Here is a 139106-nt window from a genome sequence, read left to right as displayed (position 1 = left end):
CTATGTTGCACGATTCTTCAAAGTATCTTGTATCTTAAAGGTAGTAGTTGGATGGTAGAGAACATCGTCCCTACTTAAACCATCGTATGTGGTGCGATGTGGGGTGGAAATGGGTGACAGAAATTCAGAACTATCGATTTAAAAAGTTTTGTAACGATAGGTGTCGGAGTTGGACAGTTGGGGAGTTAACCTATCGAATCGAATCGGGAATCGATTATTTCATAAATTTTTAAACCAGCCGAGGATAATTTAAATTTCTCTCGAATGGGATAAGTTCCATTACAGAGATAGCCGATTTGAGAAATAAATTGACTCTGGACACATACGTATATAATGCGTGTTTTTGTCGAATGTATGGAATGTCGCCTAGGGATTCGGCTGGAATTATTTGCAGCACTGGTCATTACCAACGCGATAACGTAGCACGGACCGTCCACTTTATGCGACTTTCAAAAGCGAAAATCTCGTTAATTAAACAGAGTATTCGAGAAAGTTCGTTTCGATATGCAATCTTAATTTTGACAAACATTCGCAGTTTTAGCTTTTTTTTCAAGGAAAAGAGTTAATAAATTCCACCAAGTATTTGAATTCTCAATAATGTGATGCGAAAACTCGTGGAAGCTCTTAGTTTTGTGTTTCATGAAAGTGAAGCGCACAGACACCTGAAGTATCTCCTCCATTTACCGCTCCTTCTCACTCTCTCGTTCGATATTTTTCTTTCGCATAATAAATTACAAGCAACAAGAGCAAACTTGCATTAACGTGGCGTGAAATCTGCAAGTTCGCCATTTCCTCCTCAGTGTTAGCGCTTTAAGCTCGTTTGCAATTTTTATAGAATTTTTAATCATTGATTTTATCTTTTATCGCGGCAAGATAGAAAGTAGCAGTATGGGGCCAGCGTCCAGGACCTTGTTCCTTGAACTATCGTTAGCTGATTATTTACAGCCAGCACCGGGCCGGAATTAGCGCGCGTGAAAACCAATACCTACGCGATCTCGTAACGACGCGACGCCGCCCGCGGAACATGCTCCGCGAATAATTGTCCGGTACCATCGAGGATCATTCTTAACGATGCCACATTATTTATCTGGAATTTCTCTGTGAATCGTTTGAAATCACACGCTCTCTCCTAGAATCGGACATCGTGTTTGCAGTTGTTACCAACAACATATTTCTATCGACGTTCTGCATGCGAATTTTTTACTTTCTTTTGTAAATCGGTAGGTAACTTCACCGAGTGATAGTTTTATTTATTTCTTTGTATACAGGATAGAATCCCATGAGTTACAAATTCTAGAAATATATAGGTAATGTAATAAGATTACAGTTAGGTCAGTTGAAAATTAGAAATTATAAATACGGAAAGATACAGTACTGGAAATATTTATTATATCAGTCGAATATTTAACGTGAAAGAACTTTTTGCGATTGTTGAATGTCAGATATCTTGTTTAAAATAAGTTAATTTCAAAGTGAGCTCTACCCACAGGACAGCCCTAGTCTCGTTATGCTACTAATCCGAAAGAATTCGGTTGCACCCCTTCGAGGGCGTTTATTAAGTAAACGTGGTAGGGTCACGAAACAACGTTCAAACTGACTATAAAATGCAATTACTTTATTTGCACGTAACTTGATTTAGTAATAGTAATCATTAAGAACACTAGTAATCCACTCCCCTACCGCTACTATGCTACTAATCTAGTCTGTACTGTCACTGCTTGTCAACTTCACGCCCTAGATAGCTGCCTAATTTTGAAAAAAGAGGCGAACAGCCGGGTCTGTATACTACGTTACCAGTTACCACTAACAAGCTGTCCGTAGAAATCCTACTACTAACTTCAAACGCTGCTACTATTATTAATTATTAATTCACCGTAACATTAAATCATTCTATTTAAATGTTTCGGACGGTTTGAATGTTTTCAGGCGAAATATCATTAGGTAATCCCCACTGACCGAAAAGAAATAGAAAAGGATTTACAAACTCGATGTATGTAAGTACATCGTATTCAGCAGTCCGTTGACATAAATACCAATAAAAATCAAGCATTCATTCCAACTTCTAATCGATCGATTTGAAACATTTTCCCGTATCATCGTCCACAACAGTGAACAGTTCCATTCCGAGTTCACTCTCCAAGAGTCACAGGAGATCGAACGTTTGCCGTGTTTATACCGTTTCCCACGTTTATGTAAATGCGCGCCCGAGAGAGAGAAAAAAAGGGAGGCAGCGTGGACTTTCAACGCGATCGCTTTCACCCATCGACCGTTGCTTTTTTCTCCGTCGAAATGCGCTTTGAAAATCCTGCGTTTAAGGAGTGAATGACTTTCGCCGTTGGCCGTCCCGCGAATGAGATAATTTTACGCCAACGACACATCCCTGCTAGAGAATTCGTGTATGTGGATCGTAACGAACGTGACGGGAACTCGAGCCTCTGTTGTGAAATCAGGGAATAGGTATTCAGTGAAACGTAGATATCTAGGTCAAACGATACTCTATCTCGCGTCCGAGGATCGAGTGACGCAGCTTCCACCCCTTTTCGCCTCTTCTTTCTGCACGGGGGAGGGTGGGGGGTGAAGGGGTTTTAGTTGACAATTGGGGGCATGGTAACTGAGTGTCTTAAAGATTTGTAGGAGGATTATCGAAGGGGCGAAGGAGATATAGGTACCTACATAATTTCATTTATGCTTATCTCAGGTTTTATCTATTAAGGGGGGATTTGTTCGTATAAATAATATAGGACTTGGATTTTTTATACAGTTTTTTTTTTATAAAAAATTGTACAAAATGGCTTCTCGGAGCACTTAAAAAAAACTGGCCCACACTCCCGGGAAGTGACTGGATCATCTGAGATGGAAATACAAAAAAGATATATAGACCGGAATATATTATCTTTGATCCAGCGTAGGATTTTCGCAAAATTCCAATTATTTTGGAAATTATAGCAGTTTGAAGAATTGACTTTAATTTTTTACATAAAAATTTACACCGAAATGCTCGCAAAAAATCGAATAATTGAAATATTCAAAAAATCCTACGCTAGGTTATAGATAATATATTCCTGTTTACACGTATATCTTTTTTGTATTTCCATCTGGGATGATCCAGTCATTCCCGGGAGTGTGGGCCAGTTTTTTGCAATGCTCCGGGAAGCCATTTTGTACAATTTTTCTTAAAAAAAAAAAAAAAATTTCTAGCAAAATAAAGATTGCTTTAATTTTTTTAACGAAACTGACACGAGGGGACGAAGGAACTAATACGTAATCATATTTACATAGTCAAATGTAAAAAAGTCCAATTGTTTTGCAATTATAGTAAAAAAAACTGAAAAGAGTGAATGGGTCCTAATATGGAACAGCTAGGAAATTTTTAAAGAAAACTTAAAAATCTTTACATTGTTTACTAAAGATGAAGATTTATTAAGTAGAAGATACACATAAATAAATATACATAATTTCTACGAAGCCGCACATTCTTCGTGTGCCCACTGAAAGCACCGAATACATTGAGTCCACTGTTCATTGTCATTATTTTTTATAATTACCATCGTAAAATAAGCATTCCCCATCATCGTCGTCATCGTTATTATCAACTTCATCTATGTTACTCGGTATGTTCCATATTACGTACACACATGTTCCGACAAGAAATTAAGAATTATACTAACAATAAAGTAACTTTATTGGTAAACTATCGTTGAATAATCAAGAACACACATATTTAATGATAAATTATGTCAAAATAATACTTTGTAACGTACCTTCGCTACAATATTTAACTATTTGTTGCACTTTTCAGAATCTTTTACACTCCACGAAAAATATAAACTTTCCTCTTTCAATAATAGATGCCCGACTGATGCTCAATTGTCAGTATCATCGTCTATTGTGTCTGGGGATCTAGTATACGCTATTACCCGAAGAGTTCTTTATTTCTTTATCGAAATTTTATCAAGTTCCATATTACCTGCCTTTACCCTACGTGGCAACAAGCATTGCAGGGGTAAACCAGTTGTTCGCATAAGTATCTGCCATTTCACTGTTTGAATAGCTCATTATGTTGAATTAGTTTACGATAAGCATATCTTGCTTCACTCAACTTAGTTGTATGTACAGTCAATCCTGTTATAGCGCGATTAATTCGTACCGCGTTATAAGAAACTCAGTATGACATAGTACAAATCATATTAATTCGAACCGCGTTATACGGAAACCCCATTATGAGAGTACCGCGTTATAGGAGGGTTTAACTGTACCACTAACTGGTCCATTCACGACACGAGTAATACATGATATGTGTACAAATTTGTCTGACCTCATGAGCCCGAAATCTTCCAGATACATAAACAGTTAACTACATTAAGTACTTAATATCCAACTATGTTGTGCTACATATGTACGTTTATGTGAATATTTTTTGTTATTCGTGCAATACCTCCTACATACCACGATCCACGAAACACCCTGTGCATAGGATGCATATGAAATATCTGTGACGCGTTGACGACGGTGTCGATGACCCAAGGTATTGATAGCAAGCAAAACTTTTCATGTTGTTAAACAAAACTTTTTCCATCACTTTTTCATGTTCCATCGAACCTTGAAATTCCTCAGCGGCGTTGAACATGTCAAAAGCGAGCCACAGAGAAAGCGATTAATTAGTTGAGCCAGAATTCACCACCGTGACGGCTAACATTGATCGCGACTTACTAGTAAAAGTTGTAAATGAATTCATTAACGGTGTTCGTGCTTTGATCTACTATATCTCACCACGATCGACAAATAGTTCTCCACCTAAAAAAAGAACAGAATGGCAATTGAAAGTTCATTGCTAAAAATGGTCATATTTTCCAAAGCTGTCTTCTCTGCCACACAATGTTGCATCAGAATCATTATCATCTAAGACTCATTTTGACAAGCTCCATTAGGGTTTCGTAACACTAGTAGGTATGTACTACAACTTCCAGCATGTGTCATTCTACGCATTAAAATAAACAGGGTGACTCACCTAACATGTAAACTTAAAATATCTCCGTTGTTTGTAATGGTACGAGAAAATATCTCAGGAAAAAAATGATTGCTAGACAAAAAGGACAACATATTATACATGGCTAAATTTGTATTTTTATTGGCTATAACGTTATAGTAATGAAAATACGTCATCCCATTAAAAAAAACCATCGATGATCTTGCAATTTCGGGAAATATAACCTTGAGACAAAAATCGTCTCTGTCAGAATAATTGTCTCTCTGAAACAAACATTGTTTTCCTTAGACATTTTCTCGTATCGTTACAAACAACGGAAATATTTTAAGTTCAAATGGTAGTTGCTGCAATACTGGCGCAACGTTTCTGTAACATTGTGGAAACGTTACCAAACGTTGCCGTAACGTTGCAGAAATATTGTAGGAACGTTGCCGTGCAATATTGCACCGCAAAATTGATGCAACTATGCAGCAATAATTCTATGTCCGCCCCGTGCAATGTTGCACGACAACGTCTCAGCAACGTTACATCCGCATTGCGCTGCAACCATGCAACACTGCAAGTTTACTGCAACCATCCTGCAACGTTGCCGCCACGAAGTGTGCTGTATAGGTTAAGGACATCCGCCGGTCAAATCGCGCGAAAACATAGGTGACTTTTATGATTTTTTCTAGAAAAAAGTATACAATGTATGGGTCTGAAACTTTTTGCACATTATTCAAAATCCTAGAGACAAAATGGTATGAGTAATCAGAACAACATTATTCCAATCTCCATCTTCTCATATAAATCTGTTTACAGTTCTGTTCGTACGTGCTCCTTGTGAGATTTACCTACATCAATTACCAAGCACCACCCTTTACAGCCACTGTTACGTCATTAAAATCGAAAACATGTCGAAGATCAAGGTCCACCCAAGCGGTTCCTAGAAAATCGAGAGGCGCGTTTGGCGTAAAAGCGCCCAGGTGAGGCAACGAGGTCCAGCGACAGAACAGACCAGTGGAGACCGCTGCAGACCGCTGCAGACCGCTGCAGACCGCCAATGTGGAGCACGTCGGTGATGTTCTTGTTGGTCGCGTTTTGGAAAGCATGGCGGGGCGCGGCCAACGTTAGACGCCGCGACGCGACGCGACGATTGCGTCTGTGCGCGCAGGAACGGCAGAAGAAAGTGTCGATTTCCCCCGAAAGAAAAATGCACGCAGCTACATGCTGCCTGGCGTTGTTCAGCTGGCCGTTTCGTGCCCACACGCCAGGGTCTGCTGGTGCCCCACACCCATCGAAGCGGGCGCGATCTCTTTCCAGGGCTCCAGGGCGCTGCGCCGCGCCGCGCCGGTGGGAGGGCACCGGTGCCCGTCTAGTCTCGATTATGCTCTTTTTATCTTGTATAAAAGAGAAGAGGCCTCCACCGACCTCCCGCAATTTATCTGCACCGGCTGGAGCACGCGGAGCACTCCTTGGGAGCAGCGGCGCCGCGAGAGAGAGAGAGGTCTGCACTGCCCTTGCCAAGGATTAACCGCCACCCCAGCGATAAAGGGCTTAGAGAGCGCTGAAACTCGGTTGAGGATTCGGCGACATGCGGTGCTCGGTAAGTGTTGGATGTTTGTTGGTGAAGGATTGCTGTTTCATGAGATACGAGGTTAATCTTGATAAAAATATTTTTAACGCAAATGCAATAAAATTCATTAGATGATTATAAAAATTTATGTAAAGAAGAAAATCCATTTTTTCTTTTCTTTTTACAATTCCCCTTCTTTGTACCCACATTGCATGTTGAAATAAAATGGGGGAAAGAAAGAACTCTTAAGGTGCGAATACACGTTGAGATCATGAGGCAACAATCCCAGCAGCAACAACTAAATATGAATAATGGAAATAGTCGCGAGATCTGAGATTTTTGAAAATACATATATCATACAAAATAATTAAGAAATAATAGAATAATGAAATAATTATCTCGCGAGATTAAAGTCTCATGCGAGACCCGATTTTTTGTCTCATTGTCGATTTGCACCTTTACTGACTTTAGTTGCAAGATAGTAGGCGTCGATTTTGGATCGTGGTGCTGGAGTTAGTTATAGTACAGCCTTCGTTATTCGAGTGCCCGGATATTCAGGTTTCAGAAAATGAAGATTTCACTGCATCGTCATTTTAAATACTCTTCTCTCATTCTTAATTAAGTTATAGAAGTATCTCTTTGCTATCCTTGCGTATCAAGGAGTTACGGTCGTTGACTAATCAGTATCTCTTACTCTCCCTGTATAGAGAGAACTGAAAAATGTTGAGAAAAGTGCGGTTTATTTGAGATAGAGATTGATAATGAGGTGATACAATAGATACGTAAGAGTTTCGGCGAGCGTTGTCGAGATACGAGAGACTACTGCTCTGTATAACCGAGCGTATGTATGTATGTATGACCGCGAAAAGTAAATACGAAGTCAATCAGGTGTTCGAGAATGTTGCAGGTTTCTTGCGGCTGATGTGAAAAGAGAGAGAGAAAGAGAGATGATTCTGCCCAGACACTCCCACATCCGCGCGAATACTTGTCATCTTTAGAGTACCATACTATATCAAAATATGCTTTTAGTTTCTACAAAATTAAAAAATACCTCCTCCCTTTGAAGCTTGTATCTCCGCCAACTTTCAATTATGATCCACAGGTTTTCTGTATTTTGGTGCTGGCGGTCGGCGAGCCTCTCGTTGCCTATGCGTAAGTATACTCTGTGCGAATAAACCGTGTGAAATTGCCATTTCTTCTAACAATTACAAAATCCTCCTTGGAGACACAAACGATTCCCCATTTAAGGATGCAAGCTTATCGATTCTTTTCAGCAATAGGGTGGTGCTAGTGGTCCCGCAGCAAGTAAGGCGCAGCCACGCGGTACCTTTGCGACCAGCTGCCCCTCGTTACAGGAAATCGTCGCATGGCGGAGACTTGCACTTTCGCCGGTATCACGGCCCCTATGGCTCGAAGAAACCTCTGTTCCCCAATCCGCCCTTCCCTCACGGAGGAGACGACTTCGACCAAGGCCACGAGAACGTGAACCACGTGCAGATACCTTACGGAAAGGAAATTAGCCACGCGGTATCTTATGGCAAAGGGTACATCCCTTACGACCGTATTAAGGACAGCTTATCTCTTGGCCGCGAAAGGTAAACAGAAATTTGTATGTTAAACAGGAGATATATTTCCCTGAGAGCAGTTGGATTTTATACTTTTTCAGTTATGGAAAGGATATAGCTTTTATGACAATAATTAATTAGTGTTTCTTTAAACTTCGGTTTCAAAACTTTTCGTTCGACTACTGTGATAATCTTTATGGTACCGTTATCGAAGGAAAAGTTTTGTTTATTGGATAAATTCGATTATTGAAACCGAATCGGCTTACTGTTCAGTCTCTTTCAAAATTGTCGATATTGAATAAGTAATTTTGCGATAGTAAAGTTGAGCGAGTGCCTGTCCTGCAATTATTACATAAATATTACTATAATAATTGTTCGTGAAGGTTTAAGAAATTTTAGGATATAACATATAATATAAAAGATATTATTGTCTCTCGTCTTTGAATATACATATTAGAATACACGTACGTTACTTGCAGACAAATTATAGTTATTAGAGTTATGCAACGAGTTGTAAGAATTTTGAGTCTGCGTGGTACTTTGAAATTTTCGTTGAAGGAACTTGTATTTGGTCCGCGAAAGAACGACGAGCGTTAGAACATGCTTGTCTGGTCACTATCGAAATGTTCCACTGCGCCCAGTATAGTAGACGCGTATCACACCGTGCGATCGCCCGCGCCGCAGCTAAATCGACACAGTTCGCTTTATCGTTCCGACAAAAGACAAAGAGAATATTGAAAGCCAATATCCCCATTAACGATCATGTCCCATTTATGGACCAACTACTTTCACTTCTCCATCAAAAGTACCCAATGAATAAACGAGCGTGCCAAGGAAATTGTACTTAACACTGAAAAACTTGAGATTGGTAACATTCTACGCATCACATTCATGATTTATTCATGACTCGATGCATTATTCATACCACGGCCCAATCAGCCAGCCAAGTAATTTATTAAGCATAATAAACAAATGACCATTAAGAAAGAATTTAACGAGGCCACAGTAGACACACGTAGGTGAAAAATCTTACTATAAACTCAAAAAGTCACCGACCGAAATTCATCTACGCATTAAGAGGCACATACATGTACCTCGCCATCTTGCACTCGAGCAGAAGAAAGCACACCAACACGCATCCAAAATCCCCACAGACCCCACAAAAACAAGGTTGAAAAGGTTCGTGTCACGTAGAAACTTTCCCTTTCGAATTTCACTAATTAATGAGGGAATTACAGGTACCCAGAGTCGCAGGAGCACAAACAGCCGGAGCCAGAGTACGCGTCGACCTCTTACACCTCGACAGGGCCCGAGTTCTTTCCGGACCCGGACAGCGCGCTCAGCTACGACGAGAGGAGAAACGACCTACAGTCCCTGCAGAAGCTCTACTCGTCCAGGTCCATAGAGAAGGATCTGACCGCGAACATCGATCTCGGCGGGTCGCTCGACCAGGGGAAGGGGAAAGGGCAGGGGCAGGGGCAGCTTCTCCTGCTACAGCAGAAGGCGGCGGAGCTGTATAGGAACGTGTCCCCTCAGCCTCAAGGCGACGTGATACTGCCCTCCGGAATCCCAGCCGCCACCATCGGAGGCAGCAAGGAGGGCATCGTTCTGAGGGATACGGTGTCTTTGGACCACTACCAGCAGAATCTCCGAGAAATGACCAAGTCCTGGCCCCAGTTCCTAGCTACTGGAGCAACCACTGGTTTCCAGAACCAGCAGGTTAGCCAGCCTGTTTCAAATTTTGCTGCCTCCGTCAGCTGGCCCCTGAGCTTCGCTCAACCGAAACAGGGGTACGCTGTGAAGGAGGACACCATGGAACCGCCGCACGATTTTAGGAACATGCCTATTCAGACCAACTCCTTCCAGGCGTTCGCTTTACCAGTGAACACGGTAAACACGATGAACGCTGCCCTTCCGTCCTTTGCGCAGACCGTCCACGGGTAGCTTAGGTTTTGATTTAGAGATTTAGACGCTTCTGTGTTGACATGCATGGAGGATTATGCGTCGGGGGTTGGTGTACGAGGGTGGATTGAAAACTTACAGGCCGAGAAGGAGTATATTAGGGAGGCAGCTCCACATGTACCTTATTTCACCGGCTACCCCTAGAAAAAATAATTCTGCGTCTAGTGCTGCCTCTCAGGATACAAATTTTCCAATCCACCCTGGCATCTCGCCGTTAGGCTCGGAATATAATTATTAGCGGGCTTGAAAGGGGATGACTAGTTTGGGGGAATTTGAGATTTCCGAGTTCGGTAATTGTGTTTCCTGGAATAGAATGGAACGTTCCGCGTGCTCCCGTCAGCCGAGGCTGTGGAATTTCGGATTATATGTATACAATGCAAAACTCTTAGGTATACCTCGAGTACAATATTGTTAAATAAATTGACCGCGAGAGGGTGTTCGCATTAGCAGAGAGTGCTTAGCGTACGGGTTCTAATGTGTTCCTAGCACATCGGTGAAAGTTATTTTTTGTCTATTTGTTGCTGCCAAGAAGGATGATAGAAAGGCACTTGCGCTCGTAGAAAGTCACCTGGCAATTGCGTATTACATTTCGACGTTAACGTTGGATTTAAGGCGGTTCCCTTAGCTCGAATGATTAGTACACATTTTGTAGATTCTTCTAGGTTGTACATACATATACATAGTGGAGTATTAGTAGCGATATATCAAAGACTGTATTTTTACGTTCCACAACGAGACATTCAGATTTACAATTGTTATCGTAGAATGTGATTTTGATACGTGTCTTCACTCTGTGAAATCGACTCGGTTGAAACGACTGCTGTCTAAAGATGTACAATGCGAAAACGAAATGGATCTTGTAGCTGTCGAGCTTGAAAGATAGATACTAACCGTTTTGCTTTTTTCGACAGGAAGTATGATTAAAGATTTGAATGGAAAATGAACTTTTTGTCTCCTAATCGTTTAAACGATTTGGAATTGACGATGATATGCAAGGTTGTTAAGTGAAATACATACGGAGATAAGAATCCAAGGGAACTTGGCAATTTTTTATTCTTCAAGAGTAAAAGTCGGGATTAAAGTAACCATCTGGTAAAATCACATAAAGTACATGCTATAATCCTTTTTATTGTTGCAATAACGACCTTGTCAATGCTCTCGCAATGAAGTCATCTTCGCACTATTTCACAGTCATTTCATAATCCCCATTATGACTTCTTTATCACCCGGAAAATGTAAATTTAAAAACTTCCAAACAGTTTGAAAGATTATAACTTATAACCTGTAACTCTAACAGTAGACTTCATAATCTTATTACTATTAATTACGCTAGTCTAAAAAAATCCTTTATTCTGCCTGACAAGATATCATGATGATTTCTTTTGAAATTCTCGCATGTAAGTATCTCTATCTCTGTTTACCGTTTAAACTTTCCTTCGACCATCAAAGTACACCGTAAGAGTCCCGCTCCGGCTGCCGGTAATAAACAATCGGTTCAAGTAGTTGCGAGATGAATTAAATGCATCGAATGTCCTCGCGCGATGATCGAATGCTACGGTCGCGGGGATCGCATCTTCCCTGTTTAGGTACTTTCACTCTGAGGTCCGATGACCGGTTGAACGTTCGAAAGTCGTGAAAGTTTCCCCTCTGCCGCGGGGAGACGCGATCCTCTCGATCCTCTGCCCACGCCCCGGCTTCTCCTATCACCGATCTGAGAAGGCGCCATGTTGTCGGCTGGGTGCACTTGGAAGCTGGAGGGTCAACATCGAGGACAATGCCGCTTGAAGGTTTCGAAGCTTCGAGGAGTTTTCTTCCTTAAAAGATTTTGCAGCAAGATTCTAGGTTATCTCGCGGAGCAAAATACAATTTTATTTATGCAAGTTTCTGGCTACATTGGGGATTGTAGAGTGGGCTGATTCAGTTACGTCTTCTTCAGTTTTAGGCTCTGCAGGCTGCGAAAATTTTAGTTTCTCTATGCTTTCCACTGCGGTTCCTTCTCAATGTGATTGGGATTTGAATTAGAATTCACCGTTATTAACGACATCACCTCTTGATGGATAAGATCGAAAGGATATGCGTGTGTAAAAAGTTTCATAGAGTCTAGCGAATTGCAGCGATGGCGATCGTTAAAGGGTATAAGGTGGGAAACAGAATCTCCACAGTAGTGCGAAGGAACGTTAGCTTTGTTACTTTGTAAGGTTTCTCATGGGAGCTGGCTTGTGAAAGGAGAAGGTGTTGACGGATAAAAAACCCGTGGAAACAAGATCGAGACGAAGGCACATATAGTTGTCACTCGTTGCTAAACGGGATAAACCAGGGAACTACGTAAGCTGCTCGAAAAGGACCTAACGCTTCACAAAGGGGCAATCTAACTAAAACGAGAATTTCTAATAAATATTCCAAATTTCTTTCCCCGTTCACACTTGAAATTTGTGCAACATCGATATCATCTTGATTTAACACGTTCTAAAGAAAAATTAAATTCTCCTTTTGCACAATTTCTTTCGATCTATCACGATCCGATAAATTTGCCTGTTTAAAAATCTTCGCTTAATGTAGGTACTTATCTTTCTAAGAAATTCCTCTGAATTAATCGTAATTGATTTATCGTATATAAAGATAATAATGTTTCCTCACATTTGTGGGCAAAATCCTTTTTCGAATAGCATCTTTTCGAAAACGAACGACCTGAGAACGCACCATATCTCTGAACGACGCTTAATAAAGCCTTCGTCAAATTTAATCGTTGTACAAGAGAAAATACACATACCGAACATTAACTTACTATTACAGCTGTTTACCCGAAGAGCAAGCAGGAACAGTAAGAAATGATAGCGTTAGACGTGCCGGAAAAGTGAAATGAAAAGTCGAGTAAGTAAGTACGGCTAACTATAATTACTCGCGGCCGTGGATCGCATGCTATTTGCCGTCCACCTGCGGTAGGTATCGTCGCGCCGCCACGGCCACTTTGCTGTTCATGGAAAACCAGAATTTTTCCATTTTTCCGTGATAGGTAACCTCCCGGAAAAGTTGGAGTTTCTATCGAGAGGAAAAGGTCAGACAGTGACATGGATGCAACTGACTAACTTATCCCCGGTGCGCATCGAAAGTGCGCTCGCATGATAGCGTCACTCGTAATTAGAATAACGCGTAGGCACGTCAGTATAAAACTGTTGACATTCGTTTAATGGAATGTAAAATGAAAGCTTCTAGATGGAGAGAATTTTGATGTTGTAATGCTGTGCGTAGATTAGGGTAGTCATTCTCTAATCCCCTCTGGGTGCAAAATTACAAATTGTCAAGGACCTTGATTAGGTAGATGGATAGTGAAATTTAATGAATTCTTATCTACGTACTAAGTACGTAGGTACCTACGGTGAGTTAGTGGGACGCGGCACCAAGGGCGATCCATTTGTAACGTCTACATGTAGCGTGTTATGTTGGATTTACCTACTTAAATAAGAGACTCGAACAATCGATGGGTGGAAAATTGAAATTTTCCTTGTTCAATTGTGTAGTGGGTGGAATCGGAGGGTTTTAAGCAAGCAGTCCCCCCAAGAGGACGAAAATGGAAGTGAAAGGGCACGCGAGCCATCTCTTAGTCTTTACCGAGTCTCTCAGCAATATGTAGGTATACGTATATTCGATCTCTCCTCGCCGACCTTCGTTCCCCGTTCTTCCCTTTTCGCCACTTTCTATTTCGTTACCCGACAATAGGCTCGCAGCATGCTCCCTACCGGCACCTTGCATGCCCGGGCATTAAACGGCGAATCAGCTCGCTTAGTTGCCCGCGAAAGAAGCCCTCGTTCGCGTAATCGCGACACGGCGATCCTCGGGAGGTTATTGTCCCGATCGAATCTCCGAACGTGTACTTTACAATTCGGAAGCGCTTTCTCTTCGTCGCGGACAATATTCCATCTGCGGCCCATCATGAACGAGCCAACTTGTAATGGAGACCCTGTCCGCCAGAAATCGTTATGCCAGGAAACAGATTCTGCTCTGAAAAGCATCACACGCTCGAAAGTTTGCCGCTTCGGTTCGTAAGGACGGCCGGCCTCGGCGACCTACCTCCGGAGCCGATGATTTTCGAGAAAGGGGATCATGAATGCTCCGCTTCGTAGTTCGTTTCCTTATTCATTTTACAACGTTCGTTGCGAATATCTCACGTTATGGTTGTACATATTTCGATCGGTTATAGATTCTACTTATATATGTATAACGATCTATAGGTATAGATTTGTATCGAATGGAGTCAGGCCAGGTAGGCCAGTGCATAGGTAAGTAATTTCGGTTATGTTCTAAAAGCTCTACGCGTAAGTAAAGTAGTAAAGTAAACTTTATTTTATATGTACTGATAACGTCTGGATAATGTTAATTCAGATTTGATAAAAATAATGTGGCTTTTCCTTGGTTGCTGAAATAAATATAGGTATAATTATTTGTCTTAAAATGGATATCGATTGCAGAAGCAACCAGCTGTTTCATCTGGAAGAGTATTTCAAAATTGGTTTAAAGATTCAAAAGTGATGATTTTCACGTTTGGCCGGGCCTCGGGAATGCAAACGAACGATTTACAGGTGTTATAATTGGACGAAACCCCTGCGGTCACCCTGCGGTCATCTAATGAGCTTGCAAGGCCGTTAAGGCCGTTAAAGGGACCCTCCTTTCCAAACACTCGAAAAATCGGTGATTTTTATGAATTTTTTTACAACAAGCGGTTAATGACGTAGGTATCACTGGGCTTTGACTCGCTGTAACTCTCACGCGTTGGAAGTGAAACTTCTTATTAAATATCAAAACTGTTAAATTTTTTTTCCTTAATGTGAATAAGTTTTAGGATGTTAGGATTAGGAGACAGTACGACACGAACGGGGTAAATTGCGCGCGATCGATGGAACTTCGTGTTGGTCCCACGGGACCGAGTCGAAATCGAGAGTTGAAATCGGATCGAAGCAACTTCACGCGATCGTTTCCAGTGAAATCGAAGATCGCGGAGGTTCTGGTGCATGGACAGACGTGGTTCCGATCCAGAATCGATACGATCTTTCCGTTGGATCGCTTTCTTTCTCGCTAGAGCGAACGCTGCCGTGGCTGCGTCTGCGGCTTTTCGAACCGATTAATCTGGGGTTTCCCTGGCCAGGGTCGATCCATACGTTCACTGTTCGCCGATGTTCCATCGGTGTTTTTACGATTAGTCGCGGCGTAGAGAAGTGGATCGTACCGTTTAGGCATGCCCGCTAACTACATAGTCTGTCTTGTTTTTCCTTAACCGCGGTCGCGGCAGGAGGTTACATTCTGCGCACGTCTCGATTACGGCAATAAAACTGAAGCACAGGGGGTGCGATGCCTCTGGCGTCGGTGGAAGAGTTACGTGCATCTAGCTTCTGGGATTTCCCATCCATCTTTCGGATTCATTTGAAATTAAATTTTCATTGTGTTCTGTTTTTTATAACTTCACTTGCACTTGGAGTTTAAAGACGAGGAACTTGGTATAGTAGAACGTTGAATTCGTCTCCTTATTTTAAGAGGAAAAATGACACAAAAATGTCTATTCACTGTATTTGCTGTAACTGTGACGCTGACGTGGGTGCACAGAGAACCTTGAACTTCAATCTCAGAAGCACGACAGAAATTCTGTGGAGTTAGCGTACAAACATTCCAGTCTTACACGTCGCACGATCGTGATATCATGGGAAGACTTGAAAACGATAGTCGGTGATGAAGGAATTTTTAGACGGAGCAAACTGGTTGCTGGAACATTTCAACTATTTACTTGGAGTGGGTTTTTGTCGTTTTGCTGTTACCCGAGATAATTGTACTTTTACTTTTCGACAACGGCCTGAGCTTGCGCAACATTCGCTTCCTACAACCTCTTACGCTCTTTACCGGTCTGGTGCCACTGATAGACCAATCCGTGTCTTTCTTTACTTGCTTTGCGCTTTTTCAGGATTAAGAAATCGGTTCAAGTGAGACAGCTTGCCAATTAAATAGTAATTTTAGTCCAAGTAACCTGGCGTAGTGCTGAACGTACAATTTTATTTATAATGGCGTTATGCAGATTTTATGAACGCTCTAATTACAGTGATACCTGAAGTAAAATTAAAAGAGATTGTTCGAGTCGAATTGTACATTTACGTTAAAGTTTTCGGAACAGAACCTCAGATTAAGCGGGCGTTGGCTTGGCGGGGGGAGGCCTACCTAGAACGGTCAAAACGACGCGCTTCTTTCAGAATTTTTTCTAGAAAAAAATCGGGTAGGTTGTGTCGGGGACACAAACCGCAGTTTTTCACGCGAATACTCGGATATCGAAGAAGTAAGTTTGATATTAATATTCAAGTATAATTTTATTGATTATAGGCCTGTGATGGCTAAAGCATGAAACGAATGGCATGCAAGATACATCTAGATTTCTGGCGAATGTAAGATCAACGCTAGTTTTTCCAAGCGTGGTCGGTGATGCGGTTGATACGCAGTCGGGAAATGTATTTATAGTAACGTCGACGTTCAAGTCTCCGCTGACTATGATGGGGACTTTGGTGTCTACTTCCATTGTGGGTACAACTTTTTTTACACTTTCTGTATATTTTCCAAGTGTTTGGAACAGAGATGGGCATTATTTAAATAACAAATTATTTAAATGACGTATCAAATAAAAAAGACTTTAGTCTTATTCGTCATGAATAAGAATAACCCGAATCAATTTTTTATCGAAGCGCCACGATTGAAATAATTAAATCATTGAATTACTTCAATCATGGGAATTCGCTCATGACTGACCGAACAATGTTCTCGTATTCATGATTACTTTACTCCATCGAAGCTCGACTAACGTTGGAAAACCCTGAGACTTCGAGAGCTTTTGATCAAAGCCGCGCGAGGCGCGAGCCGAGCGCCTGTGCATCGTTCACCCGTCTATGATTGGCATCCGAGGGACGGAGCGAGACGGGGTTTTGTGCCGTTCGTCGCTTATGTTTGGCCAAATCTAGCTTGTAACGTTTAAATTCTGTACTCTGGGTTAGGTAATCTCAGGTACGGACATCCTTTGCCTACCCGACGCTATATTTATTGTTTGGATGTTGCTTTTAGTTTTGAAGTTATAAGACGAAACATTATCTCCCATTTTCGTCACCCTTTTCTTAACGCTCGACTTTTCGTGCATGCCCCCCCCCCCCATCCCCCGCCCCAGCACCGTACCGATTTTAAAGACGTATTCGCGTCAAAACCGATAATATTTTATTATTAAACATTAGTCTATTGGAAAGAGTACATCTTACGGATAGTATTTTTTGTGGTAAAAAGTATTGAATGGTTTGTGAGTTGTAGGCGATCCCCGAGACGTCTTTTTTTTAAGCTCGGTGCAGGATCATCCAGAATTGAAAATTTGAAATTTTTTAGATAATATATGGAATTATCTAGGCGCCATCAGGCTCGATTTTGACGGCTGTGCAAAGTTGAAGCATCGATATTTGGCAAAAAATCGGTTGTTTTTCGTGTGTAAAAAAAATCTAGGCAAAAAGAAAAGGGAAAGCTCCCGATAGCGCTTAGATTCTTAACCCTAAAATAAGCCTGCAAAGCCTCGAGTAAATCGGTTCATTAACTTAAGAGTTGTATATGTGTGATCGACTTTGAAAACATGATTTTGCGGAAAACGCGTTTAAAGTTTTGGGTCTGAGCGCTACATCGCGGAACACCTACCTATTTACAAACGTACCTACAACTGTTAATTTTGGTCAGATTAACTCGACACTTTCGGGGAATATTTTCAAGATGTTGTACTTGAAGAAAATATAAGAAACGAGAAATCGATTTTTCGAAAATTTCTAGGTAGGCCCCCTCCCTTTAAGGAGAGCTAGAATTAAACGAAACTCGGTCTAACGAGATTCTCATTATCTAACTTGAGCTGTCAATCCATCTACATTTATATTGAAATTAACTCTTCTACTTAAATTCTATTATACATATGTAGAATATTTGATGTCTTATCTATTTCCTATATTTGACTCTGAAACAAAAATCCTGACATAGGAATAATTTTCTTCAACTCATTTATTTATTCGATATATAGATAGGAGTACGACCATATTCGAATAAAACTGAACGAAAAAAAAACAAGAAAAACTTTACAAATATAGAATTAACTACATGTATAAAGTAGGCACACAAACAACAGAAACGATAACAAAAGGAAAACTACTTTGTAGAAAATACAAGAATTATGTAGATCAAATATAGCAAAAATGCATAATAACAATTAGCAGGAACTGTCCAGGAATATTTTCTACACTCTAGTCCCGATATGTTGAATGTTAAATGTTGAATCCCAATGGAAGTCCAATTTCGTACAGCATTCATTATCGAGCTTGCAAATTCTACATACATATACAAGATCCAGAGAGCCAGAGTTATCATATGTATCTCGAAGTGCAGGCTCTTGTAAACGACAAAAGAATAAAGCAACTATTCGTGAATACAAGTTTGAACGCGTCATCGACAGACATATCAGTCAGCTTAAGATTAGTGAAGCGACGAGGAAATTTCACAAAAGGGAAATCCCGAATGCGAGGAATTTCATATCTCTTTCGCAGGAGTGCTCCACGAAATCCATTAACAACGGGGACGGACAAATTTCTTGCTAGCCTGATCGGGTGCATCCATCGGTGAGAAACGAGGCAAGAGAAAAGGCTAGCTCATTTTCGCAAGCAAAGAAAATATCGTGCTGGATTACAACGATCATACGGGCACGTGGCTCAGCCGGCGTTCTCTATTTTCATTTTATTCTGGAAACCAGGGAAAGCGCGTGCTCCGATAGCGTACAGCCTCTGTCCACCGATTTATGCAACCACCTTCGAGGAAAGTAAATTGATGCACCCGAAGGCGAGGATGTAACGTTCTGAGTTCTGTGGCGGCACGGCACGGCGCGGCGCGGCGGGGGAATGAAAAGTGAAATGGCAAACGCGATGTCTCCTCTGAGGCATCGCGCATCGATCGGTGGGGTGGTGTTTCGTTCCTTCTCGGAACTCATAGGAAGGGAGATTCAACTTGTACTTTTAGTTTTTGCCAAGGTTTCGAGTGGAAAATTCTCGTTTTTCATGCTCGATACCGAGATGAGCTTGATAATGAAATTTATAGGGATAATAGATGCCAGGATCTTACCGATGTTCATGCAATCTTTATGTTAATGATAGGAAAGTGAAATGGAAAACTTTGTTTTTGCGCGGCAAACGTGAATGATATCGCGTTTAGTGCATCGATGCGGGTATGTCGTTTCTGGAAATAGGAGAATTTAGTTATACTTCTATTTAGCCATGGTCTTAAGCTTCTGTTGTGTGGAAATTTCTCGTTTACCATGGTCCATGCCGAGATGAATTTGATATTTAAGTATAGGAACAGGCGCCACGATATTACCATCAACTCAATCTTCATGATAATAACTCGAAAGTGAAATAGAGATTTATAAGCCCAGGAAAGATTGCGCTCATAGACGGTCAAGATGTGAAAATATCATATTCTTCGGGGTTTGTACCGATTTGAAAATGGTGAAGAGATCTGGCTACGAAATTTCTGGAATTAATAGAAAACGATAGCAGAGGAAAGATACATACCTAATATTGAGAAATTTCCGTCGTTTATTGTGACTCGAGAGAATTCTTAGCATCCCAGTGCCTTTTCACATTTAATTAAAATGTACTGCCCATTTCTAGCATTTCTTACATTCTTCCTTGCATTGTTTCAGCCAACGAATAAGTAGGTTAGTCTTGGGAATCGAATCGCATTTATTTCACCGCAAGTTCGCAAAAACTTTCGATCATATGTCCGAAAATATTCTCCCACCATAAACGCTGCAAATCACAACCCAACCAAAACTGGACCCAGTAGAAGCAATTTAAAAAATATCACCTCCCTATTACATTATTCAGTACTAATTTTCACTTTACCAACTGATGAAACAAACCTTTCACCAACTACACGAGCCTCTCAATCCTGAATTTTTAGAAATCTGCTCGATTTCTTTAGAAAAATCGTGTCGACACGTAATACCTTCAACTTCTTCGACCATATACATACTCCTCGTGTCAACGACACATAGACAAAGCAATTGAAATTGAAATGGGGGCAGGGACGACAACAAATGTGTCCTGCTCTGATAAAAAGGGGTTAAGGTGCGGTAAAAAATCGATTTTTACTTTTTCAAGTTTTTTCGCAGGCAAAATTTATGCTCTATAATTATAATAGAAACGTCTATAGAATTTGATTTTTGACACTCGCTGTGTTTTCAACAAGGAGTCTTGAAATATTCATGAATTGCAACTTTCAAAACAATTTATAAAGTAAATATCGCAGTGAAGAAATTAAGAGTTTTTCAGGAGTTCTCCTTGGCTACTCAAATATACTGTGATTACTCCGATGAACCTTAAATGAAACGCATAGGTAATACGCGTCGGAAGGCAAGAGAAAACAGGTGAAGACGGAGTCCACGACTTTAAACGTTAGCCTCTTTTTGCCAGAGCACGGCATACCTGCCATGAAAATTCGATTTTCGGGAACACTTTCACGCGCCAGTGGTCCAGAAGACGAATCGGTCGAGCTCGGCGTTCCCCTTCCGCGTAAGTAGACGAGGGTCCGCTTTGCTCGGTACCCCAGGGCCCAGAGGGCACCGACGCGACGCAAGAAGCTCGCCCGAAGCGCGGATTTCTCTGATGCCCGGGCTCTAGGTCACGGCCGTTCCTCCGCGGTGCACGTACACAGCGACACCCAGGGCAGCATTCTGTAGCGCGTAGTGTGCACGGCTCTTCGACACGGGAGGCACCTCTGGTTGGGGCCCCGATCTTCGGCGGCCCCCCCACTCTTCTGTCTCCACTCTTCCGGTAAGTTCCTTCGGGGCCCGCTATATATATATAGGCAGGATTCTTGCTGGATATATATAACAGTGTGCTCCTGACCATCGAGGCGAGCTGACCAGGAACAAGCAGGAAGAGTGAAGGACAAGGTCACGGAGAGGATCATGGAGGCGAAAGTTGCTGTAAGGAAGCGAGGGCTTTCCACGTGGTTAGCTGGGCTTTCTGGGGGCGCTCTGGGGATCTCTGGTGACGGAGGATTAGCTGGGCTTTGATGTCGCGGGGGGAGTGATCGGTGGCGTGATCGTGGTGGTGTAAGAGATGGGGTTGTTGAGTTATTGGTGGATGACGGGGGAGTAGGGTTAGTTGAGGAGTTGATGAGTTTATTGTGACTTTCGCGCTTGAGGTACGAGGATGCAGAGTAGAGGAGATGTATCGGTGATACCTGGGTGACAGCATAGTCGAATTATTATCGGCTTGTTAGGATCTTCGTAATGGTTAAATGATAACTTGGGGACAGGTTTGCGGCAGGATAATGGAGTAATTGAATTTATTCTGAAAGCTGGGTAATTTTTAATTTTTATTCCTCTTGGAATCCTGAGCTCTGAGAGGAGAGTGAATCTTCAGTTTCACCATCTTTTTACCTCTGTTTACTGCAAGCTCAAGTCAAGGGGTTATATTTATCCGCATGATCAAAACATTTGTTCTGTTGTTGCGATGAAAGTTATTTTACAAAATAAGTTGAAGCCATTACGTTTCACGGCCGTATCGGTGTACAGAATTTCACCAAAACACTCTGTCCACAGATGAGGTGCTTCATCTTCGCGACGACGGTGGTCGCTGCACTCGCCACTTTCGGCAAAGAACAGTGAGTAAATTTCTACCGTCACTGATGATCGATCGTCGTACTTTCAAGCATCATCAGAATCGCGTTACAGTAGAGATGTCAGTAGCTTCGGTGTAAAATCGGCGTATTAACTTTCTAGCGTGCACATAAGGATTCACGTGCCAGAGATAATCAAGCACGACGAGAGCAAAGTAATTAAGTATGAAGACCATGGAGGGGACGATCATGGTGGAGGCGGAGGCGGAGGCGGAGGCGGCGGTGGTGGACACCATGTTATAATCACTAGTCCTGGAATAGGAGGAGGAGGAGGTCATGGAGGTGGATTTGGAGGTGGTGGTCATGGAGGTGGATTTGGAGGTAGTGGCCATGGAGGTGGATTCGGAGGTAGCGGTCATGGTGGAGGATTCGGAGGTAGTGGCCACGGAGGAGGATTCGGAGGTAGCGGTCATGGAGGAGGATTCGGAGGTAGCGGTCATGGAGGAGGATTCGGAGGTAGTGGACACGGTGGAGGAGGAGGAGGAGGAGGTGGTGGTGGTGACCATCATATCGTGGTCACTGGACCTGCGATAGGAGGAGGCGGTCATGGAGGAGGATTTGGCAGTGGCCATGGTGGAGGGTTTGGAGGTGGTCACGGTAGTGGATATGGAGGAGGCGATATTGGTGGTGGACACGATATTGCCAGTGTGGAAAGTGGCCACGGGGGGGGAGGAGGATTTGGAGGTGGTCATGGAGGAGGATTTGGAGGTGGGCATGGGGGAGGATTTGGAGGTGGGCATGGCGGAGGATTTGGAGGTGGCCATGGAGGCGGTGGGCACAGTATCGCCATTGTGGAAAGTAGCCATGGGGGTGGAGGAGGATTTGGTGGTGGCCATGGAGGTGGCCATGGAGGTGGAGGAGGCTTTGGAGGCGGCTTTGGAGGCGGCCACGGAAGTGGAGGCGGTCATGGAGGTGGAGGAGGAGGAGGAGCAGGTTTTGGAGGTAAGAGTCTTTAAAGCATTAAATGACCTACCCCCCCATACAAAAGCTAGAAACGTTTATCAGAAAAAGCATTCCTATAAAAAGTCTGGGACAACATTCACAGTTTATCTATGCACAACGCACCTATCCTTAGAATCTTCCTTTTTTTGCAATTAGCTGAAGCAAGAGGAAAGTCTGAACTGTCGTTAGTGAAAATTGCGAATCCTCGTGTGACACAGAAAAATACGCTCGCATTAGCCGGCGTTGTTGGAAATAATTGTATAAGCTTTTCTCACGTCCTCCTTAGGGAATACATCAGCTGTTTCTCTTGTCGCGCTTTAACATCGTTCAACCAGTGGAACTCGTTCCGTAGGTTTTCACTTCCTGCTCGTTTCGGAGGCGAGAATTTGTCTTGCAGTCGTACCACGCGAATTCATTCGTTTTGCATTTTCACTGCACAACGTGACTGTGGATCGCGCGAGTTTGTTCGTCAAGGTTGGACATTGACCGTAACCTCGTTAGAAATTTCATCCCCGTCTTTTGTTCGCTTGTTGCATACTACGCAACGTTAAATAACAGTGTGGTTCCATCGATTCATGGGGACGGTTTGTCCTATTTAGTGTTCAAAATTTCCGCAATGGGGACGCCAGGGATACTGAAATCAGAAACTATGTTATTTAGAAAATGATTCAACTTCTGCGAAACATCGATTCAAAATTCGATAGAAAAATTGGTATACATATTGATATAGCAAGAGAGGAGTAGTTAAGTGCTAATCGAAAAATAAGAATTTTGCATTTGTGTAGAAGTGGGAGGAAATTTTTTTTCTATTTTAAGCAGATGCTTTATAGAAAAACTACATTTTAGGTGGGCACGGAGATATCATACTAACTAGCCCAGGAGGTGGTGCAGGAGGATTCGGCGACCATCATGGCGGTGGAAGTTTCGGAGGAGGAGGAGGAGGAGGTCACGACGACCATCATGGCGGTGGAAGTTTCGGAGGAGGAGGAGGAGGAGGTCACGGTGGTGGATACGGAGGTGGTGGAGGATTCGATGACCATCATGGCGTAGGTTTTGGGGGTGGAGGAGGAGGAGGTGGATTCGGTGGTGGCGATCATCATTCCTTTGGAGGCAGTAGTCATGGTGGCAATAGCATATCTTCTGGCTTTGGTAGCAGGTGAGAAACTGTTCGTACTAATAGATTGGCAATACGGTTATCCCAATGGGATTTCATTTCCTCCAGACTTTTCACCTAATGGACCTTCATACTAACTGTAAGCAATACGATCTGGCAACAATACCTAACGCATACAAAGTAGTAACACTACACGGTGTCACATTTAAACAACTCTTTATCTATTAAACGCACTCAGTGAAAGTACGTTAAAAGTACATTAAACACACCCAAAGAGAAACTTTCTACAAAGGACGATTATTTGACAAAACATTTCAAGCTCGGCTACATTCGTAGGATGAAAGTCCTTCCAAAAGATCTTCAAAACCGGGCCGATTCATTTACCATTTCCGAATGATGGACTCTATAAAAGAAATACACTAACAAATCCCCAGAATTTGATTAGTGTCTGAAGCTAATTTCTTTCCATAGCTGCTGCCATTTATATTTCAAAGGGAAACAAAATAATACGGTTTTTCTATTTCAGCGGCTATGGCGGAGGTGGTTACGATTCGTATTCGAGCGGGCACAGCGGCGGCGGCGGCGGCGGTGGGGGTCACGGTGGCGGTTTCTCAGGCTACCACAAGAAGAAATAAAAAGAAAGAAAATCGGAAAGCGGCCAACGCGGCGTTTCCGATCGGTCGGTCTGACCGACTTCCGCCGACGTCCCATCGGCCAGCGATCATCGAGTCACGTTCAGATTACGCGATCATCGCTGCCACGTGATTCTTGATCGCGATCCATCGTACAACATGCCAGTATACATAACGAAGCGTCGCCTCTCGAGGATCGATTCGGTTTCTCGCGACTGCCGCTGCTCAACCTCCTGCACGCCCTTCGCGACCATTCCGTTCTCTTCGTTTCCTTTTCCACGGGTACCGCAACAATTGCTGAAGGAAACAGAACGATATAATTTGAATACTGATTGGGAATCGACATTTGAAAGAAACCATTGTTTCCTTGGAACTTTCTCAATTAATTTTGCGTCTATGATGTATTTCTTGGATGTGAGAAGAATTTTAGGTCAGTTTAAAGATTACGAATGTTTATAAAAAAAAGAACAATTTTGGTCTTCTAAAGAAGATCCCACGATTTATGCGAATGGCGACGTGAATATCAAAGTTCTTTGACAACTGAAGGATTCTAGGATATGTGACTTAGATTGTTATCTTTCGAAGCTGTTAATTATAAGTAGCAATAATTGTTCGTACAATAGTTAGGGTTGTACAAACACGCGCGACGTTTCAGGTGTTTTAATGAATCCTCGCGTGCGGTTTGCAATGGCGATACACCTACCTGATCGTGTGCTCGTTGCAGTTGTTGCGTTTTGTATATATTATATGCTGTGTAAATACTGCTCTTCTTCGTTATCTTTAATAAATTGTTTTTTACGTTTTTTAAGTGATCCTTTTCATTTGCACCGATTCCAAGCAGAGAACTGAATACAGCTGTTAATGCTTTCAGCAGGAAATAATAAGTAGGAGCGAGGCTTTATAGACTTTAATGGACTTTTAACTTGTTTTTTGTGTTACCAGATACAATCGCGCCATACATATGTACATGTAAGCTGGTACTAGATCCTACTTAATCTTCCGTGTTTTTGAATAATATGAAGGACTACCGTTTTATTAAGTGCCACCTGTCTTTTACAGACATCACTTTCTGAAGAAAGTTAGATTGACAAGGGAAGTTCGGTAATCCAAAGATTACACTTTCAACAGAAAATCAAAAGTAGGAAAACTCAAATTAGTTTTTAAGGATTAATTTCATCCTGTAGGGTGAAAAAATTGCTTTATGCTTTCATTAAGGTACAATATGCATGTGCAAAGTCCTAGAAAAGTCAAATTTCCAGTAATTGAAGTTTTCTATCTCGATAAAAAAAAACAGTTAATAACAAACTAATCAAGCTAAAAGAATTTAGGTAGAATTTGGTAGGAACCAATTTTGTTTTGCTTAATTTTTAAATTAAAAGCAGAAAATAAAAATAGTGAAATGTATCGAGTCTATAGGAAATATCAGATTTTGTGGAAATACAACAGGTGTCCTAATAGTTATGAACGGCAGTGTACTTAATTTCCGAAATCAAATTACTGACACGGATGCAGAAACTAATTAATCTACTTACAATTAGTAGCTGCGAGGCAATGTCCCCAGGCTGAACACGGTCGTTAGTCACCGTAGGAAGCAATTAGTCGATGAAAATTGAATCGATCGTCTCGATCCTTCCGATCGTGGCTGACATATTTGCCGTAAATGGACTGATCTTTCCGGAACGATACAATTGCTCGGGCGCGCGGGGATTAGCGCGAAATGGAAAGTAAGCGGAAAGTGAAAGAGAGCAGATGTTATGGCGCATGGAGGAAGACGATTTCACTCGTATGTCTGCACAATAATGCAGCGTAAATAACACGGATGTTACCCTCGATCTATGGTAGCAAAGATGTCGAGTTTTCCCATTTTACGAGATCATTAACTAATTATCATGGCTAATTTAACCGCTGTGGATCGTGATCGCGTCTTCATAAGTACCTATGCCTGTACAACATGGCTGATTGTAAGAAGATGAATACCTACCTACCTACTATAATAAATAACACTAGTTTACAGTCATTTTGCGCAACAGATGCCACTATTTTCTTCTTATGGAAATAGACCCGCTGATTCCGAAAATAACAAATTTTCTATGGATACATTTTCGACATATCGACAAATAAACTCTTTACCTGTCTGTGAAAAAAGTGGTCCCACTTAATTGCGAATATCTTGTGTTGCAAATGACCGCTATGATCGAACATAAATATCAAATTAAAGATAATTGAATCACCAACAAATGAACCTCACAAAATTTTCAAATCGGTTCAGTAGTTCGGGTGAAATCAATGGAAATATGTGAAAAAGTCATTTTTTTCGACCTAAATTGACATCGACAATTCATTTAATCATCTGGGAAAAATTGAAATTGCAACGATGCACCCAGTTTCTCATTTTTTACGTCGAGTCTGCACTTTTACGAAGAAAACAAGGTGCTACTGAAGAAAATCTATGGATAAATACCGAAGCTAGAGACAATTGTGTAAAAACACTAAATTTAATTTTTTCTCGATTTTTGTGTTTGTTCCATTTTATTGTGTTACTTCAATTTCCATTAATTCTGTACATGTTTTCAAGTATTTTGTTAATTGTCTCTGGGTTCGCTATTTATCAATAGATTTTCTTCAGCAGCACCTTGTTTTCTTCGTAAAAATGCAAACTCAACGTAAGAAATGAGAAACTGGGCCTATTTTTGCGATTTCGATTTTTTCCAGATGAATTGTCGATGTGAATTAAGGTCGAAAACAATTACTTTTTTCACATATTTCCATCGATTTCACTCGAACTGCTGAACCCATTAGAAAATTTTGTCAAGTACATTTGTTGGTGATTCAATTATCTATAATTTGAGATAATTTCCGACCATATCGGTTATTCGCAACACGAGATATTCGCAATTATGTGGGATCACCTTTTTGACAGGCAGGTAAAAAGTTTCCCTATCGATATCTCGAAAATGTATCCATAGAAAATTTTTTAGAAAACCTCATTTTCAGAATCAGCGGGCCATTTTCCATAAGAAAATAATAGTGGCATCTGTTGCGCAAACATTTGTTTTTATTTTGTATACTAGTGTAATTAGACTTTTCATTAACGTGAATTGTTACATATTTAGCGTTGATCGTAGAACGTGAAGGATGGGAACGATTTCTGTATCCTTAATATTTCGCTTTTTCAACAACCACATTTGTTAGACACTTGCGATAATATTAACGAACGTTGTGGAAAACTTGAAATTTGAAAATTATAAATTTGTTAGCAATTTATTTAAAGATATCCAAGAGTGTGGGAAACCATACTTGTTGTGTAGTTTACACTCTGCTGCGTAAGACACTGAACAGATAAATTGAAAAAGTTACACGAGCAATAAAAGCTAGAATCTTTAGTAGGTAGCGTCGTATTTAGAGCTCTGCTTCGCGCATCAATCAATTGCAAAGTATCAAGGTAAAAAACACCTTCGAAAGTGGGCGATTGACGGCGGGTTGTGATGTAAAGCGAATCGATGGCATTATCCTGAATTTGCATAACGAAGCAGCGAAAGTGAATAGAGGAAAGATTGGAAACAATGATCTCTTCTCTTGGACAGAGTTTCGCCGGAAACTGAGAGATAAAGCGATTAAAATAATTGAGCTCTTGTCGATCTACTTGGAAATTGAACTTTCTACGAGGAACGCGTGCATGAAATTCTTCGTAGGTAGATACTCCGACTCACCAACCGATTACGTTCGCAAAATTAAAAAAAAAAGGAAACAACGTGCAAACGATGGGAATTAAATGTTGCATTAACTCGACAATTCCGTTGTAGCAAGATACAATACTTTTATAATTTTTTGCCATCTTCAAGGAATTTCCTGTTCCTCCAAGTTTCTGTGCCGCGAGTCTTTAACTTTTCAATGTCGTTTTAAATCGAAAAAAGAGTATACCCGGCACTTGGTACACAGTAATGGGAGGTTCGCTGCTTTGAAAAAAAATGTACTTCTCCGTTTACTTTCTTCGACCCATAGGCGTGGAATAAACGAGACCGCAATATTTCGAGAGGCCACTTAAATTGTCAGCAATTTGATCTTTCAGATTAGACATTGTGCTCGTGTTACGAAATAGGATATTAAACTGTCAATTATTATCCTCTCTGTCTCGTTAATCTTATTGTTAGCTTTCAATATCTTGGAAATTCTATTAATTTCAAGATATTCTATTGGAAATACGGATAACGTGTTATTACTCTCGTTACAGTAATAGAAGGCAGAGAAAGTGAGCATGAGATCCATGGGAATCGATGGTTCGCGAAGGGACGTTTTCACTGGTTTTCGTGGGAAACACCAGCGATCGAGCTCCATAATTTCTCTAATATCTCTACAAGATCGTTCAATTTCCAAACCCTAAAAGAGAAACCTGATATCGATAATAGGGTATAATTGGCCGGTGTAATATCTTAGAATAAACAAGACTCCCGATTACCTATAACTGAAATTTAGCTAACTCGAGTAGTCACTTCTAAGGTAGCATCTACTTTGTTGATCATGGAACTATTCTAGTGATAAACACAATCTTCATCCAACATTGATTCTCAAGGAAGGTACCTAACACCTAAAAAGGTGTTGACGCCGGAGACGGGACGGTGTCTACGACAATGATAGAAGGTGCACGTGAAATTTCAGGCAATCGCAGGTGAGAGCGAACAGGGTTGGGTGGGGTGCACGCTGGAAATATTTCGCTCGTTCCTGTACCGTTCACTGATTATGCTTCCGTTTATAAGGCTCGCCAGGATCCCGTCCTTTAGTTGCCCAAGTGCAGCGGTCTCGGGAGACACAGGATTTTCACGCGAACAAACGCCACAGCTATGGAGAAACTGCGAGCACGCGTGGGTGTATATCTACAGATCTCCCTAAACTCGGTGTTTATTATCCGAAAGAATCCTCGAAGAAAGTGCCAACTACCAATATAGCTAGACATTCGAGGGACGATTCGATTTTCCTTTCATCTTCAAGTGATGAAGATAATTTCACTCGACAGAGGTTTAACGACGCGGTTTGGTCGATCATATTCTTGACGCTTTCACCTCAACTTGTAACGCAACACGATCGATTCATTTTTAGATGTGCTCTGCCTCAAATATCATGAAATTCATTGGGTGTAAAAATTTATTTATTAAACTCGTGGTTACATTAATCTCCATTTTCCTTCTTCTTTGGCCGGCCCCAAGACGTGCCAAGTTGTGAGAAAAATTGACAGAAATCCGAAGAGGAATATCATTCGAAGGAATTGATTTAGAGTACCTACCTCGGCAAATTGAAATTTCTTTGCTGTTTTCAGATTGCAGATTAGCCGAGTGCGATGACCTGACCTTGTGCCGCTCTGTTTCAGGTCCTTCTTCTTACGCTGGTCCTTTCGATCGCACTGGTGTCTTCCATGCCTTCCCCTGGCGGTGGCAAACACGAACAGTAAATATTCAATGGAATTCCCTCGATCTCGATAGCTATTTAGCGGTTTGTGGTGGATCGTAGAAATTCACCCCTCGACCGTGGTTACTTGCAGCACACACTTCATCATCCACGTGCCAGAACTCATTCACAAGCATCATCACACGCACGTGAAAAAGATCCACATAATGAAGCCTGAAGAGGACGAGGGACACGAGCAGCACGTGGAAGAATGGTGAAATGTCGCAACCATTTTATTGACTTGACGGAGCTTGCAAGATAGATGAGGCTTTCGTGGCAGATATTTGTTATTGTTATTTTCTCACTGTTGTATTTAATTGTTATAATAATGTTGCGCGAAATAAAATACTGTTAAGAAAAATCGACAAAGTGGAAACGAAATTATTCGCAAGGGTTTCCCGAGAGAATATCAAGACGATATTTGTCAAACACGTGTATTGTATAAAAAAAATAATGTAACATAATACAGTATGTACAAGCAGCTTTGATCCAAGTACACACATGTGCGTACCGAGTAATATCAACTTCTATTTTATACAACTTAAAGGACTAAGGGCGATTCGAGTTATTTTGTACTGATTCCATCTGTTTTCTTCTAGTGCGTGTATATGTCGAAACGATTCGGTTGAGGGAAACGACAGTAATGTTTCATGAAATTCTAGTAACTCGAACGCCTCCATTTTATAACCTGCAACAATATAAATAAGCTTGAGGAATAAAGAAGAGGAGATGATATGATTAATTTTCTAAACTATTTGAAATTATTTCTTTCCTTCTAACTGTCTATAAAAAAGTGAAAGTGTAGGTACTGCACAGGGAAACACTATGTTCGATCGAAATGAAGAAGCAAAGCCAAGTTTCGCGCAATCTTGTTGAAAGCTAAATTTTTCTTAAAAATTCTTAATCACATCTATAAATTCCCATTCGATAATTGGAGCTTGGGTCTTTCATGAATAACTAAAACTCTTCCATTTCCTGTTCCTTTTTTATACAAACTTGAGTAACTAGTTTCTCAATCCATGTCCATTGATAAATCCTACCTGTTTACCCGAGGTTAAATAATTTCATATTTACCTAAGTAATAACAAGCCGAAAGGCGGTGCGCTCCACTACCACCATTGCTTCTCGTGATGGACAGGCACAGCTACGGGGACTTTCTCGACCACTGGAACAGGTACGTGAACTTTTTCGACGTGATGAACCGGGTACGGAACAGGCACCTTCTGCACGTGATGGATGGGAATTGGAACGGGGACGGGCACCTTCTCGACGTGGTGTACGGGTATCTTCTTCACATGATGATGATGGACCGTGTGCACGTGATAAGGCACGTGGACGCGAACGTGGTGGTGCGAACTGAAACCAGGGGATCGATTTTTTCTTAACAACGCGAGCAAAAAGTTTCATTGAAATGTTGAATGGAAATGCTGATTCTCTTAAAGGCAAGGTGCTGTGGTAGTTTCTCCTGCAAAATCAATCGAAATTGTAGAATAATTTTCGTACGCTTGAATAACAATTGTTTCCTTATCTAATTTGGGCTTGCGAAGATTGGTGATACCGATGTCAATATTTAAGAAACCAAGTAATTCAATTTATTGTTAATTAGTGAATGGAATTTTCTTCTTAAAATAGACAACGAATTCGTATCTAAGTGCACCAGTAGCGAAAAAAGTATTAAAAATGAATTTACTCGAAAACGGAGCTTCTTCCAAAAAGATAGGTACTCTAGAATTTCAATTTACTTTTGTACGAGAACTCAGCTGACTAACAGTTATAATACCATTACCACCGCACCCTGTATATCCACGCTAGCTGTAAGTACCTGGTAGGTATATATATTGCAAAAATACTTGAAGAATAGCGAAAGATATAGGATTTTGGTTACTACTTAAGTAATCAGAAACTGAAGGCAATAAATTGCGATAAAAAGGTGTGTCACTTTGTCAGCTTACCCGTGGTAGCCGCCTGGCACAGGCGAAGACAAGGCCACGGCCAGTATTCCGAACACGATTAACTGCAACACGAATGTGAATTTGTGATTTCCGTCCATAAGGCGAAATGTGCATCGCGACGCGTCGTTTATATGCGCCGCGGTATTTTTTTTCTTTTCTTATTCAAGTTTCACTGCTCGTCCTACGTGCTTCGCACCGTCGCGTGTCGCGACGCGTCGATAGGGTGAAAGTACATCGATCTAATTTTTACCAAATATCCAGCGAAACGACTCTACGAAATCTTTGAACCTTCGATAATTTCTTTGCGTGCGATTAAAATATTCCGTAAAATGGAGATTCCATTGCTCGAGAGGATTTTTAACAATTGAGTAATTTAACACAAGCTCTTCGTCGAATCTCACGAGTACATCCACGATTAAAAAAAAACAACGCAGGTGTATGGCCACCGTACTCGTGCAAACTCGCAACATGCTCGTCGCGTCTGAAGAATTGATTTTCGGCAGCAATGGAAACCCATTTTAACCAGTCAGAAAATAATCTACAATCTACAAACACATATTCTATCCACCCAACAAAACGTCAACTACATTCAACTAACAAACGCTTGAAAAAGCGTGTGTAGGTATATACTACAATCTACCACCATTCGTGAACACAATGCGGTGAAAACTGATAAGCCGTCGGAAGCGTGCAACAAAAGTTGCCCGCGAAATCTCGAGTATCATCCCCCAGCACACGAACACGCGTTCCACTGTTTCGCGCCACGGGGTAGCCGTGTACTCACAGCGATGGCGTGGGAGCGCATCCTGGTCGGCTGTTTAGTTCCTTAAGTTTCCCTTTCGGCGACGAGAGACTCTGCGGCTCGATAGAGCGAACGGGTGTCGAGCGGAGCGGGGAAGAGACGAAAGAAAAAAAATAAGGAAGAATCGAAGGATCCGTGGATCACGCGACCGGTGTTTAACGGATGTCGATACGTTTCTGGCTTTAGACGGCCGGGGATGTGTGCTTATAAAGGACGAACCGCGGTGGCCAAAACCACCCGGTGAAAAGCCACAGGGTGGGGGAGCAAAGTCGCTCGGACTTAACGGGTTACGTAAAAGCTAGGAAGCGGCCGCCTCTTAGTTACGATCGCCTCCCCGCGTTCACCAAGCCGCGTAACACACCGCGTACGGTGCGTAAGGCACGTGTCTGGCCTCAGGTGAGCACGGTACAGGCGAGTGGATGCTCGAAATGCTGGAAATCGCCGCGCAATTACGGCCTTTTAATTCCCAGTTACGTGGCTCGATGGAAAACAGTCAAAGCGCGAATTAAGGGGCTGCTATGTGACTCGGCTGGAAAATTAGACGTTCTTGTCGAATTTTTTCCCGGTGAAAAGAAAATAGTTTCGGATATGCGTTGGATATTTACTGTAATAGTGCCGTCAGTGTTAGTAAATGACACGGAAAAGTGTTAATTCAAAAACAGGGAAACTATATTTTTTGCCACTGAACCGTCACGCAACTGAAATGTGTGTGTCGTTTTTTACGAATGATGTTGCAAGGGGTGGGACGAGGAAAGCTAATTTTCATGGTTGCCCTAGTGTTACGGTCGCGTGTGGAACGACGCGACGGGTCGGCGAGGAAGAGGAAGGACTTCACAGGGGAAGTAATACATATACTCGTAAATTTTGTAGTGTCGAGAGCAAAGTTTTTCCGTGCTCCAATTGTTCTCGGGTTTGTGGTGTTTGGAGCTGATTACGAGGGAAAGTCGACTTCCTTGGAGCTTGGCTGCTTTCGAGTAGGTGTGTTTAGCTGATGTTATTCCTGGTGGTTTGATTTTAATTGCGTATGGATTTTGTTTTTTTCAAGTGCGTGTTTTGGAGAAACAGGGACTTTGGATTTACTTTTTTGTATGTTTGTTTGTGTGATAAAGTTTGTTGAAATATATGCGACAGGTTTTGAAACGACCTGGTAATTGATACTTGTGTGTTTCTGATTGTAATTCGGAGTACATCGAGTTTTGAGTACTCGATGCAATTTTTCTTATTTTACGGGTCTCGTATTCGGAAAGAATAACATGATAACTATCAAGTAGCTTTAACGTTGTCATTATCATTTAATGATATACAACTAGTAAGCCTTAAACTCCATTGTATTTGTGAAAATCATTATACACTTACCACTTCAGAGGTATTTGTAATTTAATTGGACCGCTTCAAAAACTTTCTGCAACGTATTTCAGATACCTATACGTGCTTGTTCACGACGCTCAATTGATTACAATGCCACTGTGCGGACAAAACAACTAATACACGGTTAGTTGGTAATGAAATTGTAGCATCGCTATGAAATTCAAGAGTTCTGTAGCGGAGATAAGCTAGGGTCTCATATTAGGAGAGGTCGTCACATTCGGCTACTTTACCCTACAATAAGAGGAGATATGCCTTCTTGAGCAATATTAAGTATCCACGATTAAATTAGAATATTACTCAAGAAGAGACTTCGATCGAAAGAAGCGTGTTCTCTAGGAAAACAGAGAAGGGAGAGTCGCGTAACTGCTGCTCATAAATTTCGCGATATCCATTGCCTCTGAATCGAAGAATTACATGCGAAGATTACATATCCAATTCAGGCCTCGGCAGATAACTCATTCCACTATCACGTAACACACTCGGGGACGATACCGGATTTTTTTGTATTACGTGATCGATTTCACAACATCCACTGCATCTTACGCATTATTTCATTTTTCAATATTCCATTATTAATACCATTCTTATCCTGTACGAATACAAAAGTGAAAATAGAGCATCTGATAATTGTTCTAATAGGTACCTACAATATTCGCTTATGGCCTAATCAACGTTCATCAGCTTGTCCTCGTGTTTTTTTGCGAAAAAGAGAAATTTGATTACGTGTCGCCAGTGATACCTATGTTGAAATGTAGAGAAAAGGACGATTCTTCGCTTTTTAATCGACCAGTCGGAAACGTTGACATTGCCGTCGCCGCGCCGGTGACATAATCGTGTACGCGACAAGACGCGCCGCTCCAGTTTATGGCTTATTTATTGCGTTAGAGCTGCGAATCGAGCTCGCCGTAACCGTCAGTCGACCGGTACTGAACCTCCAAGTGGAACAGGAAAAGCCCATTACAGGAGGCCTCTAATCACACACTTTGTGCCCGAATGTTTCCGTTTCTTCGGCAAACAGGGGACGCTTAATCGCGAAAAGATTGCAGGCTTTGTCTCGTACACCCCCCCCCTCTCCTCCTGCCAAAATTGCGAAACTTTCTTCTCCCAAACGACAATTCGGTTTTCTAGCCACTTCCTTCCGATTCGCGGACCGATATTAAACAATACAATGGCCTCGAACAACGAATTACAGGCGGGCGACTTTCTCGAAACGCTTTTACCCTCGTAATCGGTAAGTACCTAATTCAGGCGAACGGATAAGCACGCAATAATCAAAGTCGCGAATATCCGTCCACCGTATACAGTATACACCTATATATTCGCCTGTGTTCGAGTATAAATCGCGTATATGGAAATTAAATTGTTGGCGCAATTTCCTGTACCTCCGCGACGTTGCGACATTCTAATTCTATTAATTGGACAGCCGTTAATCTGTCAATTTCATCCTCTCAAGTGCGCTGGTATTTGAGGGTCCTGGGTTTGCAATTTCGGTAAGATTGCATGCTAGTTTCTTGCTAGTAATTCCTTGTATGAAATGTAGGAAACGTGGAAAACACACTGTTCGAATAGAAATCGGTATCTTCAAGGACCACGGTGCAATCAAGTTGGTATCTACAGAAAATTATTGTTTGCGTATCAGCGACCCTATAGCCGGTGTTACTACTATAGACTCGATCGACGATACGGAGAATACCTTTGGTCTGGAAACGCAATCGTGTAGAATGCACGCTATGCGCGAGAAAATGAGATGAAAGGCGGGAAGGAGCGTGCGAGACGCGCGACTCGGATTCCGTCCTCTCGCTTTCTCGTCTACATAGGTACCTATCTGCGTCTATCGCCGGGTGGTTTCGAGAAAGGAGTCAGTGTTAAAACCAAGGTAACGATCGCGACCGTGTTTCACGGTGTAACGGCCGTTGCATCTATTTTTTCGTGTGAGTACCGCTGGCCCGGCCAGTGTTGCAGGAAGTGGTGCAGCCTGCATTCTTAAAATATCCATCATACAGGGAGAAAGCGTTTCGTAACCCCTCTTCGTGTACACCAGACAGCGTACCTTGCACCCAGTAACAAGGCGGGCCGAGAAAGGTACGCGATTCGCGGTGATTTTCAGCGGGCACGGAGTCATCGCCATTACGCAACGTCCCTTCGCATTCGGGTCCACCTTAGTTAGGTTTCTGGGAGTGGTCCAGTCTCGATGAACCTTGCGAAAGCAGGCGTTTGGTAACGCGATCTCTTACAATTCGTACGATTCGATGGAACGCTGTGAATTAGACGTATCATGTTTCTACCCCGATCATAGTCCACGTCCACGTTCCTCAGTTTCGCGATAATCTTGTATGCACATTATCCGACTATATCAATTTAGGATTTCTTACAATATATCAGAGTATGATTTTGATGAGATTTATAGAAGACTGGACGAGATGAAATTCTATGCATAGGGTGATCCACTTAGTTTCTTCTTAACGATCGTGGGCTGCGTTTTTTCAAGTACACATCGAAATGTTGGTTTCCCGGGTCACCAGTTTCTCGACGACTACACGGGTCGTTGCGTAAGATCCTCCTTCGAAGTTCCTTTTCGAATCCAGGCAGACACCAGTCAAAAAGTAGGTATAAAGGAAAGAAGGTGTTCTGTTCTCGATGGGCCTGTAATCGGTGCTCGTTTATGTAACAATCGGCTGCAATCATCCCCACCGTTCTTCGAAACACTTCTACCTCTTTCTGCCCCGTGAAAGTCAGTCACTCGACGGTCCGATTTTCAGGGAAATATGCTTCGGTTAGAGCGCGACGGGAGAAAATGAGAAACGCTGGTCGATGAAAGTGAACCATTGGAACTGTTCCAATTGGGCGGAACACGGTATGCGGCCTAATCATAAACGATGGCTAATTGTTCAAGGCGAGTGTGATCGAAGTCGAATGCGATCAACCTTGTTACGAGACACCTTCCTCTACCGGGGGCGATTGCATAACCGCGGTTCCGAAGCGGAAGGGAAATGCCGAGTCCGATATTTAATGCAGACGGGTCAGCGAGGAGATCGTCTACATCGATCTCCATGAACGTTTCGCAATCACCATTACTTTCCAACAATAAGTAACGCAGTTACGCGAGGATAACGGATAGCGTAATTAAAAAATCGCTTCACGGTGTTCCACTATTTCCTGCGTGATTTAATTAACAGTTCATGCATTTAAATCAACGCGCAAACACAGTTGGATTGTCCGGGACGTGGGTTTTAATTGTAAAAATGCATTGAAATTCAAGACGATTTGTGAAATATGTAGATCACTTTTTTTTTCTCAGCGACGAATACTGCTATACATTTTATATCGAGGTAACTTTTTTGGGTTATTAGATATAGATTAGATTATTTTTTCTTCTTTGACTTGGCCGTGACACTGGCTTGTGGCTTCTGCCAGTCCAATGGCTTACGCCGATACATTGGCCACGGCGGTATCGTTATCAATGCTGCCAAGGCGCACCCACCGATCAGTATGTACATTGTCTGCGAGAGTTGCTGGATAAGGTATCCCCATATTAATCCAACCACCTACAAACGAACAACGCGCTTATGCAAGGAATATTCTAATATTCGTACAGGCTGTGCATATTTTAAGTTAGATATATTACAGCAAACAGTAGTATGATAATCTTTGACAATTCATCTGCTCGACCCTGGCCATCATAGTCCTGAAATAAAACATAATTTCATGAGTGTCACAGATGAGAGAAAGTAAACGGAAATTGTAAAATCTGCGATGCAGTGGTCTACATAGAATATCATTCAACTATCATCCTTAAAAGCATATAATAGTCCGGGAAAGTATAGGTGTCAGGGATCTGTTAAAGTGTTAGCGCGTAACATATGTTTGAGCTTATCGTGACGCATAACCTAATTGAACGCAAATCAAATTTCACATTGATTCGATGCATGTATCGGAAAATGACTATTAATGGCAGATAAAGTTGTGAACTCACCATATGCGTCGGAACAGACTTGATATATTCTACCCATGAACTCATTGTAAACAAAAACACGAATGTGCTCGGCTGTCTGATGCAAACCAACTTCAGTATGGTCGTGAACCGCAAGCAACACCAAGCAACGCGCCATGTTGCTAGCGCGGGTGTTAAGATTTACGTGGCTCAAACTTTATCGCGAATTTAACAGAAATTTGAAAAATAGCATTAAATATGTTGATTTTATTAATATGCTGTATTTTCTGATACCTGGGATACGTATCATTAGTGAACCAAGTTAGCGATGTGTTGACATCGAGAGGATTACCATCGATCGGCGTACTCTATATACACGTGCATACTTACAATTCAGGCTATCAACGCAATAGTGACGTAACCCCAAAACTTGTTTTTAGATAACGGCTAATGAAATTATTGGCGTTTTAAAGTCGTTGCTTAAAATTTCTACTTTTAGGTACATAGGTGTGATTTTTTTACAAAATATAATTGCTAAGGTGTATATTACAGTAGTTTACCAAATAAAAAAAAAAATGCGCAGCACAAGCCACTTTTTTCTGATGTAAAATTACCCACTGATTCCGAAAATAAGGTTTAAAAAATTTTCTTTGGATACGTTTTCGAAATATCGACAGGTAAACTTTTTACCTGTCTGTCAAAACAGTGGTCCCACTTAATTGCGAATAACCGATATGGTCGGAAATTATCTCAAATTATAGATAATTGAATCACCAACAAATGTACTTGACAAAATTTTCTAATGGGTTCAGTAGTTTGGGTGAAATCGATGGAAATATGTGAAAAAGTCATTGTTTTCGACCTTAATTCACATCGACAATTCATCTGATTTGGAATCACAGCTTAGAGTGCTATAATATCCTCGTCGAATCGTATCGTGCAATTATGGTTTATCATCTTACAGATATAATGCATAGGCGCGTTATATACGCGCATTGTGCTTTCTAATGCCTCCGAGTGTGAATTTCTCTATTAAAATTCAGGGGAATCTAACATAAGAGTGCATGTCCTGCATGTAGAATAGATTTCAATTCCCAACTTGTCATATTAATGATACATAAACAGTTCAAATAATCAGGGAATTGGAGCAGACCAATTTTTTATTTGCTCCAGCTCTGCTCTTGCTCCGCTCCAGCTGCTTTGTTTTAAATAAAAATTCTTTTAATACATTTAAACAGTGATCTTTCATTTGCAACAAACCCCATCCTTCTAGCTATTCATTTTCATATAGGAAAAAATTCGTAAAGAATGCTTAATTTTCGGGCAGAAAGTACTATGCCACCTTAACACCGGGCTGTGAGGCCCTACGATATATTAATTTTTCAATGATGAAAATTTGAGATTTGGTATTTATTAAAAACATTTCATTCATCTGCTCTTATAAAATGAAAACAAATTTAAATAATAAAAAAAATTTGGAGCAGCGAAAATTTTTCATGCTCCGGGCAAAACCCCATTGCTCGACTACGCGTTGCAGCTCCGAGTTCTGCTCCAACGCTCTGCAAATAATTATTTTACATTGTTACAACTGTGAATAATCAAAATATCAATTAAAAACAGAAAAGATCATTATTTAAATTTTAAAATGCGATCTTTCTTTGTATAAACATTGGTACCCGACGAAATCGATTTTGAAAATACGGGTTCGCGCCATTGGATTCCTTCGCGTCTCATTTCATCCCCTCCCCAGCGCCAACTTCGAGATCCCCGCCTGTTGGAAGCGGTTGCAATCGAAATTAACATCGCGGTTCGTGCCTTAGATCGTGTCACCGATCAGTTGGACGGAAACTATTAATTAGAAACTGTGCGTTTGCTCGAGGTGTCGACAGTTTCGCGTATACCTACATATGTCGTCACCGGTTAGAAAACGCGTTTCTAGCGGTGCAACAACACCTAACTGTGTGTTAGTCATTCATTCTTTGAAACGGTGATATTCAAAAGTGAAACTGCTGCGCGCGCTGAGCTAGCGCGGGATATCAAACGAGTTTGAAATAAATAGTATTATGAGTTTTGCAACATATAGTGCTGTTAAAATACTGTTTAAAGTTATCAGAATTTGGTCAGAAGAAGTTGTGATACGGAAATTAGCTACACTAATGTTACCGGCGCGTGTATATGAGAATTTTATTGTGTCTGTGAGATTTGCTGCCATCTATGAAAGAAACAGATAAGTCCAGGTGTGGGTGACGCAATATTTTAATAAAACTCGATACTTATATTTTTGGTCTACCAGTATGAAGAGAGAAATTATTTATTTGCAATTATTAATACACATATTTAATACTCTAAAGTTCGTGCACTGTAAATATGAATATATGAACGGTATGTTACCAAGCGGTTTATTCCTTCTTCAAAATTTTAACACGATTCGTTCTATTCCGGCTCTAGTTGCTCTCGTAGAATTTCGAATCGAGTCATAAGTACCCGATTTTAAATGCAAACGACGTAGAAATTTTTTATCTTTCCTTTGTACAGACAAATACTATTATTTAAGGTCTTATAACGAAACATTGTTAAATACAATCACGCGTAATATCGAGCTACTTCTTTTTCTTGGGCTTAATACTGGCTTCGGACTGCGGCTTCTGCCAGTCCAAAGGCTTGCGGCGGTACATTGGCCAAGGTGGCACAGTGATTAAAGCAGCCATCAGGAAACCGGCACCGAGGATATATATTGTTTGCGAGAACTGCTGGATGACGTATCCCCATACTAGTCCCACTACCTGCGAATGCAGATCAGGGCTGTTTTAATCAATATTGCGCAGACAACCCGGTACGCGTATACGCGTATTTCGAACGTAATACATTACACCAAATAAGGTTATGATGATCCTCGATAATCTTTCTGCCCGAGCTTGACCATCGTAGTCCTGAAAAGAAACGCGTATTCCGATTCAACATCGAGCAACAATTTATACAAATATGTACGTAACACCTGTTGTACTGGGGAACATAACCTGGCTGCGTGACGTTGACACGCACATATGCTTGAGAGTACTAATCGCCTTGAGGTGAATTCGTCAACTTACCATATGCGTCGGGATGGATTTGACATACTGTACCCACGAGCTCATCGTAAACAAATAACTGTGACGTGCCGGTAGCAATGACACAATACGAACTTGGACCAACTTCACTTCGGAAGCGATAGGTGCACGAGATGTTGACGTTGTTCGCGCAGGCGCCAAGCTTATCTCTCAGGTGCAAGTTCCTCCGTGGCGCGCATTTCGATTCGTTTAATTGGGATTGGAATTAACGGCTGTTGAACGTAGTAATTCTAACCAGGAAGCTTTGAATTCTTCGAAATCATTTGGGTCTTGCAAATTCGCGAGATCACGGGTGTAGATTACATACATCTAGATGGTATTTACCGTGATATGAACTATTGAATGTTTCTCGGTACTGTTTCAAATCTTAATCTTACATCGATTATATCATATTCTGCAATTCCCCTTCAACAGAATAAATAGTAAAGGAACATTTTATTACTTGGAAACGGTATATGATTGCTGAAATTTTCTTGTTCACTTTTATGGTAGCTACGCTAAATATGTAAAGCGTACGCTATGAATTTTTCAGCAGCCTGTATATTAGATTCTACGGTTTTTAGGACGTAAATATTGAATCTTAATGGTCTCTGGTCTTCTTTATTGAATTCTATGAGTGTAGAGAGCTGAATATCGCTGAATGTCCTGTGTTTTTAGCTCTAGGAGTTGAATGCTGAGGCAGAGGGCTGTACGAGTTTAGAGTCCTCCATCTCGGTCCCTATAAATATGTCTCCCATTTGCAGTTGCATTAATTCCAAGTTCTCCATTATACTATTTTTAAGTCTTTGAAAACTTTCGGCAGCCATCTATCTGATATTCCAGTTGTGCTGGTTTCGATACGCAATTGTTGGAACGATAGTTGAAACTTAACACAGGATAGTGAAGAAATTGATTACGAAAGTCGTTGTATAACATGTAGCTTTCTTCGCTAAATGTAATTACGCGATTGAAGTACATTATCACTATGTTAACGTAATATATGTGCGTTGTACTTTCTAACGCTTGTAAGCGATACGTTATTCGTCGAAATGTAATAAGGAGATAAGAAGCGTGGAATTACAAGCCACAAATGCATAAATATTATAATTTATTTTATCGTATCTTACAAAGTACAAGTTATCGTTACATAAATGACAGTTAAGTAAACGTGACGCGTAACTGTCTATTACAGAAATTAAGTAATAGGTACAGAAAGCGCAAATATAATACATACGATCATTCTATGTATACTTGGAACTATGTAATTGAAAATATCGTCAAAGTTATGTTAGAAAATTTCTGCGCTTGCTTTTCTTCATCGAATTCTCAATAAAACTTGGTTCGTTCGCATTTTAAGTACAAACTGGACAGAGATACAACAGTATTTATATATGTATGTACAATAACGAAACAACAGGTTCTTTTAAGTAACATCGTATTTTGCTATTTCTTCTTTGTTCCCTTCCTATCATATAAAAAGTACTATACCTCCATGAGAAATCAGTGTTGGAGTTCGCGTTAGAGCGTTTATCTCTCTGATTACGCGAATACACCTCATCATTTAGAATCGATCAGGTTTTCCGAGGCACCGGGACAACCAGCTACTGTCTCGTCGACATTTAGAAACCGAATTTCTTGCGGTGCAACGACACGCATCGACGTTAGAAATTCGCGTTTCGTAGTGGCGTTTAACGACAAGACCGCCACGCGCCCCGGTGCGGAGCGCACGGAATGCAAAACGTGATCGCAGTCACGCTGCCAGAGTATTGGAATCCAACCAGAACATCAACCAACGAGTCTCCTCTGTAAAGCAGCTTCCAGATTCGACCATAAAAATCCTTTTTGTCTACGTATCACGAAACCTATTGTCGTTGCCCGTAATTGAATGCTTCACTTGTTTATAGGATCGAAGCGTATCGGCAGTGGAAGATCGAATCTCTCATCGAAAAAGGCACACCAATCGGGAAGCCCTCGTTCGTGCTCGTTCGTGGGCCACGAATGAACGTTGCCGCCAGTGAAACTGATGAATATGCACACAGGATCACAGTCTAGCGATAGAAGTGCCCTCGTACGAGTTCCATGCAGGCGTGGCGGACATCTCGGAGTTGCATCTTGCGAAGTGCACCGCGTCCGCGATGGTGGGGAACACGGCGAAGAGGCCGCCTTTGTATTCAAACAGGTTGCACTTTCTCATCATCTCGTACACAGGACCTGCAATACGTCGAGTTGGCCGTATGCATTTGAAATTGGAAGTTGGGAGGCGCTAGGAGGCGCCGCTATCGCGGACAAGAGCGTAGATCGTTTCCGCTTCCGCTCGATGCTGCGATTGCTGTGTACGCACACCAATTCGCGGTCAGTCGCGGTCGGTGGTTTGATCGATCGCACTTACCGGAACAGCCAGCCACGTACACGGGGATATCGATGTCGCAGTACTCGTTGATCAGGTTTCCAAGGGTCGTCGCGCCCGCCAAATCTATGTGACTCAACCCGGTAAAGTCCAGTATCAGGTTTCGCAGCTGTAATCACATAAGACGAGCCTTCATTAGCATTCTTGTAGTCGATAATGTATTGTATTGTACCTAAATAGAAGGGATATAGCCGCGATATATTTAAGGTTAGATTGCAAAACAGTTTTACGACTGAACCCTCCCCTTTGCGCTATTTTTTCCCCTCTCTCTCTTTATTCCTTATTTTTGTATCTCTGTGCAATAATAGGAAGGTCGTAAGAGCTGCGGGAGTCCCCAAGTTTATTTGGGGTTTCGGAAGAACAGGTCTGAAAACCTTACCTCCCAGAAACAGTACGAAACCTCAAAGCTGTGAAGTGTAAACTGCGGGTTTCCCGCAGCGCCTTGCCTTTCGTACTGCTAAAGATGAAATTCTGTATCGACAGCGGCTATTTGGATTTCCGAGATTACACGCTACCAACTAGGTGGCTCTCGTCGTGAAAACACGCCGATGCCAGTGTCGTCGGTGAACGCGTTAATGGAACTGGTAATGACAAGATAACTCAGCTGAAATGCTTTCTAATTAGTCGTCAGACACGCACACACCTTGCACTGTATCGTCCGTTCATTGACAGAGCCACCTACGGCATCCCCACTTTAGGCTACCGTGCATCCTTCTGTGCGATCAATGAGAAATCAGAATGGAGATGAGAGTGGGGATTTACGCTCCTTACGACCCTATGCTCGGCGCGCGTATTTACTTCCCTAAGTTTTTCCCAAGTCTGTTGACCCAACGATCCAGACTTATATATCTACTTTAACGCCTCGTTCACCTGGCCTATTTCCTCTTTTCGCTGGCCTTGTACGTGCATCCAGGGAAGCAGGATAGCGAAATGGGTCAAAGCGTCCTGGCGTGAAGATAAACAGGTTTCTAGCGGAGAAAGAAGGACGTTCAAAAAAACGCGAAGAAACAGAGAGTATAGAGTAGAGCGTCATTTAGGGTCGCTTTTCACTGCTCTCAATGAAGGGTGCTCAAAATACTGAAATAGGACACCGTGGATGAGGCATATAATTAGTTCTGCCACTTAACGATTAAATTTCTGATTTAATTAGATCTTTATCAAACTGTGTACCTATATCTGAGTACATACGTATATTTATATGCACTCAGGAGCTTCAGGTAGAGAGAAATGAGTTAGTTTTAAAATTATATATTTTTCTTCTCATTGAGCAGAGCACATTAATGTAGAAAAAGGTGTAGGTTCACCCATGACAGCAGTGACCCTCTGTACAAATTCCCTGAAACTCTTTTGTCCATTGAAGAGTTAAAGTGATACCTAAACGATTCGAAAGACAAAAGAAAATCTTACCTTCTTAATTTCCCTGAGCTCGTCGTGCCTGAAGCTTCCGCTCGTCTCTCTACGCGGGATCAGCCCAGCGGCTTTATACACCTTGTCACGAAACTGTTGTCGACTGGCGAAGTTCAAGCTTCCCGAGTAATGGAATATCTTTATACCTGGCAGCTCTACAGCCTGAAACATGCGACTTCCGCGTTAAAGAATTCTACGAGAGAAACGAGCACAGAGTCTGTCGGCAATAAATCGTGCCCAATATGGTCACGCGTCGACAGAGAAGAAAGCAGAGAGGAGAAAGAGTGAAAAAACGTGAGGAGGGAAGAGCGCTAGATAAAAGAGACTACTATTGCTCCATACGCCTTTATATCTCTTGATATCCAGATAAAGCTCGGTACCAGGTACTAGAGCGAGCGTGCAGGTGTAGGGGTTCACGGAGAAGAGGATCAATTTGCCAATGCAGAGGACGATCCCGATCAGCAGGCCATATTCCACGTCCAAGAGGACCACCGTGCCGAACGTCACACCCCAGATCACACCGTCTGTCCTGTCCAGTTTCCAGAACTTCTTGAACTCTGTCACCTTCATCAGCATTCCCTTCAGGGCCACCACGATTATGCTGGCTAGCACGCACTGTTAACGCAATAGGATTCTTATTGTTTTGCGTTGCACTCTAACTTGTCGCTCTTCACAGAAAACATGGTATCCTTCTGATAAAACTCGGACCAAACTTGATATAATTCTGATTACTTTCAATGATTGTAATGGAGAGAGGTTGGTACTTGTGCGGAAGTAAGTGATTTACCCGTGGCAGAGGCTCGAAGAACGGTCCTATCCAGAGCAGCACGCTGATCAGGATTCCGCAGGATATTAGGCTAGCCAGTTGAGTGCGCCCACCGACGGTCTGCTGGATCAACGATCTGGATAGCGAAGCTGTGAATGGCATGCAAGAGAAGAAGGACCCGACGAGATTACCGACGCCCTGGAAACCATCGAATCATAGTCTATAACGATAACTATCCCTATTCTTCTTACAAACTATCAAATTCGCTTTGACTGTTCATTTTAATGCTGCACCGTGGATGCTACCTTAGCAACTACTTAGGGACTGACGTGTCTTGTAGAATTTTGTAAGAAATTAAAAAGAATCCCGTACCGCGCCCTACTATGGGCGACACTATTGCCCACTCGACCTGGAATTTCTGTCATGGACTACCGACCGACGACATGCGTAATAATGCGGCGTATAAATACGCTTACCCCAGTCTAGCAGTGAATATCGAAGTTTTAACGTTTCCCTGCATATTGGAAATCAGCTTGCAATGCCTAATCGCGATCCTAGAATCCTAGGTGTACGATGATTTTCCCATAAACGAACCGTGATCTAGCATTTCTCGCGTTAACCGCCACATTGATTAGCATCTTTCTACGTTAACGCGGCCAAGGAGCTCTAGCCTCGTTGCATCAAGGAGGTGGCTACATGTGACTCGAATCATAGAATTCGTGTCAGAGCTGCAAGCGTGACCCGTTACGCGAATCGTCACGGCATGCACGATCGAATCTCAAGATCAGCTTAGATGCACCTTGATGGCAGAACCAGGTCGAGGATTGGCGCGATGATGTTTTGCAGGAAGGATAGTTGAAAAGAAATTAAGATATTCGATAGCCTGGAGCAACCAGTTTCTTGCGCGTTACCTGCGCCACTAGCTCCTGATTCGAATCCACCTCGTAGCTCAGTTTTTGCGCGAAGATCAGCGCCATGGACATGGAGATGGTGTAGGACACCATGGTGATCACGAAGCTGTCTAGCAAGATGTTTGGCACCAGCGAGAGCGGTGGCATAGCTGGAATTGGTAAGCTGAAGAGGAATCCAGTAAGAATTCTCTTTCATTGCGAATAAGTGAAACTATAGTAAATTGACATGCTAGTTAAGGTGTGCATGTAATGTGGGATAATGGTGATTAATATAGAATGTTCTTACCCCACTGGTATGTGACCAACAGTGACGATGCCATAAGCGTCTTCTAGGTCCACGTACACCGATAGAGCCGTGCCAATCACGACAGCCAGCATTTCTATGGGGATGGGGAAGGGGCTTAATTTCGCGACCTTCGGCTGAAAATCAAATGGAATTGCAATTTTATAAAACATACTGGAAATTAAAGAATTAAATGAATTGAATATAATTATGTAAGCTCCTCGATTTGTCTTTCAGAGTCTACTTCGATTATAAGACGATTTCTTCGAATGAATTATTTTTTTAATAAATATAAATTGTATCGTTTTTAGGGCAACCTTCAGGAGGTTGTTGGCAACGAGGACGACTATGGTGACGCAGGAGAGCAGGATGGCGACCGCGTTCACATCATCAATATTGTTCAGGACATCTACGTACGTCTGAAACAATTATAAACAATCGAAAGTAGCAAATTTCACTGATTTCTTTTCTACCGAATCTTCGTGTAAGTACTCTCTGAAACTGAAGAGTTTCAATGTTCAAAATTCTTCTGCTTTCCTTTCATTCGATCGAACAAAATCTTAGAACATTTCTGGATTGTCCAAGTGATTACAAAGTTCCCCTCTAATTTGTCGCCAGAAACAGGGAGGTCTCGGAATTCTCTTTTTATTCTTTTTAACAAATTAATGACTACAGGAAAGTTTGACATGGAATTTCATTCGGCATTTCATGCGTTCGCGGTAGTTGCTTCGTCCTTTCGTTACTTTCCCGGTGCTGCTGGGAGGAATGGGAATTGAATTCCTTGAAAGCGAGGGAATTGTGTATAGGAAATTACCAACAAGCTCGCACGACTTATTTGGCATGGAGGAAGGTAAAACCGCCTAGCCAGTAGCCACTTTTACTTTTTCATTTTTACGCTGTTCCTCGGGCAAACGGCGCGAGGCAAACCGGAAACGCGATTGGTTCACCTCGTAAATCTTTAACGGAACACTAAAATTTCAGGAACGAATTATAAAGGAGACGCTTCTGTATGAATTTTTTTATTCAAATATATATTTATATGTACTTGGAGAAAGTGTGCGTTTTTTTCGTAAATAAATATTAATTCATAGGAGAGAATGTTCGTGGAATTTTCAAACTCGATTAACGACGATAATAATTTTCTTGGTTTGGTTAAAGAAGGCGCCATGCCGGCCATGAGAGTTCAAGGATTTCGTTTTCTCTAGGAGGCAATTATGCGGCTAAGGAGATTCTTTTTGGCTGTGTACACCGTAGGTACGTGTTGTACGCGCGAACGAATACGCAGGCAAGAATTATTATTGAGGTCTGCCGATACGGCTCGTTAATCGCCGAGGAAAAGATAAATTTGTACGAAAGCGAATTTCAAGGACTGTAACCCGCAGTTGCGAAGTAACCACCAGTGAAATTTACATTATCTCCAGTTCCTGGCCCATATTACAACGATACTTTCTGCATTTTGTATAGGAACGTTGTGCAGCACGTTACAAGAATCAATTTACCAATTGAATTTACAGTTTCCAAGATAGGTAGGTATTCAGTATAATATGAAAACTCACAATTTCCTTGAGGGGGTGTTTTCACCCTTATAGCCGTTTTACTGCCGAATCGGAAAATAGTTGCGTCATTAGCATCACTTGAGCTACACGTCTGCAAAGTTTCCCATTTTCTCGAATTTTCCAATTGCCGAACTTCCCTTCTGAGACTTTCCACCGTTCTTTTCGTGGTTAAATAAATACTGTGGGTGCACCGAGCAATAGCGTAGTCTCCAATGCGCGTGCCCGAGCACAAGATGGAACAAAGGCGTGACTGACTACCGAGCAGCAAAGTATTGAACTTAGAATAGATTTTACAGAGTTCGGAGTACAATTGTTACTATGTATAACTTTCCTTTTATTTCCATTTCTCGAACTTTCGTATTGAAAAGGGCCTTTGTACCGAGAAAGCGTGCATTTGAAAAGTAGATGAAAATTGAAAGTAGGTAAGCTGGAACAGAGTCGACTTGTGAAAATTTTAGAGTTCCAAGGAAATTGCTTTTTATAATTTCAGTTATCATGTTTTCCCACCTTTCTTTAAAAGCATTTAGCAAATATATTTCTGGATTTTGCTGTTCATTTGTGCTGTTTTTTATGCTCCATTGAAGATTAAATTTTTGCTCCTCTGTAATTATTACTGTATAATTCGACGATCATAATGCACACTGATAATCTGCGGGCGTTGTTTGTCTCTCCCCCCCCCCCGGCCCCGCGGTGGTAATAAGGAATAAAAGGTGTTTGATTATTTCGACGTCGGGCAAGTAAATTTTGTTATCGCGTCGAGGAATTTTGCCATGCTTCCTCTAATAGCACACGCGGGCGGTTACGCGGTGAGTTCTCAGCGGTGAGAGGGTTACGTGAATTCATCTTCGTCTCTTTGCCAGGGTCAGGGAGAAGCGTAAATTGTGCAGAGATCACGGACGAGTAATTTCTCACTCGGATAAGGAAAGCGAAATTTTCCGTGAGGTACGAATAAGAAGTATTTGTTCAGCAGGTATGCACAGTTCGCCTGAACAGCCTGACGATCGTCGATCTCGTATGACGACTTAATTCTGAATGTGGTTAGCAGTTTTATTTCCAAGGAGGATGACACTGAAGCGTAATAATTATCGATCATGTGCACGCTTAATTGAAATTGAAACCTATCGCAAACCATGTATATCTACTAAATCCACGTCGAAAATAGTATTTACATCTGTCTCTTATCGTTAGATACTTTAATTGCCAGCCTCTAATGCATTTTATATTGTTAGGTCGAATCAAAGTCTTCCTTAAAAGTGAATGTATATCACATGTTTTTTTTAATTAAAGTATTTTCCTTGGCTATCTAAGAACTTTTGCCAGTTTCCTGGTAAAAGTACAAGTAGGACACTTACAAATTTGCTAACGTATACATACATATATATCACTCATCGACAGCGAACGAAAGAATTTTTGCACGAACCTAGTAGCTACTACATAACTATATGCAACGGTGAGACAGGAAAAAAGTTTATTTCACTTCCAATGATCATTTTTTTAAAATCGCGAAAATCATTCTTTTGACTGGAGAGGGAGGTATTGCATTTTCTTTGCACGAATCAATTCTGTTGGACATTCTGCGTTTAAAAGTTACATACCAAGAACAGACTGTGGAGAACCAATGAAAAGATTTCTTCATTAGTACGCCCTTCATTCAAGAAAATGGAAGATGGTGAAGAAATATTGACTTTCCTCGACCTGGCTACCGAATGTACCTATTATCTTTGTACAAAAAAGGTTCCCCCGTACAAATTTAAATATATAAATAAATAAATGAACGAGAAAAATGATAGGTAGTGATTTTCTCGTTAAATCATGTACTCACAAGAATCAGTTTGAAAGGTCCCTTCCGCTTGGGCAGGTTACGAAGTCCAAGAAGATCCTTGACCTGAGATGTGAACACGTGCATCGCAGCAGCGGTGATGAATCCACTGACGAGACTGTCAGCGAGAAGGGATGCTATCACTCCCAGCCTTAACACGTACATTCCTAGCTGGATAGGAAAATGGGGTACGAAAGATGATCCTGCGTTGTCACGGATAGCAGAAGAGCTCCTTCTCTATATGGCCGAAGATGAGGTCCTCTACCGTGCATACAGAGAGGGTTGCTCGCCGACTTAACTCCAGATTATTTTACGTTTCTTTCAATCCGTAATTTAACCGTTTTGACTGTTAACTGAGTCCAGTGGCGCAATCTGGGATGGAGCCGAGTTGAACGGAAAAAATATTTTTATCGCAAATTCAATAAAATTCCTTAGGTTTCTCTGCATACGGTTCTTTTCTTTTTACAAAGCCCCTGCTTGGGCGGGCACCGGGTGTCCCAATATTTTATTGTTTAATGATATTAAACTAAAAAAAACTTAAACTTAAATAAAATTAGAACGTACCTACGACATTGTGTACCTACTCTCTTTGTAAGTTTGAAAGGGGGAAATTTAAAAGTTTTCGTGGCAAATCTACTCGTCCTATTCCACGCGGAGGAATTTTCGACCGACGAGTTAACTCGTCTTCTCCAGTATAAAAGGTTAAGAAGTGGGTAGCATGTTCTACTTATTAAATAATGAGGCGCTAAATAGGCCAGCGACCCTCTCTTGGTATAAGCACAACATGTCGAAAGGGATTGCCGAAATACCTGAATGAGAGCGACGGTGAACGTGACCGCGGTTGCAACTTCTACGGGTGAGTATCCATGATTCATAGAGGACGAAAGATCCTTTTCTGCGACAGTCGAGTTACTGGCAAAGTGTTCCTGGGAGCTGTAAGTCGTGACCACTTTTCCCGTCATCATGCAAATCAGCGCGAACGTACCTTCGCAGGAGGAAAGGAGAGATATAAATTGGCCTGTTCACATCTTTTACGCAGTCATTTATGCGTCTTTCTTTCCTTTTATCTGCACCTAATCATCGGCGGTACTCGAGTTAACTACCGCAAGTTTATTACCAAGTAGTGCCATTGAAGATACTTTCGCGGCAGTGCCTTTCAATACTCGTGCTAATTAAATTTCCTTATTCAAACGTTTCACATCCTCTTGACTTCTCGTTCAGTGACACCTCGAAGGACTATATAGGAAATGTCATGAGGTATCCTTTAAAAGGGATTAAGTAAGAATTTTACCGGCGAATCGGCGGCGGATCTAAGTAGTGAGATTAGAAAGTAGAAACGGAATGAAAGTTAGAAGGAAGTTGAGTGGAAAGAACATAGTTAAATAAAAACTATCGCGCAGTTTGCAGTGGAAGCCATTTCCCTTTGCCCCATCGATTTCAAGCTTTCATCTTACGTAACACCAGGATTATGATCGCTCAATCACATTGGCTGACTTACCCATCGAATTATGCCTGGACGTCCCGAGGAAGAGATAAACCAGAACGGGAAAGAAAGCCATGTAGATGCCCACGATCGGTGGTACGTTGCCCAAAATGGCGTACGCCATTCCTGTGAACCAGACGCGACAGTTCTGATATAGTGCTAGCTTTCTTTATCTTATCTAACAGTTAGTGGCCTAGGTACGCTATACTCTATGTTATTAAATTACTGTTGGCAAATATACGCTTAATTCTTTATCAAACTCTATTATACGTACACGTGCATAAGTTCATAACTTCTACCCTCAATTTTCCCTCGTACTTATTACTATAGAGTATAGCAAGTACATATGTGCACTAGGGTGGCTCTCATTTTTCGATTTCTTTTGCTCTCACCCCCTAGTACCACCCCTAGTATGGTTCCATTTCATAAAAAAAACCCTGAAAAAGTTTTGACCAGGCCTTCGATTTTAGAATTCATCAATGTTTTTGGATTTAAAGAGTTTTTCTAAAATATGGTAAGCTCTATCGAAATTTTGATCAAATAATATTAAAAGAGCATTCAATTTTCTATAATTTCTCTGTAGGTACCTATATAATTTTTTCGTGCTACAAACCATTTTTATAGCTTTTGAATATATTGCCTATACGCGTGTAGCGCGGATCTCGCTATAGGTATAATTGCCCTTTTAATATTATTTCAGGAAAATTTCGATAGGGAGCGAGAGCAAAAGAAATCGCATGTTGAAAAATAAGGGCCACCCTATTGTATAGGTACCTACGTGTACTTTGAATAATCAATGAAGATTTCTCAAAGTCGGAAGATCCTATTCCTTTCGAGTTTTTCTTTTATAAGAACCACGTGTTACTCGACGACCTAAGCTAACTTGCTAGTTGGAGGATAGCAGAAATAGATTCATCGCCAGTTTTTCATATTTGGAAAGTCTGTTTGCGACACATTCGCTAAAAGTGACATACATCGCAAGTCACAGGACGGTTTTATTATTCGACGAGTGTATTTTTTATGCACAGTGGTTCGCGCGAAGCGCAAGACAGTTGGCAAACGTTCGTACCTTGGGGAATATGCATAACAGCGACGGTGATTCCAGCGATCAAGTCTCCCAATATGTCGCTCTTCCAATTGTATGCCGACAGCCAGCCGATCAGCGGTATCGAGCTCTTTAAAGCTTTGAGTGGCTGGATTTTCTTGCATCTCGACGATATGCTCTTGAAAACTGCGCCCATGGATCGTTTATACTATTAGGTAGGTACTATCCCCTGTTTTCACTTTTGTAACGCGCGACGCAAGTCTTTAACCCTGTGGCTGGTATTCGCTTTTATGTTTCACAAATACAAATTCTTTTAACGAATTGCGAGCTGGATAATAAGCTTGACGATACTTTCCAATGAAACAGTCAAGTCAGTCAAGGTGTTTCGTCGACGCACGTTGCGCGTTACAGGGGTGAGCATTTTCTTTTGGGTAAATGGCATATGAATTGCAAGATACGATGCAATAACGAATTTCAGCGACTCGTGACTGACAAATCGCCTTTAATCTTAATGTTTTGTTAATTTTTCTAAGAAAGAAGATTTTGAAATTTATGCATTTAATGTAGGTAGGTACATTTAACAGATATTGATTTTAACTTTTAAGAAGTTGGATGCATGTAACTTATAATATCCAAGTGAAGCGTACTACCTCGTAGGTTGTTGAACGTTCTCCGCGCGAGAGCGGTGCAGCAGAGTTAACATGACCTAAGGCTATCGTTCATTCAGCGAAATGATGCACAGCCTCATATTCGTCAATATTAGTAGTCGCGGGGACTAGATATCAATTCTTGGGAGCTGTTATCCGAACGTTTCACTTGCTCAGAGTAGATACGCAGCGCGGGGCCCACTGCCTCCGGCGAAGGCAGATCGAAAATAAGTGGCGTCGCGCCATTCGGAGGCTTAGAACTGATCCCGAAAAATACTTACACGCTTCTTTGGGCTTCACGTATTTGCACAAGTGATTAAGCTCGTCCTGTTGATAGACTGGCCGTCTCACCGTTAATTCTGCCGTGATTGCCGACATCTCGTCGCTGAGATAGTCTGCGAATAATTGGCGCCACGTTGAAACATGTTGCACGAGTATCGAGCATTCGGCCCGTTAATAGTTGCAGAAAATAAGAGAATCGCGTGCAAATATCGGGTAGTCGCGGTACCAACGAAAAACAGAGTTTGAATTGGTTTAAAAATATATAAAGGCTGAGTATAATAGTAAGTGGGTTGTGCTACAACTCTGCTCTGATTAAAGATATAAAAAGATCGTAGAGTCAAATTTTCTGCAGTTTAATGTCCCCTACGTTCCTACGGCATATTATAATTGTATAACGTTTTTCTAAAATTTGCCCATTGAAAAAGAGCGCAATGGGACTCTGTTAGTACCCGATTGGGGCTCATACAGCTATAAAGAATCTTCCGTGCCGTATCCGAGAGCAACATTGCCGAATTTTATACTTGCAACTTACAACACGCAGAGGAGTCGAAACCGATTGTGAGCCGATACTGTTTTGCCATTCGGCAACGTTGCGCGCGGACACGGCACGGATACGGCCCGTCGCGTAGCGTGAACGCGCCGTGGGCCCACCGGGTACCAAACGTTACGCGCCGATACGTCACGTCCACGGCTCGGTGGCTGTATAGATTGACCTTTAACCGCCGCGCGAGGTGGAGATATTGCGTGCAGGAATCACTGACAAACAAAAGAAAAGTAACACGTGTTTTGATTAATGCGTTGAGTTAACGCTCCGCGAGATAGCTGGAACCAGTGTACTGGGAAGTCTCGGGATAACAATTTATCGCGCGCGGAAACGGTGCTTACGCAAAACCGCATAAACATAATATCACCGCGACAATAGCGGGCAGAGAAATGCGCTTGACCACGTGTTTGAGCGTCGCAGAGAACTTTCCAATTTTCAGCCACAAGGGTTGACTTTTTAATGAAATTTTGTATCGTAGAAATTCTAAAGATAATGATGATGGTTTTGGGCCTAAACATTTGTAAGAGCGATGGCTTCGAGGTACTCGATCACGCTTTCGCCGCGATAATTAAAGCACCATAATAACACGCGAGCAAATGAGGATGTTGTGTGGAAGAAAATTAGACTGGAGCGGAATCGCCACTATTAGAACTAATCAGGAGATACGCATTTACTTATTTCTGCGAAGCAGTTGTGAATTCTATAGCATACAATAAGCTTAACGGTAAATTAGAGTTTACCTATAACAGACTGCTTAGTTTAACCCTCAATTGTCACACCTATTTTCTCCAACGTAGTTCTCACACTGTTGTTTAAAAACTATCTGTTAAATTAAGTTCTGAAATTGAAAATTTTAAGATAAAGTTTCAACATTGCAGAATATATGTTGATCTTTGAAAATTAACATTTAAAGTATCATGGTGTTTAAACAGTAGTACCATTTTCAATAATGCCTTAAAAATATTTTACCTCAAAGTCAAATTGTGGGTCATTTTGATCCAATGTGACAATCAAGGGTTAAAGTTCCTGGTGTTGCCCGGGTCATATATCTATTTTTTGTGAAGGGGGTGGAGCTTTTAAATAGATTTGTTAGCGAGCATCTAGGAGCTAAGAGGATCTATGTACCTACCAAATTCCATGGTCATAGGATCAGTGGTTGCAAAGAAATCGTGAGGAGTGTGTGAGTGAGTGGTATTTGGATTTTATACATACATACATACATACATTCAAGATTAACCACCGTTCGAATAGAAATTTGGAGTCGAAAATGAATATCGAATAAGTATGCAGTACTAAGTAGTTCTTAGATTTATATTTCAGAATTTCTGAGGAAATTATAAATAGGGGTGACCTTTTTAACGTTCGTTGCTCTGGTTCTGAAATAAAATGTAGTACAAAGGGATGATTTTCATAAAAATTCACAATTCTACAAGCTTGTGATACATTTAACTATTTATTTAGGTGGAATCACACTCTTCTTAGACCTCGAATTACTTAATACTAATGCTTCAAAGATACTCAACAAACTGATTTCCAACGCCTGCAGTGCCACTAACGCAGAACCTATCCCTCACTCTCAGAATCAGTTTAAACTTTAAACAGTTACGAACCTTCTTCAGCCAAAGAAACAATATTCTACAAGCACCTGCTCTGTTGCAACAACAGAACCTCCAAATACCACTTATCTACCGAAACTTCGGATAATGAAGGTTCCGTTACTTCCATTGCATTCAAAACTCGAAAACTGGAATCGCCAACGACAATCGCGCAAACATCTAGCTTGCGAAGCTCGAAATGCCTTTCAACCCCCATTGTTCGCGCGAGAGTAGGTACGGGCGATAGGGCGAAGCAACGACAAATGGGCTGGACATTCGCGCCTCGGGCCTCGTTCGCATTAGTCATGTTACCACTGTTATTTACTTGACTGGAAATATCCTGTCAGGTTGCTTTCAACTTTCAACTTTGAAGTTTTAAGCGAAGTAGAGATCATTTCGGCTTTACTTGCCTCGTAATGATTACTCGAACTTGATTAATGCGAGCGAGGCTTTAACGAAATTGAGAGAGAAACCTGTCATGGTGGAGGGCAGTGGGTGGCACTCGTCGAGAGACGCGGGAATTCGCTGGACCTAAGTAGTCGCGGCGCGGCGCGAGCGCGGACGCAGGGAGCAGAGACCGGATCAATACGCGGCGAGTGATAACGCGTACAGCGTCAATCGCTTACTAACGAATCGAGCATAAAGCGCCAGTGAACGTACCCGGCCGCGGTCGCGGCCGCTGCATTTCGCATTGGAATTCAGTCACGTGTGGCGTTTTAATCGGGATGCTGAGCTGCCAAATCAACGCGACGTTTGCGTAGAAGCGCGGGCGACCACTGTGGGGTACTTGCACTCGATGGGATTGTTAATTGGCCTACTGTACATTACAATAGCGCTCGGCATTTAAATTCTCGCGAGTAGGGCAGCGTTTTCATTCTAAGAATTGCCCTCGTAACGGATTGTCGAGGAAAGTGGATAGATACATCGAGAGTAAACGCGATGGACGTACGTACTACATACCTACCTACTTACGTCCAGCCACAGCGGTCAAGGTCCGGAACAGAGTTCGGCGTAATCAATTAAAAGTGTAATGGCTTACTTTAATTATAGTTATAGTGTAACTCCAATTAAAGAGTAATTGCAATTAAATGTAATTGCTTAATTACAAATTACTTTGTGTAATCATTAAATCCTACTCATAATAACTTTTTTTTATACAGTAAATATACTTTTCACACACAAATGTACAAGAAAATGAATTAACATTTCATCAGTAAGATTAACAGAAGAGTACTACTTTTTAATGTATTATTTTAAAAAAATGGAGTTTTCTGGAATCTGTTTAACACGTTAACGCGCGGTTCACGTGGTACGAGCCTGAAGAGTTCCGAGCATTACCGCAGCCGCGGGGGCCAAGAAAAAGCTGAAAAAGCGAAAATAAGTAGGGTAGACCGGAGGCAGTAGTAACAGGGGGGCGAATGTAACACGCTAATATTTCAAAATATATAATGGATATTAACACCAATTTCAGATATATGATAAACAATGACATTTGGAATACACACATCCATGCCCTAGCAGTATAGATACATAGGTAACTACGTAATAGACATATGGATAGTGATGAAAATAACTCTTCAATACTCTAAAGTAACTTTTTTATATTGACTTATAATTACAATGTAAACACTCCCTTTGCAAATATGTGCTCTTTTTAATCTATAATTTGACCTTTTTTAAAGTAATACCGATCGTTACTTAGTACTTTTAAGTGTCTCGTTAATCACAATTTATAATTGAAGTTCAAAAGCATGGTCGGGGTCGGTTGTACCGCAACAGAACCGACTACTTAGTGACAAAGAAGGCGAATAATATTGTCTTGTTTGCATAGAATCCATGCGGTGTTACAACCGACCCGGGGCCAGAGACGGTTGTAACACTTTACACTGACATACAGTGAAACTGTTGCGACTCAATGATGTCAGATCAGTAAGTAACATTTCGGTATAAGAGTTTTTGTTGTAAATGTAATAGTTCCTGCGTAAACGTATTCCAAACTCAAAGTTTTATTACCGCCTCAGACCTACCCTAGTGATAAAACTGTGCAACCCCTATATATTATTAAATTTCGGTAATGGCAGCCAAGCAACATAAAACTAATCTTACCGATCGTGAAACCAGCCACAGTTAAGCCCTGATCCAGGATTCCCTCGCTTGAATTCTTCGCAAACACTGAATCTCTGTTTGTTGATCGAGGTAGAGATCATCAGGTAGATCCATCCACGGTGATCGTAAAATAATGTTCAGGGGTGTGTTTAACTACCTTTACGCACAACTAACACTGACGGTTTCATTTTCGAAAGGAAAAGAGCGAACTGCGACGCGTATGAGAGAAAGGAATCCACCCAACTATTCAAAGTTGCGCTAAAATCACGTACACGCGAGAACGTGGATTTCACTCCAGATCGTGGCTGATCGATCGAGCAGAACGTTTCTCTTGCTTTTGCGGGCTCCCTCGTTCCGCTGTATCAACGAGGACACCTCTCCCTCCTTTCGTATTAGAGTAACACACCGCTCGAAATCTTGGGGAATTTCGTGAAAAAACGTCCGCGTTGACAGCCGTATCGCGGCTACGGAGCCTGATAATTTATGGACGTCGCGTCGGTGCTCTTATCTCTTCCTTCTGTTCTAGTAGCAACGTGGTAACGTTTCGTTCGACAGATGGTGGGTATAATCACATCGCTTCGAACGACCGCCGGTCGTTGCTGCTGCTAACATTATCACGTAGAATGGCTACGGTTTGGTAATATAGTTAGGTCAATTTTAATTTAAATAGCTTTTTCTCAGGGATCGTCCTGCACTGATTTGAACTTCTTACCGACTACTGGTGCTTGCACCCGAAGAGAGAAGACGGTCGGTCGGTCTTTGCCAACGACGGTGTTGATAGGTATCGATCTTTTGTTAATCTCGGACCGACTATCATAGCGATTGTATAAAGTTAAATATAGTTGTGTTGTTGTGTCAATTTTTAATTGTAAAATAAATCAACGACCATGGCCAATGAGGAAATGGTATGTGATACTTAGGGGAGACCGGGGCTGGCTGTTCCAAGAGGTAGGTTGACCAATTGTTAATAACTTTGCAACGACATATACTCTACTGCGGAACGATTTACTGTAGAGAGGAGTCACTTCTACTATGCCATGCATTTATATCCGGCCCCGCAATCGCACGTTTTTTAACAGTTATCAGCGTTTGTCGAAAAATTGGCTACGTAAGTAAATATTTTTTTAAAAGATTTTATGCTTTCAAACTCCATATAGTTGCAATAGAATAAATGTTAAGGGACTACTTTAATGTTTGTTTAGTAGACGATCTATTGACATAGTATTTTTGTTTATACATAAATAATTGCAGGTTATATAGATTATTGAAGCGAAAATGATCGGTCGGGGCTGGTTCTATTATTAAGGGGGGACCCCACCCTGAAACCGCTAATAAAAGACAAAGTTGGGGATTTTTCGTTCGTATAAATAAAAATATAGGGCTTGGATTTTTTATATAGTTTTAAAGTAATCTTTATTGTGCTATAACATTGTTATAACATTGTATCTAATAATTAATAACATTTGAAATAAAACGTAAAGATATTATCAAAGAAAACAGCGATTCTAGATACATATTCGTGTCAGTGGAACGCTGGAAGTATGTATCGACCTTTCGGGACACCTGTACAGACGACGATACCAGCTGATACTACTGATACATCGATACCACAGATTCAGAATTGATAGAAATCTCAACGTGTACGGTACCCATCGGAGTGAAATTTAAATTTTCTATTTCTTCGTTTCCTGCTTGACCTGAGTCACGCGTGAAAACAAAGCCCCCGCCTCTCGCTGCCTATTATCGCACTCTCCATTTCGTCATCGGTGATAATAGCTAATAATACGCTGAATAATGCAACACGCAATGTGTACATTGAAGTCACATCGAAGAGACGAGTGACTGGTCGCACGGTGGGCGAGTTTGCCAATCTAACTTTACTTTATTCAAATATAAATGGTTCCTAAAGATACAATTTTTTTATGTCCCAGAATGGTAATTAAGTATTTACAAAAAGATATTCCTTACCGATTTCGATGACCTTGAGATATGTTGTTTTTTTTATGAATTTCTCCTACAGTTATTTGCAAAGTGGAGTTTCATTTTTCAAATGTGAATAACTTTAGGGTACATCAATATCTTTTAATAACGTGTACAGTCCGAGACGAAAACGCGTCGGTTTTTTTGCTATTCGTTTTGTTATATTCCTTAAAAAGTCAAGTATAGTTTACTTACTTTATTCAGATACGAGTGAAAGTTTTTTAATTCTGTCGAGAGGTGTATAATTAAGTAGGTATAATCAAAGCTTTTATATTAAAAAATTACGTTTAAATTCTTTTATGACATAAAAATGTTTATCTTCTGGAAAATTTACATATATTTGAATAAAATAAAGCTAGATTACTAAAATCGCCCACTGCGCGTTTCACAATCAGAGAACGATCCTGCTTCATTTTGAAAAATCATTTTGCATCGAACAAGGAGTGCCTCCACGTTTCACTAATTTGGAGGGGGGGGGGGGGGGGCGATAGACAGTGCTGGAATTATCAAGAAATTACCTCTAATATGCATACACGCATCTACCTTGACTGCGTAAGTGCTAATAACTCTTCGAACCGTATTAAACCACGCGACAGCGCTTGACTGCCCCGAATAGATTAGATAAACGAGAAAATTGCTGGATTCATTTTGAACGTGTTTTGGTATTTCAAGGCCATTATTTAAGCTGTAACGCTTGCTCCGCGGAAAAGCACTTTGGCTGTGGCAGATATATTGCCCTATGGCCTATACTATTAGCGTAATTCTAATGTGTGAACAAAAACGGTAATCGTATGTAGCAGATTTTTAATGCCGTATAAGCAGGTAAACAGTGGTCGCGGATAGGTTCATATAAATGACAGCGTAGTCGCGGTCATTCGAATCACTTGGCAGCAGAAGACGCGTGGAGGATGGCGGCCTCCGTTCTCGTGGTACTTGGTAGTATCGTATCGTTGGCGTCTTTCAGTCTATGCGCTGGCATTCAACGGACCCCGGTGGTTCAGACGAAATTGGGAGCGGTGCAGGGTATAGTATTGTCGACTGTGTGGAACAAGGTCCCGTTCTCCACGTTCAAAGGCATCCCGTTTGCGAAACCGCCTGTTGGAGACCTCAGGTTCAAGGTGAACATCGTGTTTTCACAATTCGTTGTAATCACATGTGCACTGCGCAATCTGGTTGCACCGAAGCCGTTGAGAACTGTTTCGGGGGATAGGTAGATACTGTCTTCAAATGGCGGATTGGGTCTAAAAATATTGCTTGCCAGGAGACAAAGCAAGGAGGGGCTATTATTTAATTTTTATAAGAAATGAATGAAATTTTCAAAAAATGCATGAATGGCAAGAAAGTGCGATTAAAATTTCTGTGAATAAATGATTTTATTAATTTTTTTTATCAAAATAGTACCTAATAGGATTTTAGTTGCATACAGCAATAATATTGGAACTTCTATTATATTTTCTTCACTGTCAAGCTACTAAAAGGTTATTAACGGTTTTAACATGCAGAAAATATTCTTTATGTCGATCCTTCTTATTATTTATTAATTATTGTGGAATCTTGTCCGCCTCTTCGACGGCGTAACTCCCGTTGGCGGGATGTGTAGCACCTATCACAGTGCTCTGATTGCAAAAGGAGTAGAAGTTACTTAAAGTTAGATAGTTTACGCTGGGATTGGTCCACTTTAAAGAAAAAAAAATGAAAAATTGAAAGAGTTATAGCGTTTGAAAGAAAAAGTAGGTTTTTTCCTTCGACAAATTTTTCATATTATTTAACTTTAAGAAAATAGTATATTATTGTATCCGTCGACACTGACTTTGATCTAACGATAAGTACTCATACATTCGTTAACGTAGAATATTGACATATAGATAATGTTCATTGACACTGATATAGGTCGGCCATAAATGTTCTTCGACACTGACTTTGACCGCCATAAACGTTCGCGGGATCGACTTTGACCGACATGTGCAGCCTCAGCGACGTATCTCTGCATCGTTGTAGATTTTTCCTTGTCTAATTGCTTGCATTTAATCAGCCTGCTTACGTATTACTTTAGCACGTGCTGGTTCCGCTTATAATCTATCGTTTGTAACACACGGAAATAACTACGTTTTGGCAACGCGAAAAATGGAGAAAAAGGGAATAGCGTGAATAAATACAGTTTAATTAAATGGACACGATATTTGAGCTGATTAATAGTTTAAACACCTGAAAGCTTAGACAGAATACCATTTGGAAAACATAGAAGCAGGACCACGCTCCATTATATGCGTTTTATGCATTTTATTGTTCATTTCGCTGCGTGCAAAGCTATACCCTTCACAGTAAATTATTACGAATACTGATGTATTCGCAATACATACATATATGTACGTAGGTACCTACAAGTGCACCTTGTTTACCTACACTCAACCAACTCAGTTAGATAACACTAAAAACCTGTCAGACATCCATCATCTAACTGCAATACTAATTTACAGAGTAACGCGGAAGCAACTGTTCCTTACAGCTGATAAGCGCACATAAAGACATAAACTCGTCGGATTGTCAGCCCCGATCATCACAATTTCGATATACTTCTGCACGAGAAAAGTTTCACTGCTGTACAGACATTTGTTGATTCTCAATCAAAATGCAGACTTGTCCAGCCACAAGTACCTACAAACTTAAGGTGTCTTCCTACCTTGACGGACGAAAAATGATGAGAACTTTGAATTTTTTAAAATAAAACCATTAAATATATTTACTTCCAGCTTTGTGGCTTGTTTTTTAAGTTGCTAAAGTCTAATTTTGCGAAAACCGACTTAGTTTTAGTACCAACGAGAATGGGACAGCCACTGAAGATATATGCCAAGTTTGAAGTAAATCGGTTGATTGGTTTTTGAGATATCATGCTAACTAATCCGAAAAAAACATCGTTTTGAGAAAGATGCGTTTAAAGTTTTAGGTATTGTTATTTTTTAATTAATTTTTCTCTAAAATATTGCCTAAATATGTACAAATATAGGCATAAAGTTTTCAATTAATATAAATTGAGAGTCTCGCTTAAAAAAAATTCCAAATATCGAGCTCCTTTTCAGGCCGTCGAAGTAGGGAGACCCGTTAAGGGGGTAGTGGACTATTACGTAAAATCGTTAGTTTCTTTGACGCTATATTACTTTGATACCAAATAATCGTTATAGTCGTGCTTTTCACAATGTATTGTAGGCACGTTTGCGAGTAGTTACCAAATAAAATTTGTCGGAATGTATAAAATTGTCGAAGTTATTAATCGTTGAAGATAGCACTGTGCGGCGCGTCGCTGCAAGTGGTATACATCGATTCAGGTGAGCCAATCATTTGAAAGTAAAATGCTTTGGGGTGAGTGCTCTATACACCAAAATCTACATAGTGCAAATTTGCCGATAAATTTGAACAAAAATTGTGGAAGTGACACACGAATCAATTTATTCCCAACATTTTTACGGGGAAAAATCCTCTTTAATCGGTTATAAAATGTTTAACAAACAGCCAAGGTGGATGCGGAAATTCCACTCTGTAGAGGGAGGAATTCTACAGGTCCAGTAAAAATTACAAGTGAAAATATTTATTGGTTCAAAAGTTATGATGTACACCGTGTCTGAAAATGGTGTTTCACCGCTCTGCGAAACCGTTACTCGACGATACACTCAATTACGTTCGCTGCTATAAATTTTACAATTATTTAAATTTTTTTATGAAATTTAGTTTAAAATGTTCATAAAGGATAAGACTTTCAGAATCAGTAAAAAAATCGATTTTTTGAAGCTGAAATAGTCCACTACCCCCTTAAGAGATATGAGGGACAGATTTCCTGAAAAACGCAGCTCCATTCGAGAATGAAGACTATTTTACAATTTCAACTTCTTTTCCCACGAGATACATATTAACCCATTTCGTGTAGTACCGCTATTATTACCGCACCCTTTGTACCCAACTTGAACGAGTGGAGTCAGAGCACTCAGAGCTAACAGCTGATCGAAATCTCTCTGGCAGGCACCTGTACCGCCATCGCCATGGAACGGAGTACGTGACGCCTCGAAGGAATCCAATCCGTGCCCCCAAATAGATCTGTTTACAAATCTTTATATGGGGCGCGAAGATTGTCTGTACCTAACCGTGTACACACCCGAGGTAAAAGAGAAGCTTAAACGGTTAAAGGTCTGGGCAGTGGGCACATTTTATCAGTTCTGAGGCTAAGAAGCAGAGGGGCGTAGAGCAGAGGTATACAAGGAGGCGCTTTTACCTCCTCGCGATTCTGGGCACCGGATCAGATGCATTTACGTTGCTATTACGTTGCACGGCTCCACGCTCCGCTCGGAGGTAAAAGCGACTCCGTGTGCACCTCTGGCGTAGAGGATCTCGTCTTCTTACCACTAGTACGCTGCCACGGAACTGGCACGGAACTGATAAGGTTAAGGTCTATTTTTTTTTTCTTCAAAATATACCTATTATGCTTATTACAAAAGAAGGCGCTTCAAGATACAATTTTACTGTAGACTTTAGAGTATAGTCCCTTCGGAAGTGATAAGTGTGCCCAGACCTTAAAACGCGCACGCGTTACATTAAGGCGCAACTGATAGAGTTCCCCCTTGAATGTTTCGACCATGTTAGAGGAAATTCGATGGAAGCTCGACTGGACGGGCCGTCATGGTGTTTGTGTACCCGGGTGCCTATGCTTGGGGTTACACTAACACGAGCTTCTACGGGCCCGATTTCTTCATGGAGGAGGATGTGGTCCTAATCAGCATCAACCATCGTCTCGGACCTCTAGGTATCGCCGCGCTTCACTGCGAAATCTAATAAAATCTTAACCAGCATAGAGAACAAAATGTAAGGTTGCTCCGGCAATATTTTAAAGTTGGATTTTAAGCACCACCTTGTGCATAGTGTACATCCGAGGTGCATTTGCAATGAGTAACTTGGGCGGATTACTTTAGAGTCTTTAGAGTTTAGAGGAAGGGAAGTTGTAATGTCTAAAAAGTAAAAAGTATGCTGATATGAAGTGTGCAAGATACACAAGGGCCCTTTCGACTTCGTCCCCCACTACTCCGAAATATAGGAGTCCACGCCATTCATGCCAATGTGTTAAACGTATAATGTGGCCATAGGGTATGTTACCCACAATTTCGCGTGAAAATTATGTTGCAAGTTTTATAAACATCGAGATGCTGGAAAAGATAGCGCATTGAACGTGATTTACTCGTAAAATTTCAAGAAATTTGTATGAAATCGATGATGCTCGTCCCTCGTGCACTCTCCTACTGGATATAATAATTATTATACTTGTGTAAAGCACGATACTTGTATCGCGTGGAGAATCACTCGAAACACATGTACGATAATAAGTCGACGGTAATTAATCGAAGGAACTTGAAAATTTAGGGTTCCTGTCGTTGAATCTGCCTGGCGCTTTGGGCAACGCTGGATTGAAGGACCAGGTGAAGGCGTTGGAGTGGGTCAGGGGCAATATCGCTGCATTCGGGGGTGATCCGAATCGAGTCACGCTGTTTGGTGAAAGTTCGGGCTCTGGGTCAGTCAGCTTGCATCTGTTATCGGAAAGATCGAAAGGTAGGAAAGCATATAAAGCAAGGAACGTGTACCTACAGTATATAGTGTGTTGAAATAAGATGGGATAAGATGACCGCCATCTCCTCTACTTCTCTGTTATTCCCGCAGCGAATGAGGCAGTCTCTCCTATTCGCTAATACTCCCGATATTTGTCAAATCTGTACACAGTAGTAAATTTTGAGTCCACGCAACGATTTGACTACCTTCAGTAGGGGCGGGTAAAAAAATGCATTTATACGTACTTGTAAATTTTATAATAATAAATATCTACACCTAGGGCTCCGCAAAATTTACGATGAGCTTTTGCTGGACCGCGGGACCCTTTAAAGCGCGGGACCGGGTTACGGGGAGCGCGTTGAACCCGCCTCGCACCGGTTCTTACCTTCGGTAGTACATACATATGTACATACAATATGTGAAAACCGATCTCAATATCACTCGGTTATTCGAGCACCATGAGTTCCAATTTATTCAGATAATCAAAGATTCGCTTTAGTTCCATTTAACCACATTCTCTGCAACTTCGACTCTTGTTACTATTCAACTTTGCATGTTTCCAACAGGTCTGTTCCAGCGTTCCATCAGCGAGAGTGGATCGCCGTTGTTGCTCCTCTACCAGTCGCCAGCCGATGCGATCTCTAACGCTGCCAAACTCTCATCTGTCCTTGGCTTTCAGTCTAGTAACGCAGAAGAAATCCTGCGCTTTTTGCATACTGTTCCTGCGTACGACATGATTTACGCGGCAGACGTCGTAAACGTGCTTCCTTCAGCTGTATGAATCGAACGTTCGAATAATTTACATTAAAAATGGTAGCCATTTTCGATCGTTAGATTGCTCGAAAATAATCTGAGCTCGATCCTGTTTTCGTAATATTATCTATACATAATATTGCCTGTGCAAATATATGTATAGGAAAGGACTAAACAAGTGGGACATTGATAAAAACATGTTTCCTCATTAGAGGGGTTTAAAAATATATTTTGCATATCGTATACTTACATGATGCATGGCTCGCCAGTCGCCACCCGTTTGAGTAATCGTACAGATCGAGTAGCAATATTTTCGAGGGCAAATCGTTCACGGAGACATAATTCCTTCTATATTTGCAGTTGATGTTGCCTTTTATACCCACGAAGGAGAATGCCAGCCTGGCGGATCCGGAGGACATATTCCTGTCGGAGTGTCCCATAACGCTGTACCAAACGGGACGTACCAACAAAGGGGATATGATGTTGGGATTCACTGACAACGAAATCCTTACCTTTGCGAGCGGTGCGTGCAAACATTATTGCGTTGTACTATAAAATGGCAAGAAATTTAATTGGCAATGTCATTCAAGATCCAATAGCAATCAACTACCCTCGACTCAACATTTACCTACCCCCAATCTGTTGTTCCTTTGCTTCGCTCATTGCTTGTAAAATAGAGAAGCAATCTGTGATAATATGAAAATGAAAGTGGAATTTTCAGAAGCCACTTGACTTTCTTTTCAATCGAAGATATTTCGTTTGGATAACGTTTCACGTGTGCCGCAATTTCCCCTTCTTTTTCCGTTTAAGCCTCGAATTTTGCGATATTTTCTTTCTTCCCCTTACTTTATTCATTATTTTTGTATCTTTCTGCAATGAAGAGGCTTAATAATATGTAATTATAGCCCCGACAATTCCATGTTTAATAACACTTTCTGTTCTCGTATTTTGCAGTACTCACTTATTTAGCGAACCGTGCTGCAGACGTTTGGGACGCCACTTTTACTAGCAATCCGCTGGATCGAACGGCGATATACAAAGCAATAGATGACACATCATTGGTAACTTTTTTAATTTTCGATTAACATCGAACGTCCTGTGAAGTGTGGAATATTCATAGGTCGACGTACCTATATGGAATATCTTCGCAGGTTGCATCGCGCTTATCTTTCTATGCACCGATTGATCTGGCACAAAGATTTTTGGTACGCAACAACGATGGTTATCCTGTTTACTATTACGTGTTGCTGTACGACTCGCCGTACGACTTTCACAAACACTTTGATAATCCGATAAATGGTAATAATTTCTCTCCTCTAGTGAAGTGCAATCTTGTACTTTTGGAATACATATCTATTGACTTTAGGAACTGGCCACTACGACGAAGTTCCGATTTTGTTCAATGTACCAAACTTTAAGCTACCCAAAGATGCACAGGATCCTGTCAACCAGTTTCGATCAAAGTTGGTTAAATTGTGGACCAACTTTGCCAAATATGGGTACGTTAGAATTCCCTTCGAATCTGCTACTTCCTTCAACAACTTACTTAATTGTAAGGGATATTTGGACTCTAATATCTAAATTTTTTACCTCGTGAACTTTTGTACTCTTAAACTCTTGAATACATACATATCTCTAAATCAGAAGTGCACAAAGAACCGCCCGAAGCCGGAGACCTCTGTGCGATTCTGGGCGCCGCGCTCCGGCTCTGAGCGACTCTTTGTTCACATCTGCTCTAAAGCCTCAACCCTTGAAAATTTGTACTTGAACCCATGATCCCTACAACATCTGAACCCTTGAATTTGTGAACTCGTGAACAAATGAGTTCGTACCTAGATATTTAGTTGTCTAGACTTATATGTATGATTAGACTCTAGCGTTCTTTAAACACTAATTTCTGCTTTCCATGGCACTCCTGAGACTACTTAGACCCTGATTGATCTTTACAGGAACCCCACGCCGAAACATGCAAATCCTTTAGGGGACGTAATTTGGGAGCCATCTGGAATAGCTGGGCGGATGCTTAACATCAGCAAGAACTTTAGAATGCTGGATCGCAGTGATGTGATATCCGAACCAATTCTCCTATTCGAGAAATTGCTGGATTTCATTTTGCCGTTCGTAACGGGCTGTAACGAGATCATTGGACCGATGCACGATATTGATCTTTTCGCATAGGAAAAGATCTTATTGTTAGTACCTATTACATCTCAGTGCAACATTGCACATACCTACTATGTACAAATAGAATATGTATGTATTAAATAACTTCATTTTCCAATACTTACCTACTGATTCTTAAAAATTGGGTCTAAGGAATTTCAAAGGATTTAGGCGATTTCTCGATTTCTTTAATTTCCATCTGAAATTTTCAAGTTCTCTATTTTTTGTTGCCTTTCCGAGACAGTGGTGTTAATAGCTTGCTGAGAAAGTCGTGATAGAAATTAATCGAATCACGATGTTACCTACTCCAGCATTGGCTGGCAGCAAAGAATTCTTGACGACAGCTATTCTATTACTAAACAACAGTTAAACTCAAGTTCTTGAAGTTTTTAACAATATGTAACGAACAAAAGGTACAACAGAATTTTTGCGGTAAATACATTTATTGCGAACAACTACAAAGCAAAATAAAACGTAAGGCATATATATCACATAATTAAAGTTGCTTTCACAACTTCCATAACTACGTTTTTCTTCAAACTACTAGCGTCGATACCGCGTTCGAAGTGACATTCCTATCCATCGCTGTCCAGTGAAAGTGCGTTATGTTCGTCTTATTACAGAAGTCTTCTTCTCAGACGCCTCAGTATGCCTGCAAATGCAAAAAGCAATGTGAGATGGCAATGGTTTCTTTTACACACGTCGGTTGTACTAGAATAAAAGAGTCTTACATTCCCGCTGCTATAAGAGGGTCCTGAGCTGTACGAGGGCACTGAGCTGTAAGAGGACACTGAGCTGTACGAGGGCTTCGAGATATATACGGAAGATTCGTTTGACTCGCAAGACGAGTCGGATTCATCGGAGCTGGAGTCGGATCCGGATCCCTGCAAATACAACAAATAACGTACATTTCTTAGCCTTTGTAACCGCGATATTAGTATTAAGAGAGAATGTGTCCTACCTTCACGATAATGTGATGGTGATGTTTCTTATGCTTCTTCACAACCACGGGGACCTGCAAATTCATCGAGCAAAATCAAATGACAGTCTTTTTTAAACACGGCGCTTCAACTAACATTAAGTGTGTGTGTGTCTTACGGTATGGATCTCCTTGATTACAGGTTGAACGTTGTAGACAGGTTTCACCTCCTCGACCTTGTAGACAGGTTTCACCTCCTGGTATACAGGTTCAACTTTGTAAGCAGGCTTAACCTCATATACTGGCTTAACTTCAGCGTATGCAGCTGGAGCCGAGTACGAGCTTGGAGCCGAGTATGCAGGTGCGGAGTTGTAGTCGAGTTTCTTTATCGAGTCCAAAGACTGCAAGCACAACGGGTAACATAACTACCAACTTCGTAGCAAATTCAAAGGCTCGAGGTCTACGTCACTTCCTCCACATGTCCCCCACCAACGCGCCGCCATAATGTTAGATTGACCTATGTATAATAACCCTTGTAACCAACCCCGATAATGTCAGCCACACTTCAGCCTAAGGGCACACTGGTCAGTGGCCTGCTTTCACGGTTGTAAACGCATATATTACAATAAAGTCTTGTTGCAAATCTGACCTGAGAGTCTGTGGATTGACGAAACCGCCCTACAGTTACGTTCCGTCGATCCCAATCGCAACGACGACTGTAATATCGTATAAGTCCAGTACAATTGATTATGCAGAATGTGGTGCATACTTTTTCGTTTCGGTGTACAGCAAAGATAGACTTACCGATATGAGGCCGCATTCTACTGCGGTTGCCACGTAGGCGACGAATGCCAAGGAGAGTACAAATTTCATTTTCGGGGTGGTTGTGTGTTGTCGAAGCAAAGATCTTCAGAAACATGCCGAGGGCAGTCGACTGGCCAGTATATATACTCGAAAATGCAACGTGACCAGGTCGCTGCAACAATATATCTTTCGATTGGCTAGGTAATTTCGCAAACATTGTCTATTGTGCTGCGCTCGGCGCCAAAAGATATATGTTTTCGATCGACCTTGCTTTATAAAATTATCTACTTTACACAGGGAACAAACGCAGATGGTCGATAATTCAAATTCTTTCACTTGGCAGTTTTCAATGCTGTATTTGGCGATAGCGTCTTGTTCCAGTAGTTCCTCAAGTTCTTTTCCTCGATCAGCGTTTTCCAATTGGTTTTCCGCTAAAAGTTATCTTATTATAAAATTTAAAAATTATTGGAAACGGCTGCGGCGCGGTTTCGACAGCGCACTGCTTTTACCGAACCACCAGTGGCTCCGCCAAGGTTTGGAGGGTTCCGTAACAAACTTGAATTTCGAGACGCTGCCCTAGAATTGTTCCTCGGGGTTTTGCTGACTGCTAACAACGAATTTGAACTTAGATTTTCAAAATTCACAACGTCTATTGCGAGAACGCAGCTAATACAGAGTCACTCCGTGGCCAATACACAGCCTCCACAAAATTCATTCACCCAAAGTTTCGCTATATTGAATCGGTCACTGTGAATTTTGAAAATCTAAGTTCAAATTCGTTGTTAAACAATTCTTTAAATTATCGGATTGACATAATAGTCCGTACATCGAAGTCGATTTAGTTCGATTTAGTTGCGTTACCTATAGCGGAGAAGCTTGCGGCACTTGCCGGGGTCCCGGGCCTCACTCGGGCCATGCTACCAGAGAGTGTACAAACAACCGGAGAGCGGGAGCCCATTCCGGGTTAGATCAGATCTGATATCTTGTTACGAGATCTGATAGCGAGGCACGGTCCAGAATGGGGTGGTCACCTCCCGCTACTAGCGGCACTCCGCATTCCTGCCGTACATCGAAGCGTATGAGCTGACGCGTTAATGAATTTTCACTTCTTTCACCTCCCATATCTTAGAAACTAATTACCACTTCAACTTGAAAATTTGTTGCGATTCATATTTCATCGTAAGCTATCATTTGTCATAAAATTCAGTTCCTAAATTGTGAGACCAAAAAAGAGCGAAAAAAAACCTCATTGCTGGGTCACTTTTTCGTTCGAGGTAGTGGTGGCATGATATTACTAACCGACGACGGCAGAGAGGAAAGGCGAGCCGAATGACATACCGTTTCGTTAACAGACCGCTTTGTCACCCGAGAGGCGTGCTTGCGAGATACCACTGTATAAGTATATCCTTTCTAGGAGGGCGGCTGCTATGCTACGTACAAATTCTTTTTAAACGTTTTAAAATTGTTTTTTACCTTTTCAAGGGGGGTCACTCAGGTGAAAATGAAGTACCAGTTACTTTACAGATAAAAATTTGAAGATATGTATTTCCATATTATTGTTTACGCTAAAATGAATTATGTAAGAGTTAATACAATGACAATTTTTTTTTCTCTCCAAAATTTAAAAAAAAAATCGAAAAAATTATTCGATTATAAAATCCATACCCTTATCTCTGTAATATTGTACACAAAGACTGCAAAAAACAATCAGCTCGAAAACTTCATTTTTGTCCGAGATATAAAGTTTTTTGTTTTGCCGTAGTAACTAAAACGCTCCTGCTCTGTACGTTGGACCTTGTTCTTCTTGCAATGCTTGTTCTTTTCGTGATTGTGCAGTTCGTATCATTTTTCTTGCACGTTTGTATCTTGCTGAAGCTTTATTCTTATACCTGAGAACTCTTTATTTGTGACGGTGTTGAACAGTTTTCAATGATTTTTCGCTCATTTGCATTTGGTTGTCCTTGAATGAATGCAATATTGTTTTAGTCCATCCTTCGTTATATTCGGTGACAGCTTCTGCGACTGCAGCTTCAACAAGATATTTTGAAGGAAAAATATCCTTCGGGCACTTACGCCATATCAAGCTATGCAAACTTTCATTGGAATTCTGCGTAAGGCATTGTGCACAACGACGGAGCAGTTTTTCATCGCTTAGCCTATTATAAATTGATAATATTTTATCCAGAAATTTTTCTCTGATAGGTGTTCCTATTTACATATCATGAGAATCAGGTTTTCTTCCTTTCGCAATTGTTGATTGGTAGAAACACCGTGATTCTTCACCCGATTGACATTTATAATGTCGTTGCGTATCCGTCGAAACTGCGTGGTACATACAATATAATAGAAGTAATTACGTGTATCTTGCCTCAACCAACAAAAGTCAAAAACACTATTAAATATACATAGATAATATATGAATGTAGGTGCCTCGAAACTGAGTAAAAACACTGTCAATGGGTGGCAAAGATTATCCTTAAAAGGTAACTAAAAGAGGAAGAGTCTGCGAGTATCCGTTTTTATGTGGCAGTGTTATAAAAACATGTGGGATAATTTTCACCCCAACGCGTGAGCTACCCGGTTAAGGGCGAGGCCCAATGATGAAAAATGAGAACGAAGTTTTCACATAAACACGCGTGTGTGTGACTATGAATGACCACAGAAAAACTGAGGTCATTTCTAAAAAACCAAAAATGGATATGTGCTTGTTCGAGACTGGTGCGACCGTGTATACTGTATGGGTACTACTGGAACTACTGGATGCCCTACGTCAACTGGGCCTGCATATATGTTCAGAAGTTCAGAATATCCTGGATTGTGGTTGACTGATTAAGGATGAGCATGTGTTGCTCTAGATCTGGTCGAATTTGGTTTGTGGATAATAGGTACGTGGTATACCAAGACAGCGAGCATTAAGGGCGGTTAATTTCAACCTCTGCCGGACGCCAAGTCAACGGCTGAGATCATCAGAGACTTTATACTAGGTAAGTACCTGCGCTGTGCCGTAAGGAAGAATAGAGATCGCCACGGAATAATTATCGCCCTAAGCCCTAACCTGTCCGTCCTTTGGAGAAAGGATATAAGTTGAGAAGTGTGACATCTGGTATTTACGTTGCTCATGATAAATTTCGAGTTAATATTATTTTGCTTGTAGACGACGAACCCGAAGACAGATTTACAGGCTGGTGGAATGTAAGAAATATGAGATTTCCACTACTACATCTAAGGATAAGATCTAAGAGGCTTATCTAGGGTAGGGCAAGTAGGGTTCGTGCCCTGGGCGCCAATGCCTTGCGCAAAAAAGCCGAAAAATAGTGTTTCTTGAATAAATTTATTTGGATAGTTAATGTTTGTAATTTACGCTTATTATTCGTATACTTTGCATGCCTCTTTAGAGAAGTTTCGAAATAAACTTGCTGCATTTTTCTGCTTCATTTACCTCCAACTTTCGCCTCTTTCGCCCTTCAGCTCCACTTTCTTTAACCTTTAGAGGGCGGGGATTTTTTCTAATTCTACCCTTGCCCTAGGCACTGTTTACACCAAATACGCCACTGTAGATCTTTACGAGGCCAGCGTCGCGCGTCGGGACCTGAACACGGAGCGGTTTTGAGTTTTGAGTGTTTCGACTATGTACTCCGAATCGGAGTCTCCGATGCCGAGAGGCATTCTTGAACGTATCTTTGACAACGATGCATCGTTGTTTCCTGGTGGAAGTATAACATTCTAAACCATACTCTCTGCGCGTTATTCTTTTAGAAGTCTTCCACACCCAAGGATGCAACTTCACTGGGGGACGTAATCAGGGAGCCATCTAAAAAAGCTGGATGAATGCTCAACATCACCAAGAAATTTAGTCTGATGGGTCGCAGTGATGTGATATCCGAGCCAGTTCTTTTATTCGAGAGATTTCGGTTTGCTGTTAAATTCTTAGTATTACTTCTGACAAGCTGTACAACATTGTGCCTACTACAATATGTACAAGTGGAACGTATTAAATAATTTTATGTTCCATCTTTACTGATTGTTGAAATTCGGTTTAAAGTCTAAGGAATTTGAAAGGATTTAAGCGCGTTGTACCGCAATCTTCTCGATTTTCCTAATTTCCATCTGAAATTTTCAACTTCTCTATTGTTCATTGCCTTTTCGCGGCAATGATGTTAATAGAAATAAGTCGAATCACGATGTAATATGAACACTGACTGGCAGCACAGAATTTTTCACGACAGCATTTCCATCATGAAACAACGGTAAAACTTAAGTCTGTAACCTCAGTCGAGTGGATTGAACAACAATGAACGAAAGGACCGACAGGATTTTTGCGGTAAGTTAATTTATTGGGAACTACAAAGCATAGAGCATAATAATGCGTAAGACATGCATTCTAATATGATATAGAGAAAGCTGCTTTCACAACTTCAATAACTATGGTTTTTTAACACATATTAGCGTCGATACCACGTTCGAAGTATGATTCGCTTCCATTGCTGTCAGAAGGTTTCATTGATTAACGGCCGTACATGGGACTCCCGCTGCTATACGAGGGCTTTGAGTTATATGTGTTATATTCGTTTGACTCGCGCGAGTAGGATTCACCGGATACCTGCAGACGCAACAAACAACATGCATTTCTTATTCTAAGTAACGGTGATACCTATTGGAATTAAAGGAAAATATGTCTTACCTTCGCGTAAACGTTCTTAGGCTTATTATACTTCTGCACAGCTGGGTACACTGAGATCTGCAAATGCAACAAGCAAAATGAAACGACCGTTTCTTTTAAACGCGATGTTTGTGGGAAAATAAAATGTGCTTTACATGTTCAGTGCTATATTCGTTTGAGTAAGATGACGAGTCGGATTCATCGGAGCTGGAGTCGGATCCGGATCCCTGCAAATACAACAAATAACGTACATTTCTTAGCCTTTGTAACCGCGATATTAGTATTAAGAGAGAATGTGTCCTACCTTCACGATAATGTGATGGTGATGTTTCTTATGCTTCTTCACAACCACGGGGACCTGCAAATTCATCGAGCAAAATCAAATGACAGTCTTTTTTAAACAAGGCGCTTCAACTAACATTAAGTGTGTGTGTGTGTGTGTGTCTTACAGTATGAATCTCCTTGATTACAGGTTGAACGTTGTAGACAGGTTTGACCTCCTGGTATACTGGTTCAACTTTGTACGCAGGTTTCACTTCCTGGTACACAGGTTCAACTTTGTAAGCAGGTTTCACCTCCTGGTATACGGGTTCAACTTTGTAAGCAGGTTTCACCTCCTGGTATACTGGTTCAACTTTGTAAGCAGGTTTCACCTCCTGGTATACGGGTTCGACTTTGTAAGCAGGTTTCACCTCCTGGTATACAGGTTCAACTTTGTAAGCAGGTTTAACCTCAGCGTATACTGGTTTGCTGTATGTAGCTGGAGCTGAGTACGAGCTTGGAGCCGAGTACGAGCTTGGAGCAGAGTACGAGCTTGGGGCAGAGTACGAGCTTGGGGCAGAGTACGAGCTTGGGGCAGAGTACGAGCTTGGAGCCGAGTATGCAGGTGCGGCGTTATAGTCGAGTTTCTTCATCGAGTCCATAGCGCCCTGCAAGCACAACGAGTAGCATAACGATCAACTTCCCAGCAAACACATTTTCACGTTGTGTTTCTACTTCTTAATTCTTTATCTGCCGCAGCCCCGTTAGGTTGTTTTCACCGTCTCGATTTATTATCGTGTATGCGCCAGAAAACAATAAATAAAAGGGAAAAATTTGAAGTACAAGGATGAGCGTAAGATTGATCGAAAATGGAGGACTGAACGTCGAGAAATGTGTTTAATCAAATTAATAATGATTGAGCTTGTTGTGGTGAATAAAAGCTCGCTAGTATGTAGTAGCTGACAGTGTTAGCTCATCCCCGACGCAAGCCTAAGCTGTAGAACTTTCATTGTCAGGCCTGCGATATCTGACGATACTTTATCGCCTAAAAAATCCCAAATTCAAAGGCTTGGATGCCGACGTAACTTCTTTCGCGTGTACCCTACCAACCCACCGCCATACTGTTAGGCCTACATATAAAAACATTTCTATTCAAACCCAGGAAGGGCCAAGAAAGTCAGTTAAACTTCATCCAAGGGGCCTAAGGCCAATCACACCGACACTCTGTCGAGCAGCACACTGGTCAGTGGCGTGCTTACATTTGCAAAGGCGTATCTTACTGCCCGCAAGTTACCTTCCCTTCATCCAAATCGTAACATCGCCTGTAATATCTGACTTAAAGTCCAGTACAATTATTGATTATGAAGAATATGGTGTACAGCAAAGATAGACTTACCGATACGAGCCCGCATTCTACTGCCGTTGCCACGTAGGCGACGCATACCATGGAGAGTACGAACTTCATATTCGGGGTGGTTGTGTGTTGTTGAAGCAAAGATCTTCAGAAACATGCCGAGGATAGCCGACTGACCAGTATATATACTCGAAAATGCAACGTGACCAGGTCGCTGTAACAATATATCTTCCGTTTGCCTGGGTAATTTGGCAAACATCGTCTATTGTGCTGCCTTCCACGCCAAAAGATATATGTTTTTGATCGAAATGAAATGGTGCGTGTCCATCTATTTCACACGGGGAAGCAACTCAGGTGGTCGATAAATCAATTTGTTCCACGTGGCAGGTTTCAATGCTGTATTTGTGATAGCGTCTCGTGTCAGTAGCTGCTCCAGTTTTCTCCCTAGATCAACGCTTCCCCACTGGTGCTTCACGAAAAGCTATCTTATAATACAATTGGGATATTAAAAAATTATGCACACCTGACTGCAATATTCTACTGAGTCACCATTGATTCCGTCTTTTAGTAAGTTTTTGAGGGTTCTGTGGAAAATTTGAATTGGGAAACGCTGCCCTAGAACCGTAGTGGTGAACCTTTTTATCTGAGCGTGCCAACAAGTTTATAAGTAATATCTATCTAATTGCTCACGTGCCGGGCAGTTTTTAATGTGTAGGGGCTAAAAATTAATCACTGCAGAAATTTATTGAGACAAGTGTAAAAAATAACATAGAATTTCATAAGAATGGACTCATAAATTGACTATGTTGACAAACACATTGTTACATGTATAGTAAAAGCTGTACAAAAATATTTTAGAATACAGTTATTGTGGCTGTTCGGAGGATGATTCCGATCTGTCGTTGTAGAATCTATGTTATTACATGTAAATTATTAAAAATTTCATAGTGGCCGTGGGGTTTTAGTGGGTAAAAATCCCACAACTACCCTGACGACCGCGGGGAATTCCCTTCTGGTGGTGTCAGGGTGCCTTTTGAACATTTCCCCAAGTTAAAAAAATAATTTATAAAATTTTTTTAAATTATAAAATTTTTTTTTTTTTAACGGGAAGATATCATCAAAAGGCAGCCTGACACCGCTAGAAGGGAATTCCCCGCGGGCACCAGGGTAGTTGTGGGATTTTTACCCACTAAAACCGCAAGGCCACTAAGAATTTTTTAATAATTTACATGTAAATATCTCTATTATTAAGGCCCATTGGCAGAAACGTTCCGACACCTATTTACTTATTTTCGACATAAATCCATCGTGCCAAGGCTCATCAAAATCGATGTCTACCACATGGTGTCCTCCCCTTGTTAGTATTTAAGCAAAAAGAATAATTCAACAATATACATACTAATTTTGTTTATTATTTTTATCTATTTGTAATAACAATGTACAACATTATTTACATTAACAACTTTTGTCGAGAATCTAATTAGTTTTAAGGTATAGCCTTCGGGGAAAGGAATAGCAGGTATGTTGTTTGCAAATACGTGTGTCGCACTTGTGGCATAATAGTGTTGCGTTTTTCTGTCTCATGACAAACTTAGAAATTACAAATTGAAAGTAGAATTAATTTAAAAAAAAATTGTTATATAATATATTATCTAATAAGGAAATTATTTCGGATATGAATACAACAAGTGTAAATGTGCTTACTTAGGTGTGGTCTTTAGGGGGTCTCCCTACTTTGACACCCTGAAAAGGAGCGATATTTGGGATTTTTTTAAAACAATCCCTCAAATTATGTTAATTGAAAACTTTGTGCCTATATTTGCACGTAATTAGGCAACATTTTAAAGAAAATTTAATTAAAAAATAACAATACTCATAACTTTAAACGCATCTTTCTCGAAACGATGTTTTTCCAATTGGTTGGCATGGTATCTCAAAAACCAATCACCCGATTTATTTCAAACTTGGTATATATCTTCAGTAGATGTTCCACTCTCGTTGTTACTAAAACTAAGTCGGATTTCGCAAAATTAGACTTTTGCGACTTAAAAAACCAGCGAGTTTTTTGCAGAAATCGATGTCTGTTGTAGACGCTGCCATTTTTTTTTTTACTTTTCAGTATTCCTCATTTGATCCAGTTCAGACGATAGCCACACTCGTACAGATTACATAATTTTTTAACTTTTCTACTTCAGCAACTACAACGGCTGATTTTATGCTAACCATGCGCATATGATTTTTATAAGGCGCTCTATTTGAAGCACTATAACTCCTTGTATAACCACTATTTTTGCATATAATTTTTTTTTTCATATTCTCTAAAGATTAACAAATAAAGGCACAAAACTGGGAGTACCTAAATATATTTAATGGTTTTGTTTTAATTCCCAAAGTTCGCATCATTTTTCGTCCGTCAAGGTAGGGAGACACATTAAATTACGTTTATTATAAGAATCTGCGTGCTAATTTTCACTCCAACGCGTGTGCTTCCAGGTTAAGGGGGGGAAATACCGTAAGAAATCGGAAAGGTGAATTTTTTTTACATTTTCTGAAAGACACCACAGAGATTTGATACTACCTCCGCTGTGCCTTAAGAAACAATAGAGATGACCGTGGAATGTGATTTTTGACGTCACGGCGGCCGTTGGCCGTCTATGCGGCGACGGCACGTGTGAAAGGTCTGTATATGATCTTCGTTCCTTTTAGGTACCGTAGAAACGGTGCCGTGCTGTGTCGTGCCGTGAATGTGTGAAACGGGCCGTTCGGGTGCCTGGAAATTCCAGGCTGAAATGCACATTTTCTGCTGCAGTGTGGCGCAACAGGTTTTTCACAGAAAAACTGATATTCAATTGAAGGCATTCGTGTCCCCGTTACTTTCTAAGCCCAATGTCATAGTATAAAAAGGGCCACGAATACATACTCGGGGGTTAATTTCAAGTCTAGTACGTTTAGACGACGAGGCTAACGAGAAAGAGTTTCATATTCCTTCGAGTATTCAACCTAACCATACAGTACGTGAAGTACGTTGAGAGCTCCGGATTTTCTCAGTGCGTTGGAAACTACAGAGGTGGAAATAGGTTCCGCGACAATTTATAGGTACCCTAAACAATTGTAAAGACCGAACTTATAGAATATACTTTATGATTTCTTATTCAGAGTTCTTTTATTGGAATCCAGTCATTATTTGGTTTTGCAGTGTCAGATAAACCCACAGAAATACATCTTTACCGCTCAAAGTGAATCGCATAATAAAGCTACGAGGGTAAACTAACATTCCAACACTTACAATTAGGTAAGCTCCGTAAATTGGGGGAACATTGACAGAGCTACTTAATATGTATCAAAGAAGGAAAAGGATAAAATTATCATGCTCCCCTCATTATTGGAAATAGGGCAGGAGGGGTTCTAGGGCGTTTTCCTTCCTCACGCGCGAGCTTTAACAGGTCTAAGGAATTTTACAGGATTTAGGCGCGTAGTATCGGAATCTTTTGGTTTTTCCTAATTTCCATCTGAAATTTTCAACTTCATTCCGGAGAATTCACGGTAGAAATCAGTCGAATCGCGATGTTATTCGATATACTTAAATCCCTATAACTTACAATTAGTCGAGTCGGTTGTAGAATAATGTACGAAAGGAACGATAGAGTTTCTGCGGTAAGGAAATTTATTGCGAACAACTACAAAGCGTAATAATGCCTAAGGCATATATTATATATTATATAATGAAAGCTGTTTTCATAGCTTCCATAACTATGTTTTTCTGCACATATTAGCGTGGATACCGCGTTCGAGGTAAGATTCGTTTCCATTGCTGTCCAGTGAAAGTGCGTTATGTTCGTCTTATTACACCTTATTTAGTACGCCTGAAAATGCGAAAAGCAATGTGAAATGGCAGTTTCTTTTACGCGCCACGCTTGTAGTAAAATAAAATGTGTTTTACATTTCCACTGCTATAAGAGGGCTTTGGGCTGTATGAGTTCCTTGGGCTATACGAGGGTCTTACGACATATTTGATTGACTCGTGTGACCTGGATTCATCGGAGCCGGATCCCTGCAAACGCAAATAATAACGTGCATTTCTCATCCTTTGTAACTGTGATATTAGAATTAATGGAAAATCTGTCTTACTCTCAAGATAAGTTTCTGATGTTTCTTATGTTTCTTCACGAGGACCTGGAAATGCAACAAGCAAAATGAAATGACAGTTTCGCTTAAACACGACGCTTGTAAAATAAAATGTGTTTTACATTTTCAGTGCTGTATGAGGCAGACTCGCTGGACTCGCACGACGAGTCAGATTCATCGGAGCTGGAGCCGGAGCCGGATTCCTGCAAATCCAACATATTTGTTGGTAACGTGCATTTCTTAGCGTTTGTAACGGTGATATTAGAATTAAAGGAAAATCTGTCCTACCGCCAAGATGATGTGGTGGTGATGATGTTTCTTATGCTTCTTCACAATCACGGGGATCTGTAAATGCATCGAGCAAAATGAAATTACATTTTCTTCTAATTACGGCGCTTCAACTAACATAAAGCGTGTCTTACGTGTTCTTTACGGATAACAGTCACAGCCTCGTATTTAGCTGGGGCCTCGTATTTGGCTGGAGCCTCGTATTTGGCTGGGGCTTCGTACTTAGCTGGAGCTTCGTATTTAGCTGGAGCTTTGTATGGAGCTGGGGTCGCGTACGTAGCTGGAGCCTTGTATGGAGCTGGAGTCTCGTACTTGGCTGGAGTCTCGTACTTGGCTGGAGCAGCATATGGAGCTGGAGTCTCGTACTTGGCTGGAGCAGCGTACGGAGCTGGAGTCTCGTACTTGGCTGGAGCAGCGTACGGAGCTGGAGTCTCGTACTTGGCTGGAGCAGCGTACGGAGCTGGAGTCTCGTACTTGGCTGGAGTCTCGTACTTGGCTGGAGTCTCGTACTTGGCTGGAGCAGCGTATGCAGCTGTAGTCGCGTATGTAGTTGGGGCCGCGTATGGAGCTGGAGTCTCGTACTTGGCTGGAGCCGCGTACGCAGCTGTAGTTCCGTATGCAGCAGTTGTCCCGTATGCGGGTGTGGTCGCGTATGAAGGTGAATCGTCGTATAGAGATGGAACCTTATAGTCCTGCAAGCGCAACGAGCAACATAACGACCTCCGATTTACTTATAAAAACCCTTGTATCTAACCCCAAGAAACCCCAGGAAAGTCTGTGAATTAAGGAAACCGCCCTGCAGTTAGCGTCGCTTCATTAAAATCGTAACCACGACTGTTCAATCTGACTTACAATTAAAGACCAGTATTCGATTCGATGTACAGCAAAGATAGACTTACCGACAGAAGACCGCATTCTACTGCGGTTGCCACGTAGGTGACGAGGACCAACGAGAGAACGAGCTTCATCTTCGGGACGGTTGTGTGTTGTGAAGCAAAGATCTTCAGAAACATGCCTAGGCCGGTCAACTAGCCAGTATATATACTTGAAGGTGCAACGTGACCAGGTCGCTACAACGATACATCTTCCATTTACCTGGGTAATTTGGCAAACATTGTCTATTGTGCTGCCTTCCACGCAAAAAGATATATGTTTTTGATCGAAATGAAATGGTGCGTGTCCATCTATTTCACACGGGGAACAAACGCAGGTGATCGATAAATCAAATTGTTCCACGTGGCAGGTTTCAACGCTATATTGGGTGTAGCGCCTTGTTCCTGTAGTTTCTCAAGTTCTTTCCCTAGACCAGCGTTTCCCAATTATTCTTCCGCGGAAAGTGGCTTTATAATAAAATTTATATTATATATTAAAAGAATGTATAAATTATTTAGCGGGAAACATATATCAGTCTGCAGTATGTATAGAAAAAGCTGTTTGTACCGAATCATCACAGCCCACAACAAGTATGGGGTGATTCTACATGAAAAATAAGTGGAAAATATAGAATACGTACAATTTTTGCATTTCGCGCTTGGTTTTCGAGAAAATTGACTTTGAATTTCAGCCTACTTAGTACGGTGTGCACGCAAGTACAGTTTTTGACGTGTTTTATTCTATGTATATTTGAAAATGTCGAAAGTATCGGAAATATACATAGAGTAAAATTGTGTTGTATGTTTTCGGCTTATTTTTACATGTTCTCTTAGCGTGAAATAGCGTGAAAACACGTCGGGGCCAGTCGTGTCGCCACTTAGGTTTCTCAATCGACTCTCAATCGTAATCACTGGGTTATTCGAACATTAAGTTTGTCAATTTGTTCGGATAATCGAAAATTCAATGTAGTCCGATTTAATCGCATTCTCTGGAATTGTCGAAACGCGACACGAGTTATATACTATTAATCTTTAGGTACATGTTTCCAATAGGTCTGTTTCAACTTTCCATCAGCGACAATGGGACGCCATTGTTGCTCCTGTACCAGTCGCCAGCCGCGGCGCTCTTTAACGCTGCCAAGCTTTCCGCTGCCCTTAGCTTTCGTCTGGCAATAAGTAGTAATACAGTAGAATTCCCGCGTCTTTTCCATACTGTTCCTAAACGGAGTCCCTGCAGTCGAATATTGATATTACAAATGGTAGCCATTTTCTATCGTTAGATTCCTCGAGAATAACAAATACCTACCTACAGATTTTTATAGGAAAGGACTAAACACATGGGACTTTGATAGAAACATGTTTCGTTATTAGAGGGTCATAATTTGTTTTTTATTTTGCATTTTACATGTAGCATATGTTGCACATTTCTAGTATATACAGAACTTGCTTACAAATTAGCTCGAGTATAGTAGCGGCCACGATATAGCTAGGTCGTAAGTATCGCAATAAATATCTCATTGGCGTAAACTACCGCAGTCTACTTATTAGGTACTAATAATGTTTCCTTACCAACTCCTTCCAAGCGACTGAAAGCAAATTTCAACCGTCCTTCGTAAGCATGGAATTTGTTAGCGATACCTATGCAGATTCCGTTTAGAATAGACAGCAGATAAGAAAGAAATTTCTTTTTGGATTTCGAGCTAACGATTCATAGTTGCCCTTTAATTACCCATCGCTCCATTTACACCCGAGGAATCGAAAAGGTCGAGCAGCGGTAACTTCCAGATGATTCGCAAAGAATTTCAACTTTCAACCAATTTCGATCCAAGTTGGGTAAATTGTGGACCAACATTTTTTTCGTGGAGAAATCCTCAATAGAGGAGGAACCAGGGTAGTGTCCGACACATACAGACTAAAACCCCACGCTGACGGTCTTGCGCGTTATGGAGATTGGGGGGCATCCCGAGAGCAAAGTACTTAAGAACTTATGTTAGCGATACGTTCGGTAGCCCCGCCACCCGACGCCCTTTACGCTTAACTTTGCCAAATAGGTGCATATGGAATAGGGAAGGTAGAATTCTCATTTTTCATCCTTTTATCATTCTAGATTTTTTTACCTCGTGAGCTTTTGAACTCTGGTGGAGGTACTTAATTGCCCGTGTTTCAACGCCACCTTCGGGAATTTATTTAACAAAAACTATAAGTTTATACTGTCTAGCGTTTGGCCTGCGTATTAAGGTATGTTTGAAGTAACGCTCAGAATTTTTCTGAGCTTTTTACCCCAATATACATAGATAGATATATGTAGTCGGTGTCGCAAGCTTCTTGAAAAGAATTCTTTTCCGTCGGGCGATGGTGTGGGGACTGTTTTATTCATCTAAAATGGAAAAAATTATAATTTTTAAAACAAGCTTTTATTGAAATGTACTAAAAAAAGAAAAAATAATTAGAATAACGGCCTAAATGACTGCCTTAGAAGAATTCACTCATATGACAAACAATAAAAGCGTGAGGCGTATATATTGAAATGTCCTTTTTATATAAATATTTATAATGCTTTACGTATTTTGATACATTAGTTTTCGCATTCTACTAGAGCGTCCTTGTTACCCGATTTTTGTCCTATTCCTCGATTCAAAGTCTGTCCTAAGATATAACCAGATTAAAAGTCAAGGCAAAATTATGCCATTTAGCAATTAGTTTTTGCATAACTTTTAATATTCAATATTTAAGTCACACGCTTTTATTGTTGGCCATATTGAGTATACGGGAACATATGAGTTCGTACGCACTTGGTAGCGGCAAACAACGAAGGACTGGTCGCAACATTGTACGGCCCCCCTGGTCTGGAGGGTCGAAGTCCTCGACACCATTGAGGCACGGCTTATCGGCGGCATTGCCTTTGAAAACTCTAGCGAGAGAATAACCCTTTATCTGCTTCCCTGATTTCATAATCAGGTTAGAGATATGAATATATTGTATTATCATCGGAACTACGTACCTATGTGTTCCAAATTTCAAGTCGATCGGACATGTGGAAGTGTCAAAATTAGCTTACAAGATTTCATCCTCAGAAACTAACTAACGAAATAACTCATAAGTGAAGCTAAATAAAAACTTGTCAAAATAAGGTTTATTGTTGCGGTTGAAACCACGGATGAGATTCTATCTTGTAAAAGATTCATTTTACACAACGAAAACATCTAAATTTTTAGTAAAAATTCAACATTTCGTTCAAAATGCTGTCATTCTGAAAAAATTTATTTTTAGGGGGCCTCTGTGTCATCACTGATCTTTTTGCATAGAAAATTCTTATACGTAGTAAATTGGGTCTAAGGAATTTAAAAGGATTCAGACGCGTGGTACCCCAATTTTCTCGATTTTCCTAAATTCCATCTAAAATTTTCAACTTCTGTAGTTTTCATTGCTTTTTCGCGACAGTGGTTGCTGAGAAAGTCGTGATAGAAATCAGTCGAAACACGATGTTATTCGATCATTGGCTGGCATCACAGCTTTTCTATCATCGAGCAAGAATAAAACTTAAGTCCCTATAACTCATTCGAGTCGTTTGAACAATAAGGATCCAAAAGAATGATACAGTTTTTGCGGTAATTAAATTTATTGGGAAGAATTACAGAACATAGAGGAAGTGCAGCATATTTGGAATACTGTTGGTAATTTGGAATACCGAAGGTGAAGGTAATTTGGAATATTCCAAAGCTTAGCGATACTTTTGATTCACGCGCAACGGCTACCGCCGCACCGCGTCGCGTCGAAAATAATTTTATTATCTACATGTTTTTTTTTTTAAGTTCATAAAGTGAAGGTAAATTGGAATACCGGTATTCCAAATTACCTGCACCTTAACGAAATCGATACTTCCTGTCATTTTTCATTTAGGTCAAAGTTTCAGTTACTTTTTGCTTTTTATTATTACTGAGAGTTTGAAAAATAAAAGTTTATTAGTTTCCCTATGATATTATGCAGTTTCATTTGTTTCCACCCTCTGCCATAATGATTTATTCGTCTTAAACAAACTGGTATTCCAAATATACTGCACTTCCTCTAAAAACACGTAAAGCATATATTATATATTGGATAATTAAAGCTGCTTTCTACAAAATATTTGCGTCGATACCGCGTTCGAAATAAGAATCGTTTCCATTGCTGTCCAGTGAAACTGCGATATGTTTATCTTTGGACAGTATGTGTTCAACCTCTCCACGGTTCGTTCTGCAACCAGAGCAAATAACGTGAGATAATTGTGCCGTGTAAACAGGGCATCGATATTAGCATTTTGAGCGGGACCCTAGGGTAATCCTTTCGATGCTTTCCAGAGGAAACACCACTCAAAGTGTAAAGGGAGCATGCATCCTACCTGGCCGGGATGTCCATTCTTTCCATTATTCCAATCATTTCCATTGTTATCATTTCCATTGTTCCAATCATTTCCATTGTTCCAATCATTTCCATTGTTCCAATCATTTCCATTATTCCAATCATTTCCATTATTCCATTTCCTTTCACGCTCTTCGGAACTTCTAGAATTCTCGGGTACCCAACGACGACTCACCGGCTGCAAATACAATAGGCAACATAAAATGGCTGTTCATCTTAAACGTAGCGTTTACACTAAGATAAAATGTGTTTTACATGTTCAGGCCTAGGACCATTCCCCGGCTTCTGGGCGAGATTCTGCAATCAAAACAAATAAGGTGAAACGATTGTTCCTTGCTAGCCGACCGTCGCGTCGGGTTGGCATTGGTATTCAAAGAAAATGTGTCGAACCTGCCAGAATCTTGCAGACGGCGAAGGTTCCGGTGCTTCACGACGGTAAATCATCTGCAAATACAAAAATCAATGTGAAATGGCAGGTTCTTTTACACACCACGCTTCTACTGATATAAAATGTGTTTTACATGACTGCCGCTGTTGTACGTGCCATATTCGTTGGACTCGCGTGAGTAGGATTCATCGGAGCCGTATCCCTGCGAATGCAACAAATACCGTGAATTTCTTATTTTTTTCTAACCGTGATATTGGACTTAAAAAGAAATGTGTCTTACATTGGAGTAAACGTGTTTTGTCTTATACTTCCTAACCGGGTACACTGGCACCTGCAAGTACAACAAGTAAAATGAGCTGACAGTTACTTTCAGACACGGCGCGGCGCTTCAACTGACGCAAAGTGTGTCTTACATGTTTAACTTTATGGACTTCAGTTACATATTCCGTGCTTTCAGGTTTAACTACGTAAACAGGTTGCACCTCCTGGTATACAGGTGCGCTGTATGAGCTTGGAGCCGAGTATGAAGGTGAAGAGTACGAAGGTGAAGAGTAAGAAGGTGAAGAGTACGAGTCTGATGACGAAAGTTTCTTCACCGAATCCATAGCTTCCTGTAAGCACAACGAATAGGTAACACAGCGACCAACTTCCCAGCAAACTAGTTTTCACGGTGTGTTACTATGTACTTCTTAACACTAGGCACATCTGCCATTCCAACTGACGGGAGGCCCTACTTAGTGGATGTTCCTGATTTTACGTCGGGAAAAATGTTTAATTAAATTAAGCAGCTACTCAACCACCTCTAAACGGTTTACAATTATTGCATAAAATCGAATAGCGGTTGATCTTGTTGTAGCGAATAAGAAACCGACGTGAAGTTACCTTCCCTTCGTCCAAATCGTCACAACGACTGTAATATCTGACTGAAAGTCAGTACAATTGATTGTGCAGAGAAAGTTTGTACGGCAAAGTCGGACTTACCTTCAAAAAGATGGATTCTACAGCGGTTGCCACGTAGGCAACGAGTACCAATGAGAGCACGAACTTCATCTTGGGGATGATTATGTTTTGTCGATGCAAGCTTCTTCAAAAACATGCCGAGGACAATCGAGTAGCCAGTATATATACTCGAAGGTGCAACGTGACCAGGTCGGTGCAACAATACATCTTTCGTTTGCTTGGTAATTTTGCAAACATTGGGTATTGTGCTGCGCTCCACGTCACTCGATACGTATGTATATATTTTCGATGGAACTTTCCTTGCAAAATGGAATGGCACGTGCTCGACTAACTTACACGGGGGACAAACGCAGGTGGCCGATAAATCAAATTCTTCCACGTGGCAGGTTTCAATGCTGTATTTGATGATAGTGTTTTGTTCCAGTAGTTGCTCAAGTTCTTTCCCTAAATCAGCGTTTCCCAATTGCTGTTCCGAAAAATATTCTCTTGTAGTAATATTTAAATATTAATAGAATGTGTAAATTATTGAGCGGGAAGCGTACAGGCAATATTCGTCGGCGCATCGCTGTAGATATATAAAATAAACTGCCGAGGTTGAGGGCTCCATCAAATTTTAATAATTTTAGTGAGTTTGGAATAGTTCCGTGGCAAATTTGAATTGGGAAACGCTGCCCTAGATCGCACTGGTGGCAAGCAACGTGACTCTTTATAATTCTCCTAAAGTTCTCGCAAAGTTACTCCTAAATACAAAAATACCAGAAACCTGTTAGAAAAACTACTTAATACTTTATTATACCTACCTATATATAAATCATAAATAGTTAGTGCAGCCAGTATGGCAAATATACGGATGTAATCGATTGTTTGCATGGAGTATTAAACAACTACGTTACACTATGTATAGAAATATTTGGAAAATACGAGATTAATTGCACACGACGCGCAATAAAATTGTAGTCTCCAAATGTTTTATCGCCATGGCGAGTAACATTCATACATCGTGCTAATGTTTTTCTACTTAGTTCTAATTATGACCCGCTCGCTTTGCGTGCAATCCTTATTACTTGCCTGTACGTTGCATTAACAACGATTGCCAATCGTATTATAAGCTGAGATTCAGGAATATGTAAGCACACTCTTAAATATACGAATATGTTAAAAATACTGATTACAGAGGCTTGGGAATAAGTTGTCGGATATACATATAGATGACTTAATTCAGATGTACGCAGCAGTAAACGAAAGAAAACTTAAAGATGTATCGGACGTAGAATATTAGACAAAAGTATATGAAATTTGAAATACTCGAACGACAGTTGGAATTTTATTTTTACTCCTAGAAAGGTATGTTTTACTTTACAAATGCTTTTCAAGCATTATTTGCTAAACTTTTGGCAGTGAAAATGCCCTGAATTCACAATTGTCTCAAGTTATAATTTATTTCTTGAAAACGATGTAGAGAAAACAATTGAAACTCGGCAGATACACTCCGTTTAAAAATTAAGGGAAATTATAGTATTCGAATAGTACCGATACACTCAACTGTAGATATGTGTATAGCCAACATAGTAAAGTCCGAATTTCGGCATTAACATCAGTGTACGCTGACGTGCACAAATATCGCGTTAACGGGAATTAAAAAGTATCAACATTAATAATTTTAAAGTAGAAACAACATTGTATTCATCATTCGACGACAGAATTGCCAAGAGTATTATTCACTCATAATATGTTCAAAAGATTTAGGAGATCCCTTCGCGCAATCGGACCGAAATTTCAATAGTTTGATATACAATGGCTCCAAATCTTGAATGATTTGATCGAGTAAACAGTCATGCATCTGGAACTGCTCGTTGCCGATATCTAGTTGTAATCCCGCCTTACCCGAAGGTAGCCAGACAGCGCCGTTAATGGGCTGATTATTAGGTGTGGGATTACTGCATACATAAAAAAAACCATATGAACTTACAGATTCAGATATAAGTAAAGCTATTATAAAGAAACGTTGAATTATGCTTCATCGACTAACTAGATGCTAACTCACCCGTACTTGGCAAAGTTCGTCCACAAGGAGACGAGCTTTTTCCGATATTGGTTGTACGGCGTATCTGGATCAATAGGAGAGAGCAGCCCAGCATAAAATAGCAAACCAAGGTCGTCATTGTGGGATGTGCCTAAAACATTCGACACAAGGGTGTTATTGTATCCCCACAAAATTACCTTTTTAAAAAAAAGGTACAAAAAACAGCGCCAAGTATACGCGCGCAAAGAACGGTAAATTAATAATCCCATCAAAAAGAATCCCATTTAAAAACATTGTGGTAAATTAATATATTCACAAAACTAATGATATACAAAAATGGCGCCAATTATAACAACGGCTATTTGTAACTTTTGGGTTCGAAATCTTTAAACAAAACTTGCATCCTATTTCTATATCTATAAAACTGCATAAAAATAATTCTCGAAAAATCCATATTTTGCAAGTTATCCTCACCACCAACTCTTAAAATTAAAACCTTAATTTTAAGAGTTGGTGGTGAGGATAACTTGCAAAATATGGATATTTCGAGAATTATTTTTACGCAGTTTTGTAGATATAAAGCAAGATATAAACTTTTGCTTAAACTTCGTTTCGATATCTTTCACGTTCTCGAGATATTCCACGGAAAGGAAAATTCTGCATTTCTTCAAGGGGTGATTTCACTCCCAACACAAAATAGGGTTGCGTTACAGATAAACTACTCTACTTGCATACCAAGTTTAATAATTTTCTGAATTTCTGGGTTCCCGAACGTCCCTTGTAAGAATTCTTTTTAGAAAATTTCCTGCGCTTCACCGAAAATAGATAACCCGCAATACACCCACCTTTATTACGATGCTTCTTTAAAGAATTTAATGAGTTTATTAACAAAGCTTAATAATCAGATTATCAGATTAATAAGCAATAAGATGGCTCTGCACCAAAACTGAATATACAACCCGCATAACTAATAGGTGTAATATGACCTGTTTTCTTTATAACAAAAAATGTGTGACAAAGCAACGTCACGTCACCGCACTGCCTCGCGACTTAAGGGTGATCGCCGGATCCAGACTTGAATGCCTATACGCTGAGCAGGCTGAGCGCGCACGAATGACGCACGCGGAGGGGTCGAAAGTGTCATGTGTCGTTCGCCACCAACTTCTGTGCTTAGCTTACAAGGGAAGATCTCGAACCCGAAAATTCAAAAAATTCTGAAACTTTGTGAATATGTAGGGGATGTCATCCTGATTACAACGCAATTTTTGTTTGCTGCCAAAATTTACTCGAAGGGGGTGCAATTAACCCCTGAAAATTCGGTTATTTTCGATTTTGTGTTATAAGTCGCAAACTGTGAGAGGTAGAAAACAAGTTACAAGACAAAAGTTACTTCTTTTAATTAAAACTACCATTTGGTAAAAAAAAATTATTTTGCAGTTCACGAGTTATAACATAAAATCGGAAAATATCCGAATTTTCAGGGGTCAAATATACCCCCTTAGAGCGAATTTGGGTAGCAAACAAAAATTTTCAACATATTCACAAAGTTTCAGAATTTTTTGAATTTCCGGGTTCGGGATCTTCCCTTGTTAGCCGACTCCACAGTCGTAAAGATGGCATCGAAGGTATTGAAAATCAAGCGCGTGTTTATACTCGACAGATAAGGGATCCGTGTTTAATTTGAAGAAAGATCGACGCAGGCGGAACCACGCGCTGTCAGCGGACTACCCCTTTTCTTCCTGCGTCCCTCCACGAAGCGTATTGCCGTTCCCCGCGAGTGATCTCGTGTGATTTTTTAATATAACAGCGAGTCGGTCAGGTTGTATGAATTGAGAACAATACAGGGTGTAGTGAAGACAAGAAAGACAAATTATAGATTAAAATAGAGCTTTAAAGTCTATCAAATGGTAAAGGCATTATATTGTTAAAAATGTAATTTTTTATTTTTCATTAACTGTTTATGACAATATTAGTAAGGGGTATATGTAGTCATTCGCATAGATCCATCCTTCGTGATTAAAAAAAAAGGACGCAAGTTCATGCGTTCAATAATTTAGGTCATTAAAATTCATTTCCGAAGGCGGGTTTCGCAAAAATCACCGAAAGCAGGGAACTTCGAAGATTTGTATTTTTTAAACAATTTCGAAACTAGACAAATGAGTACTTAGCCCTCTCTAATTTCATATGGACTACAATTTATTTCAATATCATGAAAATCCGGGACATCGAGGACTTGAGAAAAGTATCTCATCTGCTGCTATCATCCACGCTGACAAGCGCAATGCAATCCAAACTTTCTTTGATGTGTGGAAGAAAACTGACAACGGTCGGCACCACGAATGACACGTCGACACTAGCATATGCGTTCACGCTCACCCTTTCTGACGTAGAAGCATGCGGCCCTGGCTACCGTTACACCCGTCCACATCAGAATATTCGTGCGCGTTCAGCCTTGCTCAACGTATACCCGGTGCGCGCCACGGCCGCGGGGCGCTCCTCAAGTCTTAACATAAAATTTGCCAAATTGCAACTTTACATCGAAATATCTCAGCTCATAAGACACGTAGGAACAAAACGAAGACACTTTTCTCATGTAAATCAAATCCAAGCTATCCATTAAGACCATTATAAAATTAATCGGATCAACCATTATGGAGATTCGATAATCGAAGGATTTTTCCAAAAAAGTATCTGGCGTAATATAGGCACGGTCACCTCCCGCTGCGCATAGTAGGTAGGTACTTGGCGCGAGACACTACCGTGTGTCTTGATTAGTACATGTAAAAGAAGAACATCTGAAGCGTACGTTTACTACGTACAAGGGATAACACTGCACTTCCCAGAATGCAAATCAATTACCGTTTATTCGTGGATTAAGCAGCTTGTGGAAACTTCGCTCCGTAGAATACGACAGTCGATAATAGTAGACGGGTATATCGCCATTGTGTTTAGCCAAATACTTTTGCGTGACATCGATAGGGTGAGTGAAGAAATAGATTGTCGTTACCTGAAGACCACACCAGAAATCAGCAGTTACTTCTGATCATGCATAAACACACCAGAATCGTGGCAATATTTACCTGTATTAGGGTGGAAATGATACCCCTCGCAACTCTGTTGGCTACACTGATGAAATTCTTGGTCAGGCCTCTTATGTTGATCTGGTTTAGAATGTCGTATACTACTTGCCTTATTAACTCCATCGCTGCAAGTATCGACATGTTACATACAGAAAATGGGAGGTAAGGACCACTTAGAGGACAAATCGAACTTGTTTCAGCAGTGCTACATATATGTATATGGAATCGTGCTATATCTGTGGCACTACTGCATACCTGTCGTGGCCAAAATTGCTTCATCCTTATTGTAACCTAACATGATAGGTACATGGCTGAAGTTCCCAGACTGGAATTTCGACAATGGACAACCATCGAAGAAAACTTTTTCCGGTGAAGGGTCGGAAGGAATGGCGTCTGTGGTTGCAGTAAATGGTACCTTAATTGGAAGCTGTTGCATGAAAATTCCGTCATATTATACAGCCTGTCGACCTGAAATGACGCCTGGACCGTACCTATAGAGTAGGTACTGCAAACCCGTGAAACGTCACGGAGAATCTATATTATTTGCATACTTATGTATATACTATACCGGTAATAACAAATTGCTCATGTAAAATCCAACGCGCGCAATCTTCACGGCATCAGCTAGCTTCAAAGAATCCAGTAATTGTTCTGGTGTGTGAGCTTTAATACCCACACGTTCGCCGAGCTCATAAGCTACTTGGAGACTCTGCGCTGGTGTGTTGTACCCCCAGGTACATAGGGGACTGCCACTTTGCGCAATGGCTTGGTGAAACAGGCCTGTGGAACAAGATCAATCGGATTCTACATGCGGCCGAGTAAGTTATAGTATACATACAGGGAAATGCTGCGAATTATTTGATTTGGATTAGAGAGGACTAATTGTAAGTATTATACTCTTGAATTCGTACCTTGCGATTTCGGGGATAGTAAATGGTACATTGTGGAAACGCTACCAGCACTTTGACCAAACAGGGTCACTCGATTCGGATCACCCCCGAAATTGGCGATGTTCTTCTGCACCCACTGCAGAGCCAAGTTCTGATCCTTCAGAGCTTGATTACCCCGTGCGCCGTCGAGTCCCATTCCCAAAAATCCTGGCAGAATATTAAACCGTCGTAGGCGCTCCCTACATGTTTTCATGGAATTAGAGACATCAATTGATTACCAAAAGTTCCAAGACGGTAGTTCATAGCGACGAGAATCACATCGTCCTCCACAAAGAAGTCTGGTCCGTATAGTTGATGCCATACTGTCCCCCATATAAATGCACCGCCATAGATCCAAACCATCACCGGTTTCAGCGTAGTAATGTTCCTGAAGTCCGTCTGCCAAATATCAGACAAATTCGAAATTAATGGACGATTTAAGATGTAGTGTAATTATTGAGTACAGTAGTATAGTGCAGCAGAGGCGTGACATACTACACCGGTGTACACGTTCAAATATAGACAATCTTCCTGTCCTATTGTACGAATGAACACATGCTGTATGCACGCGGGGGGTTCGTCAGTTGCGTTCAGCACTCCTGTCCATGGGTCGGCTTCGATGGGGTCCTGCAGTTTTCAGGTAGAAAGCCGTGTAAAGTTTTCTCGTTATTATTGTTAATATTTTAAATTATGAAATTTCATTCTTGAGGTGTTCTTCTTTAAGCTGGTGAAATTAAGTTCTGTGATGACACCGACGAGGAAAAACAAAATGGGACTTACCCTAAATCGAAGGTCGCCAACAGGTGGTTTCGCGAACGGTATAGCCATAAATGCAGAATAGGGTATGGAACGCAAACCAGTCTCCAGCGTTCTACCTCGAACGCGACCCTTGTCAGTATCCACGGTTTGGGTGAATTTCTGGCAGAGTATCGGCGGGAGGAGGACACTGGAGACCAAGAAGAGCGCGGGCTTCATACTCGCTATTTCTGCGTGACAGTCGCTAATCCAACACATGTAGTGCAGTTGATAATCTGGTTTATATACCTACGTTCAGATCGGGAGTACATCATTGTTCCCGTTTGTCTTACATTAGCATTATTGTACGGACCCCAGGGTGATTCAGTTTTTTGCTAACATGCTTAACAGCGTGGAAATGTGCATAATATTACTGAGAAATGTATCACATAAAACTGCATTGGTTTGATACGTGGCTCGTCACTAGACTGCGCAACTTTATGCAAATACATATATAGGGTGTTTATAAATATGTGGGACAATTTTTCAGGATGGGTTCTACTCATCAAGATAATAAGACGAGTTGGTATATGAAAATGTCGATAGGTATATTGTTTAAAGGCGCGAAGGAAAGAATGTGAATGAAAATATACCTGCCGGTTGCCCTTTAAAGGCATCCACGATGAGATTTTACACGAAACTTTTCTGTCATGATACAAAAATCTCAGCGACAACAAAATGGAAATAATGAAAATAAAAGAATAATAATAATGGAGATTAAAGTTTCATCTCAGATACAATATTTTTGGCCAGTTCGAGCCATTTGGGAATCCCCAGCTTCATGATGTTTACCATAGCCACGCGGAAGGGGAGCTCGAAAGCCTATGATAACGACGAGTGTCGCGCCACGGATACGGAAAACTATAAGAGTGTAAGTAGTAGCGTGCGGTGCAGGTTCGTACCCATAGGCTGAAATAACTTGCCCTCTTGAATGAATCCGAGTCATTCGAGTCTATCGTACGGGTACGAGGCTGCACCGCACACTACTACAGTTTTCCGTATCCGTGGCCCGCCTACGTTATCATTGGCTTTCGAGCTCCCCTTCTGCGTGGCTCTGGTAAACATCATAGAGCACGGGCTCCCAAATGGCTCGAACTGGCCTTCGCTGCCTTAATCAGACGTTTCGGGCCGGTATTTTACGGAATATAAAAATACTTATAACTGCAAAACTAAGCATTATCGGACATATGCGTATTCCAAATTTTCTCATTATCTTGATGAGTAGAACCGGCGCGACCCTTAAATATTGTCCCACATATTTATAAGCATCATATATACGAGCAGGTATTTTTATAGGAAAGGAGGAAGAATACAGTGGGACTTTGATAGAAATGTGTGTCGTCATTAGAGTTTTTCAAAAGCATATTTTTTATTTTGCATGTTTTGCATACCGCATATGTTTTGCATATGTTGCATACTTCTAATTTCTAGCACACACACAGCTTGTCTACAAATGCGCTCGAGTATAGTAGTGGCCACGGTGTATGCTATATATGTATATGACGAGGTCGTAATTCGCGTAATGTAACATAGTTCATAATTGTTTGAGTTTAATTCTGTAGCCAAGTAGGTACCTCCCAGCACGATGGTCAACGCTGTAGTGGCGTTTATACCTAGCGCCCCCAGAATCTCAAACCAATCAACTTGGCATTTAAACCGGTACATAGAATCACCCAAAACACGCTTTCCGTAGACCGTTCCCCTTATAACGCATCAGCATGACCCCCAGGCGCAAAAAACTATACTTCGGAGCTCGCATACTGGACTAGAATTCAAAGACAATTTTGTCAAAAACCAAGCACGGTATCGAAAAATTTTATTCTACATTTACAACATAGTTTTTCGTGTAAGATCACTCCGTAAAGCTTCAGACCCTTGTTGCTGAACATCTGGGATATTCTTCTAGTTAATTCTTTAAATAGTGTATTATATGCTACCTTTTCACACGTTTTACTATTTGGATAGAGAAAAGGAAGACGCGGGACTCGACTGTCGATACCACCACCATAGTAGATATTAATCACCACTCGGGCATTTACATCAATGTGCGCTAACTTCCATAAATATCACATTAACTGGCACTTACTCTAATTAGATATTACACCATCAATAACTATAAAGTCAAATAGCATTGTACTTATTCATCATTCGTTCACAGAATTGCCACAAGTATTATCCACTCGTAATGTATTGAAGAAGGTTCGAAGTTCCCTTCCCACAATTGGATTGGAATTTCAGTAGCGTAATATATACCGGCTCGAAATCTTCAGCAACTTTATTGAGTAAACGATCATGCATCTGAAACTGCTCGTTGCCGATATCGAGTTGTAACCCCGCCTTACCCGAAGGTAGCCAGACAGCGCCGTTAATGGGCTGATTATTAGGTGTGGGATTACTGCATACATAAAAAAAATCATATGAACTTACAGATTCAGATATAAGTAAAGCTATTATAAAGAAACGTTGAATTATGCTTCATCGACTAACTAGATGCTAACTCACCCGTACTTGGCAAAGTTCGTCCACAAGGAGACGAGCTTTTTCCGATATTGGTTGTACGGTGTGTCCGGGTCAATGGGAGAAAGCAGCCCAATATAAAATAGCAAACCAATGTCGTCAATGTGAGCTGTGCCTAAAACATTCGCATACAAGGGTGTTATTGAATTAGATGTAAAAGAAGAACATCTGGAGTGTACGTTATTATGCACAAGGAATAACACTGCACTTCCCAGAGTGCAAATCAATTACCGTTAATCTGGGGATTATACAGTTTGTGCAAACTTCGCTCCGTAGAATACGACAGTCGATAATAGTAGACGGGTATATCGCCATTGTGTTTAGCCAAATACTTTTGCGTGACATCGATAGGGTGACTGAAGAAATAGATTGTCGTTACCTGAAAACCACACCAGAAATCATTACTTCCTTCTGATGATGCACGAACTCACCAGAATCCTGCTAATATTTACCTTTATCAGTGTGGAAATGACACCTGTCACACCTCTGTTAACTATATTTAGCAGGTCCTTGCTCACGCCTATGATGTCGAGCGTACTAGATATCTGGCTTAGAACGTTAAATACTACTTGCCTTAGTAACTCCAACACTGCAAGTATCAACGTGGAAGAAACAGAAGATAGAAGGTGAGGGAAACATCGAGAGCACAAATCGACCTTTTCTTAGCAGGCATCAATTGATACACCGCTTTCTAGCCATAGATATGAACGCAAGCGTTGATTATTTGCGCAATAAAAGCAAAACAAGGAATACTTTGGCGAGCAGAGTATGGTAATTGAAAGAAACTTCTATGCTTTAGTGGCTGCAACGTGCAAGCATTGTGGACAATGAGAATGTATATCCCACGTTTTTGACTACTGAACATATTTTATAGAATCGCGTTATATCTATGGCACTAAACTGCTGCATACCTATTATGAATAAAATCCCTTCGTCCTTATTGTAGCCTAACATGGTAGGCACATGGTTGAAGTTCCCAGACTGGAATTTCGATAAGGGACAACCATCGAAGAAAACTTTTTCCGGTGAAGGGTCGGAAGGAATGGCGTCTGTGGTTGCAGTAAAGGGTACCCTAATTGGAAGCTGTTGCATGAAAATTCCATCATATTATACAGCCTGTCGACCTGAAGTGACGCCTGGACCGTACCTATAGAGTAGGTACTGCAAACCCGTGAAACGTCACGGAGAATCTATATTATTTGCATTCTTATGTATATACTATACCGGTAATAACAAACTGGTCATGTAAAATCCAACGCGCGCTATCTTCCCGGCATCAGCTACCTTCAAAGAATCCAGTAATTGTTGTGGTGTGTGAGCTTTAATACCCACACGTTCGCCAAGCTCATAAGCTACTTGGAGAGACTGCGCTGGTGTGTTATACCCCCAAGTACATAGGGGACTGCCACTTTGCGCAATGGCTTGGTGAAACAGGCCTGTGGAATAAGAATAAATTGGACTGCAACACATCTATTGGAAAGTGCTTCGAATTATTTGATTTATATTAGAAAAGACTAACGAGGGAACGTCCCTAGGTGGACGTGACAGATTTTAATGCATCTTTGTACGCAGAATATACATATACAGATATGGTTATGGGCTTACAGAAATATAGGACGCTTGCAAATGATTAAAGTTAAATATCTAAAAAAATATCTAAAAATAAGCATATTATACATATATTCTACATCGGTTCCACCGGGGGGAGGTCCCTCCTAAGTACTGTACTCCTGAATTCTTACTTGTCGATTTCGGGGATAGTAAATGGTATAATGTGCTAACGCTACCAGCACTTTCACCAAATATAGTCACTCGATTCCGATCACCCCCAAATTTGCCGATGTTTCTCTGCACCCACTGCAAAGCCAACTGCTGATCCTTTAGAGCTTGATTACCCCGTCCTTCGTCAACTCCCACTCCTAGAGACCCTAAAAGAAAGTAAAACCATCGTAGGTGGTGCCTCCACGATTCTGCCGAACTGGAGGAATCGATGGGTTACCAAACGGTCCAAGACGGTAGTTGACGGCGACGAGAATCACACCTTCCTCTAGAAAGAAGTCAGGTCCATATATTTCGCGCCATATCATCCCCACTATAAATGCACCGCCGTAGAACCAAACCATTACCGGCATCTCCGTGGTAATGATCGTGAAGTCCGTCTACCAAATATTAGACGAATAAAATTATCGTTTTTTTCGCACATCGAACATCAATTTCGAAGTTAATGGATGATTTAAGGATGGAGCGTTACTTACCACCTTGGTGTACACATTCAAATATAGACAATCTTCCTGGCCTATTGTACGTATGGCTACATGCTGTATGCACGCGGGGGCTTCGTCAGTTGCGTTCAACACTCCGGTCCATGGGTCGGCTTCGATGGGGTCCTGCAGTTTTCAGGTAGAAAGCCGCGTAAAGTTTGCTCGTTATTATTGTTAATATTTTAAAGTAATCAATTTAATTGTTGAGTGAATTCATTCGTGATCATATCGACGAGACAAGACAAACTGGGACTTACCCTAAATCGAAGGTCGCCGACAGGTGGTTTCGCGAACGGTATACCCATGAATGCAGAATAGGGCATGGAATGCAAACCAGTCTGCAACCTTCTACCTCGAACGCGACCCGTGTCAGTATACACTGTTTGGGTGAATCTCTGGCAGAGTATCGGCGGTAGGAGGACACTGGAGACCAAGAAGAGCGCGTGCTTCATACTCGCTCCTTCTGCGTGAAAGTCGCTAATCCGACACATGTAGTGGAGTTCATAGTCTGTTTTATATACGTTCGGATCGAGAGTACATCATTGTTCCCGTTTGCCTTACATTAGCATTATTGTATTGGCCTCAGGGTGATTCAGTTTTTTACCAACACGCGTAATAGTGTGTGAATGTGCATAATATTACTGAGAAATGTATGGCATAAAGTTGCATTGGTTTGATACGTGGCTCGTCACTAGACTGCGCAACATTGATGCAAATATATAGATTCACAGAGAAGGAGTGAACAAGTAGGACGACTTTGATAGATATATGTTTCATCATTACAGGGCTTTGAAAACACATTTTTTACTTTGCATGCGTTGCATATCGTATATGTTTTGAATATGTTGCATATTTCCAGCAGATACAGGGCATGCTTACGAATTAGCTTGAGTATAGTAGCGGCCACGATATACAGGGGATTCGAATATTTGTGGGCACTCTTGAGGAGGGTGATTCTACGGACCAAAATAACACGAAAACCAAAAATAGCGAAATTATTAAAAAAAAAATAATTTTTAAAAATTAAAACTGACTTGAAAATAATAAAAATGCACTAAAAAGTAAAAAAAATTTCTTCATTTTTCATTTTCGTACTTGTTTTTGCCCGTAGATTCATTCACTGAAAGAATGCCCATCTGTGCTCGAATACCCTGCATTCAACAAGGTCTTGGGGTAATTCGATGTATGAACGATGCACAGCACGTAATACAACTCAATTTGTTAACATTAAAACAATAAACAGTAAACAGTAGAAGGCGTGCGCGTTACAAGTCCGAGAGTCGGTTCGTGACTAAGTAGCCGCACCGCGAGTTTTCGCCGATTAAAATAGGAAAGTGATGATAGAGTTAGAGATACCGAAGAAGGAAGATAGCGACAGCCCGGAAACGAAGATGAGAACAGAGATACAGAGAAAAACATTGAGAGAGCGAAGTGAAAGGCCTGAAAGAAAACTGTCCTCCGGCTCGCAAGGGCCTGGTCGCCAAATGATGCGGACGATGCGGACGATGATCAGGCCTGTAGCCCTTCATACCAGATAGAAAAAAAAAACGGCAAAAAGCGGTAAAGACCTGTGAGGAAGAAGAAAAGTGAAAGTTGGAAATACCTCCGGAAGCAGGAAAAAAGAAATACCACGCGGTGAAGCACGCGATAAAATGCGCGAAAGGCGTATTTATCGTAAGAAATATCTACTTGTTCCTGGAACAGTAGTAGGGTAAGTCCGGTATAGTTCGATCATCGGCAGAGTACGGCCAGTATTGATATTTTAAGCCTGACGGAAGAGAGGGCACTGTGCATCATTGATACAAAAGAAATGAATACGCTTGTTGTTAATCTAGCATTGACCATTGTCACAAATCCATATTTAAACGATAAGATACACTTAAGACTTTATGCGAGTCTGAAAGTTTTTAGATCAAGTTACAGTGCTGGTGATATATGAAAGACAGGTAAGTTTATTTACACTATTCCGATATTGGGGGATATAATATGCATAAAACTACAGTGTCGCCTCAACAATAGGTACGTATGTATTTGTTTTTAATTTATTTTGACAAGGTGGTCCGACCACATTAATGCGGGACAGTCCGATCACATTAGTTAAATATACAGTGTGTCTGAAAAAGTGTAACTATTTCGAAAAATATGAATGGTACGAAAAATTGTTTCGGACAAAAGTTATAGGATGTCAAGGGGGATATAGCATGCTCGTATTTTTATTTCTTATTCTTGTAACTGACATCGAAATGTTTTCTAAGCACTACCTACATGTGTCTTTTTTACTGTAAATCCATCTTCAGATTCTTTTTTATTATATATCATATAATTTAAATATGGGTTTGTGACAATATGCAAGATCAACAACAAGCGCATCCATTTCTTTTGTATGAATGACACACAGTGCCCTCTCTTCCGTCAGTCTTAAAATATCAACACTGGCCGGACTCTCCCGGTGGTCGAACTATACCGAACTTACCCTACATATATACTTTTACACACTTCGCCTCCTCCAAGAAAAGCATCTGGACCCGCCTCTGAAACGGGGGCACGATCGTAGGTAGAGAGATAAAAATACATTTGTAATAATAGTTGAATTTGTTTCTCGTAAACGAAAGACAGTTATTCCTTCGTACATTCTAAGGTAGTCCAGGGTATCATCCACTCCATATAAAAGAAAAGCTGCGTGAAACACTCGGACCACGTATAGTCAGTATTCAGGATTTGAGTGAATTTCTTGGTGTGATTATCGTAAAAAATATCATACCTGAAAACACTTCCGTAGTCTAAGCTAAGTACTTGGCATTGGAACAGTAGTATGTACATGTGTGAATTGTGACTTGTTTAATTCGACCGCTAACTTATCGAATGTTTAATACAAGTTTTAGGCCGGTATTCGTAGTTGCAAATGCTTAAGCATGCGGCATCCTCTACTAACCTATTTAGTAGCTAGTAAAGGATACCGAATGCATAAGCAATTGCTTAGAAATAAGTAGCGACTATGAATACCGGCCTTAGTTTACTGACTTCGCTAAGTGCGGGTACTCTGCTTAGAATACCCAGCCAAGCATGAAACAACGAGGTACTTAGCACAACCTCGTTCCGATGTGGAGAGATGGTCATACACCAACCACGCATATGTGTGGACAGGACTATAATGCCTAGAATGGTCGTCAGGTAAAGAAGATGATACTGTTCTATCTGTTTAGAAGTAAATATGAATTCGGGAGAATACCACGACGGAAAAATTGGATGGACACATGTAAATTTGATTGTGAGTACAGATAGGTCGCAAATTGACTTCTATATCTGCATTTTATCTTTAGCCACGGTAAAACTTTTGGGACCGGATTATGCACTCCTTGAAACTAAACAACATTTGCCTGAAACGTTATTCGATACCTATGGCCACAAACAGAGGAGTTATTTAAATGGCTTATTTTCAGTTATTTCACAAGGTGTAGTTTAATACATTTCAAATAAGCGTCCTGAAATGAATAAATGGAACGAGCTGTAAACTATATCCCCATAAAAAATTTAAACAAAAGTAAAAAATTACGCCAAGTACGTGGAATCGAATAAATCACAAAAAATAGAAGATAATAATAATTACAAAATAAAAAAAAAGATGTAAAGGTGCTTTCCCGCAGCGTGCAAAGGCGATACTGTGTAACACAATAAAAGACAAAAAAAGATGGCCGGGCCTGGAAGTCAAATACTTATGCGCGCCGTGCACCGAACGAGCAAAATATCACAGGTGAGAACGCGTCGCGCATTCCGTAGACTGTTCCCCTTAGTGATCCTCTAGGTAGTGATAGGAAAATGTGTTCCGCGTTTTCTATTGGTCGATTCAATTGGGGTGTAAACCGGCAGTAGAGAGAGAGCAAGAAACTGTAAAAAAGAGAGAGACAGAAATACTGATAGAAAGAGATAGATAAACGTTTAGGTTGTTATTTCCGGTTTTGCTCCAAAATGGCTGCGGTTATACCGATCACTCCCTAGAGGATCACTAGTTCCCCTTATCTTAGCGTGCCCTCAGGCGACAAAAACTGTACCACAGACGAGGTATAGAATAGACCCATCACCTTATGGGACTTCGTGTCGCCAGCCAATCTGTGTTACCGACCCATAATTTCAGGACTGAATTTAGCGACCTCTGTTTATGAACAGCGTCCAACTCAGCAACTACTCTGAAATGTGTTGAAATGCTGAAAGGTGTTGCGTACTTGTATACGTGTGACTTGTTTAGAGAGAGAGTTTGACATAAGAGGGTAGGCTTTGGCTCGGTTGGTCAACGACTCACGCGGATTTCTCTCCGAAAATCCATTTTGCGTACCCTTGCGAACCCTTTCACGTATCGTGCGCCGAAAAAAGTATTAAAAATTCACGCTGTTACTGATATTCCCACAAGTTTCTAATGCACTGTTTAATCATTCCAGTGAAGTAATAATAATTGGATTCCATTTGCCCCTAATATTAGTTTACCGCCAACACTGAAATTTACATTGCATAGTGCATATTATCTCGTGATTTCTCAATTTCATCGAATACTGGACCATGTGGGAGGCCTTTTAATTTAACAGGATTCCATTCAGATATACCCGTTACTTAGAAGACTTTTTCAGAAACTGAAGGATGTTTAAAAACAGAAAATGATTTGCGATTGTAGAGTCAGTGCCTGTGCCTGTCAAAAAGTGTTTCATAGAGTACCGTGCCTCTACGAATTCCCATAAGGTGATAGGTCTATCGTTTTAGCCTATACTTCGCCGATGTTAGTAACTAAGTTCAACTAAAACGTATTTATACATTATAAATAATACTACGTGATATGTATAAGCATTAACATTAATGTATCGAACGATTAAACATCGAGAATAAAAGAGAATTCAGTCGGCGCAGAAAATCATTTGCAAATCCAAGGCCAAATGTTACAAATTGCTTGATATCTCGAGTTCTATCGATTATAGTTAATAATAATTTATACTGGGCGGTTAGTGTAAATGTTGTTAACATTATTTGTCACAGCAATAGCCACTGGAATGGATATTTTAGCCGAAAATCCATTTTTGCCGAAGAATTCGCTGGATTTCGCAATTGTAACTAACCGTCGACCTTGTTTTCATCGGGGGACATCATTCCTCGAAGTCTACATAAAGAGCTCACAGATCTTCATGTACTCAGTCGTCGTCGGTCCTCCGGGCTTGAAGGACCTCCGGGAACCCTGGAGCTGCCGAGCCACCTGGATCCACTGGACTTCCTGGGGACCTGGTTCTTCCTCCCCCTCCCCCTGGAGCTGCCGAGCCACCTGGATCCACTGGACTTCCTGGGGACCTGGTTCTTCCTCCCCCTCCCCCCGGAGCTGCCGAACTTGCTGGGGACCTGGTCAGGATTTCGCCCCTCTGGCCTGGGTTCGTTTATTCGCTTGGTGCTGATGAAATTTTGGGGTTCGGTAAGTCATTTAAAATTTTATTGTTTTGCGAATGTCAAATCGTTTTCCATCATCTGTCCTATTTCCATGCATACTTTCGAGAATTTTGCGCGAGTCGTTCTATTTTGTGTATTTCTTCGATGGTTTTCTCTGATTCATTTCATCTCGTCGATGTCTTCGATGGTTTTCCCTGATTCATTTCATGTCTTCGATGGTTTTTCCTGATTTATTTCATCTCGTCGATGTCTTCGATGGTTTTCTCTGATTCATTTCATCTCGTCGATGTCTTCGATGGTTTTCCCTGATTCATTTCATCTCGTCTATGTCTTCGATGGTTTTTTGTGACTTCTGTCACTCTTTCCTTCAAGTACTTATCTCTGCGGTGGTTTTGCATGCTCGTGCGTGCTCTGCTGTTGGTCGAAATTATCTCGATCGTCTCCAACTCAATAAGCTTTTCCTTAATTTCTTTCCAGGCCGACCACACCGTTCCTAACATATAGTAGTTGATTGTTTCAGCTTTTCAGGTTCACCGTTACTCGAGGAATGGAGTTAATAACACGATATATTTAAAAAGAAACTAGTGAAATGTGATAGTGAAAAGTGATCGTGCAAAGTGACAGTGAAAGAAGACATCTAAGGAAGCCTAGGCTAATTTATTATAGTATGAAGTATTTAAGGTCCCATGTAAAATTGCCAAGCAGTCACTAAATCGTTAACTTTGTTGTTCGTTTATTGGCTCCTCATCTGTGATGAGGAGGTTACCGCTGCTTCCGTTTGCGGAAGCAAGTGACTGAGCATGGAATCGGTATGGGTGGATCGGTTTCATCCCTTGGTGTTCTTGTCCAAAGGGAAAAGTTTCGGGCGTAGGGGGTGCACCTTTTGGTACACTGCCTGCGTAAGTCACCCGGTTCGATTACCCAATCTCCGTGTTGGACGGCTTGAGTCAGGTCAAGTGTTTGCTCCTGACGAGTCGCATCGGAGCAACAGGAATCGTCTGGGAGGCGCCGAGCGCTTTTCCCTTTCGACTTGGACAGCAGGGTGGTAGGAACTGCGCCGTCCAATACTTGTTTCATGCTTACCCTTCGCCTTTCCTTCTTTCCTGAATTTCTTTTAATCGAGTGATTGCTTGGCAATTCCCTAGATTCTATATCTAAACCGAAGGGATCGATGGAACTTTGATTCCATCCATCTCTTTGGTTTAGTAGGCTTCATGTACAGGGAGATCGATGGAACTTTGATTCCATCTATCTCTCTACGGGTCTCCAAGCGCAGCAACCTCCTCGCGGTGAGACCTGGTAATCGGTGAGAACCGAGCCGATGGCTGCGATTGTCAAATATTCTAGTCGTATATAAGAATTTCTTTAACTTGCAATACTATGGTAGAATGTAAGAATAAAATATGTAACTTAAAATGTTGTTCGATTGTTCCTACCGAACCCCAGAACACGAAAATAGTGTTAAGATGGAAGAATAAGTGCAAGTTGGAATATTTCAGGGAGATACTGGAACTGTTTTTGACAATTTTTAAAGTCCTCTCTGCTTCAGCATTTTATTGAAATATACAAAGTTACAATTCCTTTGCGAGGTATTCCACGTTACATCATGAAAGCATGTCTTCCACAAATAATGTTGTTGTTTATATAAATTTGTTTTGCGTTAAATAAACCGGAATAGGACAGCAAGGTTAAAAGACGAATGTGATATCGTTTTATTTTCTTCCTCCGTTCTTTTCCGTTGAACGAAATATGTTCATAAGACGATTTTTAAATTGTTACTTTAACAGAAACATTTGTAAATCGCGGGCATTGACTCTCAAAACATAAACTAGTTTTACTCGTGCTTAATTCTATAGTTCCTACCACGCATAGCGTTACAATCTGTTTTGAGACTTCACCGGTAACGTTGCATGCGACACTAAAATGGCAAAGGGGTCCTAGGACCCCCTAAACCGGCGACACAAAAATACATTGCTTGATAGGTCTATTCTATACCTCGTCTGTGACTGTACGTACTTCGATGCTCATGTACTCGACTAGAATATCAAACAATTTTATTCTGTATTTTCAACGTAGTTTTTCGTGTAAAATCACCCTTTGTAGTTTCAGACTCCTAGTGCCAAACACCCTGTACATATATACCTCAAGTTCATTGTTTAAATACTGTATTTTCATTATACATACATGCTATATTTATCCATTTTTACTGCTTGGATGAAGAAAAGAAAAAGAAAAAGAAAAAGAAAACGCGGTACTCAAGTGTAGACACTACCACCATTTTTTATATTAATCACCATTTGAGCATTTACATGCATGTGCACCACCTTCTACAAATATCGCGTTAACAGCAATTCAGGAATATCAACGTGAATAACTTTAAAGATCAAGCTTCATTGTGTTCTTCATTCATAATATGTTGAAATGGCTCGAAGATCCATTCGGGCAATTGGATCGCAATTTCAGTAGCGTGATATACAACGGCTCCAAGCCTTGAGCAATTGGATTGAGTAAACGGTCATGCATCTGGAATTGCTCGTTGCCGATATCTAGTTGCAACCCCGCCTCGCCCGAAGGTAGCCAGACAGCGCCGTTAATGGGCTGATTATTAGGTGTGGGATTACTGCATACATAAAGAAAACCATATAACTTACAGATTCAGATATAAGTAAAGCTATTATAAAGAAACGTTGAATTATGCTTCATCGACTAACTAGATGCTAACTCACCCGTACTTGGCAAAGTTCGTCCACAAGGAGACGAGCTTTTTCCGATATTGGTTGTACGGTGTGTCCGGGTCAATGGGAGAAAGCAGCCCAATATAAAATAGCAAACCAATGTCGTCAACGTGAGCTGTGCCTAAAACATTCGACACAAGGGTGTTATTGAATTAGATGTAAAAGAAGAACATCTGGAGTGTACGTTATTATGCACAAGGGATACCACTGCACTTCCCAGAGTGCAAATCAATTACCGTTAATCTGGGGATTATACACTTTGTGCAAACTTCGCTCCGTAGAATACGACAGTCGATAATAGTAGACGGGTATATCAGCATTGTGTTTGACCAAATACTTTTGCGTGATATCGATAGGTTCACTGAAGTAATGGACTGTCATTATCTGATGACCACACCAGAAATCAGTATTACCTTTTGATCATGCATAAACTTACAATTAGCTGAATCGTGGCAATATTTACCTGTATTAGGGTGGAAATGATACCCCTCGCAACTCCGTTGACTACGTTAATGACGCCCTTACTCAGGCCTGTGAAGTCCAGCATAGAGAGCTGTTGTAGAATATCGAACACTACTTGCCTAACTAACTCCAACACTGCAGGTATAAGCATGGAAGAAACAGAAAATAAGAGGTGAGGAGCAGAACAAATTCGAGAGAGCAAATCAACTGTTTTCCGCAGTGACCAATTCAAATTCCGCATCCGAGCCATAAACATGAACTCGACCGTTGATTAATTGGAAAAGGGATACTTTGGTGAAGACAGTACGGTAGCTCAAAGGAACTACTATGTGTTCCCCTTTTCTCCGACAGTCTCTATATATATGGGACGGAAGTAGGCTCACCGCTGCATACCTATTACAAAGAAAATCCCTTCGTCTTCATTGAAGCCTAACATGATAGGTAAATGGCTGAAGTTCCCAGACTCAAATTTCGATATGGGGCAATCATCCAAGAAAACTTGCTCCGGCGAAGAGTCAGAAGAAATAGTGTCTATGGTTGGAGTAAATGGTACCCTAATTGGAAGCTGTTGCAAGAATATTCCCATTATACAGCCTGACTTCGAGTTACTCCTTGAGATTCTAAATTATTTGCCTATACTATACCGGTAACTCGAAATTGGTCATGAGAAATGCTACGTGCGCCATATCCGCGGCATCAGCTTGCTTCAAAGAATCCAGTAATTGTTCTTTTGTCTGAGCTCTAATGCCCATACGTTTGCCAACCTCATAAGCTATTTGGACGGACTGCGCTGGTGTGTGGTACCCCCAGGTACATAATGGACTGCCACTTTGCCCAATGGCTTGCTGAAACAGGCCTGTGGAACAAGATGCGTTGCAAATTATTTGATTCGGATTAGAAAAAACTAACTGCTGTGGGTAGGTAGGTAGTCTTGAATTCTTACCATCCGATTTCGGGGATAGTAAATGGTACAATGTGGAAACGCTACCAGCACTTTGACCAAACAGGGTCACTCGATTCGGATCACCCCCGAAATTGGCGATGTTCTTCTGCACCCACTGCAGAGCCAAGTTCTGATCCTTCAGAGCTTGATTACCCCGTGCTTCGTCCATCCCCAGTGCCAAAAATCCTAGAAAAATATTACACCGTGGTACACAGGTGTTTTCTTAACGTTTTCATCGGACGATTCAATTGGAGAAATCAATCGAATACCTAGAGGTCCAAGACGGTAATTCATGGCGACGATTATCACATCTTCCTCCAGAAAGAAGTCAGGTCCGTATATTTCGTGCCATATTAGACCCAATATATATACACCACCGTATATCCAAACCATCACCGGTTTCCGCGTTTTAATGTTCCTGAAGTCCGTCTGCCAAATATTAGAATATTTCCAAATTAATGGATGATTACATTGAATACAGTAGTACCCATGTACAACAGTGGCGTTACATATTACATACCACACCGGTATACACGTTCAAATATAGGCAATCCTCCTGCCCTATTGTACGAATGATCACGTGTTGTATGCACGCGGGGGGTTCGTCAGTTGCATTCAGCACTCCTGTCCATGGGTCGGATTCGATAGGGTCCTGCATTTTTTAGGTAGAAAGCCGTGTAAAGTTTGCTCGTTATTATTGTTAATATTTTAAAGTAAGCAATTTAATTCTTGAGTTAATTCATTCGTGATCATATCGACGAGGCAAGACAAACTGGGACTTACCCTAAATCGAAGGTCGCCGACAGGTGGTTTCGCGAACGGTATACCCATGAATGCAGAATAGGGCATGGAATGCCAAGCTGTCTCCAATACTCTACCTCGAACGCGACCCTTGTCGGTATCCACGATTTGGGTGAAATTCTGGCAGCGTACTAGCGGCACGAGGACACTTGTGACCAACAAGAGAGCGGACTTCATTCTTGCTCCTCCTTCGTGAAAGTCGTTAATCCAATACATGTAGTGGAGTTCCTAAGTCTGGTTTATATGCGTTCAGATCGAGAGTACCACATTGTTGCCGTTTGCCTTACAATAGCGTCATTGTATTCTCCTCTGTGTGACTAACTTTTTTACTAACGTGCGTAATAGTGTGCGAATGTGTGTATAGGTAATTACTGGCAATGAAAAATGTATCGTATAAAGTAGAAGTGATTTTGTACGTAGATTATACAAACAGACCGTACTAGTGGGACCCTGCTTGATATATATTTCGACATTAGTGGGTATTGAAATTTGTTTTGTTATTTTCCATGTTCTGCTTATGTTGCGTGTTTATAGCACACACCAAACTTTCTGAGGAATTAGCCCGAGTAGGTATATGTAGTAGCGGCCACGATGTACAGAGGGTTCGACTGCAGCTGGGCATTCTATAAGAAAGCGATTCTACAGGCCCGAATAAAATGAACGTAAAGAATAACTGAATTGCATTTGAGGCTTCGTTTCTGATTTGTTAATCGTTGAAATTGAAAATACGCGTGAAATCCGTGTGACGCGGGGGACTTGGACTACTGCCGGCGCGCAGTATGTACATTGTACGTAGTATGTAGTCAGGTCAGGAACGGCGAAAACAAAGTCGCAGCCACCTAGGAAGACCCATTTTCCTGGTAGTCGAAGTCAAGTAGTCGTCGGTTACGTCTTTCTACGTGGCTACGACACTGCCCTCCCGTTGCAGTGTATGGGTCGTAATTTTTCAGTCAACTTGACAGTTTGTTTTTAAATTCTTCGCAATTAAATTCTCTTACGAGCTGTTCGGCCGGAAATTTCAATTTCGTTGCAGATTTTTTTTTATATTTAGCGAAGTGTACAACATTCGGGTTTTTTTCTCAGTGAATACAATAACTAACAATGTCAAACTTTTTTTTCATTTATTAATCTACTTATAATGTATACGGAACAATTGTTTAAATACACTTTTAATTGTGTTTCTTCAGTGTTATCTGGAGTTCAAAATCGCGCCTTTAAAAAGAAATACCTCCCTGGCGGGAGTGATTTAAACTCACAGACTCATCTGAAGCAAAAAAACAAAGCTGATTCTGAATCATTATGACTACCGCAATCGCAGGTGTCAGAATTAGCCACGTAAGTCAAAATTTAACAAAATTGCACGCATTCAAACTTCAAGTTTCGAAATTTTCGAAATAATGATTAAGAATCAGTTTGGTTTTTTTGTGCGTGATTTTGAACTCCAGATAACACTGAAGAAACACAATTAAAAGTGTATTTAAACAATTGTTCCGTATAATCTAATATTGTAGAATGTAGATGGAATTGTAAAATTTAAAATGCCGGATCGAAATTCGTATTTTTAGAATTTTTCAGGCATCTCATAAATGTGTAGGCGATTTTGCGTGTTTATGCGTGTTCGTTTGTGTTCATAAGCCTATGTACACTGATCTTCTTAAAGTACCTACTGTATACTTCGCTAAATATAAAAAGAATCTGCAACGAAATTGAAAATTGAAGAATTTAAAAAAATTATCAGGTTCACTGAAAAATTACGATCTGTAGCCTGATTTGAAAAAAATGTCATTATGTACCACTGCGCGCCAATAGTCTACCAAGGAGAAACTTTCGGTTGTCCGCCACCAACTTTGGTTTTCGGATATGCTTTAGAGGACCGAAAGATAAGAAATACGTGTTTCTTTATCCTGGCCCTTGGCTCTTTGCATATTTAGTGGATGAAACCACCCCTCAAAGTTCATAAGAAGGGGCAGAAAAGTGATTATTGTTAGTTTAAAGAATATTGTAACATCGTGTCGAATAAATACACACAGTGCCTACCCGCAGTCTAACACCCTGTACGCGCTGAAGTCGTGATTATCGTACAAAATTTCATACTTACATGAACTTCCGCAGTCTTCTTGTCACTGGAGCAGTAGTGCAGTGTTTATGTTTGTCTTGCGTGCATTGTGCCTTATTGCGTGGTGGAATGTGATTGCAACAATGTGAAAGTTCCTCTCTCTATATTTCGAATTTGGAATTCGATCGCTAACTTCTCGACTGTTTAATACATGTTCCGGCTTACTTACTTCGCTAATTGTAAGTACGTGTGCCCTGCGAGGAAGGCTCAGCCAAGCGGCAACGAACGAGGTGCGCACCAGTTTCCCGTATTTATGCGTGTAGCTGGTCTTTTTCAGCGCGCGTACAAGTAGGAACAACTAGATTGCCTACAGTGGTGATCGGGTAAAGAAGATGATAGTGGATTCTTACCAATATGGTTATTGCATACATGGAAATTGTTTAGAAGTAAGTTTGAATTTTGATCGGCGGGAAGAAGAAAATTCGACAGTACTGAATTTGAATAGGTACGGATATTATGCGTTCAAGCATGTAAAAATTGTTGGCACCAGGTTACGTACCCCCATCAAACTAAGCAACATTCGCCTGAAGCAGTCATTTATATGGCCTAAAGTGTTTTGTACTTATCTGCAACATTAATGACGCACGGTTAGCGGCATATACAGTCACTCGCAGTAAAAATTATACACATCGTATCGCAAGATTTATCGACTCGTTACAATCACAAAATAAGGAATTTCGATAAAAGGAAATTACTAATCTATAGCTTAATTCTTTGTCATTACTCACATTTAACAGAAAAAATTAAACATTATTCTTTATTAATGAAAAAAGGCAATAATTGTCACTGTGAATGACTGTACATATGTCAACAACGTAATAGCAACGTAACGTATAATTCAAAGTGAACGCTATTTCTACTTTCCAAATTTGCCAGGCACGCAGCGCAGTTGGATACTGCATTTCACTTTCGAGAAAATTGGCTTTGAATTTTAACTAAACCGAATACGCGTGCACCGAATCACAAGTACTGACGACTTGTTGGCACGCAAAGGTAAGGGGAACCGATTGCGGAAAGCGCGAGGCGTTCCCAATATCGTAGGGCGCAGGTTGCCTTGTAGGACAATACTCCACTTCGGCCTATGCTTACTCAACTAGAATTCAAGGTCAATTTTTTGCATTGAACATATTTTTTTATGTAAAATTACCGCTGAAGGGTACCCTCCGGTCAAAATGCTCGGGAAATAGGTGATCTTTATGAATATCTTACAAGAAGAGGTTATAACATATCCTAAAAAATATTTTTGGCATTTATTGATACAGTCGTTAGGGTGCAAAAAAATTTGTTTTATGTTTTCGGTCTTGATGCTTTTTCTAAGTGGCGCTTAGTGCAGCGCGGTCAAAAAGGGATAACAAAACGGTAGCCACGACTCGCAGGATCATCGAATATTTATATTTTGGGGCACATTTGAACCAAGTTGTGCAAAAAAGCGGATCATTTTCCGCGTGAAGATAATAAATAAACCCATGTGTGAAAAAATTATGGTACAGGGTGCTGCGATATCGAGTCCAACTGCGAATCAAATGCCCCAAGGATTTTTTAAATCAGTTCGCTAGTTCTTCTGAAATCGTGGTTACCATTTCGAAATATCGTGTTTCGGGAAAAACGTGTTCAAAGTGCTCTCGGCTCATACCTGCGTTCGGAGCCCAAATTGGTTATGCGACTGTAGAATCTATAGTACCGTTACGAATTTTGGTGTGAAACTTTCGCAGGGTATACTCGGGATGTTATACTACAAAAATATATGTAATTCTGAAAAAAATTAACTGGAGGGTCCCCTTAAAGTTTCTGTAACCTGTTGCCGAACACCCGGTATATGCCTCCAGGTGTGAGCAAAATGTTTACACACTGTATTTTCTTTATCGCTTTCCTTTCTTACCGCATGATAACACGTTATATTTTTAACTTTTCACTGTTCGGATAACGCTAGAAAATACGGGCACAGATGTACTTAGACACTGTCAAAATAATATTAATCACCACTTTTATTAGCATTTACAAGAATATGCACTAACGTCCACAAATATCATATTAACAGGAATTTAGGAATAACAACAGTAGTAACTTTAAAGTACAAATAACATTGTATCGATTATTCGTCGACAGAATTATGAATTATAAATTCCTGCATACATAACAAAAAACGTATCAACTTATATATTCAGATTTACTATGCGTCCAGCATTCATCTACCCTTCGGTCCACTAGTAGCCCACTATACATAGTAGCTTCCACGTAGGCAGTGCCCGACTTAGCTCTTCCGCCGCTCTGGGCAAAAATGAATTTTTCCGCCCTTTATATTTAATTATAAATAATTATTTTTTACCGTGAGTGAAATATTTTGTAGGTATTTGTTGAACACAATATATTTTATAGGTATTTTGTTATAAAAGAAATGTAATGCTCACAAAAAGACAGAAACAAAACGAAATAAAATATATAGATTGGAGGTATATCCTCCGCATATGAACTGATTTTGATGATCTTTTTTTATTCGAAAGAGGGTGGTGATCCCATCCTACACTGCATGAATATTGGCCCAATATTTTGCCAGTTCTGATTAATAATAAAGACTATTGGCACGTAATTATTATGTTATGTACGTACACGCATATTTCATAAGCATGTTGTGTCAATATATATATATATATAAAACTAAAAAGACAAAAAATAAACAAATTAAAAAAAAAATTAAAACCGATTTCAAAATAATAAAAATGCACTAAAAAGTAAAAAATAATTTAATTCCTTATTTAATCTCCGACTCTCATATTTTTTAAGTCGGCGTCTGATCATTTACACAGTGTAAATCTGGCGCCGACTTAAGGGGACATTCTACTCTCTCGGCCTCAAAAATATTCGATTTTTTGTGCTTAATTCTGCACCTAGCAGCTGCTACTCACATACATTTCCTAATAATATTAAAAAAGAGAAAAGTCGAAGAGGAGTATTGGACTTTGTTCAAAGATTTATTAAAATACGATGACAAGTTCTGCCAATACTTGAGACAGACTGCCGCGATACAAAATTTTTTAATTGATAAATTTTCCTTCAACACAGTATCGCTGTTGGTATATCGGATGGATCGGTAGCCGGTGCATGCTCGTACAACTTAATATTTACTATTAATTGTTCTGAATTCATCCTCTACTGCACTCGGTCTCTACCGTTTACTCATTCACAAATCTAAACGAGACGGCCTTTGTAATTGCAGGAACTCTGAATTTGTAACATGTTCGTAGCATAGAAGAACTTTATGCTTAACATGTTTTAGTGTACTGGAAGAAATGTTTCAATGAATAAACGATGAAGAAAAAATAGAGCAGTCAAGGCCAGTTGGAGCATTTGGATTTTGGGAGGCCGACTTCGATGATGTTTACCAGAGCCGCGCGGAAGGGAAGCTCGAGCGCTAATGATAACGTGGGTGTACAACGGATAGGGAAAACTGTATTATTGCTCTGGAGTAGAGCTGTCCGAATACTCGGAAAAAGCGAGCCGGGATATACTCGGTTCTTTCGAGCGCTCGGCTCGGATCGAAAACCGAGTCCCGGCTCGACTCGAATTTCGAGCTACTGGAATATTCGAGTACTCGAGCAGCTCTACTCTGGAGGCTCCCAAGAGGGCCAGTTATTTCAGCCTATGGGTACGAGCCTGCACCGCCCGCTACTACTTACGCTCTTACAGTTTTCCCTATCTGTTGTACCTACACCCGTGGTATCATTGGCTTTTAGCTCTTTTTCCGCGCGACTCTGGAAAACACCAAATACTGATATACTCCATTGAGATAGAGACAAAAAGGGCATTTCTGAAAAATTTAAAGTTGCATTTGCAACTTCATCGATTCAAACATCGTATGTTTAAGAATTTATTTCTCGCAAACAGAGGAGAATTTGTTATTCGTCCACTCTGTGGCTCTTCTGGATAAACTCCCTGCATTTGCAAAACAGGCTGAATAAAAAGCTCGTACCATAGTTTGTGTCTTGTCTTTCTTATAATATGCCGAAAGGATTCCAAGGCTTCGGTACGCATGCAGATATATGTGGCAGAATAAAGGTGTAAAACGACGCGAACTTTTGAGTAGCTGGATCCAGTAATCGATCATGCATCTTAAATTCCTCGTTACCCAAATCGATTTGCCGTCCTTCCTCGCCAGAAGGTAACCAGACTCCACCCTTGACGGGCTCACCGTGAGGTGTAGGATTCCTGCAAATACGAGAAACACACATGATGATAAATGCTCCGACTTGTTATTCCATCAGCATTCGGATTGATGATCACCAGTAGCTTCCACATGTATAGGAGGCATAGGAGCTACTATTTCATCGTTTCACGGTTCGAGTTCGAGTAAAGACGAGTTTCCTTCTTCGATTAAAGATTGCATAGAGATAGAGAATATTATTATAAGGAAATGTTGAATTATCGTTCATCAAATAGCGCTCTGATTACTTACCCGTATTTGGCAAAGTTCGTCCACAAAGAGACGAGCTTTTTCCGATACATGTTGTATTTCGAGTTCGGATCAAGAGAAGGTCCCGACCCATCAACAAATAGCAAAGTAAGATCGTCACCGTGAGATGTGCCTGAAATATATATTCGACACAAGAGTGTCGATGAATCGGTAAACCAAGTATTGGCACGTGGAGCGTGCGTTTACTACAAGGGACAGCACAGGTGAAAACATCGAGATGAATAATTACCGTTTATCTGTGAATCAAACTGTTTGTGACCATTTAGGTTCGTCGAATACGACAGTCGGTAGTAGTAAACGGGTGTCTTGCCACTGTATTTAGCCAACATCTTTTGCGTGTAATCGATAGGTCCAGCGAAGTAAAAGTCTGTCGCTATCTGAAGAGCATACCAGAAATCAGTAGGTCCATCTGAATACGCATAAGCTCGGCGCAATCCTGACAATATTTACCTTTGTCAATTCGGAAAGCGTACCAGTCGCAACTGTGTTCAATAGGCTTGTAAAACCTCTGCTCAGACCCGTCGTATCGAACGCAAATAATTTGTTTAGATTTCCTATCGTTTGGTTCCTTAGTAAATCCGGCTCTGGAAGTAATATTCACATGGAAGAGAGCAGATCGAACTTGTTTCAGGAGGCACCAATTGGAAGTTTAAACTCCGCTTCTGTGCCATAGATGTTAACACGACCGTCGATTCGTTATATAATAAAAGTAAAACAAGGGTTACTTTGGCGAGTAGAGCACGATAGCTGAAAGGAACTTCTTTGCTTCAGTTGCTGCAACGTGGAAGCATTGCGTTTATAGCGAGAATGTATGTATTTCCCTTGATTTCGAGTAGTGAGCAAGACTATATTTTTATTTATATTAAGGAATCGTGCTTTATCTATGGCAGGGAAGTGGACCCTACTGCTGCATACCTAATGTCAATAAAATTCCTTCATCCTTATTGTACCCGTATATCATAGGTACATGTTGGAAGTCCCCAGATTGCAATTTCGATATGGGACAATCATCCAAGAAGACTTTTTCCGGCGAAGGGTCAGAAGGAATGGCGTCTATTGTTGGATTAAATGGCAAGGTGATTGGAAACTGTTACAAGAGATAATTCACAGTTTACAAAGAAGCTCGTAAAGCGTCGGTTTCCTTGAATTATTTATATAAAATATCATACCAATATCCGCTCAATTATTTCCATTTCCACTGATTTTATTATGTCCTTAATATCAGCTTTCTTCAAAGCGTCCAGCAATTGTTCCTTCGTCTCAGCTACAATGCCCATATGTGCGCCAAGCTCATAAGCTGCTAGGGCAGCTAGCTCTGGTGTGTGGAAAGCCCACGGACACAAGGGACTACCACTTTGAGCAATGGCTTGCTGAAACAGGCCTGTGGAATAACAGCAATCGCATTGTATTCTACATGCGTGAACAGATTCGAAATGTTACGAGTTCCGAGTATTTTTGCTGCAAAGCAGAACCTGCTGAAATCGACCACGATACACTTTCCAAGAATTAGATTACGGATCGAAAACGCTGTCTTGTGTTAGATCAGAGGCGCGCAAAGTCACAAAGAGCTACTCGGAGCTGGAGACCTCTTTGCGATTCTGGGATCTCATCTTAACAGCTCCGCGCTCGGCTTCGAGCGGCTCTTCGTGCACCTCTGTGTTAAGCTGGGCAGCTTTGCACCGTCGCATATCAAAATCTGATGCAAAGATACGCAACAGCGTCAGCAACGGTACGGGAAACAAATCACAGACCGGTGATAGGATACGAGGATACGTAACAAGTGGTTACCCACTTTAAGATATTCAATCGTATGGAGTAAAGTCAGTGAAGTGTGGCAATCGACGGAGTAAGCTGTAGTATACCTATCGTATGTATAGATCTGCAGCGAATGTTTGATTTACATGAAACTTTTCTCACAATCAGACTTCACTATATATATATATATGATACTCCTGAATTCTGACCTTTCGATTGCGGGGACAATAAGTGGTACATTACGGAAACAGCACCAGCACTTTCTCCAAATACAGTCACTTGATTCGGATCACCCCCGAAATTGGCGATGTTTTTCTGCACCCACCGCATAGCCATGTTCTGATCCTTCAGAGCCTGATTACCCCGTGCGCCGTCGAGCCCCAGTGCCAAAAAACCTAGAAGAATATTAAACCGTCGTAGGTGTCCGTGCAACATTTTCGTCGAATTGATGGAATCGGTCGGTTACCAAGAGGTCCAAGACGGTAGTCCATGTCGACGAAAACCACACCGTTTGCTAGAAATATATCAGGCCCGTATGATTCGCGCGATATAGACCCCTGCACGTATGCGCCACCGTAGATCCAAATCATCACCGGTAACAGCCTTTCTATCTTCGTCAAGTTCAACTAACAAATATTAGGTGGATCAAAAGCTTTTCATTGCGCATTGAGTGATGCTCCCGACTTAGAACCCCCTTTTTCCGTGGCTCCTCAACACATAGGAATTAGGAAATCTATTCCTTCGATATTATAACGGAGGCGACGCGTACCTGTGGGGTGAACACGTTCAAATATAGGCAATCTTCGCTTCCTGATGGTGTCACAGGAAGGTCCTGTATACACATGGCGCTGTGCTCAGTTGCATTCAGTACTCCTGTCCATGGATCTGCTTCGATGGGGTCCTGCAGTTTTCAGGTAGAAAGCCGTGTAAAGTTTTCTCGTTATTATTGTTAATATTTTAAATTATGAAATTTCATTCTTGAGGTGTTCTTCTTTAGAGTGTAGACTGATAAAATTAGAATTAAGTTCCGTGATTACATCGCCAAGACCAAATAAAATGGGACTTACGCGAAATCGAAGTTCGCCAACAGGTGGTTTCGCATACGGTATGCCCAAGAAGGCAGCATAGGACACGGAGTCCAAAACAGTCTTCAATATTGTGCCTCGAACTGCACCCTTATCAGTGGTTACGACTTCTGTAAACCGTTCGCAATGCACCGCCGTTAGGAGGGCCGCAACGACCCAGGAAAAAGTGTACTTCATATTTCCTCCTTCTGCAAACACCTTCCGCATGATGCGTTGGCATTTTCAAAACTTTATATACCCATCACCTAGAAATGTTAATGAGTGGTGGAAGGTGCAATAAATTTCAGCTGCCGTCATCATATTTTAAGCGTTTTCCCAATGTATGCTTTTAAAAATGCGTATTCTTTTTGGCGATGTACGTATTATTACGAAAACCTGCCTCCAAAGCCTCGGGTGTAAATTGTGAGTAGAATGACGCGTGTGCTGTCACTGTCGACATACAAGTTTGACACACATTATCGTGCACGAAGAATAACACGATAAGTGGCAGTATTTACGATCAGATAACACTTTGTCACGAGTTAAGGCTCCCCCAAACCAACGTGAATTTCGCGGCGCGGATCAGCTTATCTGATCCGCGGCGCGGAGCGGATATTCGCGTTGGTTTGGGGGGAGCCTGTCGATTTAAAAAAACTTTGTAACGTTACAAGATATAAATTGTTATATTAAAGAGTTTGCAAAGAATATGGAGTGCCATGCCGTCCCCAGTATAAATGCACCAACGTAGATCCGAACCATCACCGGTTTCAGCGTTGTAATGTTCTTGAGCCACAACTACCAAATATTAGCCGAATTAAACGCTTTTCCCGATGCATAGAAGGATTAAACAGTCGGGTAGGTTGTGTCGGGGACACAAACCGCAGTTTTTTAAGTGAATACTCGGATATCGAAGAAGTAAGTTTGATATTAATATTCAAGGATAATTTTATTGATTATAGGCCTGTGATAGATACATCCAGATTTCTGACGAATGTAAGACCAATGCTAGTTTTTCCAAGCGTGGTCGGTGATGCGGTTGATACGTAGTCGAGAAACGAAGTAGGTTTGGTGGTAGGTATGATGGGGACTTCGGTGTCTACTTTCATTGTGGGTACTACTTTCTTTACACTTTCTGCATATTTTCCGAGCATTTGGAACAGATATGGGCATTATTTAAATTCGTATCAAATAAAACAGACTTTAGTCTTACTCGTCATGAATAAGAAAAAGATGCTCTACAGACGTATCATTATCTTTTACTATATTCTGATTTCCCTGAATGTTGAATCACTTTTGTCTTTTAACAATATAGTAATCCAACAGAGGGAAGGGGTCAGAAATCGCCAAAATTACCCTTACGTAATTGAAGGACGGACCCTTGGCGAGCCTCGAGACTCTCGAGAACCTTTGATCGAGCCGCGCGATGCCCGAGCGGGGCGACTATGTAACGTTCACCTGTCTAAACTGATGCCTGGAGTTGCTCGGCGATTTGTCATCGATTATACGGAAAGTGAATTTCTCTATTTTTCATCGTATCAATATGAAAGTGACACGAATGGATTCCTTGCATTCTCCCGATTAAAGGGACTGTAAATAATTTAAATCGGACTACTTTTAACGAAACGGGGCTTTCAATTCGACTCAAGGTCCCGAATTTAAACATCCGAAAAGAATACTACCATATTCGCTGAAGTGTTTTTTATAAAATAAGTCTATCTCTTGTTGGTAGTTTGTATATTCAACGTCGCAGTAAGTTGTTCAAAATAGCGGTGCTCCCCGTTGTAGGCATGTAAGCGAGCCGCGAGCTCCGCTATTAAGGCAAAATTGAAAGCTCGTTTCGTTAAAAGTAGTCCGATTTAACTAATTTTTTTTGTCAATTTAATCAGGAGAATGCAAGGATTCCATTGGTGTTACATTCATATTGATACGACGAAAAATAAAGAAATTCCGTTTCTGTATAATCGGTGACACATCGCCGAGCAACTCCGCGCTGTATTTTATACGGGTAAATGATAAGTACAATGTCGCTCGGCTTGGGTAAAGGCTCTCGAGGCTCGCCCAAAGTTGTTCGAACTTCGAATAACTTTCGAATAAAAATACAACAGGAACTGAGAAAATTATTCGAAGCTTAAAATGAATTCCCGTCGAATAAAAAAATCATACTTTGCCGTCGAATGAATCCCGTCGAATAAAAAAGTGATTTCAGGCGCTTTGAATAAAAATAACCTAAATTATTTTTATTCGACGACTAATAAAAATAAAGTCTCTTTTATTTTATACGTTATTTAAATAATGTATATCTCTGATACACGGGCAGTGATTCAGTTAGAAGGGAAATTTCGGAATGAGTAGTCGAGAGGAGCGCGTTGCTACTTGCGTTGCAGCTTATTACTTTATTGAGCTATGAATATTTGAAAATGCAACAAATTAAAATAATTTAATTCCAGTTGATAGCTCACGCATCCAACTGGTAGCTGAAACATTATATTTTCCTTATTGCGACCTTCTCTTACATATATCAAATGCTTCGTTGTCATATTCTACTGTTTGGAACTTTGGATAATGAGGAAGAACGTAGGTAGGGTTTGTCGGTTTTTAAAAACCGGGTTTGAAAACCGGTTTATATTTATTTTGTAAAATTCGAAAACCGGTTTTATATACTAGAATTAATATGCAGAAGTGAATTAATTGTTTAATTAAAAACATTAACATTTTTACTTGAAATCTCCTCGGACACAAGCATATTGTAGGTAATAGTTTACTGTAAAACTAATCTTCATGGATTCATATTTTCTGACGAAACAAAGTAAATGGAATAAATATTTATAATTTGGTACCATTGTAAAAGATTTATATTTTGTGCGGATTTTAGTTATTTTAGTTTTATTTTTCATTGGGTTTTGTATGCAGTCTATTTTATTGTGTTATATTTTTGTAGATCCATAAATAATAGTACGGATCAAAAATAGTACGGATTTGTTCGGATTTTAGTTAATTGAATTATTTTTATTTATTTGGTTATGTATAGATAGAGTATATTTTGTAATTCATAAATATTAAGGAAACTGAACATTTTTAAAATAAGTACAAATACTTATTTACCATTTTAATAAATTGTTTTTTGTGAAAATTCGAAAACCCGGTTTAACCGGTTTTTTGGGAATAGTGGAATTCGAAAGCAGGTTTTTTAGGAGACTCAACCGCGGACACCACCGACATAGTAAAATCCAACACCTATACGTTTATATCAGTGTATATTAAATTCTACAGATATCACGCCCACAGCACTTTAAAATACATCATCCTTGGACAGAATTGTAACGAGCATTATTCAGTTATAACGGGTTGAGTAGTGCGCTGATAGGGTTCCAAGAATTATTTGTGCATGAAGACATATATGGCAGGATAGAGGTGTACAACGACGAGAACTGTTGAGCTATGGGCTCTAGTAATCGACCATGCATCGTAAACGCCTCGTTGCCCATATCGATTTGCCGACCTGTCTCGCCAGAAGGTAACCAGACTGCACCGTTGATGGGCTCGCCGTGAGGTGTAGGATTTCTGAAAACAGAAGAACACATATGATGATAAATGCTCCGACGTGTTACGTTACCTCGTATCATTCCGCCACTATGCCACTAAAGTGAACAGTAGCATTCAGTAGCTAGTAAGTAGCTACTATTTGTACAAATTAGCCAACAACTTGTTCCTACATCGTTTCTCGGTTCAAGTTCGTATAACGACGCGTTTCCTTATTTGATTACTTACCCGTACTTGGCAAAGTTCGTCCAAAGCGAGACGAGCTTTTCCCGACAATCGTCGTACGGTGTGTCAGGAACAATGGGAAACAGCAACGCGCTATAAAATAGCATACCCAGGTCGTCACCGTGGGCTGTGCCTAAAACATTCGACGCAAGGGCGTTGATGAGTCAGATGTAAAAGAAGAATATGTGCGTGCAGATCAATTACCGTTTATCTCTCGATTATACAGTTTATGTAAATTTTCGTCCATCGAATAAGACATTCGATAGTAGTAAACGGGTGTATCGCCATTGTATTTAGCCAAATACTTTTGCGTTGCATCGATAGGTGCACTGAAGAAATAGATTGTCGTTACCTGAAGAGCACACCAGGAATTAGTAGTTCCCCCTGAGCACGCACAAACTTAAAATCACAAAATCGTGCCAATATTTACCCTGATGAATTCGGAAATGGCACCACTCGCGAGTTTGCTAAATAGATTCACGACATTTCTGGACTCATTGGTGATGTCGTACTTAAGTATGTTGTCTAGAGCATCCACCAGTATTTGCCTTACTAACTCCAATGCTGCAAGTATCCACATGAAAGGAACAGAATTAGAGAAGCCATAGTTATCAACACGGCCGTTAATAAAGGGATACGTTGGTGAACACAGTATGGTAGCTGAAAGAGACTTCTATGCTACAGTTGCTGCAACGTGCCAGCATTGTATTCTGTGGGATCAGGAACCCTGATAAACGGCGTTGGGGTCCGCAATTTCCGTGGACCCCGAACTCATAGGTGACATAGGGGCAAACACAAAAATGGCGAAACCTATTCCTACGTATCTATGGGACTGAAGTAAGGCCCACTGTTGCATACCTATTGTGAATAAAATCCCCTCGTCCTTATTGTAGCCTAACATGGTAGGTACATGGTTGAAGTTGCCAGACTTAAATTTCGATATGGGACAATCATTCAGGAAGGCTTTCTCTCCCGAAGGATCAGATGGAAGGACGTCTATCGTTGGACCAAACGGTACGTTAACTGGAAGCTGTTGCAAGAAAACTCCCATTATGCAGCCTGTCGATTTCAAAAGACTTCGTAACGTTACAAAATATGGACTCGAGTGTTATATTAAAGAGTTTGCAAAGAAACCCGTGAAATGTTAGTTCCCTTGAATTATTTATGCACTAAATTATACCGGCAATTCCAAACTGATCATGCTGAATGCTGCAGGTACTATATCCTTGACATCAGCTTTCTTCAGAGACTCCAGTAATTGTTCTTTTGTCAGAGCGGTAATTCCCATACGTCTGCCAAGATCAAACGCCAGTTCGACAGTCTTCTCTGGTGTGTGGTAAGCCCAAGGACACAAGGCACTGCCACTTTGAGCTATGGCTTGTTGAAACAGGCCTGTGGAAATTGGAATAAGATCAATCGGATTCTACATCTAAGGCACGGCGGTGCAAGCGGGAAGAGTTAAATTACAGATATATCGTGGAATTGTTGAAAAACATCGTCTTCTGTTACGTATTCAAGCATATCGAGTAAAACTTGAGAGTAGGGCGTTCAGTTCCTGTATAAATATTATTTTATGCAATACTTTATTAATAATAAACGTGAATATTAAAATGTAAGCAACTTCCGTCACATTCTCGTACTGCGTAATTGCCAAGTCACAAAATGTTCTTTAACTAAAGATGTAGGATTGGAGTGATTTGTGAATGAAAGTGTCAGAGTTAATGAGAGCGCTAGACTTGGCTCTATATAACATCTCGCAACTTTTTATGGGTAAAGAGTCACTAGACTTCATTTCTTTTTGTACGTAATCCTGCTTTTCTTAGCTACGGGTTCTCTATTTTTACACGCGGGAATCGTGATTCGCGGGTACCCAGCCATCTGGCAGTCGCGGCCGCATTCGCGCCTCGCGTCAGAGGATCGCGCGATTTTTGCAGAGTAAGGGGGTTCCGCGCTGTGACTACGTTACGGCGTCAGGATCGGACATGAGTCGCGTGCGTGGGGGCTAAACTTTCATGTATCGTTTTTCGCTAATAGGATGGCCAGTTTTTTTTTTTAAATTTCTTAGCGAGCACCTGGGGACTAAGAGAAACGTGCCTATCAAATTCCATGGTTATGGGTTCAGTGGTTTCAGAGATATCGAATTTCTTTCATAAATTGTTAGTACAACTACTACCTTTCTGCCAAAGTTCAAATTTCTAGGGCTGCGAGAAGTACGTCTGATTTTTGATGATCGGTCAGTGTCGAAATAACGAAACTTTGAGTTCGAATATCTTATGAACTAGAAAAGATAGAAACGTGAAATTTAGAGGTTTAGTTCCGTTTGCAAAGTACTCTAGATAAATAGAAGTTTCAGGTTTCTGGGTAACTCCAGCACACAGATATGGAGGAAGGGCAAAAGTACGCTGAGTTGCTTCCAGAACAGAGTGCTTACGGCTGTGCTTGCTCGACTCCACTCGGCGGGAGCATTGCCGTACCCCTAGATTTTGTATATTTGCAATTAAATGTACTTAGTAAATTTCTGCTAACCTGTTATATGTTTGTACGATGTCTGACCTATCATTATATCGTAGATACACATTCAGAACATGTGAATATTAGCAGTTAATAAACAAATTCTAAAACTATCACGGACTTACCCGAGTTTACCATATGCGGAGAAAAACTGCAGAATATCGGAAACTGCTACGAAATGTTTGATTTGGATGAGAAGAAACTCAGACTGTAAGCACTGTACCCTTGAATTCTTACCTTTTGATTTGGCGGATAGTAAGTGGTATGTTACGGAAACGCTACCAGCACTTTCGCCAAATATTGTCACCCGATTCGGATCACCCCCGAATTTGGCAATGTTCCTCTGCACCCACTGCATAGCCAATTGCTGATCCTTCAGACCTTGATTACCCCTTGCGTTCTCCATCCCCAGTCCCAAAAATCCTAAAGGAACATGAAACCGTCGTTGGTGTTTTCTAAACTGTTGCATCGAATTGTAGGAATCGATCGATTACCAAGAGGTCCGAGACGGTAGTTCATGGCAACGTAAACCGTATCATGCTCCAGAAAGAAATCAGGTCCGAATAGCGCCTGCCATGTCGACCCCATTACAAATGCACCACCGTAGATCCAAACCATCACCGGTTTCGGCGTTGTAATGTTCTTGAAGTTCAACTACCAAATATTCGCTGAATTAGCCGCTTTTCCCGAAGCATTGATTATATTATTATTAGTTATACGAGGGGTGACGCGTACCACTGGGGTGAATACGTCCAAATATAGACAATCTTCCTGTCCTACTGGACCAAGAGGTAAGAACTGTGTACACATGGTGACGTCCTGAGTCGCATTCTTCACTCCTGCCCATGAGTCTGCTTCGACGGGGTCCTGCATTTTTCAGGTAGAATTTCGAGTTAGGTTTGAAATTAAGAATGAGGACCTTCTTGATTAACCCTTTAACTCCCAATGTTGCACCCATGCAACACTCATTTTAAAAGTCTTTAACTTTTTTTAGTACGCCGAAAAGTACTACCGTAGTTTTCCTGATGGTAAAGTAGATTTCAATGTTTTTGATTGAGAAAATAAAGAATTCTCTTAAAAATTTATTGTGGATTATTATAAATAAATAATCGATATTTTCCATTTGAAAATAGAAAGACGCAATCAGTGTCAGAATTTTGAAATAAGGGTTCAAGGGTCTGGGCGTTATTGGGTTAAGAGGATTCTTGAGGAGTCCTTCTCTAATTCCCCGTCTCGTGTGATTACATCGACGAGAGATCGTTCAGATCGACACGTATGTAGCTACCGAAATATTAAAAATGGGACTTACGCAAAATCGAAGTTCGCCAACAGGTGGTTTCGCATACGGTATGCCCAAGAAAGCAGAATATGATATCGAGCGTCGAATTGTCTCGAATGTTCTGCCTTGAACCGCACCCTTATCGGTCATTACGACCTCCGTAAGCTTTTGACATTGCACCTCCGTTAGGAGGGCAGCAACGACCCAGTAAAATGTGTACTTCATATTTCCTCCTTCTGTAAATACCTTCCACATTGTGTTGGCATTTTCAAAACTTTATATACCCACCACCTGGAAATATTAATCATTGCTGGAAAGTGTAATAAATTTCAGCTGCCGTCATCATATTTTAATCATTTTCCAATGTATGCTTTTTAAAACACGTATTCTTTTTGGCGATGTACGTATTATTACGAAAACCTGCTTTCAAAGCCTCGGGTGTAGATTGTAAGTAGAATAACGCGAGTGCTGTCACTATCGGCATACAAGTTTGACATGCATTATCGTGCACGAAGAATAACACGATAAGTGGCAGTATTTACGGTCAGATAACACTTTGTCACAAGTTACTTCGTTCAGAAGCGCCGCGCGCCGACCGCACGGAATGGTTTTGAGTCGAAAGCGCCGAGCGTCGGTCAGTCAAAAAATTCGAAGCAGCACGGTCCAAGTTTACATATTACGTTAAATTGATCAAAGGCATATTAGTGCGTTTCTATTTAGGCACGCTGAATTGTAAGTTCAATCCAAGGTACAGATACTTGCAAGCTTGCGTCCAAAAAAATTGTCTCCGGCGATGGGTCAGAAGGAATGGTGTCTATGGTTGGAGCAAATGGTACCGTACCTCGCAACTGTTGCGAGGAAATTCATATTATACAGCCTGTCGATTTAAAAAAACTTTGTAACGTTACAAGATATAAATTGTTATATTAAAGAGTTTGCAAAGAATATGGAGTGCCATGCCGTCCCCAGTATAAATGCACCAACTTAGATCCGAACCATCACCGGTTTCAGCGTTGTAATGTTCTTGAACCACAACTACCAAATATTAGCCGAATTAAACGCTTTTCCCGATGCATAGAAGGATTAAACAGTCGGGTAGATTGTGTCGGGGACACAAACCGCAGTTTTTTAAGTGAATACTCGGATATTGAAGAAGTAAGTTTGATATTGATATTCAAGGATAATTTTATTGATTATAGGCCTGTGATAGATACATCCAGATTTCTGACGAATGTAAGACCAATGCTAGTTTTTCCAAGCGTGGTCGGTGATGCGGTTGATACGTAGTCGAGAAACGAAGTAGGTTTTTGTAGTAACGTCGACGTTCAAGTCTCCGCTAACTATGATGGGGACTTCGGTGTCTACTTTCATTGTGGGTACTATTTTCTTTACACTTTCTGCATATTTTCCGAGCATTTGGAACAGAGATGGGCATTATTTAAATGACGTATCAAATAAAACAGACTTTAGTCTCACGATTGAAATAATTCAATCATGGGGATACAATCTTTGGCCATGATTGAATTACTTCAATCATGGGAGTTCAATCATGACTGACTGAACAATGTTTCCGTATTCATGATTATTTTAGTCGATTGAAGCTGAGTGTTTTCTTTCGCACATTTTTTTGGCACTTTTAAAAACAATATGGCTCAATCTGAGGTGTATATTATTAGAAACAAAAGAAACGTGAGCAAAGATCGCGAGTGAAATGGTCAAAACAATTGTTACTGAAGAGAGCAGAATTAAGTCATGTCCATTTACTAAATGAATTAAAGTTAGAACCTGAAGATTGGTTTGATTATTTACCTATGAATGAAGAAATTTAAAATGAATTGCTTCAGATTATATTTTCATATATGTATAACAAAACAAGATACTCCAATGAGAAAAACCGTTAGACTCCATGAACGCATTAGTGTGCCACGTGTGCAACTTTCAAGTGGGATAGCGGTTTGAACGTACAACTCAACGGCTGCACGAAAAAGGTTTTATTTTTTTACTATGTTTACACAATATTACAAAGTACTTAAAAAAAAAATAAATAAAAGTTTGAGTGAAATAAATTTTATTCGGAAGTTATGTATATAATATGTCCGAAAATTCTTTGTTTTTACACACCTGCGCGGTGACCTCCGAAAGGTCCGTATATCTCATATTTGAAGAAAAATAGTAAACCATTTTTTATTAAACACGTTATTAGCTATCTGTTATCCAAGCTGATTTCCAAAATTTTAAAAAACAAAGAAACGGTAGCACGTTAATGAAGAGATTGATTTTCCAGAAGAAATTTCCAATCCCTTTTTTTTATAACTAAAAAGCGGAGTGCTGATTAAAAAAGGGACGACGTTAACAGGTGCGTAATCTTACTACTTAGGAACCTGCGCGCAAAATTCGAAGACAATTAGTCAGGGCCGCCGTAATAAGAAATGCAGTTTTGAGAAAAGTTAAATAAAATGCAATTTTGTGTAACTTAGTCTTAATAAGAGTAAGACTTCTGCAGACGAGGCAGCTTCTTCAGCAGGTATTCTCGATAATCGCTTAGCAGTTCTTGCTATCTTAGTGGCCTGCTACGTTTGAGCGTTACCCTTCGTAACGCGATCAGCATCCTCTAAAGTCTAAACTCATTTCATAGGCTTTGGGACCGATTTCAAAGTTCAAAGTATCTGTGCCCTTCATTGAACACTGCGGTGTCGACAACGGCTGCTATTTCCACTATTTTTGCACCACTAAAGTTAGTCTTAGGAGCAACTTTCCAAAATAGCGCGTTCAAACTTTCGTTGCTGTTCTGATTGTGAGTGAAGCCGCCCAGGCATCGTTCCAGTAAATAATCACTACTTACTTATATGTATAAGTAGTTCTTCGTAGAGGTGTGACTATCGATAAATTTGTATTTGTATTTTGTATTTTTGTTTTCCTGTTAAACAGGATGGCGTGTCAAAGCCTATCGCTTTATAATGCCGAACGAACTAGAGTCCTTTATGTAAACTATATGTAAGTCCTGATGTAAACAGTTGATGTAAAGAAAAAACTTTAACATTAATTTTCGATGTAATAAACTATTCTTTAGATTCACCCCTGAAAGCAATGACCATCATTTTTTAACAGCCTGTACAAATAAATCGACCGGCAAGAAGAACCGTGTAGGCGGCCTTTAGACTTACACAACGTAACTTCAAAGCCTCGGATAGATTGTGAGTTACGTGTGTGGTGTCACTGTCACTGCCACTATCACATGGAATTTTATGTTCATTATCATGCACGTAAGAATAGTGCGACAAGTGGCTGTGTTTGTGGCCAGATCAAATTAGGAACAACACGAGTTTCCTGTTTTCGAGTTTTGCACGTCGATATATTCTGCACAGTAGCGAAAGTACCTATCGTCCATATGAATAAATAGAAGTTTCTCGGCAGAAGAGATTTGCGAAAAACTTGTGCTACTCGGAGTGGTAACATTGAGTTTTCTGTGCGGAGGCTTTTACTTGGATTTCGTCAGCGGCCGACTCGCGGCATGCCTCTCTGAATTCAACGCCTGCAACCTCCTATTGTTAGCCAACGAAAAAGGGTATTGAAGTCATTGCCTTTATAGTGGAAGAGCGAGTACGTGACCGGCTGTATAGACCCTTTTCATGGCTCTCGTGAACGGAGCAACGCCAACCATTCGATATCACGTTCCCAGACTGTGAGGCTGAAGATGCTCGCGAACCCTTCTTCGGAGTACATCTGCCGCGTTTCGCGCGAGTACCATGCGACGATGTCGCAGAAAAATAGGGATGGACCCGCTTCTCTCTGACACTTGGACTCAATTACGATACGAACTTCGGTGAAAAGGAAATACCTATAACAGGTGTAGCGATAAAACGAAAATTGAACTTTACATCCATTGGTAGGTATATGCTTAGGGGGAGGTTCCGGTCTAGAGCCCATAAAAATAGGTGATCTTTAGGAATTAATTAAAGGAAAACTACTATATATAATTTAATGGGACTTTTGCATTGTATTAAGGATGTCTTAAATTATAGAAATATATTTTTTGTTTTATAATTAATTATTGCAGACGGCACTGGGGAGTCGTTAAAGTCGAGGCGTCAAAAAATTCATCCAAATCGGTGGGACCTGTATCTCCAAAGGTTATTATGGATTATGATTAACATGACATTTTTTTTAGAAAATAACGACACTTGAAGTTTGAAATCACTTTTTCCTTATATTTGTCGCCTTTTCAACGCCTTTAACAATTATAAATTTTCATTTTTTTTGTAATATTTTCTGGTTTCCCAGAAAATAACAACAAATCCTTTTAAACGCGTATTCTTAAAAGGTTGAACACTCGAAAAATGAAATAAAAAAAAAATAATTTTTAGACTGGAACCTCCCTTAAGCAATTTGCTTTCACGTCGCAACGGATTGGAGACTAGTGCAAACAACGGTGCAAAGTAGTTTTTAAGTTATGCTTGGTAATGATATGTTATCTAAGCTGGAGCTGTAACGGATCGAGCCTGTAAAAGTAAAATAAAGTAAAAGACAAAAACGTGCATTTCACATTTCGACTACTTCCGCCATTCCCTCCGCTTTAAATAGATCGTACCGCGACTCTCATTGCTATAAATGAATATTTTCTTGAAAAGAAAAAAGAGAAAAGAGAAAGGATATATATATATATATATTTTGTGCTAGAGTGTAAAGATGGAGAAACGGGTAGAGAGACAAAAATAACACTGGTATGGTTAATACGTCTTTTTCTACGTGTCTATTTATTATGAAAATATAATACAAAACATCCTATGTTGTATTACATAGATAACAATGCTCAATTAACGTTTTTTTCATCCCTTTTGTCATGTAACGTTACCATCCAACACTATGAGAAGCATGTCGGGACAGGTAAAGTCGTGTTCTCTTAATCCACGTTCTTTTCATATTTTTTTTCTCTTCCTCATCTTCTTCGTCTTTTTTCTTCTTTATTTTTCTTTTTACTTCGTTTGGAGGAAAGGCCCGATATACAGGAAAAATTGCATAGACGATAAGACGTTATAGAGCAGATTACAGATTGAAACGGAGAAACGGAAGTTCCAGGTTTTACAAAAATTGTCGTCCGTTCGATCGAACGGACAAGGAACAAGGTGGGGATAGGGGAAGGGGTCCGTTAAAATGTTACTCATCCCTCGTTTGGGCTTCGTGGTTTCCGGGAGAATGTGTTTCAGGATGAGAATCTCTTTCATCTTCTTCTTCTTTTCGTTTTCTTTGTCCTCTTTTTTTGTTTCTTTGGTTTCGCGTGTCGATGCACAATTGGAGTTTTGTATTAGCGCTAGTTTACAAATAATACAAATGTATGTAAATATCGTTATAATAATAATAGGTTCCCTCTTAGCGAGAAAGAAGCTTAAAGCTAATTCATCTAGCATCGTTATCGTTTTTTTTTCACACCATGCTAATACTACGTGTTCCAGGTGGTACCCGTGAACAGCCGTGTCGTAGTCGGGTCGAACGTGTTTCCGACGTGAGAAAGGAAAAGTACGGGGAATTGTCGTTTCGAAGGGACAAATCGAAAGTAAATAACGATCCCGCCGTTCGTTTTCCGTGGGGATAAACCCTGTTCCGAACGGCGATCCACCTTCGATCGAAAATCGATTTCGGACGTGCTCAACCGACTGACTCATTCATAATTAGTAATGTGAGTCGCAGGTGTTTCAAAAGTTCTATAAAACTCAAGTGCCTGATTATATACTCAAAAGTGTACGAAAAGCTACGAAGCTGAATTTTAAATTGTATACAAATTGGACCAAACCGGACCAACTTAAAAAGGTACTCCAACTGACATACATCATAGAATCATACTTGATTCGAGTAGAAATCAGGTAAAGTAGAATAAGGAGTCAGCCTGTTGAGGAGAAGCAAGACTTCCTCGATCTACGCGATCTACTCGAGAGACCCGAGCGCCTCGCCGCGGAGGAATCGGAAATGAACGGTGTACCGACGAAATGACATCCTCCGGTATGGGGCCGTCCTTAAATTACGCAAGGGTAATTTTGGTGATTTCTTACCCCCTCCCTCTCCCAGTATAAGAATTCGTAAAATTTTATATTCCACCCCCCCTGTCCTTACGTAATATTTTTTACATTGCATTTTTTCAGGTGTTAAAATTCTTTTAAAGGTTTATATAATTCATTTATCTCGGTTTCGGGTGTGCGATGAAATATTGTTTTTTGAGCCACTCATATTGAAAATTAAGTGAAAAAATATTACATAAGACGCTACGTCACTCCCCCTTGTAAGAAAACGTACGAAATTCACGACCACCCGTCCCCAAAAGCCTTACGTAATTTAAGAGCGACCCCTATAGGCGAGAAGTTGACAGTTGAAGGTTCGGAAAGATAGAAAGAAAGGGAGGAGGGAGCGTGGTGCGGCGCGTCGCCGTGTCTGCGGAGGAAGGTGAATAGGTTCGAATGGCGTTGCTCTTCTACCCAACAATGTATTGTCAATCGTTTCGTTCTTGAACAGAGTTAGCGATCTTAGCTGTCACAGGCACCGAGTGAAATACATTAGTGACTCTACGATAACTCTATACATCACTACCTTTTTTTATTAGGCGGAATTCGAACGACCAGAGTTCCCGACATTGCCGTCGATGAGCCCCGTAGGAGACAATGGGGGTAAGTAAGTACAGTTGCATCGCCGTCTCTGGCGAAGGGGATCGATGGGTAGGCGCGGAGCGGGGCAGGGGTGATGCACACGGTAACGGGAACTCTGGACGAGCTGGTCGACCTAGGCAATTAGTGTTATCTACGCAAATGCTAAGTACAATTAGCACTACGATCAGAATAAACTAATGTCCATATATAGTGTCCACGTGTCGCGTGTCTTATGTAATTGTAGTTGTGCGCACGTGTGTGTGTGTGTGTGTGTGTGTGTGTGTTGCGTGTCAAGTGGTGTGCGAGTGTCGACGCGGTGTAAATGTACCTACGGCATTCCCTTCTCAAGTTATTAAATATCGTTTACCTTTAGTATCTTTATTTTTTTCGTTAATTATTCTTTTAACTCTATATTGCTCTTTGTATTGCTTCGGCGGCAGTATAGCCCTACGTAGTCATGCAAGGTATAAGTTTTTTTTGCTTCACCGTTAATAGATACAATATAACTGGTATTCGTTCGTCGATTCAAAAGATAATCGTGACCCGCGTGAAACGATCGTAGTTAGAACGATGACAATAATAACGGTAACGCCGTTTTTTTTTCTAATTAAATACGTAAACGTCGTTTTGTAGCTTCCGGCCGCGTCGTAATGTGAAGTTTACGCGTTGCTGTATCAACGATGCGAACAATATTGATAATGAGAACGATACCAATAATACCAGTCTACCGTAATTGGATATATTAATTTATATCATCGGTAACACCGTGCCAACATATTTCTATAAATATAGTTAACTTCGCATTCCGCGTGTACCGTACCTTTAAAGAAAAAAGCTACAAAATATGGATACCTGCGCGATTTCTAATTTCTCTTTAAATTTACTCTTCTTCCCTTTCACACACTTCCACGCACTCGTCTATCTCTCTAATTCTTCCATTTTACTCGCTCGAATGATCACGACGAAACGTTGCGTAATTACTTTTGCGCTCTCTATTCGATCGCCGTGTAGTCGCTATTTTTCCTCGAACTATAGTTCGAATATTATAATATATATATATATATTTTTTATGTATATAATATATATATATTTATGTATATAATAGATTTATGTATATCAATGTAACCAGTGGTGCACGTTTGTCGCGTTACATCGTCTTATAAAAGCAATCGCTAGTCTCCCTGTCTCATCATCATTCTCCCTCTTTCAATAATAATAATCATTACAATAATAAGTCTTACTAAACTGTTCGTTAGGCTCACTGCGTGTGTGTATGTACGTGTGTCGATGTATACGTGGAGTGGGGGAGGTGTCCCCGCGCATGAGCGTGCGCGCGAACACGGCGCTAGTGCTGAAACAATCCGCTATCTCTACTTTTATCTACCGCTTCTCACTCACGCTTTCTCTCCCTCTCTTTCTCTCTCACCACCACCGTTAATTACTCCTTATTCCATAGATTATTGTTGTATCGAGCAACAAACCCTTATTCTCTATATGTGTGTTTGTGTGTGTGTGTGTGTATGTGGTGTGTGTGCGAGGTGTGTCCACGTGTACACGTTCGTTTCTGGCATACGTGAATGTCGTGATCCAGGCTCGTGTGACGTAAATGCGTGGATCCTGCGTCGCTAGGTCGTCGTTACAATTTAAAATTATTTTACGTTTAAAAATTCATTGGCCTATGAATCGCTTTATCTCCCTTATTTCTCCGCCGTTTATTTATTTTATTTATATTAATAGGTCGCGCATGCGCCTCGTCGAGGATCCGCGACCGCCTACGAAGTTATTGCTTTTGAATACCCCGGCTTCCCTGGGAGCATCCAATTGGAACAATATCCTGTAAATATCAGTCGCACTTTGGAGGAGGCAGGTGTCCCTAGTCGATTTTTATCGTTACTCGGTTTACAGTGTCTGGGGGTTGGAGGGAACTGGAGATCGGGGAGCGGGGGAATGTTTGGTGTTTCTTCTTGTTGTTGTCGTTTTCCTCGAGGGTACTATCACAATGCATACAATATCAATATCTATATGCGTTTATAGGTAAGGTTAAGGTTCACCCTTATATCACATCCGTCCCTAATCAGGCGCGATTCACGTCGAGCGGGCTTACATACGTCGAGGATGGCCGGCGCGATGCATCGGAAGCACAATTTCCTAACCTCATTCTTCTAAAACCTACAAATTTCTCAACGGAACTATGTTCCCTCTGCAATGTGAAACGGTAATTATAATCCCTCTTCTGGACGATTTTTTAAATTCCATATTCGTCTATATAACTATCCTCAAATTTGTAACTTTTATCCACTCCTAAAATTGATCGCTGTAATGATTCGAAACTTCATCTGCCCATCCTCGAGCAGCTCGAACGACGCCCCGCGGTGATTAGCTCATTAGTTTAGGTTCGCAATCAATAATAACAATGATGATAATAATAATAATAATAATAATAATAATAATAATAATAATCATAGTTCGCAATCCTTATCGTCGTCGCCGAAAATCGTTGTTAATAATTGGTACTCACAAGCGTTCTTGCTTTTATTATTTTTTTTGTTTCGTAATCTCGGATCGCCTCTCGATAGTCGATAGTCGATACTGCTTTCGTTTGCTCGTCGTCTCCCTCCGTATCACCTTTCGTTTTCTCCGTTGCATCTCGTTTCGTCGCGTTTTTTTGCTTTTTAAACCTGTAATTGACACTGTCCGTACTCGTTGGAACGCATTTTGTTTTTTTTTTGCATACACGCTACGAATAATTTTATTGGTGTATAGGCACTTTTTTTTCTCCGCTCTCACCTTCTTCCCTCTCTCTTCCTCTCTCATTCTCTCTCTCTCTCTCTCTCTCTCTCTCTCTCCCTCTCTCTTTCTCTCTCCCTCTCTTTCTCTCTCCCTCTCTTTCTCTCTCTCTCTCTCTCTCTCTCTCTCTCTCTCTCACTCTCGATCATACGCTGACTCAGAACAACTGCACCACGAACTTATTTACCAACCCCACTACACTCTTTTTTCAACGAGGATAACTCCTCATCCTCAAAAAGTGATCCTCCCTCGTAATCAGACAACCGTTTCTCAGATTTCGAAACGCTACGGGCCCGAATGTAAAACTCGCGCGTGTCACACCGAAGAGGAATTATCGAATCGCTTCGATCTACGAAAGGTTATCGAGACAGTGAAAGGGTAGGGGTAGGAGCGAGGACAGAGTCGTTCCGCACCCCATAACCTGCAAGCAGCCTTTTCGTTCAACAACTAAAAGTCGTTCGTTCTTTTCGTTTCTGTATAACACCACTTTCACACGCTTTCTCTCGATCATTGCAGCTCAACGGCTGTTAGAGGTTAGAGTGGGTTTGCGCGGGAACGGAAACTGGAAATCGTAGCCAGAAAGTGGAAATCGAAGTCGAAAGGTGGAAATTGAAGTCGGAAAGGGACAGCGACAGACAGGAGGATTTCGAGCGAGATAACTTCCGTCACATTTTCGCACCTGTTTACGGACGTGGTACTTTGTGCTTCGCACGTTAGTTGCACTCGTTTCTGAATCGAAATGTTTGCTTAACTTTCAAGAGGCTTTCGAGAAAGAAGCTACCTATCGTTTGAGAATGAAACGTATATGTACATATATCAAGTTTAGGTAAAATATATATGCTCAATTATACTTGTATGTTCCATGCAGCGTTAGATTCCCACGTCTGTAAAACATCAGTGTCGTTACAATCAGCATGTACGTTAAATTGCTCTTTCATTATTAATTGCGAACATTTTTGCCGATTTTGGCAACTGGTGGTCGACGTACGCGTGTATAGGTCGCAGACAAAGTGAAAAGTACAGCGAACAGTGAGAGTCATAGAGAGAAAATTCTCGTGATACGAGAAGCGAAAAAAGTGATCGTCACGTGATCAGCGGGGAAAATCGAAAGCTTCGATTGATATTCACTCGTAAGCGCTAAGTACATACATAGTAACACCATGCGTGTCCATTGTAGGGAATTATAGAATTTCCATGAAAGTCGCGTTCGATTGAGCCCCGCAATCTTCGGCGATCACTTTTGCCCGATCTGCTTTACCAGCGGAGACTGCGCGCGATCGACACCTAGAGCGTAAAAAGTGTTACTTCGTGGAACCGTAGTTGCGTTCGTCGACTACGCGTTCTCCTGTTTCCGTTTCCTTGTCCTCCCTCTTTGTACTCGATATCGCTGCTATATACACAATTAACTCGCTACGATCGTTAATTATACTAACGAGACACGAAGTTATTGACTCGTTATTGACTCGTTATTGACTCGTTATTAGTTGTTGAGCAAGCCGAATATCGATCGCGCGCACTTTCCGCCAGCGTTTCACGTTATCGGGTGTCACACGAGGAACTACAACGGGAACCCAGAATGCTCTGGGTCGCTGGGTTGCTCGTATGATTATTACGCGTAGTAGTATGTTATTATTGCTTATGTAAATTAGCCTGCGACGATGACCCAACGGAATGCTCGAACGCTCGACGTTTATGGGCCATTTCGTTTTCTCATCGCAATAGATCGTCGTTCAAACACTTCTTTCGCCTAGGGCAGGCCTGCACAAATGGCTAAATTGGGAGCAAGCGATCGCTCCGGGAGCAGAGTCAGAGCAACACTCGGAGCAGCATAGGTCTGGGTCTCTAGCGAGCCCCAGTCATTGTTATTCTCTAGTTCCCAACGAGTTATTGGCTCCGAGCCCCAGAAATCTGCTCTCGGAGCAACGAGTTCTGCAAGCCTATCTTGGAGAAAGTTCGATACCTTATCGGATGCGGAAATCATCTTTCCACGGAATATTCGTTAACTCGATAGTCGAGTGAGATTATATCGTTAGCTCCATAGGTTCTCGCTGTGTCGCGCGAGTTTCGAGCACCGGTCGAGTCGCGTTACAAACTTCACTCGCAACGAATTGCCGATCATCGAACACGATTAATCGTGACAACACCCGACACGCTTAACGGTGTTCGAACGTTTGTACAATAATCATGGACATTTACGCGTGAGAAATTATTCTACATCGAGTATTGCTTTCGGCCTGACTGGAGTTAGATTAGTTACATTTAATTAGACGTGAGCCGAATCCTTGAATTCATCAGCGAAATTAAGGTATCACTTCTTTTTTTCTTTTTTTTTCGTTCTTTGAGCTCGCGTCGAAGCGCTAGGAACACAGCTGTTTTCTATCGCTTCGACGATCATCCGAATGGTCCAGCCGTTTTCAATTTTTTTTTGTTCTTAACATGGTGTTCTCGTTTCCATAGTTTAATTATTATTGCCACGTTTCCCTGTTCTCTTACCGAATATTTACGATAAGTATAATCGAACATTTAACATTTCCTTCGTGCTCTCGTTGTAAATTCTCTCCCACGAACATTAAACATCGACGTAAATGCGGTTACACACAGGTAGCCATTTAATCTCGTGTTTTGAGCGTAATTGGTGTGTAGTGGCGTGCCAAGCTTTCTCGCTCCCACGACACGTTGACGTTTAGTCGTAAGTGAAAGATTTGCACGTGACCTAAATAGTGATCCTCGAAACTGATGTCCACCTTGCAGTTGTTACGAGCTACTCAACAGCACCGAATACAAGTTCAATGAAACATTCTTTGCCATTTTATTATCCCATAACGTGGTTCGTTGATGTACGATGCCTTAGAACGGAACGTAATGTTTGAACGACAAACGAAAACGATTCAAGTATCCCTCGCGAAGTTCTCGGTTAACTCGATCGTTTGTCAGGTTCCCATCCCTCTTTAAGGCTGTTTGGTGTGGTGTTTCGTTGCGTTTAACTATTCGCGTGTCGCGTGTCCCAACAGAATTGTTCCGGACAGAAGAGCGGTCGCGAGTTCTTTGCGCTTACTTTCGCGATTGTGTAACCTCAAAAAGTACGAGTACTGGACGTTACGTTTCCCTAAAAGTCTAAGAGTCTACCCAGTTTCAAGTCGGTTCGCGCTACCGGTCTCTCAGAATTCTACGATCGGACGTGAGGCCCTTGTGTCGTTACCGGTTTGTATCCAGTTTGTATCGAGTACGCATCTCGTCAACGATGCATTTACATTTTCATCAATTTCATCGATCAGTCTCATTGGGACCAACATCAGCTGTATATAGCTATCAATCTATAGATCTGAATTAGGTTAGGTCTGGGTTAGCCACGA

At 40.9% G+C, this 139106-nt stretch overlaps 14 protein-coding genes and 2 long non-coding RNA genes across 28 annotated transcripts; 5 read left to right on the top strand and 11 right to left on the bottom strand.

The window, feature by feature from the left end:
- Positions 1-6560: 6560 nt before the first annotated feature.
- On the top strand, positions 6561-10051 carry LOC143373672 (uncharacterized). The gene is made up of 4 exons (XM_076821132.1): positions 6561-6572; positions 7645-7694; positions 7817-8137; positions 9346-10051. Exons 1-4 carry the CDS (start codon positions 6561-6563, stop codon positions 10049-10051), a joined length of 1089 nt encoding a protein of 362 aa, XP_076677247.1.
- A 5704-nt stretch (positions 10052-15755) lies between these two features.
- LOC143369558 (uncharacterized) lies at positions 15756-25229 on the top strand. The gene is made up of 5 exons (XM_076813650.1): positions 15756-15847; positions 21711-21772; positions 21891-22729; positions 23609-23885; positions 24406-25229. The coding sequence occupies exons 1-5, from the start codon at positions 15788-15790 to the stop codon at positions 24476-24478; spliced, it is 1311 nt and encodes a 436-aa protein (XP_076669765.1). The 5' UTR covers positions 15756-15787; the 3' UTR covers positions 24479-25229.
- A 3874-nt stretch (positions 25230-29103) lies between these two features.
- On the top strand, positions 29104-30152 carry LOC143373664 (uncharacterized). The gene is made up of 4 exons (XM_076821121.1): positions 29104-29113; positions 29156-29244; positions 29838-29914; positions 30009-30152. Exons 1-4 carry the CDS (start codon positions 29104-29106, stop codon positions 30130-30132), a joined length of 300 nt encoding a protein of 99 aa, XP_076677236.1. The 3' UTR covers positions 30133-30152.
- Positions 30153-30370: 218 nt separating this feature from the next.
- Positions 30371-33132, bottom strand: LOC143369550 (uncharacterized). Its single transcript, XM_076813639.1, has 4 exons — positions 32651-33132; positions 31867-31928; positions 30989-31270; positions 30371-30602 (listed from the first exon to the last, which is right to left on the bottom strand). Exons 1-3 carry the CDS (start codon positions 32669-32671, stop codon positions 31024-31026), a joined length of 330 nt encoding a protein of 109 aa, XP_076669754.1. The 5' UTR covers positions 32672-33132; the 3' UTR covers positions 30371-30602; positions 30989-31023.
- Positions 33133-37289: 4157 nt separating this feature from the next.
- Positions 37290-38255, bottom strand: LOC143377895 (signal peptidase complex subunit 1-like). The gene is made up of 3 exons (XM_076829712.1): positions 38010-38255; positions 37662-37721; positions 37290-37581 (listed from the first exon to the last, which is right to left on the bottom strand). Exons 1-3 carry the CDS (start codon positions 38052-38054, stop codon positions 37399-37401), a joined length of 288 nt encoding a protein of 95 aa, XP_076685827.1. The 5' UTR covers positions 38055-38255; the 3' UTR covers positions 37290-37398.
- A 2200-nt stretch (positions 38256-40455) lies between these two features.
- Positions 40456-41417, bottom strand: Spase12 (Signal peptidase complex subunit Spase12). The gene is made up of 3 exons (XM_076829717.1): positions 41057-41417; positions 40838-40897; positions 40456-40750 (listed from the first exon to the last, which is right to left on the bottom strand). The coding sequence occupies exons 1-3, from the start codon at positions 41099-41101 to the stop codon at positions 40568-40570; spliced, it is 288 nt and encodes a 95-aa protein (XP_076685832.1). The 5' UTR covers positions 41102-41417; the 3' UTR covers positions 40456-40567.
- A 727-nt stretch (positions 41418-42144) lies between these two features.
- On the bottom strand, positions 42145-58301 carry LOC143377788 (prestin). Of its 7 annotated transcripts, XR_013087412.1 has the most exons (15): positions 54192-54255; positions 53659-53772; positions 52755-52916; positions 51701-51811; positions 51012-51187; positions 50206-50373; positions 47145-47246; positions 46831-46964; positions 46545-46707; positions 45655-45831; positions 45210-45482; positions 44868-45029; positions 43443-43569; positions 42649-43264; positions 42145-42606 (listed from the first exon to the last, which is right to left on the bottom strand). XR_013087412.1 is itself a non-coding variant. In XM_076829525.1 (14 exons), exons 2-14 carry the CDS (start codon positions 53753-53755, stop codon positions 43095-43097), a joined length of 2022 nt encoding a protein of 673 aa, XP_076685640.1. In that variant the 5' UTR covers positions 53756-53772; positions 57905-58301; the 3' UTR covers positions 42145-43094. The 7 variants fall into 7 exon arrangements, 5 of the variants coding, with proteins under 5 accessions (XP_076685640.1, XP_076685631.1, XP_076685619.1 ...); XM_076829525.1 differs by lacking the exon at positions 54192-54255 and adding an exon at positions 57905-58301 and having other exon boundaries at positions 42145-43264; XM_076829516.1 differs by lacking the exon at positions 54192-54255 and adding an exon at positions 56272-56536 and having other exon boundaries at positions 42145-43264.
- A 2447-nt stretch (positions 58302-60748) lies between these two features.
- LOC143377858 (juvenile hormone esterase-like) lies at positions 60749-84990 on the top strand. 2 transcript variants are annotated; one of them, XM_076829649.1, is made up of 11 exons: positions 60749-61002; positions 63896-64033; positions 64514-64673; positions 65285-65470; positions 66034-66242; positions 66581-66743; positions 67175-67281; positions 67372-67519; positions 67587-67719; positions 68170-68398; positions 84972-84990. In XM_076829649.1, the coding sequence occupies exons 1-10, from the start codon at positions 60793-60795 to the stop codon at positions 68396-68398; spliced, it is 1683 nt and encodes a 560-aa protein (XP_076685764.1). In that variant the 5' UTR covers positions 60749-60792; the 3' UTR covers positions 84972-84990. The 2 variants fall into 2 exon arrangements, with proteins under 2 accessions (XP_076685764.1, XP_076685755.1); XM_076829640.1 differs by lacking the exon at positions 84972-84990 and having other exon boundaries at positions 68170-68501.
- LOC143377870 (uncharacterized) lies at positions 68865-81852 on the bottom strand. 3 transcript variants are annotated; one of them, XM_076829661.1, is made up of 7 exons: positions 81694-81852; positions 80929-81486; positions 80795-80851; positions 80629-80709; positions 80510-80554; positions 80322-80432; positions 68865-69035 (listed from the first exon to the last, which is right to left on the bottom strand). In XM_076829661.1, the coding sequence occupies exons 1-7, from the start codon at positions 81805-81807 to the stop codon at positions 69027-69029; spliced, it is 975 nt and encodes a 324-aa protein (XP_076685776.1). In that variant the 5' UTR covers positions 81808-81852; the 3' UTR covers positions 68865-69026. The 3 variants fall into 3 exon arrangements, with proteins under 3 accessions (XP_076685776.1, XP_076685787.1, XP_076685795.1); XM_076829680.1 differs by lacking the exons at positions 68865-69035; positions 80322-80432; positions 80510-80554 and adding an exon at positions 75449-75535 and having other exon boundaries at positions 80687-80709; XM_076829672.1 differs by lacking the exons at positions 68865-69035; positions 80322-80432; positions 80510-80554; positions 80629-80709; positions 80795-80851 and adding exons at positions 74868-74993; positions 75071-75124.
- Positions 69345-69640, bottom strand: LOC143377920 (uncharacterized). Its single transcript, XR_013087443.1, has 3 exons — positions 69596-69640; positions 69482-69538; positions 69345-69398 (listed from the first exon to the last, which is right to left on the bottom strand). It is a non-coding gene; the product is annotated as an uncharacterized LOC143377920 (long non-coding RNA).
- Positions 84991-85736: 746 nt separating the features above from the next.
- Positions 85737-87561, bottom strand: LOC143377886 (uncharacterized). 2 transcript variants are annotated; one of them, XM_076829692.1, is made up of 7 exons: positions 87434-87561; positions 86866-87063; positions 86733-86783; positions 86586-86654; positions 86455-86508; positions 86320-86361; positions 85737-86242 (listed from the first exon to the last, which is right to left on the bottom strand). In XM_076829692.1, the coding sequence occupies exons 1-7, from the start codon at positions 87500-87502 to the stop codon at positions 85976-85978; spliced, it is 750 nt and encodes a 249-aa protein (XP_076685807.1). In that variant the 5' UTR covers positions 87503-87561; the 3' UTR covers positions 85737-85975. The 2 variants fall into 2 exon arrangements, with proteins under 2 accessions (XP_076685807.1, XP_076685817.1); XM_076829702.1 differs by having other exon boundaries at positions 86875-87063.
- Positions 87562-89024: 1463 nt separating this feature from the next.
- On the bottom strand, positions 89025-109685 carry LOC143377836 (juvenile hormone esterase-like). Of its 2 annotated transcripts, XM_076829617.1 has the most exons (11): positions 109359-109685; positions 109096-109227; positions 108845-109004; positions 108576-108761; positions 108277-108488; positions 108026-108197; positions 107634-107767; positions 107407-107554; positions 107162-107291; positions 106860-107055; positions 89025-89152 (listed from the first exon to the last, which is right to left on the bottom strand). In XM_076829617.1, exons 1-11 carry the CDS (start codon positions 109590-109592, stop codon positions 89135-89137), a joined length of 1722 nt encoding a protein of 573 aa, XP_076685732.1. In that variant the 5' UTR covers positions 109593-109685; the 3' UTR covers positions 89025-89134. The 2 variants fall into 2 exon arrangements, with proteins under 2 accessions (XP_076685732.1, XP_076685723.1); XM_076829608.1 differs by lacking the exon at positions 89025-89152 and having other exon boundaries at positions 105975-107055; positions 109359-109684.
- On the bottom strand, positions 89160-99995 carry LOC143371011 (uncharacterized; the record flags this gene model as incomplete). The annotated part of the gene is made up of 21 exons (XM_076815870.1): positions 99539-99995; positions 99275-99480; positions 99012-99143; positions 98756-98915; positions 98499-98684; positions 97981-98192; positions 97668-97839; positions 97209-97345; positions 96988-97135; positions 96742-96871; positions 96415-96634; positions 94225-94488; positions 93940-94071; positions 93684-93843; positions 93427-93612; positions 93084-93295; positions 92771-92942; positions 92516-92640; positions 92295-92442; positions 89457-89586; positions 89160-89349 (listed from the first exon to the last, which is right to left on the bottom strand). Coding segments are annotated over exons 1-21 (3444 nt in total), but the record flags the coding sequence as incomplete, so codon positions are not given.
- A 2962-nt stretch (positions 109686-112647) lies between the features above and the next one.
- Positions 112648-115674, top strand: LOC143377915 (uncharacterized). The gene is made up of 2 exons (XR_013087442.1): positions 112648-113734; positions 114385-115674. It is a non-coding gene; the product is annotated as an uncharacterized LOC143377915 (long non-coding RNA).
- Positions 115345-119012, bottom strand: LOC143377847 (juvenile hormone esterase-like). Its single transcript, XM_076829630.1, has 10 exons — positions 118783-119012; positions 118485-118616; positions 118182-118341; positions 117925-118110; positions 117130-117341; positions 116876-117047; positions 116411-116544; positions 116190-116337; positions 115943-116072; positions 115345-115695 (listed from the first exon to the last, which is right to left on the bottom strand). The coding sequence occupies exons 1-10, from the start codon at positions 119005-119007 to the stop codon at positions 115482-115484; spliced, it is 1713 nt and encodes a 570-aa protein (XP_076685745.1). The 5' UTR covers positions 119008-119012; the 3' UTR covers positions 115345-115481.
- On the bottom strand, positions 118882-126604 carry LOC143377827 (cholinesterase-like). Of its 2 annotated transcripts, XM_076829587.1 has the most exons (10): positions 126365-126604; positions 125791-125922; positions 125550-125709; positions 125293-125478; positions 123725-123936; positions 123403-123574; positions 122975-123108; positions 122749-122896; positions 122548-122677; positions 122055-122340 (listed from the first exon to the last, which is right to left on the bottom strand). In XM_076829587.1, the coding sequence occupies exons 1-10, from the start codon at positions 126587-126589 to the stop codon at positions 122115-122117; spliced, it is 1725 nt and encodes a 574-aa protein (XP_076685702.1). In that variant the 5' UTR covers positions 126590-126604; the 3' UTR covers positions 122055-122114. The 2 variants fall into 2 exon arrangements, with proteins under 2 accessions (XP_076685710.1, XP_076685702.1); XM_076829595.1 differs by lacking the exons at positions 122055-122340; positions 122548-122677 and adding an exon at positions 118882-119229.
- Between the last annotated feature and the right edge of the window lie 12502 nt (positions 126605-139106).

The sequence above is a fragment of the Andrena cerasifolii genome, chromosome 1 (genome assembly GCF_050908995.1).
Source record: "Andrena cerasifolii isolate SP2316 chromosome 1, iyAndCera1_principal, whole genome shotgun sequence".
NCBI lineage: Eukaryota > Metazoa > Arthropoda > Insecta > Hymenoptera > Andrenidae > Andrena > Andrena cerasifolii.
The sequence above is the reverse complement of the archived record's forward strand: the minus strand, read 5'-3'. Positions and strand labels throughout refer to the sequence as shown.

What these genes read in the sequence shown, in the direction of transcription:
- LOC143373672 (XM_076821132.1), top strand. An exon ending in GAGCCTCTCGTTGCCTATGC is followed by an intron (nt 7,695 to 7,816) that starts GTAAGTATACTC and finishes GATTCTTTTCAG; the next exon opens with CAATAGGGTGGTGCTAGTGG. An exon ending in TTATCTCTTGGCCGCGAAAG is followed by an intron (nt 8,138 to 9,345) that starts GTAAACAGAAAT and finishes AGGGAATTACAG; the next exon opens with GTACCCAGAGTCGCAGGAGC.
- LOC143369558 (XM_076813650.1), top strand. Translation starts at nt 15,788, where the DNA reads ATGAAGGAATTTTTAGACGGAGCAAACTGGTTGCTGGAACATTTCAAC. An exon ending in ATTTCAACTATTTACTTGGA is followed by an intron (nt 15,848 to 21,710) that starts GTGGGTTTTTGT and finishes CTCTGTCCACAG; the next exon opens with ATGAGGTGCTTCATCTTCGC. An exon ending in AGGAGGAGCAGGTTTTGGAG is followed by an intron (nt 22,730 to 23,608) that starts GTAAGAGTCTTT and finishes TAACTAGCCCAG; the next exon opens with GAGGTGGTGCAGGAGGATTC.
- LOC143373664 (XM_076821121.1), top strand. An exon ending in ATAAGGCTCGCCAGGATCCC is followed by an intron (nt 29,245 to 29,837) that starts GTCCTTTAGTTG and finishes GCTCTGTTTCAG; the next exon opens with GTCCTTCTTCTTACGCTGGT. An exon ending in GGCGGTGGCAAACACGAACA is followed by an intron (nt 29,915 to 30,008) that starts GTAAATATTCAA and finishes GGTTACTTGCAG; the next exon opens with CACACACTTCATCATCCACG.
- LOC143369550 (XM_076813639.1), bottom strand. Translation starts at nt 32,671, where the DNA reads ATGCGCTCCCACGCCATCGCT. An exon ending in TGCGCTCCCACGCCATCGCT is followed by an intron (nt 31,929 to 32,650) that starts GTGAGTACACGG and finishes TTCGTGTTGCAG; the next exon opens with TTAATCGTGTTCGGAATACT. An exon ending in GTGCCAGGCGGCTACCACGG is followed by an intron (nt 31,271 to 31,866) that starts GTAAGCTGACAA and finishes CCCTGGTTTCAG; the next exon opens with TTCGCACCACCACGTTCGCG.
- LOC143377895 (XM_076829712.1), bottom strand. Translation starts at nt 38,054, where the DNA reads ATGAGTTCATGGGTAGAATATATCAAGTCTGTTCCGACGCATATG. An exon ending in AGTCTGTTCCGACGCATATG is followed by an intron (nt 37,722 to 38,009) that starts GTGAGTTCACAA and finishes GTTTTATTTCAG; the next exon opens with GACTATGATGGCCAGGGTCG. An exon ending in TTATCATACTACTGTTTGCT is followed by an intron (nt 37,582 to 37,661) that starts GTAATATATCTA and finishes GTTCGTTTGTAG; the next exon opens with GTGGTTGGATTAATATGGGG.
- Spase12 (XM_076829717.1), bottom strand. Translation starts at nt 41,101, where the DNA reads ATGAGCTCGTGGGTACAGTATGTCAAATCCATCCCGACGCATATG. An exon ending in AATCCATCCCGACGCATATG is followed by an intron (nt 40,898 to 41,056) that starts GTAAGTTGACGA and finishes GTTTCTTTTCAG; the next exon opens with GACTACGATGGTCAAGCTCG. An exon ending in TCATCATAACCTTATTTGGT is followed by an intron (nt 40,751 to 40,837) that starts GTAATGTATTAC and finishes CTGCATTCGCAG; the next exon opens with GTAGTGGGACTAGTATGGGG.
- LOC143377788 (XM_076829504.1), bottom strand. Translation starts at nt 54,240, where the DNA reads ATGGCAAAACAGTATCGGCTCACAATCGGTTTCGACTCCTCTGCGTGT. An exon ending in TCTTCGAGCCTCTGCCACGG is followed by an intron (nt 45,483 to 45,654) that starts GTAAATCACTTA and finishes TTGCGTTAACAG; the next exon opens with TGCGTGCTAGCCAGCATAAT. An exon ending in AGCTCAGGGAAATTAAGAAG is followed by an intron (nt 43,570 to 44,867) that starts GTAAGATTTTCT and finishes ATGTGATTACAG; the next exon opens with CTGCGAAACCTGATACTGGA.
- LOC143377858 (XM_076829649.1), top strand. Translation starts at nt 60,793, where the DNA reads ATGGCGGCCTCCGTTCTCGTGGTACTTGGTAGTATCGTATCGTTGGCG. An exon ending in TTGGAGACCTCAGGTTCAAG is followed by an intron (nt 61,003 to 63,895) that starts GTGAACATCGTG and finishes TCTCTCTGGCAG; the next exon opens with GCACCTGTACCGCCATCGCC. An exon ending in CTTTGATAATCCGATAAATG is followed by an intron (nt 67,520 to 67,586) that starts GTAATAATTTCT and finishes TATTGACTTTAG; the next exon opens with GAACTGGCCACTACGACGAA.
- LOC143377870 (XM_076829661.1), bottom strand. Translation starts at nt 81,807, where the DNA reads ATGTTTCTGAAGATCTTTGCTTCACAACACACAACCGTCCCGAAGATG. An exon ending in TAGAATGCGGTCTTCTGTCG is followed by an intron (nt 81,487 to 81,693) that starts GTAAGTCTATCT and finishes TTGCGCTTGCAG; the next exon opens with GACTATAAGGTTCCATCTCT. An exon ending in ATCAGAAACTTATCTTGAGA is followed by an intron (nt 80,433 to 80,509) that starts GTAAGACAGATT and finishes TTGCGTTTGCAG; the next exon opens with GGATCCGGCTCCGATGAATC.
- LOC143377886 (XM_076829692.1), bottom strand. Translation starts at nt 87,502, where the DNA reads ATGAAGTTCGTGCTCTCATTGGTACTCGTTGCCTACGTGGCAACCGCT. An exon ending in TAGAATCCATCTTTTTGAAG is followed by an intron (nt 87,064 to 87,433) that starts GTAAGTCCGACT and finishes TTGTGCTTACAG; the next exon opens with GAAGCTATGGATTCGGTGAA. An exon ending in AAGTCCATAAAGTTAAACAT is followed by an intron (nt 86,784 to 86,865) that starts GTAAGACACACT and finishes TTGTACTTGCAG; the next exon opens with GTGCCAGTGTACCCGGTTAG.
- LOC143377836 (XM_076829617.1), bottom strand. Translation starts at nt 109,592, where the DNA reads ATGTATTGGATTAACGACTTTCACGAAGGAGGAGCAAGAATGAAGTCC. An exon ending in TCGGCGACCTTCGATTTAGG is followed by an intron (nt 109,228 to 109,358) that starts GTAAGTCCCAGT and finishes TAAAAAATGCAG; the next exon opens with GACCCTATCGAATCCGACCC. An exon ending in TTACCGTCTTGGACCTCTAG is followed by an intron (nt 108,762 to 108,844) that starts GTATTCGATTGA and finishes ATATTTTTCTAG; the next exon opens with GATTTTTGGCACTGGGGATG.
- LOC143377847 (XM_076829630.1), bottom strand. Translation starts at nt 119,007, where the DNA reads ATGCGGAAGGTGTTTGCAGAAGGAGGAAATATGAAGTACACTTTTTCC. An exon ending in AGGAATTTTATTGACATTAG is followed by an intron (nt 116,545 to 116,875) that starts GTATGCAGCAGT and finishes TATTACTTCCAG; the next exon opens with AGCCGGATTTACTAAGGAAC. An exon ending in CGCTTTCCGAATTGACAAAG is followed by an intron (nt 116,338 to 116,410) that starts GTAAATATTGTC and finishes TATGCTCTTCAG; the next exon opens with ATAGCGACAGACTTTTACTT.
- LOC143377827 (XM_076829587.1), bottom strand. Translation starts at nt 126,589, where the DNA reads ATGTGGAAGGTATTTACAGAAGGAGGAAATATGAAGTACACATTTTAC. An exon ending in TTGGCGAACTTCGATTTTGC is followed by an intron (nt 125,923 to 126,364) that starts GTAAGTCCCATT and finishes TGAAAAATGCAG; the next exon opens with GACCCCGTCGAAGCAGACTC. An exon ending in CCATTTCCGAATTCATCAGG is followed by an intron (nt 122,897 to 122,974) that starts GTAAATATTGGC and finishes TGTGCTCTTCAG; the next exon opens with GTAACGACAATCTATTTCTT.